At 37.9% G+C, this 126203-nt stretch overlaps 2 protein-coding genes across 5 annotated transcripts in view; both read right to left on the bottom strand.

Moving 5' to 3' along the window:
* Positions 1–5250: 5250 nt before the first annotated feature.
* Positions 5251–99817, bottom strand: ROCK2 (Rho associated coiled-coil containing protein kinase 2). Its single transcript, XM_074895632.1, is given in 35 exon segments — positions 5251–5359; positions 9120–9333; positions 9970–10231; positions 10438–10516; positions 11248–11336; positions 12287–12357; positions 15422–15590; positions 15824–16003; positions 16684–16778; positions 16893–16986; positions 17331–17517; positions 17643–17746; positions 19109–19178; positions 20357–20541; positions 20963–21123; positions 22161–22320; positions 22959–23065; positions 23381–23627; positions 23884–23975; positions 24098–24233; positions 24970–25018; positions 25384–25463; positions 25763–25789; positions 25791–25832; positions 27099–27110; positions 27263–27326; positions 27916–28075; positions 28854–28945; positions 30636–30774; positions 33236–33380; positions 37207–37467; positions 39903–40040; positions 46576–46676; positions 56994–57075; positions 99094–99817. Coding segments are annotated over 35 exon segments (4338 nt in total). The 5' UTR covers positions 99244–99817; the 3' UTR covers positions 5251–5265.
* Positions 99818–115049: 15232 nt separating this feature from the next.
* Positions 115050–126203, bottom strand: part of E2F6 (E2F transcription factor 6) — a 15116-nt gene continuing 3962 nt past the window's right edge. Inside the window, exons 3-8 of one of the 4 annotated variants that reach the window (XM_074895629.1) lie at positions 125574–125622; positions 120251–120461; positions 119770–119928; positions 118607–118721; positions 116970–117117; positions 115050–116243 (exon numbers count right to left, since the gene is read on the bottom strand). In XM_074895629.1, coding sequence (XP_074751730.1) covers positions 116194–116243; positions 116970–117117; positions 118607–118721; positions 119770–119928; positions 120251–120461; positions 125574–125622 — 732 coding nt within the window. In that variant the 3' untranslated portion in view covers positions 115050–116193. Of the gene's footprint in view, positions 116244–116969; positions 117118–118606; positions 118722–119769; positions 119929–120244; positions 120462–125573; positions 125623–126203 lie in introns of all 4 variants that reach the window. The other 3 variants (XM_074895631.1, XM_074895630.1, XM_074895628.1) reach the window with 3 other exon arrangements.

Here is a 126203-nt window from a genome sequence, read left to right as displayed (position 1 = left end):
CTTATGGGTCTCTTCCAACTCCAGATATTCGATGATTCTATGAAAAAATAAATGAATCATCATTTTAAACACAAATGCCAAGGAAAACTATCCAGGAATGTGGAGAAGACTGAAATACTCCAGTTCCCTGAACTGGGCCATGGACTGCTGTTTCTTCTGCCTTAGAAATGGAATAAGGAGGTGGTAAGAGCAATGCAGGTAAGAGAGTTTTTTTCATACAAGTTTCCCCTTTTCACAGCAGCATCCCAAATACAACCTCACAAGCACAGGATGGGTGAGACCAAGATATATAAATCCTCTTCCATGGATGATTCTCACAAAGCTAGGTGGGAAGCTAATACATGTAAGATTGTAAACAGGAATGCTCAAATTGGTAATGATCATCTGGCACTGCCTGAAAAACTAAAGAGAGAAAGCACTTAATTTCTAGCAGCAGCTTTCCTGGCCGTGGTGACTTCAGAGAGTCACTGAATGCCTGTCAAAAATACAGGGGGTTCAGTGTATTCAACAGAGGTAGTAAGAGATTTAGACACTTGCAGTGAAACTTCAGTGATGTTTAAAATTTGGCCACTGTCACTGACTGCCAAGACACCTGTGCCTTTTGCACATTTCCAAGTCCTATGTGGTACTATTGTCCACATCACGTTTTGGTTACAGCGTCAACCATGAAGCACAAGAACCACAATGCTTCCTTCAGTTGGCAGACTTGGTGTTGGGTTGCTGGCAGCGCTGTGAGGAGTTGAGCTTTGGCAGGAACCACTAGAAGCAGGAAACTGCATTACACAACTAGGACAGAAGTGGAAATCTCCTTGCAGAAAGGCCTTTGTGACAACTGACAGGTTAACTCTGATGGGGTCTTCCTGTCCAGCCTCTGTGCTAGTGAGCTCTTGGATGGGAACCAAAGAGCAACTTCCCTACAAGTGTCTTGAGCTTCTGGCTCCAAGTTTGACCCTTGATTTTTCCAGAAGGTTAATCTGCAGCTTGGCTATGCTATATATGTTTAATCTTGTGAAAAAAAATGACTTGCAATGCAAGAATTTCTATAGATAAAGTTATCCAGGCCATAAATATGTCCTGTTTGCTGGGACAGTCCCGTGACAAAAATAGTGTTTAAACATCAGTGACTTTAAGACCAATATTCCTCAGTTCTTCTCTCAAAAATTTTAAAAGGTTACCATTGGACAATAAGGAAACAACACAATGTCCAGGAACTAATGTTTAAAAGTTCTTTGCATTCCACAGATCAGCAGTTGGAAGCTGTCTCAAGCAGGACAAGTGAGAAGAACAGAAGAGCAGCTTTGCCTTTTGTGTCCTGGGTACCAAACAAGCTTTGTGCACATCATTGTACTGGCCAAATGATCATCACAACGCAGCTCAACACAGCCCACGATGCTCCTTTGTTCTGCAACAAACTCCATGAAGGAGAACTGATGAGTGCTACGATACTTCCATCCCGAGGGGCACTGACACCTCAAAAGCCTTGAGGAACCTGTGCTGAGCCAGCCCTGCTGTGAGGACCTCCAGTGCTCCCTTATCAGCCCGTTTCATCCTGTGATACCATCTCAATACAGCCTGCTGCATGTATGGCTAATAACTATTTGTACAACTATAAACTGTGGCTAGTAAATACTCTAATACAGTACATTTCCTAAAATGTCAGGCTTAACGGGGCCCCAGGGATTCACAGTAACTGAGGGCAAGCCAAGGAGAGTAAGTGCAACAGATCCAGGCCCAGCACCTGACGGCCTGCCAAAACAGCACCCTCGAAGCCCGTGCTTCCTCCACACACAGCCTTTGCTTGGCTTCCTTTTGAGCAACGCTTGCCTTTCCCATATCTACCGCAGTAGTTGGCTATATATTTAAATATTTCAATTAATTATCAGCTTCTCAAGTTCAGGAACTACTTTACCTTACTCAAATAGTTTATTTAAAAATATATATATATAATATTCTCCAATTCAGAAAAGGATAGAACTTCCCACAATGTAACATTTTTTTTTATATATATATATAAAATATTTATGCATTCAGTGAATGGAAACAGTTTTACTGTATACATTTTTAATGTTGTACTCTATGCAAATCTGCATTACCTAAAAATATACCGTACTTCTGTAAATTAAAACAAGCAGGGAAAAAAAAACTCTAGCTGTGTGCTGGGTTATAATACCTAACAGCAATGATATGAAAGTTTTAGTTTTTAATTTAAGAACTCACAAACCACATTTTACTTTGCGAGTGCATAAATAGAAGACGGAATACATTCTGGCTCTGTTAAGCTGAACTGCAGAAGAGGTTACAAAATGTAAATATATTTATTAATTTTCAGTATTTCAGTGTTTCCAAGTCCACCTTTCATGATAGTGTTAAATAAATCATGGTCCTATCCTTCCAAACATTTCAACACTCTTTAAAAAACAAAAACAAACAAACAAAATTTTAAAGTGAAATGTCCTCCTTCATTGAAGTGTTAGATCATATTTTAAATTACTGCACTCCCACACAATATTTTATATATATATATTTTAAATATATATATATTTATATATATAAAGAGACCAAATAGGAGACTACATTTTTTACTGTCAATATGTTTAACATCGCATACTGTAGTTGTATAAAACATGCAATTTCTGGGATAATTATGAACACATCATGAATGAGCCCACATAAATTATATTTTTGTACAAGTCCAAGTTAAAAAAAAAGTCAGATTAAGTGCCTCTGAGGCCCTTTCTTCCCAGCTATCAGTTCTCAGAACACACTACTGAAATATTTATCTATGCCTACAGCTATGTGCTAGAGAACCAGATTTAAAATTTTAAAATACATCTACAGTATGTTTTACTTTTCTTAGATTGTGACAGTCCTTGGATATTGTTTTGTGAAATGTAAAAATTTTCACAGATTCTTTTTTTTTTTCCCCAGAAATAAAAAACACATCTAGGAGAGTATGCAAAATCAAGGCAAAATGAAGTTTCATAGCACTTAAAAGAGGGTTAATATAAGTCAATAACTAATATTGAGGTTTGTAAAAAGGGCTGAATGAGCAGTTACATGTACAAGCAAATGGTCTAGTAATTCCAATGGTATCAGACATTGTTTCTGTAACCAACACTTCTCCACCCTTAAAACCAGTTGATATACATTCAAAATAGGCTGACATTGATATACTTACTAGGTGTAAAAATAGTGCACTATTTTTTCTGCCACAAAGCAAAATTGCATCCTAAGAGCTGGTAAACCTTCTTTTTTCCTTAAATAGAGAGAACGGGCAAAAAACTTGAAAAAAAATTAAATTAAGGCAATTAGACAGATAAAACAGGACTGCCCATGATGACGTAGCTGAAACTAGCATATACTTCAAACTTATACTAGCTGCTGAACACTGACATGCAGCTTTTGATAGACGTGTATGAATGGTATAAACTTCAACATTATGGCTTTATACAAGTGCATAGTTGCAACTGCAATAAGTAACGGTATCTGATTAATAAGCATAAAAAAATAAAGTGGAAAGATTTTTAAAACCCTCTTGCAGTATTACAGTACAATATATATACACAGTATAATGGTCACTTCTTACAGATGCAGTCTATATCACTATGGTGGATCTTCCTCCTGTTTTTGCAGGCATGCTGGTGGCATCTTTATGAAAGCTGAAAAGTCAGTATCTTCCATTTTAATATTCATTCTTCTCGATCCTTTTATGAAATGTAGTGTATGTGTCTTGCCAAGAAAGCTTTTGTGGAACAGAGTTTAAAAGATTACCTAACATCCTTTTACTATTTACCAACCATTCCTCATTTGATCAGTCACTCAGGGGAATACAGGAAAACCCTCAGAGATTAGTAATTTATATTGCAGCAAAAATGTAAACCTCTGATATATATAGCACAATCTCTCAGGAAAATATATATTTTTAATATATTTTGGGATATGTTTCAGTCTTGCCGTAACGGGAAGAAAATTATCACCTTGAATTGTGTCTGCATTCACGGAAAGCAGTTAGCTGAAAAAGAAGCAGGAAGTTTGGTCAGTAAATGCAGCAAATGTAAATCTGACAATAATATACTTCCTCAAAGTCTTCATTTAAGATGGGCTCATCAATATACTTAGAAGAAATGTCATTCCTTTGCATTCAACAGCATCATTACTTAAGTACAGTACATCCTTATGCACGATGATCCCAAATCAATTAAACCCCCTTGTAATATATGAGGGTAAAAATCACACAACGTTAACAGTCACTTCTAAAAGATTAGTAAACTGTAAGCTTTTAATACATAAAGATGCAGTATATTTAATTAACATAATGCTTGTTACTGTAAACACTAAGCCAGTTAAATTCTACAAGAGGTGGCATCTCAGTTAATTGAGTACACAGCTGAGGTACAGCCCTAGTGTTGCTGTCATCGCCCGTTCCTTTATAAGGCTGAGGCACACCTTACATACCATTTAAAGGAATTCTTACGAGTTTAACATTTATGTGGTTTTTCTGTGTAAAAATAACATTTCATCAACACGTATAATGATTAAACGTTGAGAACTATAAAAGTGTTATCACTATTTCCAGTACATTTGCACTGCATATTTAAATGAGCCATAGGACAAATTAGATCAATATAATGGCCGTATCTTTTGTAAAGCAGTCAAGAAAACTGTGTCACAGAAGCTGCAAAGCCCATTTGTTTACGTGGTTTTCAAATGCATGGTTAAAAAAGCACAACACTGCAAAGGAAAGCCAAGTCAAATTCACTTCATTAACACATGTAGAAACGCAAAATGCAGAACTCCGGTGATTTCATGTCTGCTAGCCATAGAACAGTCAGTTTATATTAAAAGCTCAAAAATGAAAAGTATTTGTAAATACCAATTCTATTTCAGCTAAACATCCAACTGCAACAATCTCCCTTTTAGCATTCAAAAATTATATGCAAAGGTTAGCAATATTAGCACTGTAGATGACCAACTACTCTGACAACAGCAATATTTTTTTTTTCAGGCAGGCAGACATGAATTTTGAAAAAAGATCTAAAACTAGAAAAACAAAAACACTGACAAAGGCAACAACTTCATTTTAATGAAAATGACTCCTCTAAAAATTCATCAACATCATGAACAGAATCTCATTTTTACTGTTTAAAATATTAAAATGAGATCTTGTATTTTCTTGGCTTTGAGAAACAAAATCCAACATAGCATGCTGTATTCAAAGGCAAACAAATCCATTCCTCTCTATTTAGATTTACCCCTTATACTTCTTCAGAAATCAAAAACATCGTCATCATCATCACCATCAATATCATCAACATCATCAAATGACCAATCCCAGTCCTTAAATGCCAGATCAAGTAATCTGCAACAGGAGGGTTTGATGTTTAATGTGTGTCACGCTTCTATAAAAGACTTCAAAATTCCATTTGTCATCACTAAACCTTTCAATTAAAGACTGTATTAAGGTGGGTTCATTCCTTTGCCTATCATGGAATATGAAGATTCAGTTAAGTGTTCACGTAAGCCAGGAATATTGTATTAATTCAAAATTTATCTCACCAATCATTCAGTTGTATAGAACACTTACCATATTGAGTTTTTCCCCAAAATATTTCAGTAGAAAAGACCAACATGTACATTTCATAAAATTAGCTGCTTTCTGTTTTGCTGCTGTTCTGGTTGACTGAGGTGCAGTTTTATGCTCTCCCGCTATCCCTTTCCAGACAGTAACACAAGGCTAACAATTTTTCCAATAAAGTAACTTTGCTGAACAGAACATCAAATAAAAGAGCATCAACTGAATTTACAAACAAATACAGTAGGATTTTCCTATATCTCAAATACAGTGGGATTTCACTATACAGCTATCCTGTAGCTCATTATTTAAAGCTAAGCAATGCCAAAAAAAGAGGACATATCAACTTGTTCTCTATGCATTGCTGTCTGCGTTCCTTCTATGGTCGCTATAGAACAAAGAAAGCAGGTGAGGCAAATCTTGTCAGTAAATGAGTCATTTTACCTCTTTTAGGCATTTATTTTGGGATGGGATGAATCATTGTCTAGAAGCATTCATCTCTTTCTGTTGTTATCAAAGGATCTTAGACAAATATCTTAAGTCTAACTCCTCAATTGTTATAGCTACAAGAAATGAAACCCAGTCTAGTCACCTCTCCAGTAAGCAAAATGGATTTTAAATCAGGATTACGTGCCAACCATAGGAGGCAGAGATAGAAATCTTATCCTAAAAAAGTTCAGTGTGTTTTAACTAAAACATGCTACTGTGTTTAATACAGTTCATCGCATGCTTTAAACAAAATAGGTTTCAGGGTTTTTAGGTTTTAAAAGTTTTTACACTTTTAAATCTGATATATCCTGAAAGGCTCAATATTCACTTACTATATGAGCTATGGCTATCGAAATATGTTAAAGTTGATTTCTGAATGGATAAGCAGAAATTGTATGGTCTGTATCAAAAACAGGTTTGCCCTTTCTTAAACCATCGCAAAGAACAACAGCCATGAAAACCTTGGAGAAACAATCACTGTGTGAAATTCCTAGTAGGGACAGCATTTGCTGCCAGGGTCCACTGATGGCTTATCTCCAACTTGTCCCCAGCCACCCAGTTCCCAGATTTAACTGGCAACTGCATCTTCATTCTTCACCAAGTTCATAACAAAAAAATTAATTATTCCATATGGTAAGCCCTTGCACAAAAGCCTCATAGAAGCACAAGTCAGAAATAAATTTGCCATAGCAATTACAGTAATTTATAAGTATGTGGTTTCTAATTAAAAGTATTTAAATCCATACAAACTTCCACTGGTTTGACAGAGCTGCATTAGTAAGGTGATAGGTGACATGACCTCACAGAACTACACTTTTCCATCTCCTAGGTGTATATGCAAAGCTCACTTGGAAAGTTTAACTGCAAAAATAAAATGTTTTACACACAAAAATATTCATCCTCCTCCTTTTCCCACCATTATAAAACATACAGATAGAAAAATATATACATAGAAAAAAAAAAAATTCAAGACTGATTCATGGTGGAGCAGGACCACAACTTAAAAGAATGGTAAGAATAAATACTGTGTTATGAAAGCATTTTATAAAAAAGGTCATGAAGATTGAAAGAAAGGCATTAGAAGGAGAAAAATTATTTTCAGAACACCTAAGGATTGCTGTGGAATAAGAATCATAATTTATAATAGACCTGTTCTTTGTTAACAGTAAGAAAGAGAGTAACACTACTGAAGTAGACTGTAAACATTACACAGAAGAAAAGCATTCTAATTGTCCCCCATGAATGTTTCCTTGATTCCTGCTTCAATCCAATCATTAATATTTTGGCTACTTTTGCAAAGAAACTCTTCAATAATCAGTCCCTAAAAAGCAGTGACTAAAAAACTTTTTACCTGCATGATTATGATAAAAAAAAAAAATCTAGTAATTTAAAATTCAAATTATAAAGTCTGACTTTCTTTTAAATATGTAAAATAAATCACCAAAAATCAGACTGTATGGAGTTAGGAGCGAAGTGAAATTAAGTTACTTTGAGTTGTTTCACTATGCATTTCCACGCATTAAAATACTAGCATTTTAAGCTCTAACTCTTTGTAGCACGAGGCTGTTTTGTGGTAACTGCAGCATCACAGTAAGAGCACACTACGCTGCATTCCCCCCACTGTGGTGGCTCACCCAATCCAGTTTTCAACCAGCCAGCTTAGATAGTGGTAGCAGTCTGGCCACAGAAACAAGGAGATAAATACTGTCCAGCCACTGCCAAATTATCTCTCCAGGGGGAAATGTTAAGCCATTGCTGCTGGAATACTGCAACAAACAACACAATTCAGACCAAACTTTTCACAGGCTGTCAGCAACCGGGGACTGATATAACCAAGTATTAGCTAGTATTCTAGGTGATGAAAAAGGCAAAGTGAAAAACACCTAGAAATCCCATACTGTGCAATCACATAAGCACTACCTGTAGAATGTTTTCACTTCCACAATGCAGTACAGGATTCTGCTCCTTAAAACTGATCCAGTAATACATTACTGGTTTTCCTACGCATTTTTTTTTCCCATATCAGAACAACTTGTTAAAATTATTCTTTTAGGAATCGTGAGACATGTGCATGAGTCCTTCTAGGCTGAATAAGTAACTGAAGCAAATTCTCCCACCCTCTGGTGAGTGCTCAGCTACTTGAGCAAATGGTGACACCCCCCACCCCCCCCTCCCACCTTCCTGCTCTCTTTCAAAAAGCATGAGTGATGCTCAGACAGCTGCCTACCACTTCAGCAATGGGCTCCACGCTGTGGAACCCACATGGGCAGAGATGCAAAAGTGAGAGTCATCTGAAGTAGCTCTTCACTGTAGATGTACAAGAACATGTTGTTCATACACTGGGAGGACTGAATACTGAAACTAACTCTTCCTAAACATCAACTGTAAATGGAGTCAGACATAGAGATACATACATTTGGTCAGATGAAACACATGTTAACATACAAATCCACAATCAGGTGTCTAACCTTAGAGCAGGTCAGGAATTAACACACATACCTCAAAATCAAGCAAAAAGAAACGAAAAGACATGTAGTCTTTTACTACATATAAGGCCTTCTGGACTGCCTTTTGAAGGCACCTAATTCTCTCCAAGGTTCATTAGAACCACAAGCACTTCACTTCATTGCTCAATTTCAAATCAGGTACAGTAGTGGCCATCTTGAAAACAAACCTTTTTCTCTTTTCTTTTCTTTTTTGAAATTTTCACACCCTTCTCACTGACTCTTTGCCTAGTTAAACCCCATTTTCCCTGCCAGCTGCCAGTTTACAGGAACTATTAGGCTCAGATGATGCTATAGGTTCTACCTATTACACGTAAGAGCAATAGGATAGACTATCAGTATGGTAGACTTAACTAACAGGTAACACAAGGTCCTTTAAACAAGGGAACAAATATAAGTGCTCTTCTTATAACTTAACTGAGGTTTATAAAAGACATGCTAGATCACATGTCAGTAGTTGACATTTGTGGTCAATTATCCTTATTAACATATACAACATTAATTGTTGTAAAATGTTTAAAGCAATAAATTAAATAGCAGCTCTTGTGTCACACCTTGGTTTGTTTGGAGGAAGCTGTCGACTTGGTCGTCTGATGGACTGGTTTGGCTGTACCTTCATGGAAGTTCTGGGAGAAGATCGAGCAAAGGGGTCTGGTGCTGGAGGCTTCTTGGGTATTTTTTTCACCAGTCGGCTCACCCATTTTTGCTGTTCTTCTGTAGAATTAGCTAACAGTAGTAGATTCTTTGCCGTTGAAATATCGTAGTAGACTGCAATAAGAATTTTTTAAATAAGAATGTTGTTGTTATTCTAAACGTGTCCCCACATCAAAAATTAGTTGTCAGATTACCATACTCTCACAGTCAACACACAGAGAAATCAGCAGAGAAATCAAAGGCAAAGTGAACGAGATTTTGCAAAACTAAGTTTCCAGGCTGCTGACAGTCCCTCCTCCTTAGATTTCGAGGGTAACAACTTAGTACTATGAAAGACACACACTCACATGGTGAAAATCAGGGAAGGGTAACACAAAGAAGTGTGCCTGATCCCAAGAAACTATGTAATGTGAGTCACAACGAACAAAATTCACTAAGTCATCTATTTCATAACATGCACTCACACTATCATTTTGCATAGCAATACAGCACAACACACAGTGTGAGCAGCCTTACAACTACCATGCTCTACAACACAACATGTATGTACCTATACTGGCCATGTGCCATTAACTTACATCAGGGAGCTGATCCTCATGTAGACACCCTTAGAAAGGTTCTGATGGCTACATACTAATTTAAGAAAAACCTACCTGTTTATGTTTAGCAGGTGTCACACCATTACTAGAATCCTCTGAATCTATGAGAACACCTTGTGACTATATGCATATTCAAATACTTGCTGTTTACCTTTGCAAGGTGCTATAATCTCTTCTTTTTTATCCATGTGATCTTTGTGACATTTGATATGGCAACGGCGACATTCTAGAGCAGGAGGAGGTTTAAACATATGCCACAGTGGCTTCATACAAGCTTCACAATTGGTTGGAAAGTGATAAAGAGTAGGTATAAACTCATGTCCTTTGTGACAAATGTAATTTGATTTCTCTCCCATGGGCTCCACAAGAAATTCCTGTTCCTTTTTGCTCTCTCCTTCATTAGCATATAGAATCTAGAACCAAAGCAAAAGAATCTCAGTACTCCTAGATGACAAATGTAAATCTCTGAGTCAAAAGACTGAATAATTACACTGGAATCAATTTTTTCCCCGATAATTTTTTAGTAAGTATTTCATTAGACAAAGTTATGAAAGTATTTTTGACAATGTGTGAAATACTACATTTGTTACACTGAAAATATTAATTTATTACTGAATACCTGGAATATCCTAGGAATTTCCTTGGAATCTGCTCTGTACACATCAGTCTGAGTGACTGGGCGGACATGGAAGAGTTTGCTATAGGAAATTATTTCAATAAGAAAATTAATGTTACCAAAATTATGAATTTAAATTAACAGAATAAGTTAGGATAAAACATACAACATTACGACTTAGAGCCATTAAAGATTTGTCAGTACAAATTTCTCAACACTTGATTAAAGTCCTATCTTTCAATCCTACACATGAACTTCCAAAAATCCTAAATAAAAAGCAGTCACAAGCATGCAGCTCTATTTGTGAAAAAAATCATATGACTTGAAGGATTGCCAGTAGCTTTCTAGCAGAATCCTCTCCCCATGCTCTAACCTCTGAACATCCACATTCTGAATTCATTAAGAAAATACGTTAACTATACCACCCACCTATAAAAGCATGTTCTAAGTGACAATGTACAAACACGAAAATTACAGCCACTCTGCTAGAGTTTTCTTAACATTTTTTGCTAGAACATGTATATGAGATAAGTCTAGCTGAGCTAGTGGAAGCAGTTTAGTTACATCAGAGCTCAACAGAGCTAGAGCTCCCTGCGTCAGACTGAGCAGCACACTACTGCTGCACCCACTGCTTACAGCAAACACAATTCTTCATCACAACAGACACTAAGTCCCAGCTCTGTAGTTCAAATTAGAAAAGTACAGCCCATTTGACACTGTGCTCCCAGACTGAACCTCAAAAGGCCTTTTGTCAAAGTCTTTCCAAAGTTCACTGACAAACTGGAAGAAAGCATCTCACATGAGAATACTTACTCTATATCTAATACCATATAGGGATTAGATTGTTCTTTATCTTGCTCACTGTCATAGAACAGGATCTTCTTACTGCTTACAATTACATACTGTTAGGAGATAGAAAAGGATAAAAATATACATTTTAATCCAGCTCATTACAGATGTCAAAAATGTCACAGGAGTATTTTTCTACAATTTTATTAAATGGAGGCTAAATGGACAATAGTAGTACTATATGCTAACTCCATGACTTGCCAATAAACAAAATTCTGATTACCTGATAAATCAATTTATGTTATCAGATTAATTGATATTTAACAGATTTAAGTACCTATCAAGAAATAAAAATGAAAGTCTAGAAGAAAGTAAGATAAAAGCTTTTCAATTCTATTTTACTTATTTAATTTTCACTTGGACAGGTAGAGAGAGTAATTGTCATCTTATGATGTCTACTTTACACATGCAGTTCAGAACTAATAGGGATCATACTTACAAAGATCACTGTTATACTTACCAGCACTGCTAGCAATTTTCATAAAAAAACTTGTTACCTAGAAGACCTCCTACTTCCAGAATTTTGTCCAGAATGAACAGTTTGACTGAGCAGTAAAGTGAACTGGTATGAAAACGTGTATGTTACTCTTTGGGCAAAGACCCATTGAAGAGGTTACTGAAAATCAGTAAATGAGTGAAGGCTGCACAAGGCAGAAGAGTATTAGTTTTATCTCTTAAATACAATAAAGAATCAATCAAGGGCAGCTGCTTCCAGGCTCTGCTGAATTCCAGCTACATGATACTGCTAGGAATGCTTATGGCTGAATATACAAACATTTGAAGATCCTGAAGGCTGTTCTCACCTCTGACTGGACAAAGCGTCTTAACATATTACAGTTGTCTAAACCTGATCCCCTCAGACGTAGCTATACCAGCTAACATATTTCGTACATTTAAGTAATGAGAGAACATGTATCAAAGAAAAATTAAAGTACTGAAAACCTGCAGTAAGGTTAAAATCCAGACTACACATGAAACAAGATCATAAATCTGGTTTTCTTACCTTTTTAACCCATCCAAATTTTTTTGTGTTATTTCTAACAGGCAGTGATAGCCAGCCTTCCAATCTTGATTCTGAAAAAGAGATATATATTAAAGAACATATTCACAAAACTTTTTTATTCTTGAGATTACTGTCCACTTTTAAAGTTATCAAAGATCAATAATAAAACCACAGAGCAAACATGAGTATATGAACTATTTAAAACTACAAGGTCTTGCAAAACGTATCACAATAAATTATGTATTCCTGAATACATCCAATAACCAACAAGGCAATCACAAAAAAGTAGTAGACATGAGGAAGAAGGGGAAGAGCAAACTTGCAATTATAGCACACACATGCCCTTTAGTAATTTCTTCAAGACTTAAAATGCACAAGTCTGTCAACCTTTACCTTGTCAAAGAGCATCTGAAGATATTAGTACAGACCATACAACATTCAGTTCAAGAGAAAAAAAGGCGAACTACCACCACAAATAACCTATATATATGCTGGGTAAAATTTCAGAAGTTTAGTATCTTAACTCATATTTTTTCCTCCATAAATGTTTCATTTTTTCTAATGTTGCCTATATCTCCTAGGCTTTCCCATCCAAAAAAAAAAAGTATTATTTGGCTAATCTTAATACTTGCCTAAATTCAACTGCCCTTTCACACACTTGCAGTATTTTATATTACACTGGCACATTAGTCAGATCAGATTTACCAACAGTATTAACAGCTCAGCAGTTGTGTGACATACACATTTCAGTAATAACCAAAAGCAAAGCAGGATCACGCTTTTCCTAGTGCTTGGTAATATGTTTTATCACGTAGCCTTTGACCCTCTTTTTAGGACCTGCACTTAATATAAGCATTTCTTTCCCCTATGTTTTACTAAGAACTACTACTCAATTGCAGTAATATTCTTCTAATGAGTTTCCCACCCTAGCAGATAACCTCTACTGCTGCTGAGAAACCTCCAAGTCACAAATACTGAAGCCTTATGTAGTAACAAACAAAACCATGAAAGAGCATAAACATGCTCCAAAATTGCAAAAGATATTTTCCTTCTTACCAGAGAGCATTTGCAGGCTCCTGCCTGTGTTTAACACAGTGTAACAAATAGTTATTAGATGTTCATACAATTCTCATTTTGTCTAGAGAGACTTCTTGAAGCAAGGTATTTATTCAGATATGCACTGTCTTCAAAGCTTATTCTATATAAGCACTGCTGTTGATGTCACATTTTAATGTACATACCAAGTACATGAAGCAGTTCTATAACATCTATTTTGTCTCACGCCCACCATTTTAAATTATTCCTTTCAACTACACCCGATACAATCATAATGCTGATGCAAAAAAAAAATCCTTCCCAGATCCAGGAAGCATGTATTGCTAATGGTGTGGGGGGAAAAAAAAAAAGAAGCATTAATATATTTCCTATTTTTCTCGGTGATCTCTAATACTATCGCATGAAATTGGACAAAATTAGCGTTTCGGGTTACATTTCTTCATTTCTGGTGTCCATTCTTTACTAACAGATCAGAGAAAGGGCAGAATATTCCAAAATATTCACAGTACATGCTTATAAGCAATAGGAGGGGAAAAGACAACACAACTCAATGACCATACCTCAAATCTGCTGTAATTATGTCAGCAAAAAGTCCTAGCTTAGATATGATTTTTATTTAGAAAAAAACAAAACCATGCAGATACCACAACAGCAGCTAACAAGGAAAAAATTACGTATGAATGATTCTTTTATTAGAAATCTCACAGCAAAACCCAGACGAAATGCATTATTCTTTACACTAGTTTGATGAAGTAATGTCAATATCCCCAAACAAGTTTTGCCTTCAGTGAAAATGTATTCACACTTCAAAAGGAACCTCAAGTGAAATACAGAAATTTAAATGTAAGTGAAAAACCTGGCTCTGACGTTAACATTAAACGTAAGTTTTGTTCAACAGTGTATGTGCATATAAAATGAATATAGAATTAGTAAAACAAAGCTCTGTTTTACCAGTCATATCATTTCACGATATGCTTTATGTATCTGAAAAAATGAATAAATTTTGCTTGTCTTACCATACAAGAATCAAATATAAGATTCAAATTAAGACAAATGTAATATTCAGAAGACTGGATTTCTGGGAACAAATAATGTAAATTTAGGTGGTGAGGAGTTAAGGTATCTCCACACTTCACTTAAACACAAAGATTTGACTTTTTGGTATCCAGTATCTTAGGGTCATATAAATAGCTGCAGATACTGGATAGAGGTTACCTTGAAAACAAGGCCACAAGGCTCATTCATTCAATGCTTTAATAAAAATGGTGGGTTTATAAATGGTAGCAAGCATCTATAAACGTTTAGAGAAAACAGGCCAATTATTTGTTCATGTAAACTTTTTCATGTCTTTGATGGCAATGCTTACTTCCACTGCAGTGTGTTTACTGACAGATATGCTCTTATGCTCTTTTTTTTTTTTTTTTTTTTAAATAATGTATTAATAGTGTTAGTTTTGAAACAGAGAAAAGGACACAGTAAGAACAAAACCAAACAGTTCTCAGGGATGTCACCTGTGCTATCAACTTCTGTAGGGCTGTGGGAACAAGACAAAGGTTCTTCCTCTGAGTCAGAATCAGAATCGAGAAGCATGCGAGAACTGGAAGGCTTAGTGGCAATACTGACAGAGGTAGAAGAGTGCTGGTAGGTAAAGGACATGGATTCCATAGTGTGGGATTGAGTGATATGGACTAAACATCAAGCATAAAGGAGGAAAAAGGTAGAAAATAAGTCAAAATAGAACCTCTAAGAAGAGAGTATTAGTTTTACATTTCATCACATAACACAGTAATTGCAAAGTAACCACCACAATAAAGTGAAAAAAACCATTTAGTTTTAATGGGGTACAATAGAATTTTTTAAAGTAAGTTCTTTAAATAAATGTAAGGTGAAGTATGATTACAAACAGATTTAGTTAGTAGGTGGATAGTGATCATTACCAAAGTGCTGATAGTACCATAGAAACACAGGAGGATGAAAAGCTACAGAATCATCAGAATATTAATTTAATACTTCAGCTTCTATGGTAAAACATGGATATAAACCCAATTAATGTAGAAATATTAATAAAAATTAACATACCAGGGAATCCATCATCTGCCTCAGCATCTCCAGGTCCACTGCCTATGCTGCTGCTGTCCAGACCGATGTGCAATGACTGCAGCTGTGAACGAAGCTGTTCAATGTCACTGTCTTTGCTGTCCAGAGTCATCTGGAGTTCAATCCGTATCTGACTCTCTTCTGCTATTTGCTGTAAGGATAAATGACAAGATTTCCTATTATCCCAATACTCAGTTATTCAGAGAAAACATAAGTAGAAAATTACACAGACTTTGCAGTCGATCTGAATACATATACTGCATATTTCTTTTGGTCATGGGAAATTCAGGAATAGCAACTGTATACACTACCTTAAAGCTTGTATCAATTCAATGAGAATTACAGAAAATGCTATCAATGTTTCTATTTGCAAAAGGATCTTACTGCTTGCATTTCATTGATTTCCTTCTGATATTTGATCATCATTTGGGTTAATTTTTCTCGTTCAGACTTCAGTTCCATATGCAGTTTCCTATTTTCTTTTTCCTTCCGCCGCACGTCAGTGTCAGCTCCACGTTTGACTGGACCCTTTCGATTCATGATCTCAGCCAATTTATTCACAGCCTTCCCATGGAAAATTAAAAAAAAAGACAAATCCACATTAACAAATCCACAGTTATATCATGAAGAAAGAAAGTCTTCTCTCCTATCCATGACCAGACACTTTTAATCTAACTGTAAGTTAAGACCTCTGCAATAAAGTACTATAAAGTTGCTTTAATTCAATGTATTGCTCAAAATTGAAAAGAAGGTAATGATGTCATTTTCACTTTAAGTAAGCATTAGCTGTGAACACTTTACTCATTTGAATATTCCTTTCCATTTTCAGTATCTAGCCCCAAAATATATTTTTGGATTAAAATGCCACTTGGTGCTAAAAAACAATCTAGACTAAAAGCAGAAATATACTGGTTTATGGAACTGACAGAGGAATATAAGCCAAGATGGAAAACAGTAAAATATTAATTCATTTGACTGAAGAGTTTTGCTGGACTGCATCTAGCTTAGGTTCCTCTATCTATCCTAATCATGAAGATGCAATTTTGCTAAACTGAAAGTCGACTCCGTAGAAAAAAAAAATAAAATTTAAAAAGAACCCCCAAAAAACCAGTATGTTTTGTTTCAGAGGCAAAAAAGAATAAAGCTTTAATGGTACATGTAAATAGATTACCATGGAAAGTCTTCTATGAAAAATTATTTGATTCATGAACACTATCTCTTCATTCCTTTAGACATTTGCTTACCTGGGTTTTCAATGTTCTTTCATTCAACAACTGTTTCTCAAATTGTGCTTTAATATTTCCTACATTTGCTTCTTCTTCTTTTAGTTTTGTAATTTCTGTAGCAAGATAATTTAAAAAATTTTATGAAAGCTCATTACAGAAGAAATCACTACTATTAAAGAACAAAACTGGTTTCATATTAAATTACATTTGGTTCAGAGAATACATACGCTCTTGTACTTCCTTCAGTTTATTGTTTAGTTCTTCTTTCTCATTAGCAAGATTAGCTACATCACTAGTTAGTGTCCTATTTGCTTCCTCCAACTACAAAACAAGAAGTACACATCACCATGTAACAAAACTCATTTGGCATATGAAAGCATTACAGGACAGAAGGAAATGATTCAGAGTGAAACCAGGATAAGGATAAGGGGACTAGTTGTAAGAGGGGCAGGAGCACAGAAGAAAGAATGATTAGAGAGATGCGTGAAAGAAACATAAGCTATTTAGAAAAAAAAAAAATCACGGGAAATAAATATTTTTAAACATCAGATATACTTGTATATCATTTACCTCTAATTATGCTAAATAACAATGGATAACTCAAACTGCAAATAAAACTCAAGCTCATGTAAACCTTCACCAAGATTACAATTCATATTACTCACAGAGGCTATGGTGGCATCTTTCTCAGTAAGTTCCTGTTTATGCCTAGCCATCATCTCTTTAATCTCCAGCTCTTTCATAATCTTCTCTTTTTCCAAATCAGAGTACTGTTCTTCAGCAATGGAACGTGCAAGTTGTTCTGAATCTGCTTTTGTCAAAGTAATCTCTAGCTGAGCAGCCAAGGAATCTCTGCAAATTGACATATATTATTAACTTTAAAAATGGCAGGTTGCGGGGGAAGGGGCAGGAAGAAGAACAGAACAAAATGACATCCTAATCTTTAATTTATTAGTAGTACAACTAGTAAAACCTACCTCTCATCCTGTAACTCTTGTATCTTTTGCGGCATTTCTTTACAAAGTTTGGTCTTTTCCTCACATTCTTCTTTAAGTTCTCGAACTTGTGTCTTATACAGAGTCTAGAATTTAAAGTTGGAAAGAAAAGGATATGACTTGCATATTCTAGCTTGAAGCTACACAAAAAATTATACAATATGATACTGTATGCAATTCTTTAATCGCACACTCCATCAGAGGAGTATAATTGTGCAATACTTTCTATAAATTTAACTAAACATCATAATTTACAAGTATGTTTCAGTTATTTTACTTTCTGGGGTTTTTTTTTTAGCTTGTATATTTGTGAACAGATAGATACATGATATACATTTTGTATCTTTGTAAACATACTGTTAAAGAGACTCTAAATGTGAAAATCACTACTTGACAGAAAATCGAAAGTATCCAAAGCAAGGAAAATCATGCATTTATTTTTCTCTGCTATTTTAAACCTTTATCTGATGTAGGTAAGTACGTAGAATTTAGACTTTAACCACACAAATCCATGAAACAAACGTGACAAAGTGCAAAAAGCATAGGAGGAAGGGAAAAACAGATTAGAAAAAGCGCTTGAAATGCAATGTTTTGTGAAATCGATACAAATGTAGAGCTCTAAAGGAAATGAAAGAAAAATTATATTGCTCTGTACACTCAAATGACTGAATACAGGTAACATGACAACTGCAAGTGGACTTACTGCAGGGATTTCAAAACAGACTGCCTCTGGCTCATCCACAGCTGTCAGCTGACTTCTACTCTCCCTTTCTCTCCTTTAATGTGTGCAGCTTCTTGATCTACTAAAACTTCAGATAGTCCTCACTGACCTAAAGACTGCAGTAAAATCTTGTTTCCTTTAATTCTGAAATAAGCCTTTTAGCCTCTACCTGCAGCAGGACTCGCCATGCACTGTTAATATAAATTAACCTCCATATACTAGTGATGATTTTTAACAACAGTAAATTTTTTTCTGTTGTACCTTATCACAATAAAGCAAAATTTCCAAACAGATCTCTACTAAGTTTGGCTGTAATGCAAGAATTTCCTTCCAAGCCTTAAATGCCCATGTTTTGTCACACCACATGATTCGTGGAACACAGCTCTTCTCCATGCAGTGTGGAAGAGATGCTGAATGCAAAAGGCTTGAAACACGCAGAAAATTATTCACACTGTGGAAAAATGAACTGCTTGACTCCTCCCTCCCTCTGAACTGTGTTTGGGACTCCCTTCCAAAGCTGAGCCTTTTCTTAACATGAGCTCTTTCACACTGCTCATTGATCAAGAACAAGAAATGATTACAAGGTTGCAGACAACACTGCAGACAGACACAGGAAAAAGAATTAGCTTTAGGTTAGAGACGTGAAATGCCTGATGGCTGAGGAGGAAGAAGAAAAACTAACATTGTACTTAGTAAACAGATTAGTATAAAGGAGCATAAAACACACCGAGAAATACTGTTCAGCTTCAAGTTGGTCTTGAAGCTCTTTCATTTGTCCATCTGCATCTTGACGTTCCCTAGAAAGGAATAAAATACTTTAGAAGATATGAAGATATTCCAAACCAGTAAATAGAAAAAATGGCATTCACGCTCTTAAGTTCTTCAGTCATCTCCTGACCAAAATACGGTTGGTGATTTCTCTGAGGCTTCCTCTGGGTACCAGGCTCTCTGTTTCACTTGTACAGCTGAGAACACTGCACTAATAAGAAGTCAGTTTACACGCTAACTACAACAGTGTCACATAGTTTAACCAGTAAGACACTGGTAAAGCAAACAGCCACTGACAGAATCTTATTTCCATGTAAAATGTCATTGATCTGACAGACTGTTTTGGGTCTTTCGTTTGCTACACTTCAGTCTGTGAAAATTCCTTGACATTGTCCTTCCTTGAATTCGTCTGATATTAAAACAGCTCAGAAAATTAGTTAGTCCTATAACAAAGAACAATAAAGAAGCAGAAAAGACTTCTGCCAGTGTTTCACATTACAGCAACTGTAACATGTAGCCACTGTCTACATAACTTGCTGACAGAAAAGATAAAGCACAAGGGGATAAACCATCAGAAGTCAGAAAGAACCTAAGAATGAGATTCATCCAACGTATGTGCTAAACTTCTGTTTTCATTCACAAGAATGTTGTTTATGTAAAAAAAAAAAAAAATTATCAGGTGCAAGTATTCTAAGACCTTAAAGAAATGCTAGGATTTAACACAATTCTGTTTGAAGGTCCAACAGATATGTTTAAACATCCTTAGTACTATACATTTCCAATGGTTATGCTTCACAGCTCCGTATTAGTATTCATTTCCAACGCTAATAAGCTCTCCAGAACTAATAATGCCAGTAACTTTCCTCTTCACTGAAGTCCCACATCATTTAAGTAAAAAAAAAAGTACCTAGACTTTTTGTTAACGAAGGGTTTCTCTGAAGTCCTCACACTCTTGTGTTTAAGCTTGGTTTTTTAAGATTTTAAGGATAACATCCACATTTTACTACAAATCTATACATTCCTGAATCACTAAGGCAAACCTCAATTAGAGTCACTGTAAAATATTGTAAACAACAATCAAGTTTTGCACTGTAGAATAGCATATTCTATGCAGCAAGTTTTAAAAATCAATAATGCTCTCAGCTTTTGCCCCAAACCAATTACAAATCAGTAACATTACTAAAAAATACAGAGCAACTCTGCATACTTGCGGAGCTCGTTGTTTTGTTTTTCCAGACTTAATTTGATTTCCTGAAGATGGTTATTCTCCTGCTTTAACTGCTTCTCTGACATTTTCAAGGTGTTGACCTGCTGTGTTTGCATCTTGAGGTCATTTTGAGTGAGACAGCGCTTTTGTGTTTCTTGCTCTATTTTTAATGTCAGGTTTTTTACCTGAAAAATAAACAAAGCTGTGAATTTTACAGACCTACACAGGAAAGCAACATTTAAACAGTGTCTCTTATTGACTTCCTCTACATTTTTGTACAGCATGCTCACATCTTTTGGTAAATCAAAGCTGTTTCCTGACTAAAGGCATTAGCACACGATAAATAAGCTGTTTTTTCCATGTCAGTCTCATGGAAAGCATTTTACATTCCAGAAGAAAAAATTTTGAGACCAGTAATACTGAAGTATTTCAGAAAAATGAAAATACACTCTGTAAAGTGGAATTTTTAAAGCTCCAAATACAGAGAAGGAAAGAGTTGCTGCCATTCTTATTCACAAGCATTCCTAAATAAAGCTGTAACAGGGAAAATATTAGGACACTGAAAATCAGGTTTCACTCAAGACTCCTTTTGTCCGTGTTCCTTACATCTTCATTTAGTATATCCTTTTGCCTAAGGAGCTCATTGATTTTCTGTTGTGATTGTTTGAGATCACAGTCCAACATGGAGCGCTGCTTTTCAGCTTCTAACAACCGATTTTCTACTTTTTGCTTCAAAGCCCTCTCTTCCAAAAGTTTCTTCTCCATTTCTGTGAAGTAAGAGATTTAAGATGTCAATCAGTGTAAACCAGCAGATTTTGAAGGGCAAGGGGAGGAGGATGTCTATCTCATATTAACAGTAAGCAACATATTTATCCTTTTAACACTGAAGAAGAGGAAGACTGCAGAAAAGTCATTCATTAACATTTTCGGAGTAAACCCAAACCCAGAGGATGCTTTTGCAAGCACTCCTGACTGATAGCAACTTCTTACTTTTGAGTTTCAAGATAATTTCCAGTTTATCTGTAAAACACCTGAGATAGGATAAAAAGGGTGAATTTTTAAAAACAATCCATCTAAACCTACTGAAGTTTTGCTTTGACTATGACTAATTTGAAAGAGTTGAAGCTGTTCAGGAACCTGATATGCCAAGTGATCCAGCCATTATTACTGAACCTTTTTTGCTTCTTTTGAACATCTACATGCTCAGAATTTTTGTAAATGCTCTGTAGTTCAAATGAGTATCTGTAGGTAGCTTTTTAAGTAGCTGCAATAAACATAAGCCATTTAATTCAACAGTGAGAAACCTCTTCTGGAATTGTTTGGTAATTATCTCTGTCTCCAAGAGATTTCAAATATGAGATGCACCAGAATTTGCACAGTGACTATGGAAGTGTAGCAAAGGCTCTGCCATTTCTAAATCTGGTCTATGTATTTAAATCATTAAGTTGCTGACCTGTATTTTATTTAGGAAGGCACAAAGAGGTAGAACACAGATAAGCTCTCAACAAAAATGTTTCAAGCAGTTTCAGTAATATAAATTAAGAAAAATTAACTCAGAATACACTAGCACAGAAAGTGGTGTGTGCAATGGAGAACCTATTTTACTCTCAGACTAAACCAGTGTGTCTTTAACCTAGCAAAGCAAGGACAAAGGGACTACGATTGATTTTTACAACACTGATTATATTTTAAAAGAACAAGGGAATCAAGAAAAAAAGCCTACACTTGGGCTTCCAATAGCACTGTAAGATTATATTATCTACTTTGAGTAATTTACACTTAAGTCCAACTGCCAAATAGATACCTTTCATGGCTTCAGATTTTGCTTCCTCTATAGATTCATAGATCTTATTTTTGTCTGCTAATCGTGCTTTTGTGGCTTTATGTTCAGCTTCTTCTTGTTCAAGATTTTGCTGCATAACTTTGAATTTATATGTCATATCTATTTCCATGTTGCTCTTTTCCTGTTAAAGAAAAAATTACATTGAAATAAAACATTAAATACATCAGGTTAAAGACAAAATTTTAGACAACAGTAACACGCTAGTTGGAAGTATGCTAGGCATAGAAGGGAGAGTTCAGACTCTAAGGAGCTAACTGAGAACTCATTTCTACAAATGTTTTTCTATGCATGGCAAAGTGATGTCCCCAGTTCTAATTATAGAATTACTGCCTTAACAGCCAACATTCTGTAACAAGAGCAGCTCAAAGATTAAGTTTATTGAAAAATTTTTAAAATATTTTTGTTTTCAATGACAAATTTGTTGGAAAAAACGTTAGCAGAAGCTTTTTTTATTTTTGACAATATTGACAGTTTAAAAAAACCCCAACAGATGAAATTTTACTACTGCATTGTTAAGCTACACACTGGAGTATATTATTATGTGCTTTAGAAGTATAATGCATTATAATCATAAGGGAAATGATGTCTGTTCCCCCCCACTTCTCAAACTGCAAAAAAAATAAACCCAAAGAAAAAGATTAAACACTGAAAACAAGGCTTTTTTGGATAGCTTTTTTCTCCTTGTCTCAAGTAATAAAAGCACAAGTTTAAAAATTCCGTAAGAATACAACACCAATGTTCACTTAGAAGTGCTGTTACCTTTTCTAAATCGGTAAGTTTTTCCTGCAGTTGTCTCTTCTCGATTTCCAGTTTGGCTAATGCACTCTTTCCATTTTTTACTTCTTCTTCGAGGCTAGATATTCGACCTAAAATCAACCAAAACATCAATAAGGCTGGGCAGTGTGTGAAGAAAGAATGTACTTTATCTGCTTACAGATGAAATTTTTCAAACAGCTTCTGACTATTAAGAAAATCTCCCTTTAGAGTGATTTTAAGTTATCAATAACATTTGACAAATGTTATCATACATTTTCTCTTAAATGTAAGTCCACACTTGCATAATATTGTATAGAACAGCACACTAATCTAGTCACAACCTGAAGCTCACGTAACATCACCAAAATCTATTTTTATTTCTGAAATGATAAGCCATCTTAACTTCAGAAGATATGCATGAATACCTTGTAAATCACTGATAATCTCAGATCCATGACTTCGATCTCTCCTTTCTGATTCTAGAGCGGACTGAAGATTAAGAAAGTCCTTCTCCAGTTTGAGTTTTGCATTCTCTAGCAGGCAGTTCTTATCTTGTAGCTCTCTATTATTAGCTTCCAGCTGCTGAATTTGCTTCGTGCTTTCTGTCTGGTTCTTCCTTAACCTGGCTGCAGTATCAGACTCTGACCGCAGCAAAGAATTGGCTTCATCCAACTGAAGATAGACAAAAACATACTTCAGAAACAACAATTAAAATATAACAACTACCATTTCTACTACAGAGTACTAGATTTTATGGATTAAAAAAATAAAAATAAGTGTATTTTAAGATTACTTTTTAATACCAACACGACAACAAAGAACAGCTTTTAAAAACTCCATTACACATTTCAATTCCCTCCACTACTAACAAAATCTGTACTTCAAACTGCTATTATTTTAATAATACACATATATAAAGTTGGCATGCCTGTCTTTGTAGTTGATTGATTTTCTCATTGGATATTTGAGAGTTCTGATTCCTCTTTTTTAAATCTTCAAGCTGGTCTTTCAGACTGTTAACTATAATAAAAACAATTCAACATGGTTAATAACTCATGAAAAAGCTTCAATCTGAACTATAATTATTTTATCTTTTAAAAATCCGTATCAAAATGGAACCCTTCAAGCATGGTTCAACATACCCTCATTTTCCAAATTGCGTTTCTTATCTGCTTCATGTTCTGCTTTTCTCTGGTATTCTGTATTCTTATGCTGAAGAAGAGCCTTCTCTCTTTCTAACTGTCTGACTGCAGACTCTACATTCTTCCTTGAAGTTATCTGGATATATTTAAAAAAACCCACCACTAATTACATAAAGAAGAGTGGTATTATTTAAATGATAAAAAGACAGTGCATACACTCAGTTTAGTTTGTAATGGAGAAAGACACAATCTATTTGCCTGCTTCAAACACAGCGTATCAAAACATGTTGTCAAATCCAGCCAAGGACTATTACAGCCAGGAGCTTTTACAATTTCAAGACTGTTTGAACATTGGGATTTGATGAATGCGGTAAACCTGCCTAGCAGCCACTCCAGAAGCACAGAAACATACATGTAACGTAAGATCTTGACATGCATCAGGATGAGCATGAAGTTGTACACATACACTAAAGATATGACAAATTAGTGGGAGCACTAAGATGCAAATGCAACAAATAGGGTCCTTTTACTGCCACTGTTTGAACAGTGCCAAGAATGGCCTTCCTCTTCTAGCAGCAGTACTCACATCTTAAATTTTTAGAATCATATATGGGATACTTATATCATGCTGTCCTCCAAATTAAAAACATGGTAAAAAACAAATTCGGGAAACAAATACGTAGTTGTAATATAGAAATCATAATGAAAATATTTTAGCAGTGACAATTTCATGCTTGTGAATATCAAGAAATCAACTGGTATTGCTTGCTATAAATATGCAGCTACTCAAAAGTAATTTGGTGTTTCTTAAGGAAAAAAGCCACACACAAATGTTAAAGTTCTAATAGCAGTACAAAAAACTATGGACTTACCTCTTCATCTAGTTCTTTCACTATCTTCTCTAAACGAGTATTAGTAGACCTGAAGAAATTTTAAAACATATTTTTAAAGCCTGTGGATTATACAGATACTAGAACGTTTGGATGGGTCTCTTTGATTTTATTTAAGATATTCTATCTTCAGCAATCACATGAAACTTCAAGGACTGGGGAAATCGCTCAAACAATAGAGATTCTTATGGAGAGTTAAAGGAAGGGGGGGGGGGGGGGGGGAAGAAACAAAACAGTAGTCACAGGAGTAACAGAATTAAGCCAGCAATTTATAGCAAATTCTACTTGCAGGGTCAGGAACCCCCAGAGTGGATTAAAATGCCTTTAAGCATTCAAAACCCAAAGGTCTAATAAAACTTCTTTATAAACATAGTGAACATGTCAAAACAGTCTCACCTGTACTTCTGTTCTAGTTCATCTTTGGCTTGTAATTCATTACTGAGCTGTTCTTCCAGCTTGCTTAGTTTTTTCTGAAACTGTGTAAAATGTCAAAAAAGCAAGGCCCACATAAAAATGTTATCACATGAACAAGTACAATTCAATTAAATAACAAAAAAAGGGAAAGTGAAGAAAATTAATTCAATCTTCTACTACATTATTTTAAAAATCATCACTAGAAGGTTACATTTTCACAAGGTATTAAATCCTGATGATTTTAAAGATGCAGATCCATAGCAACAAAATTTGCTGCATGCTACGTTAAATCTAACCATCAGGGAATTATGTGCCGCATATTGTGAGTCATAAAATTTATACGAGCAAAGAATATTGTTACTGGCCCTTTGCTGTACTCTTTCTCTGTAGACAGATCTTCCACTGCAGCAGGATTTTTGGGATAGTCTTTTCTAAATGAAGTTAAAAAATAAAAAGGGGGGCACATGACCAAATTGGACAATATTCAGAGAATATTACTAAGCATGCTCAATGACCTCACATAAAGAATAATTTCTTAGTCTAACACGCAGAAGTTAACAGACATTATTCAGGTTTGGGAATGCTTTGTTCTGCTTACTAAAATATTGAAAAGAATTTGTAAGCCAAGTATCCAAATATTCATGCTATAAATTAAAGAACAGATTTTTGGATTTATCTCATGTCTTCAGGTTTTCAGATGCATTACTTTTCCTCCCTTCCCTCTCCTCCTCTACCCACCAAACATGAAATGTTAAAATGTGGTTTTCTGAAACACTTTATAATTGTTACAATTAGAAGTTTCCCACACAGGGACACTGAAAAGGACATCAAAACTGGACATTCATTGCTTGAGAAAATATGAATAAAAAAGGTTATCAGAAGTTAAATGCAAAATTTTACCAACTGCATCTACTATCACAACATAAAGCAAATATAATAAATGTGACACTGTATTTTAAACAGCAGCAGCATTTCTTTTTAAAAGAGAAACTCTAAAACTGTTAATCTATTCAGCAATGTCTAAAACTATTCTTTTATTCAGCAATCACAGGAAGGAATGAAGTGGAGTCTAATAAACATTTGCATTTAAATTATGCAGGTCAATACATAATACGTTTCCTTTACCCATTTCTTGAACTTTGAAAAGGACTTTAAGAAATGTTAACAATATATATACTATCTACCCTTGAATAATACAAAAGTTTAAGTAACATAATGAAGTACATGAAATTCCATAGCATTCCCCTGTCATCTGCAAACTTGAATTCAATTGTCAATCTTCAAAAGATGGATAAACATGCTCCATACACTCATTTCAACTGAGAACACAATTTAAACATTCCTTTATCACTGCAGGTGATAATTTACTTTTACAAACTCTGAATAAATCAGTTATGAATCACTCAGGCAACTGTGGAGCCAAAATTCACCACATTCCCAAGAGTGATGCTGTTTGCTGATGCAAACAGAGCTTTAAACATTTATTTTCCAAACAAATTCTAGATACCAAAAGAATTCAAGAAAAATCTGTATTAATTCATCTTTAAACTGCAATATCTAATGCTTGAGTACAACTGTTTCAAAACACAACTGGTTTACTGTTAGCAATTTGGTGAATAAACATTTAAGATATTTCACGTTCATATAAATTATGTAGGAATTTTTCATTCCTTTCATAATTCAAACAATACACTCACCTCCTTGCTGTCCTGTAAACAGAAAATATTTCTATTGAGGATCATTAAAGGACAAAAAACCTCCTACAAAATTTCTTGAAAACTTATTTTAGACTTTGTCTTTTCTTAACAGACTTAACAAAATTAATCATACCATTAATACTTAAAAAAAAAAAGGCACTAACCTCATTTTTACTAGATTGCACAGACTCATTTTCTCTGCAAGACTGAGAGGAATCACTTAGCAACCTGTCAAAAACAAAAACAAATCCCTCCAGCTCCTATTCAAGTTTTCAACAACTGTGGCAACCTTGCCAATCAACTCATTTTAATCCATTCTCTCGAGTCTTAATTTGTCCTACGCTATTCTCAGAATGAAGCTTATTTTATTTCAGTGTGAGTGTATCTTTCTGATTTGAATCTTAAGTGAAATATATTTTCAAATCCATAGCATATATTTTTTAATTAATACCATTATTTCTTAACTATTCAAGTTGAGTCCTAGCAAGCTATTACCTTGTGTAAATTTTTTTCTAAAGCTACTCATAAAAATCCATTTTAGAACTAAATTACAAATCAGCATTTTAACCCTGAAAGTTTTAAGAGACTATGTAATTTTGTACCTATAGAAGTACTGTGTTTAATCAGAACTATCAAAATATCAAAAATAGTAGCAAATTATATATTCTACTTAAACTCTGCATTTTCTGTATTCACAACTGGACTTTAATGAACATAATGAAATGAATAAATTCAGTAACCAGACTGAAAAAATTGATAGGATATAAGAAAAATCTGCAGGTGTATTTCTAAAAATGCATATTGAAGTATCACATACAAATTGTCTCTATAGTAGGTAAATCCTATAAAAGGCAGCTGGTTTCCCACAAAGGCTTTGGGGATTGGAAAGGTTTCCACGTCTCCCTTGTCGTCCTCAATGTCATCAAAATTACTGCTGTCTATATCACTGCTAAGCTCAGGAACAACAGGAGCAGCAGCTATAAAAAGGGGAGAAAATATCAACTTTACTCCAAGATTCAGCCGCTTGCTATATACTAGTATCTCTATAATGTTAAAAAGACTATAACGTAAGATGCCCTGCTAGTTAAATATGTATTAGTCATGCAGCAGATCTGTAAATATTACTGTGAACATTTTTTTCTAGAGAAAACCATTTTTACATTAGTTGCCTAATGCATAGAATATCTAAGGCACAAAATGTATTTTCTAAGGTAATCACATTTGAAAACAGAACTCTAAGTACAGTCATTTGAAGAGACTTCAGTAAAAACGTGACTTTAGAAGTTATGATCAAGCTCATGATCTAAACTGACATACTTTGTTGTTGGCTAAAGATATCAAGTTCAAAATGTCTTAAATGAAAAGTGGTAAAACTAACAAGACCACTGTCAAACTGCTGTCTTAACTACAGAAGATAAAAAAAAAGCACACCCCACAAAAATAACCACCCCAAAACAACAAAAACCTCAAAGAATCTAACATGCATTGTTTGTAGCTAGAATTCTGAAATATCTATTTATGTTGTTCAAAACGGAAATCTATACATTAAAAGCATGATAAAGGTTAGAATGATTCCAGTAGGAAACAATGTGTATTTACTAACCCTTACTGATAGAATTTTTAGAATGCAAATGATAAAGATGGAAGTTTGAGCAACATTCTTGATAGAAAATATTAATGTATACAGACTAGTTTTTAAATTTCTATTATTGCAAATACTGAATAAAAATAGAACTTTGAAGCTAATTTACTTACTCTCTCGAATGTTGTCCCAGTTCCACTGATCACTCTTGAAAAAAGGGTGATGCTTTATTTCTTCTACCCCATTTCTCCCAAGTCGCACATCCCTGAACACAGCAATTAAGCCAAATTCACACTTGTTTGCTATTTAACTTCTGACTTGCTCACAAGCAGCAAAGAAACTTTCAGTAAAGACTGTCTGTGTTAACCACATTAATGCTCAAATACATTAAAATATTTAAAACCACCAACCACTGATCTGTAGGTTCTTTACATTTCTGTAACATGTATTCTGTTTCTTAGCAGGGACTCTCCCTGGGACTGCTAAAATGTCCAGGATTTGGAGTCTGCCACGTGGGGAGTAAATCAAGAAAGCAAGTACTGAGGCAAAAACTAAGAAAAAAACTAAAAAAAGAAAAACAAACAAAAACCCAACACCCTCAGGGGGAAAAGAACTGCATAAGTTCCATGTCTGCCAAACCACATGACAAACCTTAAGACGCAAGCAAAGGAAGGTCTAACTTAACTGCACAGAACAGTTATTTAAAACTGGATTGAAATAAATATTTTAAGAACTCCATATTCTGCCCCATAACTAACCCTTACACATCTTTTGCTGATATTTGCAGTGAAGTAAATCTTAAGAGCAACAAGAAACTTTGGGTTTGCCTGGAAGAGTCTCTCTTAAAACTATCTACAAAAACAGGACATAAAAATAGTGTGTGTAAAAGAACTAATAAATCATAAGGTCAATGCTTATTCCGTAAGTGCTTCAGCAGTGATCACACATACAGAAAAAGGGCATCTGTTTCAAATAAATTCCTTGAGCACTCTATTAAATATAAACAGGAAGACAGACACACGTAGTGGAAGTACACCTCGCCACATTTACATTATTAAATTCTTCTCATATTTTCTCTCTACCCTTCAGCTACTAAGGGTGAAAAATGCTGTTAAAGCACATCCTTCCTGAGTAACCACGATCTTGCTCAACAGAGCAAACAATCTCTCTTGGAACGCAAAAACCTTTATAAGGCAGGGGTTTTTTTCCCCTAATCCCTCATTCTGTAAAGGCTAGATGCTCTGCTGTAGCCAAGTTCAGGTGACCACAGGAAAGCAGAAGGCAACATCATCAATACAGAGTTAACTATGGACCTACAGCGTTCTTTTAAGTCAGAGAAATTAAAGATTATCTCTGCTTTCCTGAACTAAAAAAAAAAAAAAAAAGTAAGTGTTCAGGTTAAAAACAACTTTACACAGTTTAATATCAATAAACAGCTCCGTTCCGCAAAGGGAGACTTCTAGAATCTACTTATAGCCAAAACAATATCCTTGCTGGTTTGTTAGCTGTACTTGTCAATTAATGCAACAAAGCAAATGAAAAAAAAGTACAAACATTCTAAGCAAGCTTAAACAAACTCGGTAAATACATGCTTATTTTCATAAAAGTATTTGCTTTCATTTTTTAAAGTAACACTCAATTAAGACACTGAGCACAATTTGGTCCCTGCCTTAGAGCTTACAAATTACTTTCAACTTTACAGGTTTGTTACAGTATTATACACTGCAACTGGAAGGATTTGTTTGGCACAAATCGTGTTGTTAACAAGAGCTGACAGAACTGCTCATAGAAATAAAATACAATACCTGGAAAAAACACCCCAGAAGAAAAACTAGAGAGCATGAGATTTTGCAGAAGATATTTGAACAGAGATTAGGAAAAGTAATGGAATTAATTTTATAATGTGCTAATACCATCCAAAATAAAAACAGTACTAGAATAATACATGCACTTACCTATCAGTTAAAAAGGCACAGATAAGGTTCTTTGCATGCTTAGAGATTTCCACATCATCTGGGAAATGTAATGAGTTCTTATGATCCATAATTTTACTGTATGTTCCTACTAGTGAGTCTGCATAAAAAGGAGTATCGCCTGAAAATAAAAAAAGTGACTGTGATTTTAAGTCATGTTCAAGTCATGTAAGTTAAAAAAGACAGAAGTTATGAAGAAAATTCTAGGAGCAGTTTTACGCAAAATGGTCTTTTATTTTAAAACACAGTAAAATTGGAATGCAGGGCACAAAATAACGTCTACTACTAAAAATATTCCTTCCCTAAAATGCCTGGGTCACTAACTAAACCATTTTCTATTCTGCATATCACTACCAAAATTTTGCCCAATGATTTACATCTTTTGTTCTACCTGAAGACTATCGCTGTGTTTTCTACGTTTTCTAATTTACGTGATGGCTGACACCCACATAAATCCCCATCTTTAAGAGCTCTCATGGGTGTAACGGACCAAAACTCATTAAAGATTTGCTAATGCACATTTGTTGGAAAGAATCCACCAAAGCTCTCCAAAGACTGTTTCAGAGGCACATAGGTTTACCCTACTTAACCCTGGAGCTGCCTAAGGCAAGTCAGCACTGAGCAGGAGCCTTCACAGTGTGTTCCTGCACTGTTAAACTCACATGAATAGATCTTGTTGACTGATAAATTATATTAGCTTGGGTGCACATATTAACATGGGCAGGTGGCTTTTAAAACCATAGACCTTTCTCACCCAAAGATTTGCAGCATAGGCTTTAGTTAAGTCTAGTTTCTTTGCAAATATCCTTAAGAAAGGTAAAACTAGAACAACTGAAAAGAGTCAGCATCGGTAAAGATAACTGACATTCAAGTTAACTGACAACATTCTGAACATTTTGTATTGGTTTGCATCAGTAATCAAGAGGCTGCAATTTTTACATAAATCCTTTCTCACAACTAATCCATAGGTTTAATAGAGAAGGTGAACAATCACTGACATGAGCTAGGCTCTTTCCTCTGTGCTGGTGTATTGTGTGCAGGGGGGGATCACCTGGCAGAGCAGTCAGCATGCTGACTGCATGTTTCCAACAATGTACTGAAAATTGCAAAAGTACATGAAAAAGATTATGAACAGACCAATGGACAAAACCATTCAGCTTCAAAAAGAACACAAATTCAACAAACCTGCCTTTAGCTTCTGTCATTTTATGACAAAATAAGAAATTAGTACACACCAGCTTGAACTACACTTCTAGATTTTCAGTAAATTAAGGCTGCCATACCAGTATATTGGGGGGGGGGAAAATCACTATTTGCTGCTGCATCCCTCTTTCCAAAACTTCCCCTTCTCAACTGCCTTCAGTCACAGAAACATTTTTGATTTATGCCACACCTCAAAACCATCCTAAGTCACCAAACTAATGTTAGGATTCATCCCATGACCAACATTTTAGCTTTCAGTTAAGCACACAATAAAAAGTAGTACTATTTTAATTAGTACTGCATCTTTACTAAAACCAGAACAACACAACACTTTCTGTGCTTTAAGGCATAAAGTTTTAGAAGACCATAGGCAGAACCTGATACACAAACACTAACAATGTATGGGATATGGAGAAACGAAGTAAGATTTTACTCCAAAAATATGTTTTCATTAGAAGGATAAAAAAGGGAGAATCCTCTCTCTCAGATACAAGAGGGGAAAAAAAAAAAAAAAAAAGAAGAGGCTCTGAGAAAACATTCTGGACAGCTATGTCCAATTTTAGTAACTAAAGAACTTTATGGCTAAAATTGTTTATGAGAGTCTTAATGATAAAACACACTTTTTGAAAGTCAAAATGCTTCACTATTGAAAGACACAGAGATTGCAGTATCATCATATACTCTAACGTCTTTCCTGGCTCAGGATACCAGAAACATCCAATCTCCAATATTCCCAGAACATGCTGATTTGGATATTTAATAATTATATGCTCAATTCCATCCTTCTATAATCAGTATTTTGCTACCAGACTATAATACTGATCCTCACTGTATTTAAGATGCAAATGACTCATCTCTTTAACAGATTATATTCTATGTTCGTTGCCATAGCAGTCCAGTATATTTTACTGAAAAATCCTGACTTAAGCATAAAAGAAAGAATCAAGCCATACTTCCACAGACATTTTGACCTAACAGAAGCCATTTCTAGTATGGGGGTGGGGAAGGGAAAAAAAAATTAATAAGGCAGTTCTGCCCTTCCGACTCCTTTCCCGTCTGTGCATCCCTGAATACTCTATATTGCCCCTGATGTGGCACAAATGTTCATGAGATGGTGAGGTAGTTGATCCCCTTTAGAACTATTCTAAGAATTAGTTTTAAGCTGAATCGAGTCAGGAAACTAATCACTAAGCAAGCACGCAAACAGCTGTCACAGTATAAGAGCAACAGCAAAGAGAAGAGGAATGGCACAACAGCACCAGCCAAAAGTCAGAAGCTATTAGATAGTGAGGTACAACCAGCCCCTCGCAGCAAAGTACAGCTAAAAGCACAGTAAAGACTGAACGATAATCTCATTAATAGAAGAAATCACCACTTACCGACTAGCATCTCAAAAAGGAAAACTCCTACAGACCACCAGTCACATTCCCGTCCATAATAACCATCACCCCCTTGTGATTTCAAAACTTCAGGCGATATGTAGTCAGGGGTTCCCACAGCTGTATCGCAGCGCACCATACCTGTCTGTGCAACAGCAATTCAAACAGCTTCATTAAAAATACTGCGAGTCTTTAAACAATTTGTCTATTAGCAGACCAGAAAAACATAAAAAATACAGCCCAAAATATTTGGTTTGAGGAATGTATTTGAAAGACAACGGTTTTTATTCCAGAAGCAATATGGACTGAAATAGCAGTTCCTGGTAACAGGCTCTCCCCTGCCTACTCCCTAACAGTTTCTCTTGATTACATCTTTCAAGAATTGACCGATTTTATTACTCTTACTATTGGTTTCAATATGAAGCTACACACTGTATCAGACTGCTTTTTCTCTCACTAAATTCAAGGACAAACTTCAGAAAAGTTTTGATTGTACTTACTCCCTGTAAAACTCTTTACCTTCTGTCTCAGGAACGAATGTAAAAATGCATTCACAGAATCACTGAACAGCCCAGGTTGAAAGGGAACTTTAAAGATGATCTGGAACAACCTGCCATGGGAAAGGGAGCCCAGATGGTACTACCTAGCACCCTGTCCGATCGCAGCTTGAAAAACCTCCAGCGATGGGGATACTAACACATCCCTGGGGAGGTTGGTCCATTATCATCTGAATATAATATTCCCAGATTTCTGTTCCTCTCATTTATATACTTGTTCTTTCAAAGAACTTAGGCGTTGCTCTGTATGCATTTTGAAGTACTGGATACTCTAAATACCACAGTCAGACTAGCTTCTATGATCTCTGGCATCAAAGCCAAGTAAACAAGGAAGTCCTCTGTGCAGTACATGACATTTTGACAGTCCCTATGTTCTGCATGATGGCTTCTGTCATCCGTACTTCAACATTTGAAGAGGTAGACCTAAAGGGTGCTGTTTTCTCTGGGCAAAGTGTTACTCCTGTGTTTCAAATACTAAAGCCTCTGTTTTATGCCTGAATAGCACACTTACTATAGTAGTTCTCATACAAAGCTTCTTTTCGGGAGTCTCAGGAAACTGTTTTGCCTAAGACTTTTCTCACCACCTCAATGATCAAGGTGGATCTTGGAACTCATCTCCTGCAGCTATGTGAGAAAGGTACAGTGTAGAATTTTTAAAAAGGCTGTCTAGGACAGACAGCACGTTCTCACAGCTTATGACAACTTGGCGGTGAGGCTGTAGTGTTTCCTAGTATCGTTCAGAATTATATTGCTGAATACAAAGCAGTTCAGTTTTCATCCTCAGGAGGATCGCCATCAGACCTGACTGACTTGCTGTCTTGAACCAAGGCTGAGAATCAGACTTGCACTGCTCCTCATGAAGTTCTTTTCAGTAAACAAGAGCTGAAGAGCACTTGTATTGAAACATTATGATAGCTCAGATCAGGTGTTAACACTTCACCTGGGCTTGTGCAGCATGCTGCAGACAGTGAACTGAAGAAAGAAGGATTCAGCAGAGTCTTGGATGAGCTTCAATGAGAAATAAATTGAGTTCTAAAAAGAGGAACATGTTCCTTCTTTCAGCTAAACTGCCTGAGCTGAGATGATAATCCCAAATGGTAAACATCCCTTCTTTTGGTCACATCTTTTTTCAACAGATATCCTTTAAAAGCTTAGCACAAGACAGCATTACGTACTGAACCTGGCCACACCAGGAGTTCCTAGCTTTATGATCGCTAGCAAAACCAACTACTGTCTAGTTCCTTATAGAAAACCTGAAGATTACAGAGTCTGGTGAAATCCATATATACCCCAAAAGGGAACCACAATTCCTACTAAGCTAACTCCATTCTTTATTCAAGTATAGAGGTACTCACCTTGTTGCAGGTTTTAAAAACAACAAAAAAAATCAAAAAAAACCCCAAACCCCCAAACCATCACAACTGAGTTACATGAACAGGCCAATTCCTTTTATGTTGGAAAAGATCACCAAAACACTTAGCGATTCTTTTCACATACTGGTAAGGAGAATTCTACTGCAAGTGTCTGGACTGGCCTGGAAGAGGACACCGAATTCAATTCCACAGCAAAGGTCAAAAAAGGTCTCTCACCAAATTGCAGCAGAAATTTCCTGGGCTCTCAACAGCATAAGGAAGATGCTAATATGCACAACTGCTAAAAGAACTCCAAATCAGAAAAAATAAATAAGTATTGGGTAAGCATGTATTTTCTAGAAATCATCCTGCCAACACCAATATTGTATTTACACAGCTGGGATGTGTTCATGTTTTGTAAGAAGTAGCATGAGATTTGGAGACAATCCAGAACCTCCCAACTTCTAAAGCTTCCTGTATAAAAAAATTTTTGCCATTCCACTGAGTCTGAGAAACATGAAGAACTTAAAATGTAATCTGTTAAAAAGTTGATTTCTTTAGGACATCACTGGTTCACTGATGATGCCCAGTCCAAAATGAAGCTCACTACAACTCTTTACAAGAAATGTGCATACACTTCTCACGTTTATAATATGATCATCACATTTTAGTATTTAACAACAACAAAAAAGGAAAAAAATCTTGGGCTCACTGTTTCTGAGATCCCTAAAATAACATAAAGGATCATCCCTTTTCTGTAAATTTGTATTATGAACTTTTTGATGCTTTCTTATTGTCTGTTCTGACAAACATCAGATTCTCTTAAGACCTACAGTCCACTGGCTCAAAACCAAGATTAATTTTTTTAAGGACTAAATTAAGAGATCACGAACTGCTTTTGATTTTTTCAACTAAAGTAAATCCTGTCCCCTAAAATACAGGTAAGTAAATAATCAAAGTGGAGGTAAACAATCTATCTGCCTTCAGAGTAACAACTGCAGCAGAACTAAACAGACTATTGAACCCCAGTAAACAGCTGTAGCTGTTCATAGAAGTGAATATAGTCACAGTAAAAAAACCCTAACCAGACAGTACTTGTAGATACAGCTGAAGAGTCATTAACTTAATGGTGCAAATGTAAATTAAGGAGATTGCAGAGATTATGCCAAGCATACCCAACCGATACAGGAAAAAAAAAATCTAACACATTAAAGCAAATAAGCTTAAAAGGACCATCCTTGCCAACATTAATACAGAAACCTTTCAAAGGCCAGGGAAACCATAACACACGTTCATGTGGAGTTTTTTTAGAATCCATTATAATTTTTCACAGGAAGAATATATTGCGTAAATTGCAGCATAACACTGTTTGTCAGGGAAGACTTTAAAAGTGTAAAAACTACAAAGGGTACCTTTATTTTTAAGTCTCCTTTATTATTAAAGTATTACATCCTCTTAGAAATATTCTTATACAATCTCATTAGAAAGCTGTATTTGGCTGCACATGGTAAAATCTCCGAAATTAAAATGTATGACATCTTGACAAACAGCTAAGAAACTTCAATCAATATATCACATACCACTGCTGCCTTACTGTGACCTCATTTTAATGACCACTAGAGGATGCTATGAGAACAGGTAGACACAGTAAAAAAAAAAAAAAATACAGACTGTATCTTGCCTATAAAATAATTTCATTTACAGAAAAATGTCAGTTTATGAACTGTTCCAGGGTTACTAATCGTTGAAACTAGGAGTTGTCTCTTAAGCTTTTCCGATATTTGGCAAAAAAAAAAAAGAGAACCTTTGCAATTCATAAACACACATGCTTTCAAAAACAACAAAAAGTAAGTTTACATCCTTCTTCCATGTTCCAGAACAGTTTATTATAGACAAGGTTACACTATTTAAAGTACCCTTGTATTTAAAACTAGGAGACAAAGAACAGCTTCCCAACCACATGGACCATTTGATGAATACTCCTTTGGGTATTATAATGCACAAGAAAATAACCTCAGAATAACAGTTTTAGAGATGATAAATTATTCAGTTGCATACTTACTTCATCCATTTTCATGCAAGTGCCAAAATCTGCCAGCTTCAGATGCCCATATTTATCTAGAAGCATATTGTCAGGCTTCACATCTCTGTGTATCAAGCCCATGGAGTGAATTGCATCAAGAGCAAGAACAACTTCAGCTGTATAGAACTTGGCCCATTTCTCAGGCACATCATAATTGCTCATAAGGTTTACAAGATCTCCACCTGGCATGTATTCCATTACCATGTACAAGTATTTGTCATCTTGAAAGGCACAAAATAGCTGCAACATTGAAAAAAAAAAAAAAGAAAAGAAAAAAGCGCAATTACTTTTCAGAGACAGCTAGGAAAAAGAATAAAGCACTCTATCTTGAAGTTTCATTAAACCTGAGCATATGTTTCCAAGATTGATGTAAAGTAACTACATTTTTTATATTCAAACAATCTACATTTTCTATTAGTTATGACAGTACCTTGAAATTTTCTGAACTTCAAAACTTCTTCCAGCAAAAAAGATTTCCTGGTTATTTTAGTAGTATGAGCTTCTATATACCCGTGTTTCTTGACATTAAAAAGTATCACTGAGTCAAAATGCAAAACATCAAATCCGAGAAAGGGAGCATCGTGGATTGATTTGAAGGTAGCTCAACAGTGAACAGCACCTGAGACTGTTTCTAAATTTTATTATAAATCTTGTTATCTCTGTACATATTTACAAAAATACTTGTCACTACTGATTTTGTCCTAAATCAACACATACATTGAAATAAGAAAGACTAAGATTAGTTTCTTTAGACTCTTCAGACTCCAAGTGCTGAAGTTTCAGAGATTTCACCCAGAGGTCACCAGGTCTGAAAATGGCCCAAACCAGCAAAAATCACTACTATCAATCGTTCAATGACTGGTGTGAAAAAGTCTCTGAAAGCCTCTCACTTTATTTCTCAGGGAACACTGCTCCTTTACATTAAAACCTAAAATCATTCACATCTTTAAGTTACCCACACAAAATTCAAAGACAATTGAAAAAGAGGATGTGTGGAAAGGAGGAAGGCAAAAACATGGTTTGTGAAGATGAAGAACCATGAAAGACAGGAATGTTAAGATTTGACCTTTATATTAAAACTTATTGTATATTAGCAACAGAAGACCTATATTATAAATACATATTTTATTACATATATATTGCCCTGTATTTGTTTTCATCAATTGATAGCATAAACAATATATAATATGATAATGCATTTGGCAATTAAATCTAAAAAACAAAAATAGTGTCTGTATTCACATGTGAAGACATTAATATAACACAATTACAAATAACAATGCTATGCCTTTATACAGCACTTTTGTTATTGTCCTCAAGAGATTTCCTTAAAAAAAAATAAAATTATCTAGAGCTCTGGTTTCACTTTTCACATAAAAGAAAGCACAGAGAAGCAGTGTGATCTGTCCCAGTTTCTAGCTCAGAACAGGACCTACATTTTCTTAAAACCAGCTCAATGTCCTATCCCACTGGACCACATCACCTAAATATAGCACACTAATACACTTCATCATAGAAGGCACAACTGCAACTACACTTTAATTCATTTGCAATTTACAAATACACACATTTATATCTCACTCACTATGCCTTCCTTTGAAAACCGAGTGTCATACAATTCTCATTACTTTCAACTGCATGTGAATAATGAAAATAATTCCACACAACTACTATCAAAAACAAAGGACTCAATAAAAATTCATCTATTTGGTTAAGTATTGCTACCGAATATAGGCAAGAACACAGAATATGCTCAGAAGGGCAAAACATCAAAATAAGAAAAAACCTTGTAAAGCATTTCTTGCATACATGAAGTGCTATGGGCTTCATGGTCTATAAGGAAAGCTTAAAGCCAGTCTTATTAAATACACAGAAGCACGGCAATATATGTAAGAGCATTTGAATGTATTATTTATTTAACAAAATTAAATACTAACAATTTCTCTAAGCATATGCTTTCAGTACTTTTTTTATTAATTGGTGTAATTTCCCAGTTACAACAAATTGCAATATTCAGTACTAATTCTTCCCAAAGGCATAATTCATATTACAAACATGATGATGATACATGTCATGAGACAGGTAGCTGCAAGAAACAGTGTTCAATACCAGCTGAAGTTGTCAGCTCTCTATTACCGGGATATCACTTCTGAGCTGAAATGCAGTAACTGACCACTAAAGAGAAGATGGTTTAAGCAACTACAACCTTCTGCCTTGCAGGAGACCAGGAGTATACACTTACCCATCTACCAAACTGCAGATGAAAAGACAGTAACTACTTAAAGCACTCTTAATACCAATCGCCTGTAATCAAACTGACTGTATCATGAGGAAAGACTGGAAATAATGCTGACATTTGTTTCTATAGAGAATTTTTCTTAGTTGGAAAGGTAAACTCTCTATTCCAAATAATTATGTGGATATGTCAAAAATCTGTTTAATGCTGTTTTATGGTGGATTTGTAGTGACTAAAATGTAAATTAATCTACTTTCTAACTCAGCCAAATACACAAAACTCAGTGAAACCGCTAAGCAAAATCTGTAAGTAAACTTACAAGAGTAAAATCTGAACCTAAACCATGATTTGAGTTCAGATGTAAAATCAAAACCAGCTCAAGACTGGGAAAAATTTATGGCTTAATTATTATTGTTTTACTCTTACATTTCTTCCTTACCTGAACCACCCATGGACTGTTGGCAAAGGCCATAATATCTCTTTCTTCCCAGAAAAAGGCCGAATCTGATCTCTTGATCATTTCAAATTTACTAAGTAGCTTCATTGCATAAACCTTCTGTGTCATTTTATGGCGAACCTGTTGGTTGAGGAAGAAGAGAAACAACTTTTTTAAAATGCCTTGTAAAAAAAAAAAATTGAATACCAGTAGAGTATATTTCTCCAATGTGTGAACTGCTTTCTGGGATGCAATGCCTCCAGGTCTTCATACACCCAATTTTCTATACAGTAAGGATTAGAGAACTTCCAAATCTAACAGCTGCTCCAAAAAACCATAGCAGGGGTGGAACAAGAAGGATGCCAAACAAAGGAAAATACACCAGAGCCTGTCCAACTTCTGCAGCTGCTGCTGCAACCCCAGAAGAGGAACTGCAGGGCCTCGAGAAGAACATGCCACAGGGCTGCAGGAGCTCTTAGGAGGTAGCTGTTTAACTGAAGATGCAGTGGTATGAGCATATGTTATTCCTCCCTATGGCTATGAGCATAAAAATGAGAGCTGACTCCAATAGTCTGCTTACTCAAATTAAAACTGGGGGGGGAAAAACCCCCAACAAAATAAACCAAACCCAAAAAGAAACCCAACCCAAAACTCAGAATGAGAGAAGTACTATCTTTAAAGGACTGGATTGCTGCTCTTAATGTTTTCTGAGTGAACATGCCTACTTCAAATCACCCAGAAATAAATTCCATTTACAGAAGAAAAAAAGGAAAGGCTCATCTATTCCTCCTTGAAAAGTTCCATCATCTAAGAAGTAAGACGCAACTCTGCTTATATTTTTGTATTCTGAACACCATCTATATCCATTGCATTCATTCATGTCCACTTCAGCCTCTTCCAGTTTTTATTTTTCAAAAAAAGATTGCTCCTATTTATGTAGTTCTTAAATTCACTTTAAATGGTGTAAAATTAATAACATAAACTGAAATTAAAACTTTTTTAAAAACTTCATCTGAATATGGACATGAAAAAAAAAAATCTTTAAAAGTATAGACTGTAAAGTCATTACTCTGCTAATGAAACAACATTAGATTTATGTTAGTTTACAAAACAACTACTAAAGGACCGGCTTTTTTTAACATTCTTGAGTGTTCCTTGCAGAAATCAAGGTGAGAAGCATTCAGCTGCAAGATGTCAGAGTCAGCAGAAAAAAAGAAGTTAACTGCATCTTAAGTTTCTGCATATTTTCTTCACATTAAAATAAAAAATTCAGTGGACTAACATGTGAAATCAGAACCAAACTGTTACAGTTTTCTGGTGCATTTAAAACCCTCACATTTAGTAAAATAAACCATATCCCTCAACCTCTCGGTTTTACACAATGTCCAAGTTTAATTACGCTAAACGAAAGAGTGTTTAATAGGCTCTTCCTGAACAACTGTAAATGTTTCACGTCCATTATGTCTGCAGTGCAAAGCCACAGAGAGGCATCTATGTGGTCTACAGATCTGGCAGCATCAGTCTCCTCCTGAGGAGCTGTAAACACTAGTGTTTCTGAAGCCAACAAGTATGATCTCTAGAAACAGGAGAAGCATTAGGGGGGTGGGGGGGAAATCCTGAAAAGAGTGAGAACATGAAGAGAAACATGATTATTTATGAACTTACCATTCTTGAAATAAGGGCTTTTTGCTCTCAAGATATAGGTACAAAAGTTTTAGGATTAGTATCTTGCATAGTCTAACACTAACCAACAACCTTCTGCACAGCTAGATCCAAAAGAACTCCAACCATACACGAAAACAGAAACACTTTATCTACATGCATTAACAACTCTATAAGCACGTATATTTTAAGACATTAACAATTAACCGGCTAGCAAAGGTGTCCTAAAACAGGATTTTGAAAACTACCTCCTTCCCATTTACTAATCCTACATGGGATTGTTTACAAAGACTTGGTGGTATACCACATACTATACATAAAGTAGAGCTTTTGTAATCCTGCTCAAAACCAGAAGAAACACAAACACCAGCGACCTCAAAAAGAGGTTTAATTGAAGATGCATTTTCTGTGAAAGTTCATGAAGCTCTGCAACGTATTTAGTAGGTTACAATTCATAAAAGCAGTGTATACTCTTGCCTGGATGTAGTTAGTATAGCTGTACACATTTGTCTCCCATCACTTGGGAAAAAAGAATCTCAAGCAGTCAGCACAGCCTGAAGCAAGCTCATGCAGAGGAAAAGCAAAGTAAACAGGGGTGGGGGGACCAGAAATCACAGTCTGTGCACCTATCTAAGGTAGTGCCAATAGGTTATTAGTTGGCTAAGTTATTTCTTGAGAAAGTGTCAAGATAGGTTCACTCTCTGTACAACAATCAAGGAACCGAAGCAACAACCAGCAGACCGGCACACCCAAAGAGTGAGTGTGTCTTGGCATGCCATACACGTGAACAGACCTATTGCTGATATTACTCCTTATATCACCACCATGGCCTCTGGAGACAGCCTCTTCTTTACCCAGAGCTATATTTGTACATACGTATATTGGCTCATATAGCAGATTATTCATGTATTAAACTGTCATGATGTTTCGATTTCTTCCAACTGTTTAAATGAACTGCCAAATTTAAACTGCAGCTCACCACAGTAACTCTCAAAATAGGTAGGAAAATCCCTTCGTGCCATCAGCACTGAGTAACATGGCCTCATTTAACTTATGAAAATGCATTAAGAAGTAAGAATTTCCCCCTACTCTACTTCATCAACGTAAGACTTTCAAGAAACAAGTACACACAAAACACATCCATAATTTCTACAGCATTCATGTCAGAAGACAATTCGTAGGCGAATAACATATCCATTTGAAGTTATCAGGTCAAGTACGAAGTATTGATAACAGTACTATCTCTTCCGTGATTAAAGAAAATTAAGATCCTAGAATGGAGTTGCGAAATGAACTCTAAGGTTTGAAATAATCAGAGATATCCTAATACTTAAGAGAGCCATAAGAAATTATTACCGATAGGCTACCAAAGTTCATGTCCTGACAGATTTTCAGGTAATAGACCACGACTGCTTTATTTGCATTACTAGAGAAGGTACATCAGCAGTGACTGGGGAACTAAACCTAATAAACAAAGCACTTAATGGAAAAAACTAAACCAGCACCTGTTTACATACGCCATGACAACCACTTGTTTGCAAAACTAAGAAATCACACAGTAAGGACTACCATAAAGACCATCCTTTACTAACCAAATACACAAAAGAGTTGGCCTTGCTTTGGTTTTCTATTCCAGTACATGATCAAGTCAGTCTGCTGTGTCACTGCAATGTTAGAGCAGTTTGTGATTAGATCTGGGAGAAGGAACTAAGGCTATGTTTCAATTTCAAATCAAGAGGATTTTTCAAGGGAAAACAAACAAGAGGTACTCAGGATGAGCTTTCATAAATTACTATTTCTGCATAAACCACAAGTAACATATTAAGCACCATAATTCAATTTTTCTGTCTGCCCTAGACATCAGTCACGTTTATCCACAGCACTGCATAAGAGAAGAAGTGATCTGGCAGCTGACAATTATTTTCTTAGCTTTCCCCATCACTACAGACCCAGCAAAGCCAGAGGCCAGAGCTCAGGAATAGAGTTTAATACTTTTGGAGCTATAAGAAAATTGTTTTTCGAAAGACAGATGCTCAGACCAGAGTCAACTGATCTCTCTTTACTGGACTGAATTTTTAAATTTTTCTGGGGGAGGAAGGGGGGAAAAGTGAGGCTTTTACAAACAAAAAAATCTCACTGTAAGATACAACAGTAGAGAATGTGTTTTGCTTTCTTTCTTGAATCTGGAAAACTGATCTCTTCACACCACTTCTTTCACAAGAAAACGCTGTACTGGAACAGAAAGCTTGGGGGAAACAAAATTAAATGGAGGAGGTCATAGCTGGCTATTTTATGCTGTATATTAACATCATTTTATGACTTGTATTTAACTATTACAAACATTTAACAAATATTTCAGCTGCAAATATTTATGCACAACAGCACACAATAAATTCATGAATGTCATGTTATCAACTTATGTACTTAATCATGTTTTATTTATGGTTCTTTCTGTGTTTAGCCCCCACTGAAGCAAATTTCTATTTTGATCACAGAACATGTTGCAAAATACTTTGATTACTGCAAATCCATCACTGCAACTGTGGTGTTAACAATTTGAATGGAGTAGAAATAGATATAGCTTAGCTCAATAGTTTAAACTTGTATCATACCTTGTGAGGCAAAAAATTTAGGTATGTACACCCTCATCACCAGCTAATATTAGTTCAGATCTACAGTTGTATTTATTAACCCACTGCTTTTTAGCTGTAAGACTGCATAATATTATGATTTCATGAAGTACAGAAGAGCTCTGTATGAACACACAGAAGTTCCATTCTAGTACCAAGCATTCTTAGCTTTTTTTATTTTGGGACTTGAAGGGCTTATTTAAAGAATTTTAAAAACCAGTAACAACAAAAAAACCCAAACCCCATCATTATATGACCAAGTTACTATGCATTCTACCATTACATTATAATGATGAGGCAAATGAGAGGTAGTTGACTTTAGACCCCTCAAACTACCTATCTGCGGTACATACACTGTGAAAAATCATTTCTACTTTAGAATTTAAATTGTTCATGACACAGTGAATCCAGAAAAAAAGTTTCCATTCTAAGCGAGAACAAATTAATGTTGGATTTTAAATGAAATGTTAAAGAGAAAATGAAAAATCATTTAGAAAAATTCTTAAGTTCTTCAAAATATACGTATGAAAATAATGTATTTTGATTTCTGAAGCACGTTAAAAATACAATTCTCTTGGATGCTTCCAACAAATAGATCAGTGTGACATTGAAAAAATGCATATGAATTCTGTTATTAGGATCTTCTCTTTTTCAGAGGAACTCTGCTCCTTACAACTTGATTGTTCCCTGACTTCCCATGCAAGTGCATGAAAAAGAAGCATCTCTATTAGCTACTCTAAGCGGACATATATATAATGAAAAAAAAAGCATTATGAAAGACTTTAAACCAAACCATTTGACATGACTGTCAGTGAAAAGACAAAGAGTAGACAGCCTTCTTACAAAGCTCCCTGCAGCAGCCCCTTCTCAAATGAGTAAGGTTCTGCAGAAGGTTTTGGTATTGTTTTCAATCTCTTGCCAGCAAGGATATAAAAGCATATAAAGACACACATTAATTCTTTGAAGTCTTGTTCAAAAATAGGAATCTTTGGAAATACTCCTCTCCATACTTCATAAATTCTTCTGGATAAAAACAAAGTGCAAATGACACAGAAAGAAACAGGAGAGAGGGAGCTACACTCTCACATTGCCACACTTGGATGAAGTTGCCTTAAAAACATACATAAATGAATAAAAATTGCTGATTAAATGTTAACTGCCACCTGAATTACATCTGAATTTGCAAATTACCAATGAATTGGGCAAATAGTGTTAGGCTAGTTGCAGGGTTTTTTTTTCCCCAAGTTCCAATCAATTTCACCAGTACTAATAAGGAAAACACATATAATTTTATAAATTGATAATAAATGTATTGCTATTACATTCTGTGTAGCTTCTATAAGCACTTCAGAGACAAGATCTTGACACATTCCTTAAAAAAAAATCCAAAACATCTTTTGTATTTTGCAAAATTGCTTTACAAGACAGTATGATTTTCCCAGCTTCCTAGAGCAGAATTAGCACAGAACAGTAAAAGATCAGTTCTATGTCAAAAGGAACAAGCAAAAGGGTCATTTTTGTTACCTTATGGTAACAAGATAACTAGTTTCAATTGCTGCAAATTAGTTGATCCCCTTTCCATTGACTTGCTTCACATCTCTCCCTCTAAAAAGGCTTACACAGAAAATTATCATGGATCAGGTGATGTACAGTTATCTGTTAGCTCATAACCTGTCCCTGGTGTTTGTATTCTCAATTCTACTTGGTGCTTACACCCATAGCTTTTTTCGAAACTGACATATTAACCTATTTTATACATATGCTCACATTTTTGTGCTATTTATGACACAGTGTGACTTGGAAGTCCTGGAAAATACAAAATTAAATTAAAAGCAGACTATGCATTATATACTAAGTTATTTTTTGTATTTTGATTGCTCTTTTTTAAAATAGAATTTTCTTGCAATATAAATTTTAGAAGTAATCCCATTCTTACATTAGATACTATATAGGACCCAATGCTGAGTGGACAATGCTAAGAAAAAAAGTCTTTAAAATTTTTTACATCAGTCATATCAGTTAAATACAATGCAAGCACCTCAACTATAAGAGCAAAACAAACGTTATCTGTTGCACTATTAGCTTGCTCTTTCATAGAAAGTTTTCAGATTTTATTATACAGTGATGCTTGCAGTCAAAGAAATTGAGAATTGTCATGAAGTTGCTTTTTCCATTTTGATCAAAGGATAGCAAACTGTTTCCCAAGTCCTTCCCTTCTAATCCAATGTTTTCAACTCTAGTGTACTGTTTACTATGCACAGAAATGACCTCATGATACAATGAAAATAACACTCTTTATAAGAATGCACTTATAAAGCATGCAAAATTGGGAAGGTTTTGGTTAGAGCCATATATCTGTCTAATCATTAAAATTACACTCTTACCAGCTGCACTTCTCCAAAGGCCCCTCTTCCAATCACCTTAACAACATCATAGTCTTCAGCTTTCATTTGTAAAGCTCGGATTTTTTCCACAATCTTCTCATCTAAAACAAATCAAATAGAAGTTGTGATAAAGTGTGTATTAACAGAATACAAGAATTTTCACTAACATTTTTCATTTAGAGTCAAAATAAGCTATTTTTATTTAAATGTTTAGAGCCTTCTTGGCAATTCTTGAAATCTGCAGTCACTATTAATATCACCTTTCGTTTTTGTTTTGAAACCATTAACCATCTACCTTTAGCTGTAACAACTGAAATATCTTTTGGATTTTGCTGACTCTCATTTCACACTTCTAATTATCATTCACAAGCTTACAGGAAGACTCCAGTAAGGAACAGAACTTGAGATGCCTATCTTGAATTTTCAGATAATTATTCGTTGCCACCCACTGTGCTGCCAGGATCCGCCGACACTCCACTGATAATGCAGGAGTGTGAAAGTACCCAGTACACATAAAAGCACTTCAGGTGCAACCTGCTCCACACACTTGGAGGGTTCAACAGCAGTCAAACAGCAACTAATAGAACTCAGTAACCTTTGTGTACAACTTCAGATCATGCAAAGATATGACTTCAGATCCACTCCTTGCATAGGAAATACTAATTCAGGTTTATGATGTCTGTGTAACTGCTAACCGTCTTCACTGCATGTGTAGTTATACACTTTTTAAAACTAGGTCTACAATGCTCTGATTCAAGTATGCACTGGTGCAATATTCTGCAGATAAGGTCTGCCTTTCGGTATTTTATGTTGGTAGTTGTAAGAATCTGTATGGGAAACTGATGAAATTCAACCTCTGAAAATTCTAAAAACACTGCAAGATCCTAGACTCTTTAATTTTGTAAATGCAGCATGCTAATGAATGCATTCCTGGCTACATACATTTTTAAAATCTATTCTTTTTACAAGGACAAAAGATAACCAGAGCAATGAATGGAATCCATGACACTGGAGGTAATCTTTCTTAAGTGTGACAACCTTTGACACTGCCCCCTGCGCATGCTTAGAGAAAGAATAACACAAAACAAAACAGGTTGGTTCTAGCAAGACCTCTACCCAGGAAAAAGCATGAAATTGTATGAAAAGCTGTCAATGCTTATATTCAGAGAGGAGTAGAGGTATGTATTGCGAGATCCCTGTTCAGGGTCAAAGACCATGGAATTTGATCCCAGGAAAGGCATTAAAAGGGATCTCTGCTGTGAATACAGGAAAAAAAAAAAAGGATCAGAGATATAGTTAATTCTGTACAACATTAAAGATGACATTGTCAGCAGAGTTAATGATAACGAACAACTTGTAAACAGTTTAACCATTCCTACATATTCATGAAGAGCAATCTGGCAGGCTACAAGCAATCCAGGAGATGCCTGACCATCAAGAGCATTTCTTTTGACCCAAGTGAGCAACAGGCCCAGTCAGAAAGGAACTCCATTACTCACAAACAAAAAAGAACTGACCGGGGATAACAAAGCCTGTGGCAGTCTTGGCTGAAGCAACCATGAGATGGTGGAATTTAAGACCCTGAGAGAACTGAGGAAAGAAAATAGCAGACCTTGGACTTCAGGAAAACAGACTACGGCTTGTGCAGGGAACTTACAGGCAGGATCCTGTAGAAAGCTGCTGTGGACGGTAGAAGAGTGGGTTGATCTTCAAAGATGCCATGTTCAATAGCACAAGAACAGTCTGTTCTAGTTAGCTAGAAATCAAGCAGGCATGGCAGAGAGCCACTTTGGCTGAATGGGCAACCACTGCCTCAACACAAGCACAAAAAGCAAAGGTTTGGAACACGGAAGCAGGGATGGGCTACCCAGCAGGAATCTCCCAAGCATCCAAGGATGGAATTGGGAAAGCCAAGCACAGCTGGAATTGAAACTAGCCAGGGTTACGAAAGGAAGCAAGAGCCTTTAGAAATACACTGGCAATGAAAGAAAGAATGAGGCAAATGTGGGCCCCCTGCTCTCAGTGGGGTTGGGGATCTAGCGCCAAAGGACATGGAGAAGATCAAGATACTCATTGCCTTTTTTGCCTCAGACTTCACTGGCAAGCTTGGCTCACAGGCCTCCCAGCTCCCTGAAGCCAAGAGCAGTATGGGGCAGTGAAGTATTGCAGTAGAGGAAGTCAGAATTAAGGACCAATAACGTAAACTTGACATACACCAGACATTGAGATGACACAGGATGATGTGCGTATGCTGAAAAAGCCAGTCAACAGCGTTACTGTTCTCTATCACCTCTGAAAAGTCCTGGCAATTTCAAGAGGCTCCTGATGACTGGTAAAGGGCAAATGTCATGTCTGTGTTCTAGAAGGGCAACAAGAAGGATCCAGAAATCTGGAACAGCAGCCTAACCTCACTGCTCATGATGATCATGGAGCAAATCCTTCTGGAATCCACTTCCAAGCACTTGATGGATGAGAAAGCATGGGAATAGCCAGAAAGGATCTAAAAAGGACAAACTATGTTTGATTAACCTGATTGCCTTCCATGATGATATGTCTGTCTTGGTAGACAAGGGGAAAGCCATGCACATTTCCATTCCTTGATGGTAGCATGACTTTCAACACAACATCTCAAAGTATCTTTGCAGCCAAACCAGGCTGTCACGGATTGCACAGAGAAATTACAAGGTGGGTGGAAAACTTGCTAGAGTCACAGTCAGTGATTCAAAGTTGATACACAGGAGGGCAGGGCTGCTCCTAAGAGGGACCCAGACAGCATGGGTAAATGAGCTGACAGGAACCTCACAAAGTTCAACAAAGGCAAATGCAGAGTCCTATAGCTGGGATGGAATGACACCACATAACAGTACAGGACAGCACTCACCAGCCAGAAGGCACCTTGAGAAAGAGGACTTCGAGAGCCCTGGTGGACAAGATGAACAAACTGGAACAAGCAGCAAGCCTTTGGACTGACTGCATACAAGGCTGCATTGGTAAATACATAACCAGTAGGTTGAGGGAAGTGGCTTTTCCCCTCCATTTGTCACTTAAGACCACATCTGGAATGCAATGGGTTCCTCAGTGCAAGAAAAATATCAAAACATTCCCTAGCTTAATAGAAGGCCACCGAGATGCTTAGAGGGTGGGGCCACATTATCCTCATAGAGAAGTTGAGAGAACTGGAATTGTTAAGCTTAAGGAAGTCTAAATTGTTGGCCTCAACAGAAGTTGAAAGGAGGTTTCACTTCTAAGGTGCAAAGTAAAGGACAAGAGGCAACACAGAAGTTGGAACATCAGAAATCCTACTCTATAGGAAAAAAATCTCTAAAATTGGGGAATGGAGCAGACTGTCCAGTGGAGCTGCAAAACCTCTGTCTTTGGAAATTTTCAAAAGTCAACTGCACAAGGACCTGAACAACCTGATCTAACATCAAAACTGGTTTGGTTTTGAGCAGAGAGTTGGACTAGTTGACATCCAGAGGTCTTTCCTAACCTGTGGAACACAAAAATGCAACTAAAAATTTCTTCTGAGGAAAAGATTAGGGGGGAAGGGGAAGGGGAGAGATTAAAAAAAAAGTTAATACTGAGGGAAAAGACTCCGCTAGTAAGGTTGTAAGGACAGGGGCAACTAAAGTCTCAAAAGGAGAAAGATATACATTCAGTGTACCAATACGACTATGAAGTAATCTGGAGTGCGAACAGGAAAGGGAGATAATTCTGAAGCTGTTTTTTACAGTGAATCATGAAAGCTTAGAGAGGAAGCATAGCACAGCACAGTGCTTCACCCACACCAAGTTTATTATTTTGTTCATGATTTGAACTAATTTTGCAGTTTGAGAAGGGAAGAGTGTGCTTGGAAGCTTACTTAATTGCAGATCATAAACTCTGGCATAAAACAAGGAGGACAAATGCAAATTCACAGGATACAGCAGTAGAGAAGGAGTATCAGCAAATTTCACATCAGAGTGAATGTGCAGTTACATGTTTGAACACAATGTTACATCTCATGAGGGAGGGGAATCATGAATTTATTTTCAAATGTTTCTGAGATGTTTCATATGTTTTCAGATGTGAAATGAGACGGCAGGGATTTAAACATGTTTAAAGAGTAGGGTGTAGGTTTACATAGCTCCATTATTATTAGTCAGAAATTCACAGCAATACTGCTGTGTTCAAAATATAATACAGACGTTACAAACAATTACTAATACAGCTCCAGTGAAACTGTTTAAGCATTAAATACTGCAGCTAAGCAATGGAAAACCCAACAACACATGAAGTAAGGAAATGAGATACCAACTGCAGAGTTACCAGTTTTATCATCCCTGTAAAATGCTGAGGATGGAGAAATCCCACCTGCTCTACTAAAAGATGAATATAGTTCAGTTGGAAGGGACCAGCAATGATCGTCTAGTCCAAGTGTGGACCAATTCAGGTCCAAAAGTGAAAGCAATGTCCAAATGCTTCAAACTCAGGTCCAAAAGTTAAAGCATTGTCCAAATGCCTCAAACACAGACCGGCTTGGGGCATCAACCACCTCTCTAGGAAGCCTGTTCCAGTGTTTGACCACCCTCTTGGTAAAGAAATACTTCATAATGTCCAGTCTAAATGTCCCCTGGCACAGCTCTGAACCATTCCCATGTGTCCAGTCACTGGATATCAGGGAGAAGAGATCAGCACCTCCCTCTCAATGTCCTCTCTTGAGGAAGCTGTAGAAAGCAATGAAGTTGACCCTCCTAATTCCTTTAACAAAGATTTAATAATCTTAGTTAAAAATAATAATTATCACCTAGGGATGCAGGTGTTGCAGAGGTATCAGTTATACAGATGGATTTTGTCTATTTTGTCCAGATATGGAACAGAAAATCCAAGCATGGAACTAACCTGAAACAAAAAAACGGGCTGCAAGAAGGCAAGCTCAGAGAAACTCTAAAGCAATGTCGTAATTGCAACATGCTAGATCATATGAATTAATTTATGTATCACATAACAAGATCTAATTTAAGGTGCAGGAGACCCTTCCAACACTATCCTTTTAGTAGAGCACTGAATTTTCAGAAGGTTTCACGCAGATGAGCTTGTACGTTTGTGGTACGTGTATCCACAGATACCACAGACTGTATCTTACAGCCTTGTCTGCAACAGCACAAAGCCCAGCAGAAGAAAAATGTTAAGTTTAAAAGAAGACATTAGATGGACTCCCCAGCCCCAGCATATAACAGAATCAAAAATATTGTGACATTTGGGTAAAAGTCCTAAAATGTGAGAATGTCATCACCTATGACTCAGGTTTCTTCTTTAACACAGGAAGGACCAGGAATGCTGGATAGCAGGAGTGTTTAAAGACAGCTTTTGATTTACTACTTGGAAATGGCACTATAACCTTTAAACAAATGAAGCTGCACTTTCCGAATGGGCAGAGTGTTTGGATCAGTCACTGACAGCTGGCAGCAAGAATGTGGCTGAAGGTTACAAGTGCTTGTGAAAATGGAATAAATACGTGACTAGAAGAGTAAAGAGGGGTGGGGAGGAAGAGAAAAACATGTTTTTCTGCTGTTTAAGGAAAAAAAAAGTTCATATCCAGGTTATTTTCTTAAAAGTTAAAAAGAACGTGTATCAGGCAGTTCTGGGGTGTGTATATATGAGGAATAAAAATGCAAGGGAGTGCAATTTTATCCCCACAGACCAGACAGTCAGTCAATGAGTGCTGCTATGGAGTACATTAAGTCAAAAGTTGCTGCCCTAGGCAAAAGTCTAGCCAGAAGTTAAACTGAAGTACAGCCAGGAAGTGCTGCAATCCCACACCCGCCCAAAACCAAACAAAAAGCACAACAGGAAGACTGAAGTAATTAGGAGTGCATACATAATATCTGTTCAAAGGTGTGTGAGGAACAATAAGCTGCTAGAGACCTTGCAGAAGGAGCAGAAACTAGAAGGCATAGCTTCAGACAAGCTAGTGTTTCCCCCTCCAGAAAAAATACAGGGGACACAAGAAGTATTTTGTGGAAAGGAGCGGAAGAACAGGGAAACGGAAAGCAGCAGTCCTCTGACTTGCAGAGGACACATCCCTGTCTTAATGAAATAAGCCTCCTGGCAGAACTGAATTGCTTTGTATCTACAAAGTACCCAAATGGAAAAGTGGTTAATAGCACTGACGTGTAACTTGTTTATACATCTAAGACATCATGTCTTAAACACTGTGGCTCTAATTCATGCTCTGCTTGGGAAAAGTTGCTTATTTGATACCTCTCCCTACCTATCACTACTCTTATCAGAACAATATCATTAAGAATGAAACCAGAGCCCAGCCTGCTGAGGTGACTGCAAAGACCTGGCAAGGAGTGGTCTTAAAGAAGCCAGAGGGGCAATTAGCTCCTTAACATAAATTCTACAGTGCAATAAATTTCTAATATTCTTCTTGTCATCTGACATTTTATCTGTGTCACAGACAGGAAGTATGGAGCACAGAGAATTACATTAATGATAGGCATTAACACTACACCAGATAACACATTTCTGTTGGTAAACACATGGCTGGAATATGATTCAGCAACTTCAAGTGACGTAACAAAATGTAAGGGAAGGAAGCAGAACTGTTACTCTTGCAAGAAATTAATCCTAGCAATATAACTTCAAAGTAAGCAGTGTCTGCTTGGAGGGGAAAATGGTAAAAGTCACTTTCCAGAAAGTTTATTCAGGGGGGTCGCAAAGCTGCTGCATGAGTGACACATCTGTACTAAAAATTCCTCCTACTCTAAATACATCTATTGCCATTACGCTCTAGAAGTTTGCCAACCTCCAAAACATCAGCAAATCATTTTAATAATAAAGGTTTCCGATTTTTCAGTGATGCTGGATAATGCATAGGAAGTCACGGATCCATTTTGAAAGTCAAGTATTCTGGATTGTACCAGGCCAGTTGATGGTAGCACTCCCTCTGCTGCTACTTGAACTTCCTCAAAATCTGTTCTTCATGACCTTCTATTCTTGATGTAAGATTATACATGATTAAATATTTTTAACTGTTGTTTAAAAGTGTTGCTTAATTATTTAACTTTCTGCTCCCCAAAGTTGAAGCAGCTAACAGGCTAAGTAGTACCTGCGTGGGAGACCACTGAAACAGGCACAAGTCACTAAGACATGATTCAACACTTGGCAAATCTCAGATGGCTGAAGAAGTGACTTGGAAGAATTTATTCAACCTGTTGCCATAGCCTAGATGACTTAAGAGGAAAAGAAAAGATCAAGAAAGATTTGTTACACAAAGCCCATGCTGAAAAGCTTAAGCTTCTTTTCAGCCCCATGAAAACTCCAAAAATGCAGCAATTTAACCAGACTCCTAACAGTTGATTAAAGCAATACAGAAGACTGAAAAGAAATGGTTGTATTATATGAGGTACTTATGTGCCTCTGCTTTGAGTCAATGCCTTAGAGAAAGTGGTAAGAAATCAGAATAGTAATGGAAAGCAGGAAATGAAAAAATTTCTTGCATATTAAACACATGAAGAGGCTGCTTCTGCAAAGTGGTCACAGAAACAGGATATAGAAAACTCCCATCGTACAGGCAATTAATAAATTCTAGCTTTGTGAAATTAGTTAAAACATTTGAATTTCAGCTTGAAACTATGAGTTGAGCTGAAAATAATTTAATGTCTCTTCTGAGATGTAAACTATTTCATTTTTAAATTAAAATAGGCTATTAATAAAACATTAATCTGATTAATAATGCCTTGCAGTAGGTCTGAAGCAGTACATATTCAAACCCCTGGGAATATGGCAGAATAAATATTTTCCTTCTCAAGGTGTTATTGTGGAAGAATTAAGTGACTAAATTGACTGAAAGTGTGATGATTATTGCAGTGTTCTCCACAAATTTTTTGTGTGGAAAAAACAAAATTTGTGTAATACAGATTAAAACAATCACAAGCAACAACTCCACCCTAGCTGCCTCCCTTTGCTCTACAGAGCACTAACTCACAACACAGCCCTGCCACCTCTCCAGGGTTGCCTCAGGAAGCCTGGAGAAGGGATGCAGTCTCCAGGATCCCAGCACAGACAGTCCATCAGTTTGTCACAACCTTTTGACATTCTCATCTAGTCATCTGCTACAGCTACTGCTGAGAAAAAACAGGAGACAAGAACTTGCTGTTCCCTAACCAAAGAGAGCAACAACTTACTGTTGCATAAATTCTTAATACAATTCTCACTCTTCCTCCAAGTCCAAGGTAGCAAGAGGCTTCAGCAGGCCTGTGTACACTCTTCCTTTCCACTGATACTTGCTACCCTCAGAACAATTTCTGAAAAGACATGAGCTATGAGTTCAGCAACTTGAAACTGCATAAAATGGTGATGCCGTTAAGAACTCAACTGTCCTGTTTTTTCCTGCACCCGAAGAGATCCCTTTGTGCTGGCACAAATACCAGTGAAGTGAAATGAAAATCAGAAACTGGTCTTTGCTTTTCTTTTGCCTGACTAGTTTTAACAAAAAGAAATAAACAAACCAACCACCCCACTCTGCATTAATTCTGCTCGGTTCCCCAATTTGGTTCACAACAAACCACACAAACACCTGTGTCAGACAGGACTTTGTACAAATTGCTGTGGCAGGACTGATACTTTCAGTTGCAATGCCAAAATATTAGCAGCTTCAAACGTTTACAAAATTCTCATTTCAGTAATACTTTTTTATAAAAGCATAAATCACAGAAAATATGCAGCACTACTTTTCATTTTCTCCCAAGCAGTACAGAAGCAGGAGAGAAGTTATATAGGTGATTTTTAAGAGACGCATGGCCTTACAACATGTGAGCCAAAACAGCCAGCTCTTAGATGCCTGGTTTTGGTTTTGTTTTGGTTTTTTTTAAGTTCATCAGGTAAGGATGAAGTGCACCGCACAAAACTCTTAATTAACTACTGTGAATTTTTTTGAAACTCATCTCAGAATTTTAACTAACACCTTGCTATTTAAATTATAAACTGTCAGCATATTTTTTTAAAAAGGCAGTAATAAAATTGTGACAAAAGGATATTTTGGGGTTTCTGCCATTGCTGGCAGCCTGCAGGCCACATTAGACACTTAATATTTACTATAACAATGGGAAAGAACCTAGAGTAGGAGAACAAGCAACAGCCTTCAGAAGAGAGAATACAGCAAGAATGTTCAGGAGCTGCAGAAACAAACCAAAAAAACTGTTACCAAGATTAAACTATTTTCCCATAGTTGCTATTTTTAATAGTCAGAAGATATTGCTCTTCTGATTAGAAAATTGTCTTACTACAAAAACAGTATTGTAATGTAAAGGGGAATCTTAACAGCTCATAAAAGTTTCTGTCATTTATGTCACTTTCATATTTGCTGTAGATAGACTTTTCCCGTCCCATCACACATACAAAGCACAGATTAATTCCTTTGAACTCAAACTACAAAAAATCCCAAAATATGCTTCTCATTCCTAATCTGCTGTTTCTTATTCTGTTTTCAGTGACTTCTCCAAATGAGACTTTACAGGCAACTCTAAGGGTGTATGTGCAGCTATGGGGCTCTGCTAAACCTCACGGAGAGGCACTGAATTCCAAACAGAAGAACTCACCCCAGGTGACTACACCAGCCACCATTTAACTGAGGAGCATGAGTAGATATTCAGGAGTCCCAGAGCAACGGAGGGCAGATACATGTAGCTCTTACCAGTAAAGAATCAAAAGAGGAGTTGCTAATAAGACCACATCTGCAGTAAGCTCAACATATGCAACAGAAAAGTGGGGGTTTTTTTTAAAAATAATCTCAAAATAAGCTCACTACAAAGCATAGTTGTTCCAAGAAGGCTTATTCACTGCAACTTACATTTTAAAGCAAATAATCCACTATTTTTACAAGAAAAAAAAATTGTTTCTATACTGCCACTCTGATGTGTCTTCCATTTTCATACATTCCATAAACCCCAAATCAATGTGGGGAGAATCACAAACATTTACACAAAGGTTGAAAAACGCACTAACAGATATTCAGGTACAATAATTCAGTTTTAAAAATCAACAGCAGGCTTCTCTGTTAAGTTAAATAAGACTGTGTATACAATGTTGACATTTTGAGTAATTAATTCCTAAAGAATAGTAACTGGTATATGTTTTACAAATTATGTCGCTGCACATACTTAAGATAAAAAATAACGTAAAGGGATTTTTCCAGCTACAGTTGGAAAAGTTACAATCTACATCTGGTATTTTCCAACATATTTTCAGCAATACAATGACTCCCCAAAATGAAACTTCTCCGTAATAAGTGGTCCTCTAAAGCCTTCTGAATACAGAAGTTCAGTTACAAAAATCAGTGAAATGAAAATGAGCAATGCATTTCTAACCACTCAGCTTCCTGTGACTGACATTACAACAATGTCATTGTTTAAGGGCAACTTGCAACTTACATCTATTTAAGAAATTATCAATGTTCTTGTTCTTCCTCAGCGCTGGATAATCCAGATCAAGGACCAAAGAATTCAAGCCATCCTGAAAGGAAAAAAAAAAAAAAAAGAAAAAGTGAGTTCTAAAATATTAACAGCTTTCTTAAAACTACTACACTGAGACTGATTACATAGTATTCAAGCATGCATTACATTCCTAGTAGGCAGATCACACAAGCTCTCAAGTATGTTTACAAACCAGCAAAGGAGCTAACACACACTGACTGTCTCCAAATCGGTCTATAAACAGTACAGATACATTACCACTGATTAGTGGCACTGGGACTTAAACTGGAATAGTAGCTTTTCTCTTAACCAGTAAGCAATCTTACCCATTAAGCACCAATTTAAAATACTCAGTTTGGTCAATCTGTTTTTCTTACTTCCATTACACTTTTCCTCCGTATTCAAAAACTATGTTTGTATTATCCATATTATTTATTGCTTTGATCACAGTCTCTACTTCACTTTATTCTGGCTATTCAAAAACTAACTGCACATTTTTCTTCTTGGAAGCAAGACATGACCTAAACTTAGGAAGACAATTCACCACATAGTTCAAGCTCACAAGACTAGATTACTTCTTCTAAGTGACTCAACAGAAGACAAGCCAGAACTCTACATGCCGTTCTGCTACCAATTATCACTGCCTCCATAGAAAACAATTGAGACCTCTTAAAATGGCAAGGGATGAAATCATCAAAATCTAAACTAAAAATAGTACTTTAAGCGCCTGTTAAAAGACTTTACTCAATTCCACCTTTCAGCAACCTAGAAAAACATTAAAAATTACTCTTCAAAACCTGAAGTCCTTTCCAGTTACAGAGGGACAATTAAAAATAAAAATTAGTTTCAGATACTAAGAAGAGCCAGAGACTCCATTCATACTCAGCATCTCCCATGTTCTGTCTGAACTGGCAGCTTTGTTCATTTCTCTAAGAACAAAATCCCAAGACCGATTCTTCAGGTTTTTGAGCCTTGACAGGGCATCACAGAGATTTAAGTCAGAGAGCACATCAAGTTTATTAACAGTCAAGCAACAGAACTAGATTTTATATTTATTTTTTTCTTAATATATCTGGGAAGTTATGTTGCAAATATAACTAAAATTATTATACTCGCTCTAATAATTTATCTACCTGGATAGAGTTAAAGGAAAGGCCCAAGATTATTAAAAGCATTTTGAATGCCAGGCTGTCATAAGTACACACACACACACAAATACAACTACCTCATCTGTGGAGATGTCACTTTTCACCACAAAAAACATTAATGATTAAGCACATTTTCAAAATTAAGAAATTTGATTACAACTTACTATTTTTTTATCTCCTAACAAATGAAAGTGTCTTGGGAAGTGTTATAGATAAGCTGACAAAGTATGGGTTAAAAAATGAAGTGGATTAAAAACTGTTATGGAAGACTAGGCTTAGAAGTTTGTGATCAGTGCACAAAGTCCAGTTGGAGGCCGTTCACTAGTAGTGTATCCCAGCACACACCACTGGGGCCAGAACTATTTAACACCATGAAGTTCAAAAAGAGGAAATGCCAAATCCTGCATCTGGGGAAGAATAACCCCAGGCACCAGGTACAGGCTGGGGTGTGACAAGCTGGAAAGCAGCTTTGCAAATAAGGACCCGAGGGTCCTGGTGGACAACAAGCTGACCGTGACCCACTAGTGCATCCTTGCAGGCAAAAATAAAGGTCAGCACCATCCTGATCTGCATTAGGAAAAGCGTCAGCAGGTCAACAGAGGCAATTCTTCCCTTCTACTCAGCACTGGTGAGGCCACACCTGGAGTCCACTCCTGGGCTCCCCAAACCAAGAGAGGCAGGGACTTATTGAGAGGAGCGAGTCTAGCAAACGGCCACGAAGATTAAGGCACTGGAGTGTTTCTCATAAGAGGAAAGGCTCAGAGAGCTAGGACTCTCCAGCCTGAAGATGATTCAGGGCAGGGGATCTCATCAATATGTATGGGGGAAAATGAAGAGGGAATGAAGAGAAGGTAGGGCTCACTGACAGGATGAGACAACAGGCACATGGTAAAACACATGGAATTGGATCTGAACACAACACTTTTTTTCCTGTGAAGGTGGTCAAGCACTGAAACAGACTGCCCAGAGAAGTTGTGGAGTCTCCATCAGTGGAGATATTAAAAACCTGACTGGACACGGTCCTGGGCAACCTACTCTAGGCTGACCCTGCCTTGAGCAGGGGAGCTGGACTAGATGATCTCAAGAGATCTTTGACAACCTCAACCATTCAATGATGGAATACCTAAAATACTTCCACTGCCACACAGAGAAAAGGTGGAATTTTATTACTGAATCTACGTAACATGAATTGTATTATGAAGGTCTTAAACATCACATCTTAGAACTTCCTTATAAAAAAGTGTTAGTAAGCAAAAAGAGAAGTCAATGAGGAAGACACACTATCAATCCTAGTTACTTTAAGAACAATATTTATAATCATTGTGTCAGCCTTGACCTTAACTGTTTCTGCAAGACTCATTAAGGATAGAGAAGTAACACACTAGGACACTGTACTCTTCTTTCAGAAGGACAAAAGACTTAGTACCTATTCTTAAATTTGATGACATTTTTACAAAAAATACAGTAAAACAAAATCAAAGTAACAGAGTTGTTAAGTATTTATGGATTAGTCACTGCATGAATTGCACAGGAACTGACCAATAATCTGGGCAAATGTCAACATAAAGTACTGACTTGAGGTGACTTCCTCGAAAATAACACAACAGAATCTGTAATAGCAAACTCTGTTTAACAAACACTGCCTGCAAACAAGATTATCTCATTCTGTAGCACAGTGCATCAGTAGAAATATAGGTCTTCACCTTGTAACATGTAAAAAAGGACCATACTGATGGAAAACAGCTGGGCCATCTTTTATGATTTTACCTAGCACAATGAAGTCTCAATTCCTATTAGCTGGTAGTCTACTCACAAGACCTAACTCTATCATCAACTATGACTTGAAGCTATGCTTTCATTAATATATGCCTGTAGTTTACAGCATCGATTTATAGTATCAAAGTAAGAGTCTTTCTTACCATTTAGAATCCCTTAATGCAATTACAATTTCACAATTGGTCCTGAACGTATTTTTCTGATGAATTCCAGTTTTCGTCTCTACTGCACAGATTCAAAAATAAAAACTAGTTCTTTAGAGCTCTAAGCACCATCTTACTTTATTTCTCTCTTCACAGCCTAATACCTTATTGCTCCTTTTACAGTCTTCTTTCATGGATACTGAAACAATAATTTAATGATCACTAACAACTGGGTGGACATTTTAAAGGAGATGTAGAAGCACTCTGTGCTAACACAAATCAATAAGGCATATTTTTGTTCTTCATATTTTTGTGGGGGAGAGAAGTGAGGTCATCTGATACTTTAATGCTTTTCATGCAAAGATATTTTAGAGGTTGACCCAGTAAAACATTCATAGAGTGCTCTACTTATATCTCACACACAAAGTCAGGGAAAAGAATAAATGTATCATCCCCAACAGACATTTTAATAAAGTTGGATCACAAGGTCCAAACCAACCATAACTTCCAATTTAAATTGAGCTGTATACCATCACTTCAGATGCCATTGTTTCTTCCCGTGTCATTCTGATTCCACAGCCTTTTTGTGGGCTATAAAAACTGAGAAGCATATTTGCAGCTAATTTTTATTAGTTCTTTTTTCTGCATTTTCATGGACTTCTGATAACAATTTTCACAAGTAGCCGTTAATGAGCAGAAACTTGAGAACAGGACAACTGCCTGTTCTTAACTATTTGGAAGTGTCCTAACTCTTGAGGACAGTCAGCAACAGCTGCCATCAAAGACAGTTGATTAGTATCACCATCACAAGGTATAGAAAGCGTGTCAAATTTTTTTATCCCTGAGAACAAACCTTATTATCATACTCCTTTAAAGACAAGATTTTAAGCTCTTTAACATAATTCTAAGGTAAGGGATTTCAAGTTCATACCAACATGTAGTTTATGAAAGACTTGCATGTTAGCATTTTGTCAAAAGGTGTTTCCTTAAAGTTTTACATTTTCATTAAAACACCGGGTAACATTACTTAACACGAAAACTGCACTACAATTAAGAAGCTGGGTCAAGAGATTACACAGTAAAACAGACTGTTCAAACTGAAGAGAAGTAATCCAGGAAATGACATCTCCTCTGTCTAGGCCTCACAGATAAGTCACTTCAACCAGGAAATATGTTATTAAAGTGATTTCACTGTTCGCTTCCTCTTTCTGCTATTACAAAAGGCTCAGAAACTAACAGGCCAAAAATAGCTGTCACCAAACAAATGCACTGCTGGCAAAGAGCCTTCTGCTCACAGCAAACATGCTAAAATGTTCTCCACAGATTGTTTTCCAAGAGAAAAGTCCAAACTGGGTATTTTTGCAAACACCCTCCTACACCAGGGGAAGAGTTCCTGGCTGCTCTGACAGCAACGACCACCTCTGGTAACACCATGGAGTGTGTCTTTCCCAGCAAGCAGCCCGCACTGTTACAGACCTGAAGAAAAAGCAGGCAAAAAAGGTTCAGGAGATAGTGGAACTAAATGTTTATGTTCTTCTCTCTGACAAAAAGGGCGGTAATACGGAAAAATAATGGTATCTTCTAAAGAAGCAGCTCAACATTATTTCTAGGCAATCCCACTGAAACCTTCAGTGAACTAAACCATGCTGTGCCAATACCAATTTCTAAAATTAAAATAGCTATTCAAACCTGTCCAATGTTGATATGTACATGTAAACTCCACAGGATGCCACAACAGCTCTGGCTACTTCAATTTATTCCTCACTTTCATGAAAAGAAAAAAGTAAAACTCAAGACCAAAAAGTGAAGACGACTGAACATAAGAGTTATCAGTTGCTTCCTTAGTATCCACAGGAAACAATTCATAATCCTGCAGTAACTGGAAAATATAAGAAGCCTTATCTAGTGAAAGATGTCCCTGACCATGGCAGAGGAGTTGGACTAGATGATCTTTCAAGGTCCCTTGTGACTCAAAACCATGTGATTCTATGAGAAGTTCACTAAACCATTACGTATAAGAAAACCAAAACACTATTCCTTTCCCCTTTGCCAGTCTTCCAAATCCTAAAATAAAATTTCATAAACTATGCTGCAGTGGAAAGCAAGGATAGAAAAGTCTAACTTCAGATTACGTTTTTCTGACTTGACCTACATGCTTGTTAAAGCAGAACTTCCTAAACCTATGCACACAGGAACTGACCATCTAATGACTTCACCATGATTAAACCTCCACTATATCCCTTCCATATGCCAAATAGACTGTTAAGTAATTCTGGTCTTTCCTGAGCAATTACTTCTTTCCATAGAAGCTACCTTTGGATATAAGGCTAACAGCTCAATAAGAGCATACAACACGAAAAACAACTGAAAGGTCATATGCAAGGCAAATATAACATTTTCCCAAGCTTATTCTACTCAGTGAGCATTAGAATATGTTGCAATTCACTTTTGTCTAACTTACGCATAATTAGTATGTGAACGAATAATTCAGGGCATGATAATGCAGCCAACATTTACTGCTGGGAGGTCCTGCTATTCTAGAAGTTCTTTAGTAGTTCTACATTAATTAACAGATTTAACAGTATGTTCAGTTTATAAACCTAAAACCAGCTGCTGTCCACAAATAAGTATGTAAATACTTAACAACAGGTTTTAATTGCAATCTGATTTCTGTATATGGAGGTAAACAAATACTGAAATTATTTAAATGACTAAAACAATTTTAATGTCTACTATTGAATAAATGCAAATTTTTCTTCATCATACAAGCAATTCTGTTCAAGGACTGTCATCTCATGTGCTACATCCTACATGCATATTTTAATGGTTTTATACAATTTACCTTGCTATTTGAAAGGCACACTGTCAAACTGTTTCACTGTTAATGACAGGATGATAACAGACCAAAAATAGCTTCATCCTTAAATACTAACAAAAGAGAATAATCACAAAATTGTGTTCAAGATGCAACCAGAAGAACTTTAAGGAAAAATACTACAGAACTCAAAAGCATGTAAATAAAGATCAGAAAGGCAAAGATGTATAATGAGTTGTGGTTTACAACAAACAAGAGGAAAGAATGGAAGATACTTTATATAAGAATGATTAAAATAAAAGTCCTTAAGTGTTAAGAAGGGCAAAGAATGCACAGAAAGCTTAAGTTTTCCATGCTTTCTGTAATTATTTTTCTTTTTAATGTTGCATATCTGGACATATTTACAAGGAGTAAGAACAACAAAAAAAAAATCCTGAAAAAAATCACTATGCATGAAGAAAGGTTCTGAGGACAGCAAGATCAAATGAAATTCAGTCTAAAATAGTTAAGGAGACTGTCTTAATTTTCTTTGTGAACTCAGAGAATAGGGAGGTCCATCAGGACTGAAAATGTCAAATCAAAGCACTACCATTAAAAGGGGAAGGGCTTTCCAAACTATAGATCAGACCACTCAGAGAGAGGGAGATAGAAGATGATGTTAATCTTCTAGGTGTTTACAAATTGATTAACATGTAAGATCCAGGGTTTGAGGTTTTTTGTATTCTTCTCAAAATAAAATGGTGTCATGTAATATATATGATGTAGTCAATAAAGCAAAGCATCTTAACACAGAATAAAACACAAGACTCACCATTCTCACTAGCAAAGTAAAAAAATACTGTATAGGAAATCATGGAAGAAAACGTTCAAAAGGTAATTATCAGGGCTCGGAGAAGTGTGTCAAAAAGAAACTTCCCTGGGTTTGCTCTGTTCCAGTTCTACAGAATATTTTCATTACCACAAAGAAACAGAGTAAGTAACTTATCTGTTAAGAACAAATAAAAATCAGGAAATGATACCAAGCTCATAGTTCTGGGTACATGCTTTTATTGCATTTAAAAGAATCTCAAAATGAAGGAAAAAAGTCTGAAAAAAATACAATCAGATGCAATTCAAAGGGTAAGCACAAAAAGAGGAGGGAAATCCCCACCAACATATATAAGATTTTCAAGTAAATTAAATGGGAATGAGTAAACAAGAAGTTAACAGAAAAACACACAGGGTTATAGCAGACTAGTCCCATCTAGGATGCATAAACAGCAGGTGCATTGTATAAGACCTCCCAGAGAACTAATTAATGTTCTTTTGTAAAAAAAGTTCAGAAATAATTTGCTGATATTGTTACAGTCTGAGTCAGAATATTGTGTCCAGCTCTGTGAATTCCTATACAGAGGACTGCAGAAGACAAGCTGGAAAACAACCACAGAGGTTAACAAAAGCAGGGAAGTCATAAGCAATTTGTGCTAGGGAAGCCTGTGAGGAATCACAGAATGGGACCTTAAAGATCATCTAGTTCCAAGCCCCCTGCCATGGGCAGGGACACCTTCCACTACACCAGGCTGCTCCAAGGCCAGGTTGGACGGGGCTTTAACACTTCCAGGGAGGGGGCATCCACAACCTCTCTGTTCCAGTGTCTCACCACTCTCATGGTGAAGAATTTGTTCCTTATATCTAACGTTAATCTATCCTCTTTCAGTTTAAAACTGTTACCCCTCGTCCTGTCACTACACTTCCTGATAAAGAGCCCCTCCCCATCTTTCCTGTAGCCCCCTTTAAGTACTGGAAGGCCACTATAAGGTCTCTCCGGAGCATTCTCTTATCCAGGTTGATCTCTCAGCCTGTCCTCATAAAGGAGGTGCTCCAGCCCCTGACCATCTTCATGGCCTCCTCTGGACCTGCTCGAGCACGTCCGTGTCCTTCTTATGTTGGGGACCCCAGAGGTGAACACAGTACTGTAGGTGGGGTCTCATAAGAGCAGAGTAGAGGGGGAGAATCACCTCCCTCAACCTGCTGGCTGCATTTGTTTTGATGCAGTCCAGGATACAGTTGGCTTTCTGGGCTGCAAGTGCACATTGCTGGGTCATGTTGAGCTTCTTGTCAACCAACACCCCCAAGTCCTTTTCCACAGGGCTGCTCTCAATCCACTCATTGACCAGCCTGTATTTGTGCTTGGGATTGCCCTCTACAATATCATTCACTTTAATAAAACAATGTATTAACACTTAACCATTACAAAAATGCACTTTTTCTCCTCCAAATTACTTGTTGCTATTTTCTTAATAATAGCCTTAATAAAATAAAACTGGTCTTGCATGTTTTGCTGGTTATCACTGTAGCCATGGAAAATTCAGTTGTTCAGCATAATCTGCTTCCATGTGAAGTCACTGTACAATTCCAGGTTTTAGCAACCTTTGATTTTAGAATCTGTATTGCTTTCAAAAAAAAGTCAATGTGCAGCAAAGCCCAGCCCAGCATTGCAATCCTGTTAAAATAACACTAGAGATTAATTCCTATTAATTGGAATTCTCCAAGGCCCTTATTTGCAATCTTAGTTCCTTAACAAGAGAGCAAAAGCAGTCTGGTAATTTTGACTTGTGTCTCTCCTGCAGCAAGCCATTTATGCATCAGTACAGGTGAAGATTTCTCAAGCAGCCAAACAGAATAGTACTAGAACTGCAAAAAGACTATCTACAAATGCACAGAAAACAGACCCGTGTCTGGAATTGTTTTTCTGACACCCTAAAAAAGTGGAATTACCTGCTGTTTCATAAAAATCCAAATGCAAGACACAGCTTCTGATTCATTTCTCTCTTTTGAATCAGGGCTTTCAAAGGGCTACCGCTGCAGGAATCAGAAAGTAATACCAGGAACACAGATAAAAGCTGAGGGAGCTCATCGGTGGTTGAGGTAGAAGACAGATGAAAAGTCTGTTCTTAAAATCACATTTTGACCAGAAGTCCATCCTTGTTCATGAAAATTATTCTACTTATCTTTCTGCACCTTCAAAACAGTTCAGTCTGTGAAATTCATTTCAGCAGCTAGCCACTGCACATAATGCCATCAAAGTCATTTATCCCTTGATTCCACTGTGAGCTTATTTTTGGATAAATGTTTTTCTTATACACTCCTTAATGCAGTCGCATTATATTATATATTTTTACTAATCTATTTAAAAGTCGGATGAATAAGATGCAAGAACACCATCTAATAACTAAAAAAGGATACTTATTAAATATTTAAAAATATTAACAATATGTTTTACAACAACTGCAATTGCAAACAACCAAGATTGAAAGGAAAATCAAGATACCACCTAGCATCCTACTCCCCTAAAAATTTGATCGACTAGAAGTAATAAAGGAACTTGTTCTTTTCTAATCACTGATTCAGAAGAAATTATTACAAAATTTCCCTGTACTAAAAATATCAGCAACTGCTTAAAATCACTCTTGAGAACATTTCTAACCCAATTAAATAATAGCCTAACACTTTATCTCCTACCTAACTTCAAATTTGATGTCAGCAGCGTATTCTAACCAGCTGCACCATGTATTTCGTAAAAATGTAAGTGCTGTACTCCACCATAATTCCATGAACCCAGATTCACTGTTAAGTGATGAATAAAAATGAAACAATCAAAATCACATCTAACTTCAGAGTACAGAATTTGGATGCAGTATGGAGAAACTCAGAACACCTACTGCTGCAGATGTTTTGGGGTTTTTTTTTCTGTCTTAACGTCAAGATATCAAGACCAAGGTATCAGGATGTGCTGATCCACACGCTAGCAAAAAGAGGCACTGTTTATACTCCAGAGGAGACACATTTCAAGTCAAATAGAAATAGTCAAAACAGAGTCAAGTTCTACCACTTAGATGCTATGCACATATGAACAGATGGACATGTTTCGTGGAGAACTTCTGGAAAACTTAACAGTTGTAAAACGATTGCTGGAAGAAAGGGAGCTTGCAGGTAAGAATCAGAGGAAAGATTAAATAAACACGGAAAAAACCCAAAGGAGATAAAAACTGATTTTAAATGAGTCAAAAGACCTTGTTCAACTCAGAACTACTCTTGAGTCTATTGTCTAGTAATATGGACAAAATAATTATTTTAAGAATATCTTTCTATGAGTAGTTAGCTAATGACACTGAAGGAAAATGAACGGAATTTAATCAAAATTAATATGTATATCTATTTATACCAATCACCAGTCTAAAATAAATCCCAAAAAACTAGAAACATCTGAAAAAACAATTTTTTAATTTTTGCAATAATATCTATGCATTACTGATTGGTAAGGAGATTACTTTTTGATTTAGAAAAATTATAAGCAGCCCTAAAAAATGGCTCACAAATGAATTTGACAATAAAGGAAATTATTTACAATCATTTTATTTAATTAGTAAGTATACATTAATTTCTTGAAATATGAGCGCCTTATTCTTGAGATTCTTGAAAGTAGTTCTATCCATTCACAATCTTAAGTTTATAAAGACCTTCTCCATTATTGATAAAAGAGAATAAACTTGAAAAAAATTTTTATGGAATCCATTTGAAGAAATGCTTTTTAGTTGGTTTTTTTTTTTTTTTTTAGTAGAACGGAGTGTTCACATAGCATAACCCCCATGGCATACATTAGATTCATCTGGAATTTCAAATAAATACATTGTGATATGCTGTTCTAGTCTAACATGCATCCTAGAAGCAAACTTCACTGATGACCCTAGATTGAAGTCAAATTCACTATTAATTTTGTCTCTCAAACAGGTAATGCATTTTCCCACAAAATAAGCCTACATGTAAATGTTAAAATATATAAATATAACATAATGTTTAAATATGTAAAATAACAGAATTAACACTTCAATTTCAATTCCTGTGTCAGGACTACAAATACAACATTATTGGCTTAAAAGCAGAAGAGGAACTTTTCAGGATGATTTCCGCTGAAACTCAATACATATGCTTCTAGGGATTGACTAGAGTAATAATTCCATCATATGTAAAATCCATGATGATAAGGTATTATCAAAGAATTGAAGTTCTTTCACCAACTTAAATAACAAAATGGTACCTAGAAGGTCACTAGCCTCAGCCTCTAGGACTGGAAAGGAACATGCTGGATTTCCTGACAAGTCCAACTAGAAATGTTTGATGTCCTGTTTTTCTCTGGAACAAAAAGTATAAGATTGTCTTTGCCATCTGAAATAACTCAGAGAAACTTCCTATCCCTGAAATACCTGCCAAAAAAGAAAAACAGGAAAAAAAAAATAAAAAGAGGGAAAAAACAACTCTTCCCCACCTATCAAACCCACACAACTGGCCGTCTATAAAAGAGACTGGATTCACAGTTGGGACAGACATTAAGCAGCTGATTTGCGTAGGGGTTGAACCTAGATGACCTCCAGGAGGTCTTCAAAGCTGAGCTACTCTGTGATGCTACAATTACTTCTGACCTGAGCATATGCAAGTCAGCACCACTAATATCAATTTTTGTATCAACGAGTCCAAAAACTTCTGGTCTACTGGAAGATAGTAGTTCTTAAGTAAGGAATTTCTTTACTGTAAAAATGTATGAAGTAAAGCAGTAGCAAAGAAGCGTGGCTGACCAGAACTTCCTCTGAAGAGACTCACTTCAGAAGCCTGAGGAAGTGAGTGTCTATTGCAACCTGTTGCTGTAATTACACATCTTTCAACTCCCTAAGCAACAAGTTCATTCTGTGAACAAATCTATATTAATTAGCTATTTCACCTACAAGATCAGTCAGGACTTTCACACTGCAAACAGATGCTTCCCAAAGTTGTGGGTAGGCTTTATTAAGACCTTTGGCCACCTCTCTTTGAAGAGGTGATGCAAAGGGCCATAGAACAGAGCAGAATAATTTTTTCATCTACTTCATCAACGAACCAATTTAGTCATGGAAGAACTGTTACTTGTTTAGTCACTAAAATCCACTCAAGGTAAGTGCAAAACCTTGTTTGAGAAGTTGCTAGCAGAACAGCTCATTACTAAATTCAAAATTTCTACCACAGTTGACCACAAACTGGGGAAGGTAACAGCTCTTGACTTCTGATCTGCTTCTAGCCAGCCTTCCAGTCCGTGGGTGTTATACCCTCTGCTTTATAAGTCCATTTGCAGAAGTTTTTAATGCCAATTGCAAGTTATATCAGAAGGAACTGTATTTAAAAATAAACTGTTACATAACACCCCAGAAGAAAGCCAAACTATTGCAGCTTGAACAGACAAACCATAATCAATAAATACTTTGTCTGTTATTACACAGCACCTTAGTTTTGCTCCAGTGGGGAAAAAACATCACCTTACCAGTGTCTGTGAGATACTCATGCAACACAAGACCATAATAAACTAAATGTATTTGTCACTTCGGTTACTGTTAAACATCCTGTGTCATGCATAAGAGAGCAGCTAAATATCTGAATGACTGAGTTTAAACCTGTATCTCTTAATCTGGGAAGCATTTAGAATTACACTGTCCCTAGAAAACCAGAATATACACACAGACATGTACACCCCCGCACACAAAGACAGGTTCAGATCCTGGCAGTGAAAGGGTATGAAAGGAAAGAAGGAAGGCTTCTATGAATAAGTCAGTGGCAAAAGACAGTAAATGTGGGCACACCTTCTTGGTGGGGTAGAAGACCTAGGGACGCTCAATGCCTTTTTTGCTGGTGTCCCCTGGGACACACACAGCTCCAGTCCAGGGACCCTGATAAGATCCATCTGAGGGGGGTGAAGGACCCAGTCAAACCATTACCAGTCTGCTCTCTACCACCTCTGAAAGATTATGGCAACTGGAGGAGGTTCCTATTAACTGGAAAAGGGCAAGTGTCATGTCCATCTTCAACAAAGGCAACAAGGAGGATCGTCAGAACAACAGGCCAGAATTCCAGTTAACTTCAGGTCCTATCATTTCTAAAGACATGAAGAAAAAGATAACTGAATTAGTTGGTCACAAGCAAACTGTGCCTGATTGTCTTCCATAATGAGATGACAGTTTCAGTGCCCAAGAAGTGAGCAGTTTATGTTGTTTATCTGGACTTCAGCTATGTATTCAATACTAACTCCTACAATAATCCTATAGGTCAGCTGGGTAAGAGAATGATCAGTTGGGTGGAAAGCTGGCTGGACTGTCAGGCTCAGAGAATCATCATGAACAGTACTATCAAGTTGCACTTGGCAGCTGGTGACCACTAGCATTCCCCAGGGAACAATAAAGGGACCAATACTGTTTAATGTTTTTACTAATGACCCAAAAGTAAGGATACAGTGTACCTTCAGCAACTTCATGGATAACAACAAGTGGGGGCAGAGGCCGATACACTGGAGGGCAGAGCTGCTATTCAGAAGGACCTGGAAAGACTGGGAAAATGGGCCAAGAGAGCCTCATGCAGTTCAAAGACACAGGCAGACTCCCACATGTGGGATGGAATACCACCACACACCAGGAGAGGCTAGCACTTGCTGACTAGACAGTGGGGTATGACAAGAGGCAACAGATACAAGCTGCCACTTGGGAAACTGCAATTGGCTATATGGAAACATTTTTCCCACTGTGGTCAAACACTGAAGCAGGTTGCCCAGAGAGGACATGGCATCTCTGTATTTAGATACTTTCAAAACCTAACTCTTCAACATCATCTAATTGAACCTGCTTAAGAGCATGTCAGCAACTTGGACCAGAAGACCTCCACAGGTCCTTTGCATCCTAAATTATCCTATGATGGGAATTTTTATTCAATTCTGAATATACTTTCAATAAGAGCTCAATTACTGACAGGGTGCCATGTACATCTCCAGAAATACCACAAATTATTTGGCTAGACACTGCTGTTAGAAGAGCTGACAGGATATTTTGTGAAACAATATTTCATCATGAATTGTATTATCATAGTGTCATTGATCACAGACCCGAGGCCTGTCTGTGGAAGATCATGACTTTGTTTTGTTTTGTACTGCAGCCAAATCTAAGACAAGAGATGCCTGATGGATAAGCACAAATTGAAATAAGCAGAGACAACATCAGACAGTATCACAGGCAATCTACTGGAACCTTGTCTCCTACATACGTGGTGACTCAGACTCACTGGCTAGCTGGATCACCATTAATAGGAAGATGGAAGGCAAATGAAGTTTGTATGCATGAGACTCAAAACAGAAGGAAGGGGTTTTTTCACATCATAGAGTCAAGCTAGAACTTACTGCCATGGGATGTTTCTGCTGCCAAGAAGTTTACACTGGGATAAAGGCTACTCGATTCGAGGGAGATAAAGCTGTCAAAAGCTACGAGACAGACAAGCGCTACATCTCCCTCAGAGACCCCGAGCTGCCTTGTCTCCACAGGCTGAGAGAATGTAACGGAATAGTCCTGCTGCTGCACTGCATCCCAGGCACTTCTGAGCTATTGGGTTGCTGCTGGAAAAAGGGTAGTTAGGCTAAACAAACTCCTGATTCAATCTAGTGATCCACTTTCATGTTATTACTTTGGGCAACTGTCTTCAGTCCCTACAAGTAATTACAAGGAAATAAGACAGATACTGTCTTTCAGCCTCAGTATTAAACACTCTCTGGACAAAATAGGACATCAGATGTCAAACTCAAAAATACACAAGGATAAAAGAGAAGCGTTTCAACAACAGATGCTAAGAAAAAGCATTCTGAAACCAGTAGTACATTGTATCTTGTCTCAAACTTGAGAAAATGGAGGCTCTGGCAACAGTCAACCCAAGTGCCACTGCTGTAAAGCAGTCTATGAGCTTGCAGAAAACATTTGACAGGACTTCGTATCAGCCCTAGGTGGAATAAAACAATTTTTCTAATCTTAGTAATACACAGAACAAGAAAACTATTTACCATTTAGTGACGTTTTAAAGTCATACTGTATCCATGTAAAGCTAATTTACAAATCTTGGGAGTGGCATTATAACTACATACATACAGCTATATTATGAGGAAAATTTTTCTAAACTTAGGATATAATAGAATAAAGGTTGAGTGCCCAACCTTACTCCACTTCCCCTTCCACATCAAGATAATCCTTCCAGCGTGGAACGCATGGCTGTGCAATATTTCTTTGTGTCCTCTTTCCCAGATGCAACTTCATCTCTGATTCAGTGAAAACCAACAGAACCAAGCATATAAAATTTCTCTTTGGTAGTTTAAAAACAACAGTTCAGGTACACTCAACATTCTAGGAACTTGATTTTCATTACCACACAGAAAATGCAAAAACCACTCACACTGCAGTTTCTAAATACCATGACTGATTATCAATTTTACAGCTGGTTAAACTTCATTCTAATTAAAAAAGGCTATTTGTTGTGGTAATACTCTAGATGGTAACTCTGAAATTAAGTGGGACACTTGGTCTGGCATTTGCATAATGAGTTCCCAGAACATTCTTCTTCCCACTGTTCCAGCTGTAGGTGCAAATCAAACAGTTGGGTGTGCTTATGTATACAAGATCTTTTTGTTTGCATTTCTCAAAGGGAATCACATCAAATTAGCAAAGGAAACTGCAGTCTTTTCAGAAGAGACTCAAAATCATAATGCAGTTTCTTATTCTTTTACTGCTAAGAATGAAAACAGTTGCAAGTTGTAGCAATATTTTAAATATAAGATTTATCTTTAAGAGAACTCCAGTATCTTATTTTTTTAAGACAGGACAACTACCTTAATTTTCAATTCAGCATTAGTTGAACAATTTTAGCAACCTAGGAAATGATTCTTTTCAAAAGATCTATTTCTGCTAACACAAGCAGCATTATGAAATTTTTCTGAAGCTGGAAGTACTAAATATATTTTCTTCACAGTAAAGAAGATGTTCCTGAGCCATTGCCACTCACTCTTCTGTTCACTACAGATGAAGTAAAATTCAAGTATTTGCTGTACATATGCACATTCATCATTTTAGCCATGAGACCTGTAATGGGATTTTCAGATGGACATAAAAGTTTTCAAGCTCCCAAGAAAAAATCTGGTCCAAAACCACTATGTTTTGAAGTCAACATGTATCTTTACCTTCATTTACTCTCTAAGAGAGTTCCTGGTCCCTAACTTCCTGTACTCAAATCAGGAAGATAAGGTATGCAGGCGAGAGATAAAAAAAGATTGCCTTTTTACTTTCAACTCACAAAAGACCCACTTCAATACTAATGCGCAAACCCAGCATTATAAAAATTTACTGCACTGATTTTAATCACTTAATGGAAAGGTGCAATAACTCACAATGCAGCTTACTTTCTAATACTTATTTCTAATTTTTTGTTTTCACCCTGTACTACACACTATGCATTTCTATATTTAAGCCATCTCTTCACTCAGAATGCCATCACTCTCAGTGGAAATACTTTAGATACCAAAATAGAACTCCTAGAAACAGTAATCCTTTATGCTGACTCATTTATCTGAAAATACAACTTCAGTTCTTCGAAAGCATATACCTAACTTCATCATGTGCTCAAATCACCCGTGTTTAAATGTTTCAGAAACACTGAATTACAGTTACTGTTTTCACCTCAATAACAACTATTCATGAAACTTCACTAATGTGCACCAATCCCTGCCATTTTGTCTGATCCTACAGTGTCTTAACATCTGAATAATAAACTGACCATGGAGTGCCTGTTTGAAAAGTACGTGTCTTTGCCCAATAGCGCAATGTAAAATCCCTTGTACAAAGGACAAGCAAAGAAGTGTTAAAGAGGCTAAGAAATACTGCAGTCACCAAATTAGGAGATATTTAAGACCTGAAACATTAATCATCACAATATTGATGAAAGTTTGGCTTGAAGAGCAGATCCCATTTGTTCATGCAAAGGATTTGGAAGAATGAAAATCCACAGACAGTTTTTTTCACTAAATCATGGTACTTAAAATCCGGGTTTATAGTAAAATGACCAGAAAAACAAGCCAGAGTTTTAGCAGACATAATGTGGACAACAAAGGGGGTCAACAGTTAAACAGATGAAAGGATAGAAAAGGATTACACAGGGAAATGCCAAAGGTCATTCCAAAGACATTTTAAAAGGATTTCTAAATATTGTTATCACTGCAACTTGGGCAAAAGGAAGAAAGGACCAGATAAAAGAGTTATGGCCATTTCAATCTGGTTTAATTCAAATTATAAATCAATGTTTCTGCATTGACTTTAAATCCCATTAGTTACTAAATTATATGACAAATTGAACTAGATAGTAAATTTTTTTAAGAAGTCAGCAGATTAATTAAATGGAAGCTTAACTCCCTAATTACCACTGAACCATACCATGGGAGAAACTCAAGCTGCTTATTTCAAAAGTAAGCTTTCCCATAAAATGTTAAAAAACTATTAAAACAAACCAGTGTTTATTTTAATAGTATTTTAACTATTCTAGTTAGTTAAACTAGAATACTAGTTTAACCACTAACTAGTTCTAGAATTATTTACAATTTTTGCTCCTAAATGTCTTTAGTAAAAGGACCATGTAATTTTTTTGCAGGTACTCCCACACACATATAAAATATAGCACACCAATAAAGCATCAGAAATTGACTATCAGATTTTATGACCTCTTACCTGAATCCTTCCCAGTTTCAACTAGGGAAAAATACATGTGCCTTAAAGTTGCTTGTTGAGCCAGTAAGATAGATTTCTTTCAGGTCATTCACTAGTACATGTATACTACACAATATATAATTCATTACTTGTAAATGGTTTCCAGGATCCCCCACATTACATCCATGGGAATAACATGGGGACAAATTATCTGGAAATGGAAGCTTATTGCTTTGTAAAGCTAGGTTAATGGTCAGAGTTGATGATCTTAAGAGTCTTTTCCAACCTAAATAATTCTGTGATAAGCAATCCAGTAGGCTTACAAAGCAAGAGTGTGGATGACAGCACCTCAGACATGAGGACACAAATGGGATGCCTTTCAGGTAGACAGCACAGGCTACGTAGGCTACAGATCAAATAAAAAACTCCAGCTTTAAAATTCTTATCTTCTGCCAAGAAGACAGCCCTGATTTCAGAATCACAAGTGCCCTGAGTTCCCAGCAAGACATACTTTACAAGTCAATGAAGTCTTCCCCAGTGAAAACACCCAAAGCAGTGACTCAGCCCCCATGCAGATTGTCTAACTGTATTTTATGCCAATGACTGTTTCAGAGCAATACCAGCAGTGAAGATTACACCCAGAGTCCAGCACAGCCTTATCGCTGCACTGCAAATGAAAAAGTGGATTATCAACCGCTGTTACTCGAAATTCCCGTTGTAACTTGAAATGCAGGCAGACTTCTAGATGGTGACTTGTTGTCTGGAGTACATGCACAACCACACAAGATAACTGATGCTCTTCCCTTTCTCCTCCCTCTCACTAATTTTCACTCTACCAATGTCGCAGCTCATACCTCATCCATGCTGCAAACTCAACTCTGGTAAGCAACTGATTGCTGGGAAACAGGATCAGTTCAACAAAAATGTTGCATTTCCACCCCTTTATTAGCCAAAACCAGCAGAAGAATGTACACTGTGAACGGAAGGCAAATGGCCTCAAGACCAAAAGTAAGCTTGTGAGGTGACATAAATTAAAACAAGAAAATGTTTACCAGTATCATCCATTTGCAAGAAAACACCTACCTATGCAATGAAAGCAACTAGAGCAGCTTAATAGTATAATTTTCTGTTACATCACCTGTTTATTCCCACTTTGCCAGGAGTTACTCAACACTTAGAAACCCTGCACTTTCTCGAAGTGTCCCTTCTTGTAGTTGTATAAATACATTTGTTAAATGTGCCAAGTGATGTATATAGTAAGAGTACTTTAAATAAACCAAGAAAGTATAGCATCTTTTTATGAAGTATCTTTCAAAGTAATAAAAGTTGTAACTTATTTTAAACTTGGGAAAAATCTTCATGGACCACCACCATTCAGAACTGTGCATGAAAGTTGACCCTCTTACTATATAAATCATCTGCTGAATGAAATTTTACAGATTATTTAGTTTGAAAAAATTCAATCCACTTGAAACATATATGCAAATATACTATATCCAAATACGTGCTTAAAAGGGATCTATCTATTGCTTTCCCCTTATCAAGCGGTCTCAGCAGAGCAGCAGCCATGCCCGGTGCCCAGAACCGCATCCCACGGCAGCAGGAGCGGGGAAGCAGCACGACGGCCCCCAGTCGCACACACGGTGCCCTGCTGAGCACCGAGCAGGAACCGATGCGGTGGGAAGGGGACAGCCACTCTGGTCCCGTCCCCCCACACTTATGGTGCGGTCAGGAGTGTAGGCTTTACGCCCCTTTACATGTTCAGGGGTAAGAACCAGAATTCCCCACCCTATGCCAAGGAAGCCTTCAGAGCTGCTTCCTCTTCAGTATTTGCCAGCTCTTCCCCTCTACCTCATGGAAACATCTGCCAGTCTGAAAACTGCAAAGGGGAAGAAAAATAAATATCCCCAAGCCCACAGACAACTATTTTCAAAAGTAGGAGACTGTCCTTCAGCTACACATGAAGGCCAACACTGCCCTCAGAACAGAAGCTTTATCCTTATTTCTGATACAGAATTGTGTTTTAGTTGAATAAACATTATCTTTCTTTACCAAAATGCAGTTTACCAGAAATCAGAGTTGTTTGCTAGGATGTGCTGTTTTGCTTATCAATTTTACATTTACAGTTATGCTGTTCAATTAGTAAGAATGTTAATGAAGATATTAACACACTCCCTTTGTCATGAAGAAATATTTTTAAAATGAAAACTCTTACTACTACAATTTCAGATTTTATTGTGTTTAAAAAAGTACTAGATTAAAAAAAAATATGCTATGGGAAAATTAGAAGTAAGTTGAAGTCTTACCAGGAAGACATTTCCACAATTCTCCCAAGTTCTGAAGCTACCTATAAATTTGAAATCCAATCTTACTTTATAATATACATGGAAACCTGCAACCATGCTTTGCTATATATTCATTTTACCCTCTCAGTTGCTGCAATAAAGATTTTATGTGTGAAGTTAACAGTATGACATTTTCCTCTTTTAAAATGTTTAGGAAATTATAACCATACTTCATTTTAAAAATATGTTCCACTCACTACAGGAAGTAGTTGAACAAAGGCAGAATGGGGCACCTGCCCACCCCTGTGAACAGCTGTTCAAATGCTCTCCTCTAGTAAATACATGATTAGATGGGAAGTTTATTTAATTTCCTGATCTGCCTCAAATTTAAGGTACTACATAACACACAGCCATCTGCATGAGCTACTGTGTGAATGTTTGTGTGAAAAGCAGGAATTTTTTAACAATATTGCAGTGCCTTATAATTTATACAAACCATGCATATGTCAAACTTAAAACTCAAAGCATGATACCATATATTTGTTAAACTCTGACATTCGCAATAGAAAAAAGTGAAACTACACTCAGTGTAGCTGTGACAACGTAAATCACAATGCTCTACACAAACTCACTTTCTGACTACATAATTATGGCACACTGTAATTAACTGTATTCTTCCAGATAGCCCCAATCTTAGTAAACCAACTACCTCCTGTTAAATTTTCTCCTCCTGTTAAATTTTCTCACAGAGTTAAAAAAGAGGAAGTGTTCAGAGACCTTCAACAACCCCTCCAGAAGCCCTATGACATAGCCACCTACCATGTCCCACTAAAAGATCTAGGTCCTTCCTTGGACAGAAAAGGACTGAATGCACATTTTAAAGATAGAAGCATGAAGATCAATGGAGATTTATGTTGTGATTTTTTTTGGCAACTCAGAGGAACAGGAAGTACTGTCCCCATAAATGCAGAGGTAAGCTATTCTGTGCAGCGGGCATGAAAATGAGGCAAGTGCTTTTTCAACTTCCACTTTCAAACCAAGTTGCAGAAGCTCTTTATGCTACAGAAATAGTAAGTTCTTACTACTTCATGTTACAATAAGGCACTTCAGACAAGATTCACTTTATTTCTATTGAAGTCAGCAGAACCGTCTTACTTTAAGAATTTTTAAAAAGTGGTGCTTTGTCAGTAATACAATGTCAGAAGTAGTTATTTAATAAAGTCATGCTCCTGTGTTCCTCTCTTCTCCTGCTTTGCTTGGGGTTTCTCTCCTTGCTCCATCTCAGCTTGATTCCCAGACAAGATTTCACTCTCTCAAAACTGATCTTACATTATTTTCATAATTTGTTATTAACTGATCTTAATATGAAATGTTTGACCACGGTTATACATCTTCTTCAGAGTTGCAATGTCTTACTCAGACAACACATTTACAGCTTTTTTAACTCATCTTATCTACACAGTCCAGGTTGCCATGTAGTTTTTTCCTACAACTATTTTTTTTTGTTGCATGTGAAGAGATGTGCTGTATTAACAATGCATGCCGCTCTTCTCAATCAGATCACACAGTAGAAGACCTTTTCAAACTGTCCAACTGAAAAGACCACACACTTTCAAAGACTGGGACTTTTTAAGGAAAGTCAGCTTTTAAACAATAACTTTCAGAATTCTTTTCTTTACATTACAACAGTTCACCTGTTCTTTTTTCCCCTAGATGCACATACAGATCCGTGGAGGACACCAGGAATTTTTCCTTGAACTTAGTGCCTTCTTTAGATCGCTCTCTGAAGGATTTTCCCTTTTTCGTCTACTCAGGGGCAACAAACAATAGTCAAGCCTACTTCACAGCTGAACAACAGCACTCTACCAATTTCACAAAAGCAAAAAAATTCTAAGTAACTATTAATAACCATTTAGAAGGAGGTTCTGGAGGTCTATTGCATGGAACAATACTATCTCGGCTTTTCTGTGGAAGTATTACATTCATCACACAGTTTTAGTTAAATTGTAGCTTTATTATAAGCATTTAACTTCCATGTGCTTTAATGGGAATTTTTGTGTGAGCAAGACTACACAATGAAATTCAACAGAAGCACCCAATGTAGCTGAAAAATGCTATCAGTAAATTAGCAAATGTGTGATAGAAACGTTATTTAAGAGCACCTCAAAAACTTGACTGGGGAACAGAAGAGGGTCTAGCCTGGCACAATCTCCTAATGCACATCACTATATAAACTGCTGGGGCTTTAGAACACCAGCATCGACAGAGCGCCTGGGTGGCTAGAAGTTGCAGCTTTACATTTGTAGTGTTTATTTTCCATAATTTCTTTGGAATTAAGTCTTTAAGCTGTGTGGTACAGTTCCACCTCTTTAACATGGTATAGCTTTAAGCCAATTAAGCCTTTCATTAAAATGTTATGTAAATGAGAACATTAATACAAGCTCTCCCCTCTTACATATTCCCTCCCTAACATAGCATTAATAATAATGCACCTAAGAGTTTTATAAATAAAATCTATGCACTCTATCCCTCCTACACCACCTACCTCCAAGTCTCAATATCTCAAAATATCTGGCTTATATGAAACGAATCATAACAGATATTGGACACATTAACTATACAGAATGTATGAAAGTTGTTTTAAAAAATAAATAAATTTGAAACCTATGTCTAGACGTATTATAGTCTATTAAAATAATTTAAATGGGATTGTGTTAAAGGTAAAAGGAGAAAAAGCCTAGAAGTTGTCATGACTCTTGGAATACATGATGTAGTAGTTCCTTGCTACATCTTTTAACAAAGCCTGAAGGACTTCCACAAATAACAAATGCAAAAATGTTCAACTGTAAAATATGTTGGTAATTGCTTTAATTCACTGAAGAAAAATGATCAAAAGTAGTTTTCTGTGAGGAGTTCTGAGATGGAATTTAGTGAACAGCTTGTACTTCTCATTAACTGACCAATTCTGATAATTTTCAAATAAAGTTATCATTATATGGCATTCTAATATACATTCTGTATCAAAGACAAGTGTAAGACAACTTTCTGAAGGTTATTTCTTCCCATTTGTCCCAAACTGTATAAAACAGCCATTATATTGTTGACACTATCAAGAAGCATTTGAATAAAAACTGCAGAGAAATCAGAAGTTCATGCCTATGCTATAGTTCAGTGAAATGTGATATCCACAGCAGTTAAAATGGATGCCTCAAGAATTTACTCCACCTGACTCTTCCCAAAACAAACTTCGAAAGCAGGTTAACAATATTATTTGCTTCCAAAGATGTGTATGTTGCAGGCATCTAACAATGAGTAAATCAATTATAGCAACCCACAGTAATTTTCAGGGCCGCTGATTAACCAGTCAAGCAGCATATGTTTGCATATAGCAATGCAAAATTCAAGGTCTGAGGATGAAGTTCCAGGACAGTCTAAACCAGTCTCCCTGTCCCCCAAAACAAAAATCCCCACCCCTCCTTTGACTCAGCAGCAATCTCATCCTGAGCAAGCCAGTTTAGTGAGCTAAACTGGACAAGTCTTTTGCAGCTTTCATTTTTGGCCATTTAGCCCCTTAAACCTGCTCACTGCAGGGTCAGATAAGTAAAATAATCAGTGAAAAGGCAGCAAAAAGAATACAGCAACCAAGACAGATCAGTTAGATGCATGGGCAATTATTCCTGAGAAATTGTAATTTCATTCAAACTTGAAAAACTGAGAGGGGGAGAAAAGAAAATCCACCACTACAAAAAACTGTAAAGAACTTGTTTCTTTTATTCTACCAATACAGTTGCAATTGAGTGGAAGATGTATTAAGCCTTGAGAACTGATTGTTTCTGGTCATACTAATTGGTCTATTTTAAGGACAGAAAGTATTTTTGTAACTCTAAGAAAAATATGCTAAGCATACTATCAATAGTTACCGTTTATCTATAGAAAATGCTTTGCATTTTGCTGGTTATGGTTCACATCCAAGTGGACAGATAGATGTCTAAAATATGTAGGGAGTGTTTTGATCTTGAAAGAGTCATCCAGAAAGTTCATCCATTACTTTCTTACAAACAAAAAAGAAGACAAAATGTCAAAATAGTGAATACTTATATAAAACTGTTCAAGCATGAATACAGTACCTTCTTTTGCTTAGGAAATAGAGCAAGAAATTTAGAGAGAGTGAAAAAGAGGTAATTTGTAAGAAAGTCATATTTACATATTGCACAATGGTCACATTCAGCTGTAAATTAACACACACAGCTATATCAATATGTATATATTTTGGGAAAAGATTAATCACAAACTATTGTCATTTAAATAATTCTACTTTGAATTGATCCATACTCTACAGAGAAGTGGTAACATCACTTCATCTCTCCAAATAGTTTTAGTTTTTCATTCTATTTAAGACAATAGTTGTGACCTCTCTCATAAAAGTGTTGTTTGGATTTATATTAAGTAGTTTGAAAGAATGTTTATCCTGAGTATCTGCACTGTCAAGTTGAAAATCTCTTCCCTCCCTCCCCTTCAAAAAAACCCACCCTGCAAAAATCCAAACAAGACTTTTCCTTCTCAATTTCCTACCCCATTCTGAACATAAGTCTTAGTTATTCACTTATCTTAAATCTTGGCTGGAGTGCTGCCATACAATTTTATGGACATGAAGACTTCTGGAGCCTAGTCCTGCTGTACAAAACACTGCAGTATTCCTCCACAGCCAGACTAGTCATCTCAATACATTTGCCTTTGGCTTCTGTGGTTGATGTAGACTTTCAAGACTGATCTTGGCACTCCTTGAGAAACACTGTGTTCATGAACTGCACCTTACAGTATCAAGACATCGGAAAATCTCCCACCTGAAGATCTTCATCTATAATTATGTTCCTCTCGAGTAAAGAGGCTTTCTACAACAGATAAGTTTTATCATCTCTGTCTAGGAGTCTCAGCTTTTGAGAGCGTGGTCCAAAATTTGGGAATGAAATTCCACACAAATTAAGGATCACAAAAAAGCTCACCAACTTCTCCAGTGCAAGTTGCATTTCCTAGTCAGATGGTGCTTATTTGCTACAAGATGTCTCCAAATGTAATAGTTGAAGAAGCCAGCATAACAGCTTACAGAAAAGCAAGTCTCATTCCCCAAACTCTAAAGACAAGGAGAGATTGCAGGAGCTCTGAGGGCAGCCAGCCCCACAAGTCTGAGACAGACTAGTTTTCTTTACTTATGACAAGCTCATTTTTAAAATGCATTTCATAACACTGAAGTGTGTTCTTTCAACTACATTTGAAGTTTGTTGCAGAAAGTTTCTCTTACGTACGATAAAGAGGTTAGAAGTTACCACAATTACTTATAAAAAAAAGAGGTAAGCAAATACTATCATTTAGCTCAAAATTGCAAAATATATTTATTCTTTAAAGATGGCCTGTGTGCATATGGAGAGAAAAGGGAGAAAAAGATATAATAGCTGGTTATTATTTGACAGTTTGGGTTGAAGTTGCTTTTCAAAGACTAGCTTAATTACGGTAGTGCAGCTCACACTAAGATGAGCAAACTGTATATACAGCTGAAGTGATTTTCACTAAATGATTTGCAAAATGAGATGAACAGGACAGAACTGCTGTCAGTATCACCTGATTAAACCTACTGAAAAGCTCAGAGGAAAGAAAAGTAATATATATATATATTTCCTCACTAAAAACATTGAAAAATACTTTTTATGATTGTTTCTAGTGTTACATATTTATCAAAGTGGATGAATATCTCAGAAAATAAATCATTACTTAAATAATCATGGGGGATATGAAGGGTAACACATTTTTTGTAACTACTCGAGTCATGCACATGAAACAGATCTCTGGCCAAAATTCACTTTCATTAATACCAAGAAATACTAACTTCCAAATACACATACATATATGCATAACAAGACACACTGTAGCTCCTACCAGTGATCTCAAAGAAAAGCCTACAGTAGCATGGAAAACGTTCAATGTCTTGAAGAAAAATAATAAAAAATGTTTTATCAACCTGTTTGTATTCAAAGATGTCATAAGTCAGTAACTTTTAATTCTGTGATTTTTCATCACAGTGGCACAGCTGCAATCATTGCAGTTACACTCCAAGTTCCACCCAGATATTCTAGCAACAGAACAAAACATCTGGAGTCTGGGGAAAAAAAAAAAAAAAAGAAAAAAAAATCATCACTGGGCCCAGGTCATCTGCCCTTTCCTCTTCCTCCAATTATTCCTCTGTAAGGCATACAAAACTCACTTTAAAATCACAATGAAATACTTGAGAAAGAAGGAGTGGAATTCCACAGAAATAAGTTGAACGTATTACTAAATTTCACATAAGGTAATCTGTTTGGCTTCAGAGCAGTAATGACTAAGCTCAGAGATCTACATGCTAACAAAACACACGTTCAAACATCAGTCTAAGATGTCAGGAATCCACTTAAACAAAGCATATTTTTATTAGGAAACAGACTTTTTCTCAACTGAAATGGCTCCATGTTGCTTTAAGATGAGAACATTAAAATGAAGTGGATACAACAAGTATCTTACATATCAAAGAGACAACCAAAAAAATTTACACAGTCACTAGAAACAACCACCAAATCCGCAACCCTCTAGACTAAAACAAGCTCATGTCTAACACTGGGCCTGTTTATTTGATTTACTAAAATGTTTTAAGCTAAACATGCCTGTAATTGCTTGTAAAACTGCACCCTAATAATAATTCTGAATAACACTCCCCCCACCACAAAGTGTCTTTCAAAAGACTCTCAGGAATCCACCTCTCTAGGATCCATTTCACTTTCATGATTTGTTAAATAATAATAAAAAAAATCCTAGTCTAGCTATCTAATCTGTTTATCTTGGGAAAGGAATTTATAATAAAACAGAGATATAAGACAACATCCCCACTGTGACAGAGAATCTGCACAGTATAACAATACAGATTTTGGATTTGCTGTATTTGATTTTTCACATTAGTGTTGCCAAAAAAAGAACTTCTATGAAAATAACTGACTACTACCATTCCCTGGGATACATACTTCTCTGAAAGAAAATTTCTTTTATCATGCCTGACCAGGAGATCCATTATCTACAAAAAGTGATCCCGTCTTCATGGTTCCTGCACTCTAATGGTGAAAAAATAGTTTTTGTATCACACTCAATCTGTTATCAAAACAGGGTTCTCAATTGCTTAATATCAGACTACAAATACGAAACAAACTGAACATAAAACTGTCATGACACTGCAAGTATCCATTGCTTCCATAAATCCTGTTTGACATAGTTTCATAAGATTTTCAGACAAAGAATCAAGAATACCAATTCCAGTTGTAACTCCAGTAAACTTATCAGCCTGTTCCTTCACATGAACCTCATGAGGTTCAACAAGGACAAGTACAATGTCCTACACCTGGACTGGGGCGATCCCCAACAGCAATACAGACTGAAGGATGGCAGGATTGAGCGCAGCCCTGACAAGAACAACTTGAGGGTACTGGTGGATGAAAAGCTGTGTATGACCCAGCAATATGCTCCTGAAGCCCAGAAAGCCAATCACATCCTGGGCTGCATCAAGAGAAGTGTGACCAGCAGGTCAATGTAGGTGATTCTCCCCCTCTACTCTGCTCTGGTGAGACCCCACCTGCAGTGCTGTGTCCAGCTCTGAGGCCCTCAACATAAGGACATGGACCTGCTCAAGCAGGTCCAGAGGAGGCCAGGAAGATGATGACTGAGGAGCTGGAGCATCTCCCTTATGCAGACAGGATGAGAAAGCTGGGGTTGTCCAGCCTGGAGAAGGCTCCAGGGAGACCTAATTGAAGCCTTTTAATACTTAAAGGGGGCTTATAAGAAAGACTGAGAGAGATTTTTTACCGGCACCTGTAGTGACAGGACAAGGGGTAACATTTTTAAACTGAGAGTAGATTTAGACTGGACATAAGGAGAAATTTTTTAGTGAGGGTAGTGAGACACTGCAGGTTGCTCAGACAGATTGTGGAAGCTCCCTCCTTGGAAAAGTTCAAAGTCAGGTTGGATGGGGCTTTGAGCAATGTGATCTAGTGGACAATGGCCCTGCCCATGGCAGGGGGGTTGGACTACATGATTTTAAAGGTCCCTTCCAAGCCAAACCCTTCTGCAGTTCTGAAAGACTTCTGGTATCAGTACTGAAAAAGTCTACATAAATGATCAGCTATTTTCTTAATAATTTGTAAATGGTATCCATCATTAGAAATATTGTTTTTCTTTTACCAACTGTAAAAGTAAATGTTTATTTTCTGTGGAACCTTCAGTATCGTTTTATCTGTGATTAAAATACCTGCATCTCCATTAACAACCCTTTTATTCTTTAAACTTAAAATAAACTTGATTCAATATAACACTACGGATATAGTTGATGGTGTTGCCCTGATGTGAGGATATGAAAACAGAAAACACTGCATAAGTATAAAGTCAAATTAGTATCTGTATAATTTAATCTAGTCAGGTATCAAAGCAGACTGCACTGATATCACTCTGCTTTGTGCCGGTGTAACATAATGTACATATTGGATATGGAGCAATAGTAACATACACTAAGAACAACTTCCAAATAAAGCCCTGGCAGCTAAGACCTCAAATCATTTTGGCATTTCTTATGTTGATGGATTCCATTATTTTCAGAAGAAAATTTGAGCCAGTATTCAAAACGAACTTGTTTACACATACACAATCCTGTTTTTTTCCTAAAAACAACAGATTAAAGCAACAGACAGGCTACAGTACAAAAAACAGGTTTAAGTTACCTGAATTCAAACATAAACAAGTACTAATAGGAACTGGCCTGTTTCAAGTTTCTTTACAAAAACAAACCTTTCCAGTTTCTACAACTTCCTCTGTACATAGGCTAGTAACATGGTGTGCTATTACCCCATTACTTTCTTACATAGGTCTGAATGTAACAGAACTTATTTCACCCTTTTATTCATTTCTCTTTTAAGTTTATATTAGCAGATTCTAGCTGAAGTGAAGTTCTCTGCAATTTTTAAAACAGCTACAGAATTTGCACAGCAGTACATGGAACTTCGTTCTTGTCGCTTTCCTCAAGGTTTCATTACCAACACTGTGGTAGGACACAGATAATGGCCTGCATTTGAAAAAAGTAGGCTGCGTATTTTAATTAATAAACAAACCATCCATCTGAAACTAGTTCTTTGAGGAAAGGAGATACACTGGATTTTTTAGTTTGTTTTGAATGGGTTTAGGATTGTGGGTTGTTTTTTTTAAAATGTCACAGCAGTAGTTACCATTGTGTTCTTCAAATCTGACGGGATTAACTGGGAAAATGATTCAGGTTAGTTTTAATCCAGATTAGTTACTCAAGTCAATTCACAATACACCAGCACAAACATTTGCGTCACCATCAAGGTGGTGTCCCATGCAAGCAGGTGGAGCTGCTTCTTTAACTGATAGTGAAACTATTTGTGGAACTCTGTTAGCCATTTGTTTTTAAATGGATCCATACAGCTAAGGGAGAATAACACAGGTTAAAAAGTTTCTGAGATCACTCAGGCTCAGTTTCCTATACTGAAAATCTTCTGCCTTCTTCAGATTTCTGAACATTTATTGCTCTAAAATTAAAAGCTGCTGTGTATCTCCCTTCAACAGTGTACAGTTTTACTGGTTCATATACACACTCTTGGAAGATAAATATATTTTTGTTAAATATAAAAATACTTGTTTGTAACTATCTTTAATGACTGAGGCCCTTAAATAAATACAAAACTATACACACCTTTTTTTTCTAAAAAAAACAAAAATTTTTAAATCTATACTATTAAGGAATAATCCAGAAAACCTTATTTCAGTTATCAAGACCACCATGTCTATTCCTCTTCTAAACATGCTACTCCTGAGGCAGAAAAGCCAAATTGGCTCCATTAATATCTGCACATACATACCACTGAGAATGCATGTCTGTCCTCTGTTGTGCCCACCTCTTTAGAAATAAAAGGTTCACCTTTGTTGTATCTTCCTTCTGAGCATTATAGGCTACCTGAAAATAGCGAGGCTAGTCTTAATTACTGCTGTATTTACCTCCACACTGCAGACTGCAGTTGTCTGACCCAAGATCATACTCGCCTATTTAGTAAACTTGCATCTGCAAAAATCTCATCTTTCTGTTTCTAGAAGGCATTCAGAAACAGATACTGCATCCTACAGAATTTTAAGGTTTCCCTAATCCCCCAATTACTCATCGATCTTAAATGGATGATGACAGAGCTTATCTGAAAAGACAGAAAGACATTCTAAAGGTCTTTGTCTATGGCTGATAGAGATCTTCACAAAGGAACTCACATCCTCAGGAACTTTGGTCTCAATCCGACAATTAAGTACCTTGTATCTTTAGAATTACAAGACTATTTCTCAGTTTTTTCAAGATAAAGCTATTACTAGGAAAGACTCCTAGGCACTGTAAAACTTAAAACAGTATAAAAATTTTCTTCCAGTACCTTTGCAAGGCAAGGTGGTATTACCTTCATGCATTTGGGCAGTGAAATGTTGCCTTAATCATAACGTCACTTAACAGAAGACATGCACGTCTGCCTTTAAAATAGTTAAACTGCAATTCTATCAGAATTTGTTTACATATTGATATTAAAAATATCAGCTGAAATTATGGTAGCTAAAAGGAATTTTAACATTGAAGTGTATTTTTCAGTTTATTTAGCTTGTGTTTATTCCAACATGATCAGTTTCCCCTTTCTGTGCAAATTTGTCTTCGGAATACAAAGAATAAAAAAACATGACTGTGAAACAAAAATATGGCAAGAAATTCAGGGCTAAGTGAATATCCCAAGTTACTTGGGAGAACAAAGCAAAAGAGAGAATAGATTTCAAGTTTATTATGGTTCTACAAGTGGAAAAGTTTCCCCATAGATAACAACTTAATGCTTTTGAAAATTTCCTTACTTCAGCAACAAGCAATTCTGACACTCAAACACTATCTCACCTTTCCATTAGACCTGAGCAGACCAATTCCCACAAGAATCATCTGAATCAGTTCTTTCCCCAAGGAATCACAGTTTTTATATTTGAAGGAAAAACTCCTATACGTCAAGATCAACAGGGTCATAAGAGGTGTATGCACTTGGCTAAATACTGTGGGGGAGAAGAAAAGTTATATATGTCTCTTGTAAGAGTATTGTGGCACACATCATATATATATATATATATACACACACACACATATACAGAGCACTGATTCATGAACTAACTAGAAACAGGCCAGCCACACTGGTAGTGCTGTGGCAAGTACAGCAAGCAGAGACTATTACCATCTGTCTACTAAAGCAACATTTAAATCTGGGGGAAAAAAAAGTCCTTACATCAACAAAAAGCAGTTTATCTGTTTTACCTACATCATTTAAGTAAGAGCATGACCCTAATGTTACAGGCTCTTCCATACAAAGTTGTGTCTCTGACTCCGATTTCTTGCCATTCCTTACCACCCTTCATGGAAAACCTGCTATACACACCTCGCTGTCCAAGGGAGTTCAAACATACAAAAAAGTTAATTATGGAATAGAGCTACATCCATTTACTCAAAGACCAGCATTTTCAGAAAGTGAACATGGGAATAAGACCAGATAATTGGAGTTGCATTATTTCAGATTAAAAGATCTCCTGCTTGTACTTTACTACCTCTTCCTCTGCTGCAAGAACGGCAATCAGAATTTCACCATGGTATTTCTTAGCCTGTTCTGTCACACTGTGTCTAATCTAGCAATTAAGTCAAAACCAGCAGAATAATCAGCAATTTATGCTTAAAATGAACCTTGACAATGCTCAGGATGAATGACGGTTTCCAAGACCACATCTGTAGCAGCAAGTGAAAACAACAGCAGCACCTGAGTCCCTGTGTGAGACCTCCATTCCCCACGCCGTAACCACAGCAATGCTTTTGGAAGACTGCAGGCTAGGAACTTAACACTGAGGACAGGACAATGGCATGGCAGGACCCTGACACTGGTTTACTGTTATAGATACAGACATAGAATACAGTGATATTTTACTTTCATGACTATTTTGCACAGAATCAAACACAAAAAAATTTTATGAATCTCTCATGATCTGTGTGTACTTTCAGCATCAGTAATCCTACAATATTACAGTGTCAAGCATGTTTGTGTCTTCCCCCGCCTCACTCCCCTTACATTTTAGGAGACAGTCCAATAGTGGAAAGATTTCATACGTTAGAAAATAAATCAAGACATGATGGCAGTAAAAACAATACCAATTCCACAATTCAGAAAATTACTTGGGGTATAAAACCAAAAATAATTTCCACGTGCCAAGAAAGGAGTCCAATCACATGGCAGCCTCCTCTGATATTTATGATCTAGAAATTAAGCTTGAAATAAAAATGTAACAAAAAAGTTTTACCTTGGAATAAGATGTGTATAAGACTTTTCTTCAATCCTGCTTTCTACATACTACAAGAAGTGAAAACAGCTTACACAAAATGCTATTCCTCTTACTCCCTCACATGCAGCATCCATTTGATGTAACATGTCGACAAACAGAAATAATGTCATTGTACATTGCTTGGCTTTGAATTAATAAAAAAGTACTTGGATGGCAAGTATACTAAAATTTCAGCAATTTACATCCAAGTTGGAAAGATACACTGTGAATCTTCCCTCATAAATTTAGGTGGTGGGATTTCAAAATGTGAATGTCGTATGACTAAACACATTTTCAACAATACAGTCTAACCAAAATGTACCATACTGCATAGAAAACGTAAAATAAACTCTACAGTTAGGCTCAGCATTGTCTCTGGCTTTTTAATTCAGTGAAGCAAGTCCTACAGTAGAGTCATATAAAATAAATCTACAACTTTCCTCAATAATGAACAATGCCATACATACAGAATTGGCTTTAAAGTTACATTTTCCATTTTTAATTTGCCAAATTTTGGCAATGGTGTTTTCACAGGTAGAGAGGGGACAGTTGGAACTTCTGAGGAAGAAATTTTTTCACTTGAGAAACACTGCAGGGCACAGATGGGAAAAAAACACTTGTATTTCTTCTAAAAAAAATGAAGAGCACTGAAAGTTTATTATGACACTTAAATTGCCTTTCTTCAGAGGCAGCCAACCATTAAAATAGATGAAGTGATTCACACCTCTGTTTCAGGCACTTCTGTTTCAGGCTTCTACACGCAGGAACCATTCTTCATAATACTGTCCATATTTAGAGGTTTTCTTCATCATCCTAACAGTTAGAAATTATTTTCAAAACAGAGTAGCTCGATGCCTACAATTAAAAGGACCAGGACATGCAGCTTGTATTAGTATATTATTTTGTATATATTTATCTTTTAATTTAAGCTTAAAATATTCCCAAAACAATAAACACTAGGCACACAGAAAACAGTGTTCCTGCTACCTTATTTTCTGCTACATTCAGGTTTTGCCACCAGAATTTTGATACCCAGAGTTCTGCTCATCCCAAGCCTCACTGGCATAAATGCCATCATTTCCAGAGTCAATACAAAACCTTCAGTTCTGGGGAGATGAACAGTGGGGAAAGACATAGGGATGGGGATTAAGGAAAATAAATAAAAAATTAAAATGAAGCACATTTCATAAAACTGAAGCAATTTATTCATAGTAATACTGTACAGTGAATTTGACAGCAATTAAAAAAAACAGAGTCTTACAAAACTTTCCAATTTAGTAATAGCAATTTTTATCTTGAAAACGCACTTATTTTTAGCTTTCCCCATCAGATCTATAGATTAGTTCAGGTGCATATAATACCAGCATGGATGCAACTCATCTTTAACAAAATTGCTAACTACTTCGTACGCACAGAGAAAAATATTAAACACAGAATAATGTTTAAATTACTAGTAGTAGCTGCAATACAATAATAAACTGTCAGTACCTCCTTGCCATGTGAGTAAACCAAGTAGTTGTTTTCAGTCATTTTTCATATGAAAGAATAAGTGTTTTTTTAAAAAGGGGGGGGGCAGAAGAGTACTTTACAATCCAGGCTTATACACCCTAAAGAGGTCACTAAATTGACTAGGCCAAGAAATAAAAACTATAGCTTAATGCCTAAGTGGGTTGAATTTTACTGTTGGAGGAAGAGGTCCTGAGACGTTCACTAACGGAAACAGGTTGTGCATGCATACAGCTGGCATTAGAAAGGTTTTCATTATTCACTAAACCAACAGCTTTCAACACGGTATTATTTCCCGCTCTTCTCCATTTTCTTGTGCTAGAGGGAATTACTCTATTCCTAAGGTGAAAAACTTCATGCTTATTCTATCAAGAAGTTTAAAAATTCCACAAAAAAAGAATTCAGAAGTCAAGTATGGTTATAAAATCGTGTAAGATGGGTAGAAACAATTTTAGTAACCCTGTAACATCTTATATCTACTTACTGCACATATTAGAAGTCTACCACAGTATACACTTTCCTGCATACCAGATGGGGCTAAAAGTAATTTACAAATAAAAACCTGTGTCCTATACATGCAACAAATGACAAGGCTTGTCTACGTAACCTTGTACTCAACATAATCAGCACTAAACTGAAAATGGAGACCACACAAACCAGTTTCAGAAACCACAGGGAAAACCAGTTTTAAACTAGTTTCCGTATGAAATAGAACATTTTCATAGCACAGGCAAGCCAAATGACAGTATAACCCTTGACCAAAATCTGTGCTATTACAGCTTTTAGACTACAGTGGATTTATCAACGCAGCACTCTTCATTTTGAAAAATCTCTTTGAAGGTATGTACATGTTTCTAGACATTCTTTCAATCATATTTCTGACCTCCCTATCAGATCCTTATGTCACAGTATAAGGTTTTATTTATGTAACATGATGCAATCTATCCGCTGACCTGAACATCAAGGAGAAAAATGAAATGAAAAATACAGTGTCCATCAAGTTGTACAGTAGCAACAAACACAAGTAGATGAGGTTTTTCAAATTCACAGTTCATTCAATAAAAAGTAATTTCCAAGGAACATCCAAAGGTATTTCTCTGTATCTATGCCATACTAGAGTAAATCTAAGCTGCTGAGAGAGCAATGTTTGATACTTAATCAACAACTAAGCTACAGACTTTGGACAACTACCTATAACAGCAGAGACAGACACGAACAAAGAACAACGATGCGTTACAGCCTTTGAATAGCAATCAAGATTTCAGTTAAACTTTAAACACCATTCTGAAGAAAGTGTGGAACTTCAGCATTTTTCCCTTCCAGTTATTTATTTACTTGGTAATAGTAACAGTCAACATTATTTGTTTTCAGATTTAAAAAAAATAATGAAAAGAATATTTGGTAAAGATCAGCTTTTCTTTTTTCATGGTTCAAGTATTCTTTCATGTCTGTATGCGACCTCCTCTTCATTTCCTCCTGAAGAAAAGTATAAAACAAATTCTTCTGTTTGGATGAGTCACCCAAACTTTATCCTGCTTTATGCAGGATCCTGTTATTCTGTACTTTAAATACAGACTAATAAAATCAGTACCCATGATTTAGAACAGTCAAGAGGCAATAAAGCAACCACTTGGTTATCTGAATCCTCAATGCTCAGAATTAAACATGTTGACATAAAGTTTTCTTGTGATCACCATTTTTATATCACATAAGTTCATTGTAAATATTAAATTCTTCTCCAGTACAGGCTAAAAAAAAAGCTTCATCATCTGTATTTCATATATTTGGAAACGAAGCAAGATTTGTCTGATGACAAGCAGCGCTAGTACTGAACTAGGACTCGGACCCTTCTGCATGCCATCCTTTTTATTTCCCTCTGCCTGTACCATCTGAACAGCACTGTCCTACTACTAAAAATGAACAATGATATGACTATGGCATTAAATTAGCAATGCCACACACTAAGTTCAAAACTCAGCAGTCTCTATCTGGGCACATGGAAAACTCAAATTATATGTGCTTGGTGACTGTTTGCGAAAGATTTAACTTAGGTAAATTGTTCTACATAAAATTACTGGAAGACAAACATAATGAAAAAACACTTGCATGTGGCACCCAGATTGTTTTTCTTCGCACGTCTATCACCTTCCAGATCCTACAACAACTGAAGCAGAGACTGAACAAGAGGGATATTTCACAAAGTGATGAAGAAATTTGGATCCATCCCTTCATGGAAAACAAAACAACTAAACTCCATGTTATTTCACATGAGAAAAAAAGCCCCCTCCCTCAACAGCTGTAATCATAGGAGATGAACACAGAAAAACAAAAGCTAAGTCCACACCACATAAACAACTGTTACTAATTGAGACTATCCAACCTAGTGAAAGTTGGACAAAATTCACAGAATCACAATCTTCCAAATATAGAGCCTCTGCACATTAGGTGGTGACCAAATCACTGTTTTAAGCATACGGTCTTAAAGCTTTTATTAGCAGGTAATTAATATAATGTTCCAAAATAAGAATGCAAGTGACACTTCACCTGCACTACAGAAGGTTACATGTCACTGCCTGCGAAGATGCACCACGGTAGCAGTCAAGCACAGTAGGCATAGCTTCAGAACTGAGCACTACATTCAACTTTCTGTTTACATAGCGGAATACTCATTAAATTAAGTTTATTACTAGCAAAAGCTGCCAATATAAACATAGTATTCTTGTTCTTAACCAATGGGATGTACCAAGAAAAAAGTATTTTAAATAAATTTGTTACCAGAAACTTTTGGTGCTTTTCACTAACAGTTAAAACAACCTAGGACACAATACAGCATCCCCCCCTCCACCCAAAAAACACCCTTATGGGTTATAAAACCATATATATTTTTAAAAAAATAATTTTCCATTATGTAAAACTCTACTAACAAGTTTCAGTGACTTTCATCCTTAAAATCCAAGGTCAGCTCGTCTGTGGCAGTGATATAATTCCAGTCATATTTTGTAGATCAAACACTGGCAAGAAATCATCAACTGATAGCTGCAGAGATTGGTTACTGTGGTATCATTTTTTTTCAATTAGGCAGCTTTTGTTATGGATTGCTTCACTAGACAAATAGCCAAATGCTTTGGCATTACTCTGCCATTAGTTGAAAACTGAAAATGTACTTTTAATCAGCATTTGCACACACTCCCCAACTGACACTGAGGCTACTAATATTTGGAAGAGTTCCTGTATTTTTACTCCATCATGTATAAAGCAGAAAAGAGCTGTGCTGATTTGATAGCATGGCTGTCTTTTTTTTTTTTTTTTCTTTTTCCCTGAAGCTGTTAGAGACTGAACAACTAAAGGATACCAATGACCCGCTCTGCCATCTGATCAATACAGGTGAAATACTGGGAGTGAACATTCCTCTTGTGAATACACACACAAAATCCACACACATCTCACATGGCAGTAAAAGTATTAAAGCTGAGTATACTGGCTTTTCTCCTTTCTTAAACTAAAAATGAAATGCTTTAATCCTAGCATAGAATAAAACAATATAAGAACACATAAAACTGTCAGAAAACAGAAATGTCCTTTTCCAGTTAACTATATTGCTATATATAAATCCATCACATTTGAACAATGAACAAAAGACAATTCTGTTTCTTTAAAGCTTATCTTTTTCAACTCTGAAGTAGATGTTCTGAAATTACAGATCAAAAATAGAAATATAGAGTCAGAAGCTAAAGAGAGAAATAACAGCACAAGAACTATAATAAACAAGAAAAAATACTTTCTTTAAGAACAGAGAATCATTTGGCCTTTCGACTACTTACTGGGCAATTAATTTCAGATCAGATCCCACTAACTGCTGCGTTTTCAGCTCTTCCCTGTGCTTGCTGGCTCAAATTAACACAACAGATTGTTCTTACTGATTCAGAACTATGTGGCAACAAATTTAGGAAAATGAGATCACTTTCATATTAAATATACAACCTTCATATTAAATACGAAGCACTTTCAAAGCTCATAAGACAAAAATCCTGCAAAGGGATACGCGAGTGTCACCCACGATGACCTGGAGGCCCTTTATTAACAGAACTCGGGCTGGTGATCTGCTAAATTAACACTCTTTGTATGAAGTTGGTATCTATCCAGTTGATGAGATTGCTGTGGACAGATGGGTGCAACAGCTCAGAGTCACAGCTGTATCTGCAACCCACTTTTTGTTAGGAGTAAAATTCTAGGGCCTCGATGGCAAGGATCAACATCTATTCATGTTCAAACTAGTATAAATACAGTTTACCTGACAGCTGTATTTTAACAAAGAAAGAAATAGCAAATTACTGCAGTTCTGGTTTAATTTTTGGTTTTGTTTATTTTTTTAAAGCATATATATTCCGAAACAGTTAAGCACCCTCCATTTCTTAGTCCACCATGAATGCATTACCAGTCTGCCTAATAAAAGTTTTAAGAACTCCTTCTTTCAAAGGCTGACACAACCATAGCAAAGCAGGCAGAAGATACTTAACACTCTACATCTCTAGCATAATGTCAAGGTTTAAACTTAACACTAAAATCCTAAGGCTTGCACTGAACAAGACCAAGGGCTGACACCAGTTTATTTCTCTAGGCAACTGCATTCGACTTGCAGCTCCAGCAAAACAGATCAGGCAGACAACTGCAGGGAGGAGGATGATAAAATTTATCAGAGCTGTTCGTCACCACCATAAAACTCCAAGTCGAGTTCAGCATGTGCTGAAGTGATACAATTACACATGGCAAGGAAGTGGAGGTCTGGATTAGTTTTACACAGCCTACATTGACCTGTCCGCTCTAGTTTTAGAACACATTAAATCTTCAGCTAACACTTACCAGTGCACCCTTAAATAACACGTATTTAATACTACATGAAATAACTCAGTTAATACTTTAGATAGAGCATATATGCAAAAACATAAATACACAAATGACTTTGAGAACTGTTAAGCTCTTCTTAAATGTAGCAGTGAACTAGGAACTATTCAGTAGGAATGTATTTATAGAAGTGTTTCTTATAGATCACCCAAGGTCAAATACCATTAAACGCTATCATCAATGTGTACATGCAGTACACATAAAAATGTCACTTTGTTAAATTAGCAGATGACACAAAGTGGTAGAAGAGTAAATAATACGAATACAGTAGTTCTACAAAGTGATCTGCACAATCCAACAGTAATACACAAACCAGGTTTTCATAACCACCAATGCAATGTTATATGACCAAAAAGCGTAAGAGACTATATCAAGGCTATGACAATAAAAAAGTTATTTATCTTAGCATAGGTAACCTAACACGGGCTTTCAACATGATACATGAGAAAAAGACATTCAGTGGATGTCTAAAGAAGGTTGCAAAAACCACTTCCCTTTGTAAATGTCTTTGCTGAAACCTACCATGGAACAATGTATACAATTCTAGCATTGCCATTTTCATCTCTTTATCAGATCAAAACCAGAAGAAATCCAGCAGGTGCAGGCTATGCATTTGAACCATGCTAATGAGTAGAAAGTCCACTGTAATTACTTTTTTTTTTAATTTAGCAGAAAAAGGATGGTGATAACCATGTTGCACATTCCAATTTACATTTTTTAAAAATTTTGACTTCATAACTAACTACCAGGACAAACTAAATAGCGAGTGACACCTGTGAATTGTCAGCATGTCTTCTTCAAAGATGTATTTTAATCAAGCACAAATGATCATGCTCCAACAGGCATAAATAGACAAATGTTAAGCATACAGTATAGCAAAAATCACAGTAGAAAATCTAACAATCTCTCCCGAGCCCCAAAGGGGGATGGGAGGAAAATAATCAGTCAATGTATTTGGCCTCATAGATTCTCCTGCTGAAGAAATCGATGGATGTGGTCAGCCATCCTGTGGTCAGGAAGGTACATAAAGAAAGTCTCTTCTAATTCAAAGCCACTGAATAAATTATCTCTTGATAGGCAGTGGAATTGGTATCTAGAGAAAGACAGCTTATTACCTCAGCTTTTCACATCTTTCAAATTTGCAGCATGTGTTGTAGATTAACAGTTACTTTTTTGCTTTTTACGGCTTCCCAAAAATAAAGTATGCACACAAAATGCAGAATAGCAGCTGTTTATGACTTTTTACAGTGTAAGGAAATGAATTCCATTTTGAATTCCATTCCACGTTTTTAGTTTTGGTTATGTTATTTTTGGAGGATGAAATAGTGGCATTCCAGCTAGTCTTTTTAAGACATTTTCCCCAACTCTTAGTTTCTGTTGCCGTATTTCTACTTTTAACTGAAAACACATTTCCACTTATGATCATTTACACTGAAAGTGAGCTGTTTAGTAAACAAGAAAATTTTGCAATTTGAATACGATGTTTTCATACTCAAGACTGCATAGCAGAATGCCAGTTCAAAATTAATGTCAAATAGCATTTAAAAAAAAATATACCAAAGCCCAAAAGAAAAAGCTTTTAGGGGAAATCTGTTGCAAATTTCCTAAATAAGAATAATAATAACTAACATGATGTAGTTTGTTATTTCATACACAGACATGTAGAATGCACAAGCTAGTATATTTGTCTGATTAGCATTATATTTTACTTGCTGTTAATTTTTTTAACAGTACTTACACAGAGAGTGCAGAAAACAAAGTGATGACCCTTACCATAAAAAAATATGCATTTACAATCCAGCTAACACTCTCCCACTGGTTTGCTAATTTGTCCAATGTATTACATGAAGTGGTCTATATTGTCAGAATACAAAACAACACAAAAAATCGAGTGCTAAGCAGCCCAGTCTCAATTTTGCAATTAGAATTTCTCTTCAGAAACAAAACGGGTTTTAGTGTACCTAATCTATGTCCAAGGCAGGGGAGGTGAGAGAATAAAAGAAACACACTGTTGAGTATGAAAGCAGAGAGTGTGAAAAAGTCTGCTGGGGTTAAGTATTAATCTGATGCATTTTTCAGAACGACTGTACTATTTTTAACTGCTCTTTTTTGGCCACAGGTCAAAGTTTTCCTAGCAAAATACCAAAGTGAAAATGCCGGGAGCGAAGCCCAGAGGCAGCTCTCTTTGCTGTGGCCTAGGCAAAAACTTATCTGAATCCAGTTAGATGTGTAGCACTGTTTCCCACTCCCCTTCATTGACTACTATGGCTGTCATTATGCCTCTGAACATCTATGAGAGGAGTAATACAGTGCTAAAGCCTCGAGAACATTTTTCAGATGTTATAGGAAATTCCTATATTCTCCACACAGCACAGGCATACATACTGTTCAGTCAGTTCCTGTATTTTTGGCCAAACAGAACTGAGTCATTTGAAAGCAGAAAAAAAAAAAAAAAAAAGACTCAGTGTAAGTGCCTTGAGCAACTCTTGGAAAGGCTGGGATTTTCTCTCCCCCCCCCCTTTTCTGTTCCTTATAACTGGGACACACTGGAAATCTTGGGACAGATTGAAAATGGAAGGTTTGAAGACCTTTCAGTTCAGTTTTAAAAAAAGTAAAATAATAATAATAATAATGACTCCCTCTCACTGCCTTTCCAGAGTTTGGATGTTTTAAATGGGGAAATATAACTCCCATCCCACTCCTTCCTGAGGGCATGGATTTCTTACTAAAGGAAATTATATTTCATACGCTCACACAGAAAAATTCTATTTGAAATAGGAGACAGACGAATCAATTTGCCCCAATGGAAAATAAACGTGACCCCACAGGACCCCCGTTATATTTCTCCCTTAGGCGTGTCCTTTTTCTGAATTATTTTCACACCGCACAGAAAACCTCAACTTTACCAGAGGACGGCTTTACAGGGGGTCCAAAGGACGGGCACTGGGGCCTAGCAGCACACACAAAAGCAGGTACTTGGGGAACCGACACGTTATGATTACGAGGCGCGAAAGTAAACGGTGTAAACGATGCTGAGAGGAAAGAGAAAAGAAAAAAAGGCGCTTTTCTCCCCAGGGTCAGATCTTTCCAGAGACACTTCTGTTTCCCCTAAATATGCTGTACTTAAACGGAGAGGGCTCGCTCTCGGCTCACGGCGCGGACCCCCACTACCCGCCTCCCCCCCCCAAAACAGCCCCCGAGGGCCGAGGCCCGCTCCCCGCCCCCTCCGCGCCCGGCGGGGCCTCCGCTCAGGTGCCCGGGTGCCCCTCGCCGGCGCCCGGCCGGGGGCGAGGGGAGACGCGCCCCCCACCCCGGGAAGGGCCCTTCGTCCTCCCCCAGGGAAGCTCCTCCGGGACGCGGGAGCCCTTTCCTTCCTGCCGGCCTTCCTTCCCCCTCCCGCCCGCCCGCGGCGAGGGCAGCGCTCCCTTTGTTACCCCGCCGAGCGCTTTTCCCCGCGGCGCGGCGCGGCCGCCCCCCTCACCAGCAGGCTCTCCACGTTGACCGGCGAGCGCGGGTCGCGGATCATGGACTCCAGCTTCCTCTGGCGGCCCTCGAGCATCCCCGCCGCCGGCTCCAGCGCCTCCGCCGTGAGGGGAGCCGCCGACATCTTCACCGCCGGCTGCTGGCTCATCCTCCGGCCCGCCTAGCGGCGGCGGCACACCGTCCCCCGCCGCCGGGAGGAGGGGACTGAGCGGGGTCGCCCGGCGGGCCGGCCCGGGGCCTAGCGCGGCGGAGAGGCCGGGGGAAGGGCGGGGGCCGCGGCGAGGCGGTAGCAGAGGGCAGCGCGGGGCCGCTGGCCGCCTCGCGGCCGCCCGGGCATGAAGGGCGCGGGGAAGCGGCCGCTGCTCCGCCCGGGCGCTGGGAGAGGGAGGGGAGGGGAGAGGTGGGTGGGAGGGAGAGCGGGAGGGAGGGAGCGCTTCCCGCCGTGCCCCCGCCTCTCCCCCTGCTCGGGGCGTCCCTCAGCGGGCGCCGGCTCACTGCCCGCTCCCCGCCGCCGGCCGGGCCATCGCACCGGCCAAGCGCCCGCTCCGGGGGCGGAGGGAGGCGGGGAGGGAAGGGGAGGGCGGCCGCCGCGGAGCGGGGCTCAGACTCTGGTTCCCTCTCCTCCGCCTCGTCTGCTGCTCGGCCGGGAGCCGCGATCCCCGCCGGCCTCGCCCCGCCGCTCACTCCATGCCGCGGCCGCCGCCCGGCCGCTGTGCGCTGCTAACGCCGCTGCTAACGCCGCCGCTGCGCCCGCCCCCGGCCCGGCCCGGCCCGGCCTCCTCCTCCCCCGGCCCGCGCGGCGGAGGCGGCGTCCCTTACCCACAAGGCCTCGCTGCGAGCGGCGGCGCATAGCTCAGCGCTCGCTCACCGCCTAACTATAACCCTGAGCTCAGCGGCCCGCGGCCGGGGAGCCCGGGGCCGCCCCTCCGCGCCCAGCCCGCCGCCCGGCCGCAGCACTGAGGCGACCTCCCGGCTTTGCCGGACCCCGAGGCAGCGGCTGGGGGCAAGGTCCGGTGGAGGGGCCGAGCAGGGGCACAGCAGCCGGAGAGAGAAACGGCAGCCTGGTGACTGGGTGAATTTTGGCTGAGACTTTCTCCTGTCCGCCCAGCGTAAAGCACACACACAGCAGAAAATAATAAACATATGAGAAAGCGGGTGAGCGGCGTTTCAGGTAGAGCAGCAGAGCTCAGGGCATGGTCAGGAGGGAGGATGGAGAGCTGGACGGTGAGGACCTGTGCCAGGGAAGAAGCAGTCCTCCCTCGTTCACCCTGAGGAAGGTGATGTGTCGAACGTGGTTCCAGCCACCTCGCTGCGCTCAGCGGACATTTCGAGGGGGACAGGGTGCTGTTTATCAGACCCAGGCAAGTGCAGGCTGTAGTGGGGAGAGGGCCGCCCGAGTTGTGTCTGCGGGCGTGGAGGAGGCGAGGGGACAGCCGGGATGCTCCATGGGATGACGTGGTGAGGCTGTGGCCGAGCTGTGGTTCCAGCAGCCCACGGATGTGGCTGACGGTGCTGGGCGGAACGACAGAGACCATAGAAGTGCCGTCCGCAGAGGTGGTGGGACCTCAGGGAGGAAAGGTCAACAGTTTTATTGTGCTGACTTTCAGCTGATAGCTGGATGTCAGTGAACTGATGTCAGGAAAATGGGCCAATATTTTAACTTGAAAGGAAGAGGAGAGGGAGTCAGAAGTAAATATGTGAGTCACTTGCATGGTTTTGAGTGAGATCACTGATACACTGAGTCAAGGCTCTGGTGCTGAACAACCCCCAGCTCGAGGGAAGGTCAGGTCTGCATATCAACCCATACCCCATAACTGGATTCTGTGTACTGTAAGTCCACTGAATCAAAAGCCCTAATTGTGACAGAAAGACACACATACATGCATACACATGAACGTTTTAAAAAGTCACATTGGGTGTTGTGACTCGTGCTTCGTTCAGGGAACCATGTTTGAGTTTGTGAGTTTTCTGAAGGAACTGATGAAAATCTGTTTCAAGAGGCACTGTTTATTTATGTCGTAGGACTGCTTCATCCCCAGAACAGTCTAAGATCCACTTTACTGCAACACCAACAAAAAAAAATGACATAATTTGCTTGAGCAGTTTACTTTGCAATGAGATAAAAGAGGTAGATGCAATAACTAGGAGGGTTGCTACTAGGATTAGGACATGGGTACTAGTAGGATCATGAAGTAAAATAGCCTAGAATGTCAGCCATTAAAAGCTCTAAATTACCTAAAAGAAACATGATTTTTTCACATACAGCCTACTCTTTGGCTAATTTCTCGTAAGCGCCACAGGAAAAATATTCTGTGATTTTTAACAAGGCATTTAAAATAGGTTTGGATAAGAGACCAAACATGGGGAGTGTGTCTCCAGTGATTATAAGGAATCTGTGCTGGGTTTTGCTACTGTCAACCATAGAGGTGATTTCAGTGAGCTTTGAGTTGAGCACCAGGTGAAGAAGATCTAAGCTGTCTTCTGAGTTTCCCCTTGGCTATAGACAAGCTGCTTCTCTTTTCCTCATTTTTCTTATCTATAAAATAAGCTTTGTAAAAAATAATCTTTATCTAGCGTATATGATTTAGTGTCACTGTTCAGGGCACTATTTAAACAAAGGTAACAAATTCTTAAATAAGCATAACAGCCCTTTTTGTGTACAAAAAGTGTGATTGTGGCTTCAAAAGCAAGTGTGTAGAAACAGTACCTTCTTGAAATTCTTATCCAATAGATCTGTTTCTCCAGCCTTCAGGATATATCTGTTTACTGATTAAACAAGTTTTACTCTGTTACAGGGACAAATTGACAACAGCAGTGAGCTGAATTCCTTTGTATGACTCAAATCCTCAACAAAATCATCAGCAGAAGCTTTATTGCTCGTTTTAAGTGATTAAGTGACAAAAAGAGTACCCAGAAAGTCAGATCTTTCCCTCAGTATTTGCTAAAAACACTGCTTTAACATATCCTAAAGGCAAAACACCACCACCTTCTGCTGTCTTTTTACAGTTCTACCTTTTCTGCCTATAGTGGGATATATGTCTTATGATAACACCTATCACTAATGATGACCGTCCGCATACGGGTAGTTTTGAAGTCCGATCTAGTGAATCGTCAAATGTTGTTTACCATGTTTTGTAAGGCAAAGTCCAAGCCTTCCAGTGTGCATGCTGCAGCTTTAAGCCTGTGAGTCCACAGCTGGGTTCTTCACCTCTCTCTCTACTCCCTGAAATGCCATTTAACTCTTTAGGGGTTGTGGTGGTTTGACCTTAGCTAAATGCCAGGTACCCACCAAGTCGCTCTATGACTTCCCCTCCCTTTCCCATTGTTTTCTCAACAGGGCAAAGAGGGGAAAGAAAATAAGATAGACCAACCCTTGTGGGTAAAATAAAAGCAGTTTTAATATAAGCAAAGCGAATCAAAGGTCTGCATGCAGAAGGAAAAAAAAAAAAAAAAAAGAAAACAGATTTATTCTCTACTTCCCATAAACAGGCGCTGTCAGGCCTTCTCAGGAGCAGGGCTCTGATACGCGTAGTGGTTGCCTCGGAGGACCAAGGGTGACCCCAGCCCCTTCCTCCTTTCTCCCAGCTTTATACTGAGCAGATGTCGTATGGTGTGGAATATCCCTTTGGTCAGTTCGGGTCAGCTGTCCTGGCTGTGTCCCCTCCCAAGATCTTCCCCACCCCATCCCACTGAGGGGAAAAAATGTTGGAAAGAGCCTTGGTGCTGTGTAAGCACTGCTCAGCAGTAGCCACAACACCAGGGTGCTACCAACACCCTGCAGCTCCCAGCATAAAACAGCACCGTGAGGGCTGCTATAGGGGAAAACCAACTCCAGCTCAGCCAGACCCAGTACAGGTGTCTACGGTTCAAATAGGTCTTAGGTGTCCCAAGGCAGTCGGGAATTTGCTGTTGACCATTCTCAGAACTGGCTGCATTTTTATGAGCAGATTTGTAAGAAATTGGTAAACTGGGCTTATTGGTTAAAAGTCATTAGTTTCAGGTCATTCCTTTTGGGTATTTCCTAGGGATCGAGCCTTCTCAGGAAGAGGAATTTTGCTGTGGACCTCAGACATGCTTTCACTACTAGCTATTGCAAAAGAAGAAAAAGACAAACTACCCATTTGTGCATCTGTTTTAGGAGAAAGGGCTGCTATGTTTTTAGCACTTGCTGCTGGCTAGTTAAGGCTTTGCAAAGCCTCTTTTTAAGCTCCCACTCTCTGCAGGTACTGTATAGAGAGCATAAGAGCAGTACTGACGGGTTCCTTCTGCTAATTGTTAGGGTTCCTAAATTTAGGCTTAGCATCTCATGTGGATCTAGCCCATTTTTGTGTTTTGCATATGGGAAGACAGATGCATAGAGAAGTTAAAAGTAAGTTGCCAGTGATCTCTTGGCCTATCTCTGCCTAGAGACATGAATTGACTCTCATCCTGAAAGAGAACCAAATTGTGACAACAGAGTAAGGACAAAAAGAAAAAATAGTCCAAGCAAATACACAGTCTTTGAAAGCTGTCAGAATTAAGCCGTGTCAAACAGCTTCCGGCAAAGGTGCATAACTGTGTCATCCCTCCCCTCTGGGGCGCCCAGGACAGCTGCACCGATGGTTTGAACATCACAGTCAATCGTTGTTGTGATGGAAATAGGACAAGAGGTGGTTTGTTAGATAATGAAGTCTCAAGGCTTTGGAGATTGTAGCTCAAGATCATCATCCTACCTCCAGAATATCATTTACATTTATTTCACTGACATAAGGGTTTCTTTATTTTTAGATTTATAAATGTGAAATAGGGATGGAAAGGAATATAAGTTTATTGTGTATTTTTATTTTTTTTAATTTTCCTTTCTCACATGTTAGTGTTTAATCGGTTTAAGGGTTAATAATTTTCTTCCGGATTAAAAATAACCCCCTTTTTCTTCATTTTAGGTTCATGAAAACAGACAGGAAAAAAAGTACATGACTTCTGTATTAAGAGATATAAAGGCACATGTTTTTAAAGGAGTCGCAAAGTCAGCCACAATCATCGTTGTTGACTTTCTGATTCCAGTGTTGTCTTGGTGCAAATACTATAGTTATGTAAAGCCCTCAGAAAACCATTTTTTAACATTCTTTCATTTAATTCATGGTACAGCATCTGTTGCATTGCAACTAGTGGCTTTAAATACAAGCAGCTTTTCAAACCCCATGTATTTCCAAACCAGCCCTCAGTAAGAATGACACTACCACATCAATCAAGAGCACAGGCCAGCTATAAAATTCCAAAACCACTCAGCCATCTGTATAATTAAATGCAAACCAAAGTAATCAAGCAAATGTTAAAGAAAAATATTTTCATATGGTAAACTTTATAGGTAAAGGCCTACAACTACAGTTTCTACTTGGGACTGAATATATCTTTGTCTCTAATAGGTATGCCAGGTGTCATTGCTTCCCGCTCTTTCAAACATCATTTATAGCTGATAAATGCAGAAATACTAGTTGGTACTGTCTGTGCTGTGTTCAGTTCAGTATCTTAAACACAAATACCAGAGGATCAGGAAAAGGAGGTGTGAAACAAAAGTGGCTGCATAATGCCTGGGTGTGTCCTGATAATGCAGGGCTTGGTCTCTGCCTGTCTTTTAATTGGCTACATAATTCTCCCCAGCTAACTAACATTGCTTTGTTAATAAGGTAGTTTCGTAGTTTCTTGGATGCATTGAGAAGACAGAAGTGAAACTGTGAATCTCGGTTAATTGAAATGCTTACGTGATGCTGCTGTGCCAGATTCTCTGCTGTAAATCTCAGGAGGAAACTTGCAGTAAGCGTAGCTTGGAGAGTGAGGACAAAGTGACCTCAAGTTTTCCTTTGCCACTTTCTGCATTTAGGTGAAGTTTAGGCCTCCGTGTCCCATAGGTGTAAGTCACAGCAGTTCAGGGGACTGCTCTGTTTTATGAAATCCTCTCCATCCTGCTGTCAGTGGGCTGTTTATACCTTACTGCCCTGGAGCAGAAGGTTTCTGCCACTCTTATTACTTCCGTGAGCATTATCTCCAGCAGTTTCTTTAAATGACACATTGTAAAGGTTGCAAAATTGGAAGTGTATAAAGCTGCTGGTCCCTCGGAAGTGCTGGCCATAGCTTCTTAAAGCTGTTTCTGCCTCCTTTCAGTTCTGACAAGGGGACAAAGGATTGATTTAGTCCTGTCACTTGCATGTCTGTAATACTTACCTTTTCCAGTCAACATGTCCCCATATGAACATAAGCATTTCTGATGATAGTTCAGCCTGGATTTAAGATCAAATGTTTAAACACCTGCTTCCCTAAATGGAAGCCAAAGTCCAGAATTGGCCAGATAGTCTCATTATAGAAAACCTGGGGAGGATCAGACATGTTAGAAAGGAGTGCCCAGCTGCATACTGAATAGAACTTCTTGTAAGAAACGTGCCTGAAGCCCTGTGTTTTCCCAGATGATATGTAATCTGAACAGCATGTCCATCCTGATCCGATCCAGAATTCTTTAGCAGAGTGAGAACCCACATACACATTCTCCTTTCTCCATCCTGTAGTAATTTGTGCTGCATATTCTAGCTCCAAATAAAGTTCCTAGCCATTATCATGCAGGTTTGTGTGTGGTTTTGCCTCTTTAAGGATGCATTCTGCTGAAGCGGTCTTTATGTAGTAAAAATGCATTAATAAGAAGGTGATGAGGCCAGGAAGAAAAGGCTCTAGTCTATCCATGAGAGCGCTCAGCAGCATGGAGGCAGAGAGGCAGGTAGCAAACGTAGCGACCTTCACAGTTAGATAGCTATTGTGAATAGTATTTTTGGATTGTGATCTTGGATTTTGGTGTAAGAACCATCGTGGGCACCTAATAAATCCTTCTTTTGATCTGGCCTTTAGCCCTAAATATGCAGGAACTGGCTTGGAAAGTGACAGTAAAACCCTGGGCACCGAACACTCCCTGCAATTAGGAGGAAATGCCTGTAGAAGATGACTTGTATAGAACAGGCTAAATAAAGATGATTATTGCTGTAGTTCTGTGTGCATCCCTGAATACCCACATTATGTGTCTCTGTATTAGCACTGTCATTGCTATGATCTGCTTTTCATCAAGACTTAGCTACTGTTAATTGTGGGGAAAACAAGCCAGTCTAGCTGATACTGGGGTGTAAACAACTACGGTTGCTGTGCCTGCTCTTGGGGAACTTGCAGGGGCTGTAAAATAGGAATAAGAACAGTTGTGAGTGCACTAGTGAAGATGTAGCTTTGTAGATAAGGGCTTACACTTGGCATGGATAAACTATGTCATTTTGTATTTAAACAAACATCAGAGTGGAGCAGCAAAGTAAACAGCACAGAGAGGCAGGGAAAGAAAAGGAATATCCAGGAACCCTGTTCTGTTTCTTCATGCTTCCAGTTTTCCTATTTCTCCTCACTTTGTTGAAAAAGAAGAACAGTCTTGTTTAACAAGGAGAGGAACTGAAATTGAGGGTTGGGCAGAGATAGAGGAGCAAGGCAGCCTGTTTTATGTGAGGTGAGTAACTCAATTTGCTAAGTCCAGCAGAGGGGTGACTGAGAATGGGGTGGTGTCTGTAGGGACACCAACACCAAGGAGACTCAGAGCTCTGTATGTTACAGACCAATGCTGGCAGAAGAACATAGGCATGTAAACTGTCCACAGATGAGCTTAGATAGAAAATAAGAAAGTTTCTAGGTATAAATGTTGGGCTTTTGGTACAGTACAACCTTCATACAAGTAAAGGCAGCAAGAAAATAACTACCTGCAGCATGATCAGTGCATTTTGAAAGGGCTGTACAATGTGACTGCCATCACAGGGACTGGAGTTGGTAGCCCTCAATATCTTTATCAGTTCTTTGTTTATAAGACATAATGGTTTGTAAGATGCTTAGTGCAGCCTGGATGAAAGTGAAACCAAACTATTTCACGACCAGTTAAAGACTTTGTGGAGGTTGCATTTTTTGTTCAAAACTCACAGTGAATATAATAAAAAGCAGCACAGTTTGGATGTAACCAAACTGGCCGGTTTTCCTTGCTGAAAGAAAATAACCTGAAGGTATTTCTTTGAGTGGACCGTTAAATGTTCTGTTTGATCCAATGTAGAATATTTGCTGTGAATATTTGAAAGAAGAGAGGCAGTCTCTTTTTTTAATCTCATAGTGTGGAGATGCTTTGGATAAGGAAATCCTACTTTTGTCCAAGGGAATTTGAAGCAGAATTCTACTTCTTAGGAAGCTGTAAAAGGACTGGTGAGACCTGAAGTGGAAGAAAGGGGAAATTCTTCCTTGCCTTGAGGCTGTTTCCCTGCACAAATGTACCGAGTTAGTTGGGTCAGCAGGGAGGAGCATGGCTTCCCACCCTGGGAACCAGCATGCTCCCTTGGGACATGTGTCCCCATCCCTCTCCATCGGGACAAAATCAGAGTGGTAACAGGAAGGACTGAGGGTAGCCTGCCTCAAAACAGCCTGTGATAAGGGGTCTGCTACCTAAGTAAATGCTCTGATCATTGAGCTGTTGGGTAATTCGGGACTTTCCTCCAACAGAGTTTATCCCCTCCTTTGTTTTTTTTCCAGCCAAAACTATTCAGCAAATTTGAAGCAAATAGTTTAGACATGACTGAAACCACATTTTCCGGGGAATTAACTATTTAAATAAATAAATAAATCATCCAACTCTTAACTATTACCACTTTTAAAAACCTATGCTGCTTCTTTTGCACCTAAATTAAAACATGTTTTTATCTTTTTTTAAAGTATAAGAGTTTGACCCATCTACCCAGCCAGGGTAATAAATTAGGGCTCATTAATTATGCTGCTCTGGAGTGCATTAGTCTTATTATAGCACTTACAGGTAATTCTTACTTCTTCAGATTACCGATTTCTTACTCTCTTTGCAGCCCCTTTTGTCTTGTCAGTTCCAACAGTCAGTCCCGGTAGGAGGGGGGACTCTTCACTATTAATTTTTCATCTTTTTCTAGTCAACTAATTTACAACTAATAAAAAAATTAAAAGAAGTACTTTTGTCACTGAGCATCCTGATAACATAGTTTAGATTATGCCAAGCCACGAGTTACAAGCTAAACCATAGAAAACAAACAAACAAAAAAGAGATATATCTATCTGTAGTTGATAATAGTGTAGGAAATGTTACAGTAAAACAGAATTCCAGTGCTGGATGTGATGCTGCTGCAGAGCAGCCAGCATGAAGAGAGATTTCAGTACAGAAAAGAACAAAATTTGTTTTTTTCAGATTTTTCCAAGCAGCTGTCCAAGATTCCCCCATGACCGGTGTTGCAGGCAGGCAGCTGCATAGCCCATAGAGTCAGTCGGCTGGTACTGCGACAGCTCAGACCCTCTGATCTTCCAAGACCTGGAAGCCCTTGAACTTGGGCTGTCACAAAGACTTGGGTGGATGGTGTCTGATGTGCTGGAAAGAGCAGCAGCTAGGGATTGGGGTGGAAGCCATTTGCTTTCCACCAAATTGGAATTTGATCATGGAAAACTGTTCAACCAGAAGATTTCTGATCATCTCTCTTGGACCTTGTGGTGGACCAGCATTGCATCGCATCCTTCCAGTTCGGTGGTTTCCAAATACTTTCCCTAGGCCATGGTGAGCAGCCCTCTGATACAGCCTTTACAGCATTTTCATTACTGTTTGATGCTGAGTGTAATCTGCAGCTGGTGAGGAATGTGAAGTGGTGGTTTGACGAGGCAGAAACCGGTGGAAGGATGGTTGTAGACACCCCTCTAGTGGTGCCGCAGCTTTGGGGAGCCAGCGAGCAGCCGGGCCCTCCCCAGCGCTCGGCTCTGGCTCTAGTTGGGTCTTTAGATGTTGTGCACTTCGGTCAGTGTGGGGCTAGTGACCTGTCTGACATCAATGGATAAGAAATGGCAGATCACTTCTCCCTTTTATTGCCTTTCACCAAAGTTGCCCCAGAAACTCCGCACCAGTTCAGGTTGTTTAGAGTGTTTATTTTATGCAAGCCATGAATCTGGCAGGATGTACCTATTTCGGTTCCTTTCTGGCTGCTGTAAAAAGATGTACTGGGAGCTTAAAAAGGGGTGAGGAAAGGGTTAATATTATTTCTAAGCTTTTTAAAATGTCATATTATTTAACCTAGAGAGGGAACAATTTTGTTGTCACTGAAAAGATGCAAGTTATACCGAAGATTAATCAGATGTTTCAGATTTTCCTGTCTCATAATACATAACTGGTAGACTACCAAAGGAACAAAAATTGTGGTATATGTAAAATAAACATAAGGAACATTTATTCGTACATTTGCACGCTTTGGCTTCTCCACTGAAATTGTCAATAAGATGCTACTTTTGATTATGTGTTTGGAACATTGAATTTATTTTGCCAATTAATTTGCTAAAGGACATGCAGTAGAGACAGAGAGCATCCATAAGCCCTGGGGAAGCATCTTTCAAGACAGCAGAGAGTTTTCTGGTGCTGTATTCAGAGAGGATGCTCTTCTAGGGCACCTGGGTGGTCCTGGCAGCCACAGTGATTGCTTCATGAAGCACAGCAAGAAGTCCAAGGACTGTCCGTGTTGGTGCTGGGCATCCTATGGGGCATCCTGGGGAAGCTCTCAGGAGTGACTGCAGACCACAACTAAGAGGAGTTTGCAAAGGCGATCAAGGCAGTCATCCCCTTTTTGCAGATGAGCACAGCACAGAGGAATGATTTGTCCAGAGGCAGCAAGCTGCCTGATAGCAGAGTGGTGTTGAAAGGATGTATGGGTTTATATGTAAGTAAAACTGTCCTTGGGGGACAGCCCAGACTGAGATTCTGAGTATACGGAAACAGAAACCCCAAATCTCATCCTGATAATCCTAGTTCTGTATCTCAGTAATCATCTGTACTACAAGTATTACCATTGTGAATCCATTATTAAACTAAGAATTACCTATACAAAATATGAAAGTGTAACAGTTCAGCTCCAAGTATAATTTATTCAGCTTATTCACACTCATTTCAAAGCCACAATTTGCCATCAAAAGACATATGTCCAAATGACTATTTCTAGTTGAACCTCAATTTTGTTAAACTGATAAGAAGCAATTAATTGAATAACAGACACCATCCTGATCGGTTTGATTTCAAAGGTAATAAAAATTTTTTTAAGTGGTGTTCAGTTTGTTTTTTTTTTTCCCCTTTACAACTGTACCATTTTATTTCCAAATCATAAATGCCGTTTTGTAGACTTCCCTCCTTACCCCCCAAAAATAGCTCCCACTTGTCAATTTAAGAAATGATCCATTGGCATAAAGCCAGCAGAGGGAGCATAAATGCCTGAGAAGTTTTCAGGCAACATTTATGTAAACAATTATTGTTGTCTTGTTTTCATTTCTAGGCAACAGATCCTCAGAGACACATACATAGCATAGAGACAATATCTGGACAGCCTTCCAACCCCTTCTCTCCAGATTATAACACTCTACATTTTTTCCATGTATAAAGGAACAGTATTTAACAGATGGGGAATAAAAGATACTTTCATTTGGAAAATACTTGGTTTTAAGACTCTATGGAGTGATCATCTAATGTCACAGATTTAATACCTTTTTGAAAAGAAGAAAGATTCCTGAGCTTCAATCTGCACTAAATTTATAATATAGTCTAGAGTCTTGCAAACTGGGAGAAACACATAACTAACCAATAAATATGCAGTGGCCCAAGGCTGTCAGTGTTTTTGATACTTTCGAAACAAATCAAAATCACTAATCTGTGCATTAAGACTGCCAACCTATGTGTCAACTTTGGCAATCGAAAGACTGACATTTGTATTTATATCTTTACTCAGTTCTCCAAGAAAAATCTGCAGTTAAGACTTGCTTGATCTCAAAAGAAAGTCAATGCTAATGTTTTCACAGTATTTTGGTTTTATTTTCAAACCTCTAATCACAGGAAGAACTGATTCTGCAGCTCTTGAGGCAAATCTCTGTATTTCCTTCATGAATATTCTCCCAGGATGGGATCATTTTGCATCATTTCAAAGGTGTTTCTCTTCAGCTGAGTAAGGATAGCTTCTCACCAGTTTGAGACTTGCACACATTGCTGGGCAGTTAAGGTTGAATCTGTCTCTAACACCAGGGGGATTTTTGCCATGAAAAATTGTTTCTTACACAAAATTAAAGTATTAGCAGTATTGGTGATAAGAACATTGCTCGGTAAAAATGTTCTTTGATGATTTGTGGGGAGTAACATTATCAAGGAAATCACAGTTCTCTGCTCCTGACTACGAATTCTGGCAGCCTTGTTTTAGTGTAAGGGACATGTAAGTGTATATTGTGCTGTTTTTGCAGGTGTTTTAGGGATCATGAAGAGATCACAGCTAACTTCTGGGAAGCTTGGTTTCATCCGTGAGTGCCCAGCAGAGTGTCTGGTGTTACTCAGAGCACTTTCATAGCTGCTGTATGTTCATGAAGAAATCGTTTGAATGTTCATGAGTCTCATTAGGGGAAAACAGGAGTTCGTTCGTTCATTCATTCATTCATTCATTCTACATACAATTTATTTTCTGGACAGTTCTGAACAATAGCACAGGCAGAGCACAACTTAGCAGATGAGAATGTCAGAAGACAGTCTCATCACAGTTTGCAGAAAGATGGATCTCACCAGTAACAGCATTAGAGACACTGACTGTGTGTCCTTCTTTTCAAAATCACAGTAATGCCTTCCCTTATTTCAGATGCCATGCTAAAAATTGACAACTTGCAGTATTTAGTAGAACATATTTCCTACACATACTCATGTTCAAGAACTTCTTTTTGCATGCTTGTAAAGAAAAAAGTAGGTAACTGCCTACAAACAGCTACTGCTGCAAATAATGGAGGGAATTTCCCCCTTCACTCATGTTTCCAGATCCAGAATTCTTCTGTTGGAATCCCAGTTTCCTCTCAAATATTTTGGTCACACTAAATCTCAGGCAGAAATCTTGATCTTTAGAGAAGTCTGTATCTAGGTTCAAGCTTTACCATTATGACTGGTATAATAAACATGGGGCCCACTGACCTTGCTTTACTCTTCCAGTTTGTAGATATTTGCTTCTAAGTTGTGCTTAAAGGTCTGGACCCATCTCTAATTTACAATCCTCTGTAAAACTTTATTATCCAAACAAATTCTGAAATGTTTTTACTGGACTTTGAATTTTTCTCCTGACAGCTAACTTTTAGTTTCACATTTGCAATGAACTCTTCTTCTCGAGGTTACACTTTGTGCACACATATGTTATCTTGGGTTTAGGAGCCAGCAAGCCTCTTAAGAATTTGGGTGCAAATATATATATATATGTGTATATATATATATATATATATATAAAAAATATACTGCATTATCTAAAACCAGATCTGTGGAGGATTTACATTAGAACCTACAAAAGACTGAAAGCAAAACTGTTCCAGGAGCTCAGATAGCTTCTTGCAAATTTTGAGATTCCTAAATTAAAAGACTAATGATGTCCTGAGCTTCCATCTTTTGAATTTGCTGTTACAGCTTCTAAAATCGTGTCCTGTAGCCCCATCAGTTAATCCAGGGGCGATTACAAATGCTGCCTCATGCATGGCTCACGTTGTGAGGAGCTACCATAAGCCATGTATAGGTGCAGGTGTCCAGAGAGCACAGCTACAGGCCCACAGACAGCCCATCATCAGACCAGTGGGATGAAAGGAAGGGAAGGAACCACGTATGAGATACATGGAGACAACCAAGCTCCTCTTTCTCTCCAAGAATCATTAAGATTTCCTTCCGAACATACACCATGTTTTTTTACAAACAAGTATCCCAATCCTTCAGTAAACATCTATGTGAGAAGCCTTGTGTAGACTTACATAAACTGTACGTAACCAAGTATAACTTCTGTGATTTTAGCCTCAACACACTTCTCACAAATTACCGCTGGCAGATCAGCAGTGGATCCAAAAATAGCAGATTCTGGGTAGCGGATAAACACTTCAGCAGTTCCTTAAGTCCCAGCACAGTGCCAGAGCCAGCCTATACACCAAGACTGGGGAACACACAAGTGTTAAAAGCTTGCAGTCAACTCCAGCTACTTGGGACCAGCCGATTGTCTAGCAAGCAGGCTAACGTCACCACTGAAAATTATAAGAGCTGAAGTGACTTTTGAAATCAGTGTAATTTAATTATGCTTATAACGAGGCTCTTCACACACAACAAAAAGATTATTCAAAATGAAGGAATTTGCTGTCTTTTAAGTGCTTTCCAAAAGATCATGATTTAAAGCAATCTTCCCTCTTCTTTACAAATCACATAATTCCAGTCATAGAGTCAGCAAAACCAGGCCATTTTATAATTATGGATCCTGGCTGTCACTATTGCTGATTAATGCATTTAGATGCTCAGCCATCCTCATTGAAGGAAAGACAAAAGTGTTATTAGAGCTTTTTAATTTATTACAGGCAGAGTCCTCAAATAGCCAAGGGAAGTGCTTACACTTACAAATATGCTGAAAATGGACAGATATGGACTCCACAAAAATACTTTAATCTTAATAACCTTTCAGAAAAAAATCAAGCATGATTATGCAAATTCAGAGTCAGGTGCTATCACATTTAGTTTTTAAGTGAGCTTGTAACTGGTATTTAAGTTCAGCATCACTCAGGAACTTTTCCTCAAGTTCAAGTCTAATCTTTTCAGCTAGTTAGAATACTGAGCTTATACAGTGTATTGTTTTACAGTATCGCAAGTGGATAATACTGTTAAGCATCCAAGTAGCCACAACAAAGTGGTTTTATCTTCAAGAGTCCATTTGTTCCACTGAAGGTGCACTATTAAAACAATAAATGTATTTAAGAAAATAATTATAACTGTTATATTACAGCCTCTCCCATTTCACTGTGATAATCGTGTAGCTTGAAGTTAGAAGATTAATTCTACAGCTAGAAAAGCCCCACAAAGGAGAGAGGAAAACCAGAATCACTAGATTTGTTCAAAATAAAAAAATCAATTAAATAAAGTATGTTCTGCTTTTGAAGACACACTTCCATTTATAAGAGTTTTTTGTAGAAGTATACTTCTTGCTCCACAGTTCAAAACACTGTTATCATCATGCAACAAAATCCTGCCCTAACACATAGCATTAGTTGTTGGTGCTGGAAATTTGTACGTTTCGCAGCAAATATTATTCCATGTCCATATCAATAAATACTTCCGTTAGGCACAGACCTCTCTCCCCACCAAAACAGAACAGCAGTGCAAAAACTCAAAGAGCGAGTTTGCCACCTGGAAAGAAGCCAGCCACCGAAGGAAAAGGACAGCCTTCCTGTGTGAAAAGATGACTTCTTAATTTTAACCCCCAGGCCTAGCTCCACTGGAGGAGCACCTTCCCCCCACCGAAGGAAAAGGACAGCCTTCCTGTGTGAAAAGATGACTTCTTAATTTTAACCCCCAGGCCTAGCTCCACTGGAGGAGCACCTTCCCCATTTTTACTGTGATTATGTATGAAATGTGCCTTCACTTTGCTTTTACTTATTGTTGTAACAGCTGAGCCTGCAGTTTGCATTTTACAGAGATGCAGACAAATAGCATCCAACACCAAAGTCCTACATTCTTGAGCTGAAATTTGGTAGCACATACACAAGTCAAGATTACTTTCTGACAGAAGCTTGAACTTGGTGTATTTCCCAATTTGCACATTATACTACTACACATTTTGCAGAACTAGTGAACTTCGCAGAAAACTGGGTTAACTCTCAATCTGTATTTAGGTATATTTAAGGTCTTCCGTGTCAACTGCCCTACCTTACCTGTATTTATTAGTAGAATATAGGGCATTTAATTTCACAGCATTTGTCTAAAATAGCCATAGAGTTGCTGGTTAAAATGAGTTGAGGTTTAATAACTTTTTGTTCTCTCTTGCAAGTAGATGGATAGTTGCTGATACTGGGAGTTGTGATTTAAAAATCAACCAACCAACCCACCCTTCCCCATACAGAAAACTGAAATACACTTTTCATTACTGGAGTGAAATGAGCCTAAGTATGGTATTTGTAAGTGACAGTCAATTCACTTAGAGAAGCCAGAATCAAAATGCTAAAGCTTCATTTTACAGATGCTAAAGATAGGTGAATACAATTGTAGTTCTAAAGTATTTTACATATTTTTGCAAGCTAAGCCACAAAGAAATCATGGTACTAGACCAAAGCTATGCTGAATGTAAACTCTAGAAACTGGAAGGGACCCATTTAAGTAGTTATTGATCATAATGTTTCTTCTGAAAATTGCTACAGTATTGTGTCATCACAAGAAACAAACTGCTAACTGCCAGTACCACAGATAACAGATTTAAAATTTTCACATCAGTTTTAATGTTTGTAGTTACCCAGTGAATTCCAACAAAGACAACCCAACATGTTTCATTGGACTGACCAATTAGGCTATTTTAATATTTTTATAAGTTCATTTTATTTCTTTGCTGTACAAAGGCAGAAATGCAAACCATCTCAATAAATCTACATCAGTAACTACCTAGACATGATACAGGTATGTACAAAAAACCCAATTATTTAACTTCAGTGTTAATACCATAGTTGATGCAGAGCTGGATGCAAACAATGCAAGCAGCATCTACACAGTGTAAGGCATAACTCATGATATTTACATCTTGTTCCTTATAGCAAAGGCTTCTGATACACCAGTTCTTTGTTACACTCTTTATTTGACAATCCTGCTTAGTAGTAGTGCAGCCTCAGAACTGAAAAGTGCATTTCTCTATTATATACATTCTTATAAGGATTATGGATCATTCCAGAAATAATTTCATATCTTCATTTTCAGAAATAATCAATTACCTATGTTTTCCATCAAATAAAATTATTTCATAAGCTAAAAATACCGTTTTCCCAAAGCTCTGTAGATCACATGCAATTATGAAAACAAAGCTCCTAAAAGGAACTCTAGGAACTGTTGTCTTTTGACTTGGGAGATAAGCAATCCTGTGAAAGCACTCAACCAACCCACTATTGCTGTAAATTTAAAACACTTTGGAACATTTCAGGTTAGTAATTTTGCAGATCCAATCGGCTTTGGAAAAGCTCTGTAACACAGATATTTACATTCTGTACTTGATTTTTTGAGTTGTAATTAATCCGTCATCTCAGGTGGTTTGGTTTTTTCTTCCTCCGGAGATCTCACTTTGAAAGGAAAGTAAGAAAAGGAATACGATTACTGTCATTGTAGGAAATACAATTTTGAGTCATCTTGCAAGCAAAAATAAAGTAAAAAAACTACCTAAGATTAAAAAGTCAACTTTTCCCCTCAACTGTAAAGGAGCACTGCTAAAAATAATTTTTTTTGTGTGTTCTGAGCTACTGCAATTCCCGCTACATTTCTTTTTAAACCACAACATCCTGCAGCTCCGGGGCTCCTGAGAGACTATACTGCAGTCAATCTTGGTTTAGCAGCTCAAAATACTGCATCCCCTCTTCTGTCTGCCCTCCCTCAGACAGGACAGTAATGAGCAAAAGCAGCACACACCCTTGTTTGAAGCAGCACTTTAATTCTCACAACTATTTCAGCTTGGCTGCTGGACTCCGCAGTGAGGCAGCTGAGAACTGACACACATTGTTCCACTGGCAGAGCACAGCTCTGACAGGAAACCAGTAACGAGCAAAGGAAGAAAAGGGTCAGGAACAAGAGTGCCTTGCTTTGTGTGCACGTGTCTGACCTCCCGCTGTTGTGAGGTAACACAACAGTATAGACTTCTCCTTCAGGCGTTTCCTATACTCCTACACATCTTGGCCCACAAACTATGCCCAGAAAATTATACTTGTATAGTACAGTTTTCAACTTTATCAGAAAGGTATGACAGTCCTAAAAAAATATTACACAGAGATAAAAATGTAAGTGGAAGAGACTACCTTCATCAGGAGGAACTGATGGCTGGGTTTCAGAAGTAACAGTATCCATTTCTTCAAAAGTTTTGGCACCTGGCTTCTCTTGTTCCACCTCACATAGGTACACATCAATAGGTCCTTTTGTGCTCTTCACATGTACTTCTATGCAATTCTATAAAACAGTGACTTGCATATAAACCAAAGAACAAATCTCACACATCAGTTATCTGGTTTTGCACATATTTTAAAGCCAACAGATCATGAAAAGAACAAATACAGGAATAACATAACTATTTGAAATTGTGTTACTAGTTCTATATAAATTATGACTCTATTACATAGATTTGTAGGCCATTTATTAAGCTAACAAAGTTTCATTTTTGATGAAGATGCACTTAACAAATCTTTGTTTAGTCTTCTTACTGACCTTTACACATATGACCAAGATTTACTATATGTTTAGGAAGAATAACAAAATTTAAAACTTGACAAGTCAATGCCATGGATCAGAAACAAATCAGAGCACATAGCAGTGTTAATAACATGGCAAAGCAACTAAATTATATTACTTTTACCACCCTCCTTCAGCAGACGTCACATTGCTAGGCACAGAGCAAATCAAATTTAACGGACAACAGAGAAGATTCTGTTCTCCCTAAAATATAGTTTTTAAAATCCTGCCTTCTTTTGCTTCAGGAAGCCTCTGAAATCTTATCTTTCATTTCCACAGGATGTGAGCCAGCTGCTTTTACCAGTGAAACCACTGCAGATCTATGCAGTGGATTGAAGTCTTCTGGTTCTATTGATTCCTATCTTCTTTTCCTACAGTATCACCTCCCTTTCTGTGCAAACAGCAAGGCAAATTTGATGGCTACACAATTAAGAACATTATAAAAAACGCACACACAAAAGAAAAACAGAATTAAAGCTCCACTTGTTATCTCAAACTTACTTCCAGTATTTCCCCTCTTTCACAGCACCACTTTAACCAGTGGGTTCCCAGTACACAGGCCCCAATGCAGGTGCAGTGACTGGGTGCAGAGGGCAAAGCTATGGCTCCTCTGTACGACCTGAGTGGGAGGATGTGCTGTACCATGAGGTGAGGACAGAGCACAGCCCTCCACCTCCATGAAAAGTCCATCTTGAGTACCAAAACGTTTTCTTTTGTCAAACACACTGTGCATTTCATATTTCAATATACAATAGCCATCTAGTCATTAAGCAGTAAGACAGCATTTACATGCTGTTAAGATCATTCTCAAATCATTCTTATTGCTTGGTCTGGTTTGATGTACAATTTCTGTAGATTTTAGCATATGAACATTAACAGCTCTTTAAAAGTCACATTATCCTAGTAAATTATCAAACAAACTGATAGTGAAAATAGGTAACATTTGTTACAGCTGTTCCATTCTCTCTAGCAAAACCAAATAACTAAAGCTCAGACATGTTTATTGTTTAGTAATATGGGTAAACAGAAAATACTGAAAATGTTTCTTAGACTGTTACCCCTACAGCACTGTTTAGTGAAACACAAGAACAATGAAGTACCAGTATTTGCTATACATGACAAAGAAACTGGAAGTCAATTACCAGTTGCGGCTGCAAAAGTCAGATTTGAGACCTTTGGTTCCCTTAAAAGTGGAACGTGTAGAACTTACTTCTTTAGGAATTGGTATTTCCAGTTTGGTTTCCTCTGGAGCTTTAATTGCAATCACAATCTGTTCCTGAAATGCCTGAATGTTACGGATATCTTGATATGTCACATAAGCTAGTGTATACATTGGTCAAGGATTCTGTAAAATAATTTGCTAACAGGCAGAAGCAAAGAGTATGATGTTAAAATATGTTGAACCAGAATACCAACTTAAGCGGTAAATAGTTCAGCTAAGGTTCCTTTAATACTAGCATTGTAAAATTAAGTATTAGTTAACAAGTGGAAAACCTTTTTGCATTTCTAGGAAGGAAAAAGCTTTTAAAAAATAGATACTCAATATTAAAAAACTCACATCTGACAAACATTTTTCACAGATGCTGTCAAAATTCTACAATGAAGAGGGAATACTGCCCTTGATAATTACTACTTTGTTCTGTAATAACTATGCACATAAATAATTTCCTGGAAAACTATAGAATTATTTTCTTAACCAAAACACATAAGGAGTAATGAAAAGTTTTTCTCATACCATAGAGAAAATGGGCACAGTTCATTTGAGCACAGACTTTAACATTCTGCCAGACAAGGGAGCCATGTAACATTTTATTGTAACCCAAAGCTAAAATCCAATGTTTATGTCAAAATGTGTTAAAAGAAATCCCTTTTCTATTATCAAAATCCATGTCAAAGAGAAGACTGCATTGGAACCCCTCTCAAGAGACAGAACAGTATTAGGACACAACCAATGTACCATTTATCTTCTTGGCAGCAGGTCACTGGGACTGTTTTGGATCCTCTTTCTCATCTCACTAAGCAGCTCAATCTCACTGGTAGGTCAAGACCTGCCACTGAGACAAATTTACTCTATAATGGGGAGAACAAGGTGATGGTCAGGGTACTAAGACTACTGCCCCACTTCCATTCTTCTGCAGTGGAAAGGTCACACAAGTAGCACTCCCCTGAGAACAGGCTAGATTGTGCATGGTTCGGCAAAGCAGGGCACAGGACTAGTATACACTAACATAAAATAACCAAAAAGCTTCATATTATAAAACTCATTATCAAGTATTACTGTATACCTGTGGTATCAGCCTACACTTATACTAGATACCTGAGTACTTGCAACCAAAACCACATGTTAAAGTAATGCAAGAGTTAAAAGGATATTTTGCATTTTCTTTGTCATCTGTTAGTTCAAATAACTGATGAGCACAATCCTTGATTAATTCATCCAGAGCTTCTTCCATGGCTGACAAATCAGAAAGTTCATCTCTAAGGCTTTGCTGCTGTGGTGCTTTTCCAACAACTTGGTCAAAATTAGAACCTCTAGAAGAATATGAAAGTTGTCTAGTATGTTTATATAAATAAGAGCCTGTTTACTGAACACAAAATATACTAACAGAGAAGAACCAGGAACTCTGGCATCCTTACTCTGCTGAAATATGTTTCATTGTGCTTCTGCACTTGATACTTGTTAATATAGTAAGTAATTCAGACAGCTTAAGTATACAGAAGAATTTAAAATATTTTCATCTATTACAAGTAATTCAATATGCTTAAAAATACTCTCAAAGTTATAAACATTACTCAACATTGTTGGGTTTGATTGTTTCAGAAATTAGAAGTTTCAAAGCCAACTCACACCCACTGGATAAGATTCTTAGATCTTTTCTGAATTAAGTTTATTCCATCCAACACATTGGTGATGTCATACACTCTTCGTTTTCGTACTCCAAGTGCTGTTGCTACTTCATTCAAATCAAGGACACCATCTGGAGCTGTTTTGACAAGATCCATGAATTTTCGGGTCAAGTAGACCAAGGATGCATCAAATCGAGGCTTTTTGACTTTCAGAGTTCCTGTAAAGTTTTGATAGAATATTTTGACAGAATAAAAAAACCTACTACTTGAGTATTAAGTATTCTTTAAAAACCCAACTGCAATGAAGTAACAATGAAGATAAAGTCAGAAAGCACTGCAATTATTAATGCTGACATTGCAATGGCATCATATAAAGTCTATTAACTATATATACCTTCATTTGTTTGCAATGAGTATATCTAAACAACAAGCATGCATCTTCATGCTTTCAATGTTCATGGGATATTAATAGTTGTGTAACTGTATGTTCTGTAGGACATGTGCTCAGACTACTGAATGAATACCAATGAAACCTTTGGTTAACTACAGATAGTGTCAGAGCGCTGCCAGGAACTGCAGTTCTGTCATCTGCTCCGTAAGACTGAAAATGTATTTTCACACCCTTTTGGCCCAAATTAACCACTAGATCTCCCAAATAACATTCAGGCATGGTTTAAGGGTTAGCTTGATTTCAGGGACTGTTCCAGCCTGGACATGACCAATCTGTTCTGTAGTACAAGAACTTAATATATGAACAAACTCTGGTTGTACTGCTTGGCTTCAGGGCAAAAGAATTGGTCATGCTGTTTAATTTACTAATACAACAAAGATCTACAGATACCAGGACACCGCAGGTTTAAGAGAGATCCCTGTGATATTTGTATTCATTACCAGCATATTTGCAGGAACAGCAGTAAGGTTACTGATGAACAGCTGGCTTAACTTTAGGTTCTTTATGTACGCACAAAGTATAAAACCCAACATATTTCTGGGGTACCAAAAAAGATGTGGTACACATGCACTAGAGTGTTGCTAGAATCAACGAAAGACTATCAAATCCTGATGTTACTTGGTTTGTTTTGCAGGAGAAAAGACAAGTATTTTGTATCTGATCAAACTGTGTCACTAAGCAATATTCCAGTCTAACGCCTCAAGAGAATATGTGTGCATGCACATCAGTGCGTGTGTAAGAAAACTTCCCTAGAAAACACTCTCATTCAAACTTCAGTATTTTTCCCAGGAAGAATGAGACATGCACTTTCACTCATAGTATATCACACCGATTCCATGGCTGCAAGATTATGCACTCTTCAACATGAAGAGGCAGGCTCAACAGCTCAGTTTTGGACTGTGTTACTGCGAGATGTGTGAGACTATTCAGCTGGTGAGGAAAAAAAAAAAACCCACGATGCAAATTCATTCAAGCTTGTATTTACATTTGTTAATACCAGTTGAAAACTGTCCTGGTTCAGCTAGGATAGGGTTAAGTTTCCCCAGCAGGGGGAAGGGATCTCCAGCTGAGTTATTCATACCATACTGATGTCAGGTCCAGCGCAGCAGCACGGGAAGCTTTCCTTTGTGGCTTTGGTCATTGGAAGCACGCGCGGCGGGCTGGCTGTGTCCACTGCGGTATTTCTCTGCATATCTTTTGTCTTGTTTATTGCTACTACTGTTTATTGTTGTTATTATTGTTAGTGTTGTTGTTCAGATTGTTATTTATTACACTGTTGTATAAAATTTCTCCTTACTTCAACCCCGGGGTTTGTGCCTCACTTCCAGCCTGTCCGGCCTGAGGGTGGGGGAGGGACAACAGCAACATGGTCTCTGGTCCCGGCAGGGCCTAAACCACTACAGCCTTTCCTGGCGCCCAACGTGGGGCACGAATTGGGTTGAAATAAGAATCAAAAAGGGACAGACCCTGACCAGAGTGTGTTAGAGCAATCTGTTAGGTGAAATTTTTCTGTTTGTACTTGTTTGATAAGAAAATGTTTGCAATGCTGGCCCACTTGCTTGTGTGGTGGGGCTGGATTAATCCTTATATCCAGTATATGATCTCAGTGCTGATGTTTGCTGTCGGTGGAAAATGTGTAAAGGGTCTCTTTTTGTTATACTGGCTACTGACTGCTTATAATGCGCTTGTATCGCTGTGTGTGGGGGCGGGCCGGTACCTGTTTGCTGCCTGGGCTTTTGTTAGGGGTCTCACCCCCTCTATGGGTGAGCCAGGGGAAGAGATCCTCTCGGTTTTTGGGAGTTTCAATTATCCTTGGAGCCTGCAGGCCAGTGTGACTGCGGCACTGTGCTTTCTGAATGTCTGCCTGATTTCGGTTTTGGCCATGCGGCACTTCTCTAACAACAGCAGTGCCTGGAAACCGGCCCCAAGGTCAGATAATAGGGAGTGGCAATGGGTGTGGGAAAAGATGGGCAAATACCTGGGTCAGTGGTCACCTCCAATGCTTTGGAATTTCACTCTTGAACAAATGCAGAGCCCTGATAAGCTGATGGAGTGCTTAGAAAGGGTGTGTTACCAAGCTGGCAAAACCCAGGAGACACCACTTGCTGCGATGCGTTGGGGACTTGCCCATGCCTACCATGTCCTTTTTAATACCACTCACTGCCCTCAAGGAGGAAAAGGAGCTGCAGGATCTGAGAGTGAACTTACTTGTACAGCAGCTGGGCTGGGGGAACAGGCAGAGTCAGTCTCAGTTGCCTCTACCAGCACAGCAGCTGAGCCAGAGCCAGCCAGTGCCGGTATCAGTCGCCCCGATACAGAAAACAAAATATACCAGAAAGTCAGCTTGCAAAGTGGGGGATGGGGATGAGCCAGGCCCAGCAGGGGAACAGGAGGAAGGACCAGAGGTGATCGTCCAATCTCTATCCCTGACTGAGTTGTGAGATAGGTGGAGAGATTTTGGCCGCCTGGGAGGTGAGCAGATTTGCACCTGGCTGCTCCGATGCTGGGACAATGGAGCCAGTGCTTTTGAAATGGAGGGGAGAGAGGCCAAGCAGCTGGGATCTTTGGCCAAGGATGCTGGCATTGATAGGGAAATAGGGAAACAGACTCAAACCCTCAGCCTTTGGAAGCGACTCCTGTTCAGCGTAAGGGAGAGGCACCCCTACAAGGATGATATCCTGTGTCAGCTAAGCAAATGGACCAGTATTGAGAAAGGCAAACAGAACCTCAGGGAACTGGCTGTGTTTGAGATGATCTATGGTGATCTGAATAATGAGCAGTCACCATGAACCCAGATCAGGCCCCTTGCACACACTTGACGTGGCACCAGAAGCACACTCGAAAGCACTGGCAATAGTGTCCTGGTGGACAGACACCCACACTCTAACAGTGGATGGAATGGTTGGCAAGCTCCAGCAATATGAGGGAAATCTCCCTTCATCTCAACATTCCTGGGTTTCAGCTGTAAAGGAACTGTCTCAGAGGGTCCAGAAAGTGGAAGAGGACATGTCCAACATTCCACCAGCACGGGCTAATGTCTCAGCCATTAGAAGTAAACGTTTCCCCACCCAAGAGAAAGGCAGCAGAAGGCACACACCACGAGGCACCCTGTGGTTTTTCCTCCGTGACCATGGAGAAAACATGAGGAGGTGGGATGGACAGCCCACTGCCGCCCTAGCTGCACGTGTAGAGCAGCTGAAAGGGAAGACCATCACCAAAGGGGAGTCCTCCAAGAAGAGCGCAGCTCCAGTGTCCAGTCGGAAATCCCCCAGACAGAACAGAATGGCCAACGTTATATCTGACCCTCTTGAGGGGACCAGTGAATCATTCTTGCAGGAAGCATTCTTGTGAGTGATGATGAGCAGGATTAGAGGGGCCCTGCCTCCAGCCAGGTGGAGGAAAGGGATAATCGGATTTACTGGACAGTGTGGATCCGATGGCCTGGCACGTCAGACCCACAAGAGTATAAGGCTTTGGTGGATACTGGCGCACAGTGCACCCTGATGCCATCGAGCTACAGTGGGGTTGAATCCATCTGCATCTCCGGAGTGACAGGGGGATCCCAACAGCTGACCCTACTGGAAGCTGAAGTGAGCCTGACTGGGAAGGACTGGCATAAGTACCCCATTGTGACTGGCCCAGATGCCCCGTGCATCCTGAGCACAGACTATCTCAGGAGAGGGTACTTCAAAGACCCAAAAGGGTACCAGTGGGCTTTTGGTGTAGCTGCCCTGGAGGAGGTTGAACAGTTCCTCTCAGAGGATCCCTCAGTGGTGGGGCGGCTTAAGGTTGAGGAGCAGCGAGTGCTGATTGCTACCAGGACAGTGCACCGGCGGCAGTACCGCACCAACCGAGATTCCCTGGTCCCCATCCATCAGCTGATCCGTCAACTAGAAAGCCAGAAGGTGATCAGCAAAACTCACTCACCCTTCAACAGCCCTATATGGCCAGTGAGAAAGCCTAATGGCGAATGGAGGCTAACTGTGGACTACCGCGGCCTGAATGAAGTTACGCCAGCGATGAGTGCTGCAGTGCCGGACATGCTAGAGCTCCAGTATGAACTGGAGTCGAAGGCAGCCAAGTGGTATGCCACGACTGACATTGCTAATGCGTTCTTCTCCATTCTGATAGCGCCAAAGTGCAGGCAACAGTTTGCGTTCACTTGGAGAGGCATCCAGTACACCTGGAATCGATTGCCCCAGGGGTGGAACCACAGTTCCACCATTTGCCATGGACTGGTCCGTACTGCGCTGGAGAAAGGTGGGGCTCCAGAACACCTGCAGTATATTGATGACATCATTGTATGGGGGGACACAGCCGAGGAGGTCTTTGAGAAAGGAAAGAAGATAACTGAAATCCTCCTGAAGGCCGGCTTTGCCATTAAGCAAAACAAAGTTAAGGGGCCTGCAAGGGAAATTCAATTCCTAGGAATTGTTAGTGTTGTTGTTCAGATTGTTATTTATTACACTGTTGTATAAAATTTCTCCTTATTTCAACCCCAGGGTTTGTGCCTCACTTCCAGCCTGTCTGGCCTGAGGGTGGGGGAGGGACAACAGCAACATGGTCTCTGGTCCCAGCAGGGCCTAAACCACCACAAAAACCAATGTTTGCCAGCACGATGTTCCAGTTTTCTCTAACTCTTTTCCCATACATTATTTCCTTTACAGCAGTGGGAAGGTATACTTGCAGCAGATTTAAAGAGGAAAAACCATGAAGAATGTGTTGTTTCATATCTGTCATTTTGTGTGTAGCATTCCTCCTGCTATGCCTATATTAGATACATAACAATTTCACATTTGCTCACAGCATCTACTCAACATTGTAAAAAAGCATAAAATACTTCAAGAATAGTCTTCACATGTGGAACACAGCAACTTACTTCTCACTAATGGTACATCATTGTCCACATTCAGGTTGATCATCTGTGGCTGGGGAAAAAACAAAAAAGTAACTGATATAAAATGCTATCTATACAGGAAGCCTCAGCAGACAAAATTCCCAGATCTACTCTAGATGCTACAGCCATCAGTGCTGACAATTCAACACGTTACTGTATAGAAGGGATACATGCTCATTACATTCCTGTCAGAATTTTCAGCCCTTAATCTCAGCACACATCCCCCTGTCTTGGAAAGCAAGGAAACACCACTGAACTCCCTAATGCTCAGGCAATGGTCACAACACAAACAAGATACCTGTTTATAAACACAGGCTTCAGCTATTCATGTAATAGCACAAATACATAAGATACACTCCTATTATATAGCATTACAAGACTGGCAGCAGAGTCTGCTCTGGTCAAGAAACTGACATGATGAGCCTAAGTAGGTACTTCATTCCACCCCTCACTCCAATTTAACAAAAGGAGTATTTTGAAATTCAGACACATTCCAGTTGGAACAGACCCAAGAAGGTCTCTGGTCCAACCTCCAACTGCAAATAGGAACAGCCATCAGATGAGAGTAGCTTATTCAAGGCTTTATCCAACTGGGTCTGGAACATTTCCAAG

Source organism: Athene noctua, chromosome 1 (genome assembly GCF_965140245.1).
Source record: "Athene noctua chromosome 1, bAthNoc1.hap1.1, whole genome shotgun sequence".
Lineage (NCBI taxonomy): Eukaryota > Metazoa > Chordata > Aves > Strigiformes > Strigidae > Athene > Athene noctua.
Note: the sequence above shows the minus strand (reverse complement) of the source record. Positions and strands in the feature narration are given on the sequence as shown.